This window comes from Salvia splendens, chromosome 18, assembly GCF_004379255.2.
Source record: "Salvia splendens isolate huo1 chromosome 18, SspV2, whole genome shotgun sequence".
Classification (NCBI taxonomy): domain Eukaryota; kingdom Viridiplantae; phylum Streptophyta; class Magnoliopsida; order Lamiales; family Lamiaceae; genus Salvia; species Salvia splendens.
Genome location: NC_056049.1, coordinates 6,987,227 through 7,093,695, shown reverse-complemented (window position 1 = coordinate 7,093,695; position 106,469 = coordinate 6,987,227). Strand labels below are relative to the sequence as shown.

General features: G+C 36.9%; 8 protein-coding genes and 1 long non-coding RNA gene across 22 annotated transcripts; 3 read left to right on the top strand and 6 right to left on the bottom strand.

The window, feature by feature from the left end:
- Nucleotides 1-5,947: 5,947 nt before the first annotated feature.
- On the bottom strand, nucleotides 5,948-10,451 carry LOC121776662 (polyadenylate-binding protein-like). Its single transcript, XM_042173846.1, has 3 exons — nucleotides 10,253-10,451; nucleotides 9,718-9,986; nucleotides 5,948-6,259 (listed from the first exon to the last, which is right to left on the bottom strand). Exons 1-3 carry the CDS (start codon nucleotides 10,449-10,451, stop codon nucleotides 5,948-5,950), a joined length of 780 nt encoding a protein of 259 aa, XP_042029780.1.
- Nucleotides 10,452-23,296: 12,845 nt separating this feature from the next.
- On the bottom strand, nucleotides 23,297-24,743 carry LOC121776661 (protein FAR1-RELATED SEQUENCE 5-like). Its single transcript, XM_042173845.1, has 3 exons — nucleotides 23,897-24,743; nucleotides 23,634-23,690; nucleotides 23,297-23,523 (listed from the first exon to the last, which is right to left on the bottom strand). Exons 1-3 carry the CDS (start codon nucleotides 24,741-24,743, stop codon nucleotides 23,297-23,299), a joined length of 1,131 nt encoding a protein of 376 aa, XP_042029779.1.
- A 10,716-nt stretch (nucleotides 24,744-35,459) lies between these two features.
- On the top strand, nucleotides 35,460-38,902 carry LOC121775744 (protein PIN-LIKES 7-like). Of its 6 annotated transcripts, none has more exons than XM_042172776.1 (11): nucleotides 35,460-35,590; nucleotides 36,486-36,697; nucleotides 36,790-36,869; nucleotides 36,949-37,073; nucleotides 37,158-37,279; nucleotides 37,474-37,674; nucleotides 37,781-37,867; nucleotides 37,957-38,057; nucleotides 38,119-38,171; nucleotides 38,247-38,432; nucleotides 38,522-38,902. In XM_042172776.1, the coding sequence occupies exons 2-11, from the start codon at nucleotides 36,563-36,565 to the stop codon at nucleotides 38,644-38,646; spliced, it is 1,215 nt and encodes a 404-aa protein (XP_042028710.1). In that variant the 5' UTR covers nucleotides 35,460-35,590; nucleotides 36,486-36,562; the 3' UTR covers nucleotides 38,647-38,902. The 6 variants fall into 6 exon arrangements, with proteins under 6 accessions (XP_042028710.1, XP_042028711.1, XP_042028714.1 ...); XM_042172777.1 differs by having other exon boundaries at nucleotides 35,496-35,635; XM_042172780.1 differs by lacking the exon at nucleotides 35,460-35,590 and adding an exon at nucleotides 35,691-35,821.
- Nucleotides 38,903-62,733: 23,831 nt separating this feature from the next.
- On the top strand, nucleotides 62,734-66,579 carry LOC121777490 (plant intracellular Ras-group-related LRR protein 4-like). The gene is made up of 4 exons (XM_042174763.1): nucleotides 62,734-63,974; nucleotides 64,051-64,964; nucleotides 65,060-65,244; nucleotides 66,239-66,579. The coding sequence occupies exons 1-3, from the start codon at nucleotides 63,341-63,343 to the stop codon at nucleotides 65,204-65,206; spliced, it is 1,695 nt and encodes a 564-aa protein (XP_042030697.1). The 5' UTR covers nucleotides 62,734-63,340; the 3' UTR covers nucleotides 65,207-65,244; nucleotides 66,239-66,579.
- A 6,217-nt stretch (nucleotides 66,580-72,796) lies between these two features.
- Nucleotides 72,797-77,358, top strand: LOC121777708 (thylakoid membrane protein slr0575-like). Its single transcript, XM_042175052.1, has 9 exons — nucleotides 72,797-73,163; nucleotides 73,534-73,580; nucleotides 74,134-74,236; nucleotides 74,762-74,848; nucleotides 76,068-76,151; nucleotides 76,655-76,708; nucleotides 76,855-76,935; nucleotides 77,024-77,069; nucleotides 77,162-77,358. The coding sequence occupies exons 1-9, from the start codon at nucleotides 72,876-72,878 to the stop codon at nucleotides 77,215-77,217; spliced, it is 846 nt and encodes a 281-aa protein (XP_042030986.1). The 5' UTR covers nucleotides 72,797-72,875; the 3' UTR covers nucleotides 77,218-77,358.
- Nucleotides 77,359-77,501: 143 nt separating this feature from the next.
- Nucleotides 77,502-82,576, bottom strand: LOC121777707. 2 transcript variants are annotated; one of them, XM_042175050.1, is made up of 12 exons: nucleotides 82,170-82,576; nucleotides 81,906-82,003; nucleotides 81,736-81,822; nucleotides 81,525-81,666; nucleotides 81,212-81,439; nucleotides 80,656-80,795; nucleotides 80,394-80,576; nucleotides 80,217-80,307; nucleotides 79,976-80,126; nucleotides 78,878-78,985; nucleotides 78,711-78,804; nucleotides 77,502-78,022 (listed from the first exon to the last, which is right to left on the bottom strand). In XM_042175050.1, the coding sequence occupies exons 1-12, from the start codon at nucleotides 82,287-82,289 to the stop codon at nucleotides 78,013-78,015; spliced, it is 1,452 nt and encodes a 483-aa protein (XP_042030984.1). In that variant the 5' UTR covers nucleotides 82,290-82,576; the 3' UTR covers nucleotides 77,502-78,012. The 2 variants fall into 2 exon arrangements, with proteins under 2 accessions (XP_042030984.1, XP_042030985.1); XM_042175051.1 differs by having other exon boundaries at nucleotides 81,558-81,666.
- A 3,100-nt stretch (nucleotides 82,577-85,676) lies between these two features.
- On the bottom strand, nucleotides 85,677-86,575 carry LOC121776541. Its single transcript, XR_006045321.1, has 4 exons — nucleotides 86,437-86,575; nucleotides 86,192-86,351; nucleotides 86,014-86,100; nucleotides 85,677-85,934 (listed from the first exon to the last, which is right to left on the bottom strand). It is a non-coding gene; the product is annotated as an uncharacterized LOC121776541 (long non-coding RNA).
- Nucleotides 86,576-86,997: 422 nt separating this feature from the next.
- LOC121776540 lies at nucleotides 86,998-93,954 on the bottom strand. Of its 8 annotated transcripts, none has more exons than XM_042173712.1 (14): nucleotides 93,583-93,954; nucleotides 93,297-93,394; nucleotides 93,128-93,214; nucleotides 92,910-93,060; nucleotides 92,598-92,825; nucleotides 92,041-92,183; nucleotides 91,775-91,957; nucleotides 91,598-91,688; nucleotides 91,368-91,512; nucleotides 90,572-90,809; nucleotides 88,800-88,907; nucleotides 88,640-88,726; nucleotides 87,444-87,841; nucleotides 86,998-87,245 (listed from the first exon to the last, which is right to left on the bottom strand). In XM_042173712.1, the coding sequence occupies exons 1-10, from the start codon at nucleotides 93,706-93,708 to the stop codon at nucleotides 90,781-90,783; spliced, it is 1,281 nt and encodes a 426-aa protein (XP_042029646.1). In that variant the 5' UTR covers nucleotides 93,709-93,954; the 3' UTR covers nucleotides 86,998-87,245; nucleotides 87,444-87,841; nucleotides 88,640-88,726; nucleotides 88,800-88,907; nucleotides 90,572-90,780. The 8 variants fall into 8 exon arrangements, with proteins under 8 accessions (XP_042029646.1, XP_042029645.1, XP_042029648.1 ...); XM_042173711.1 differs by having other exon boundaries at nucleotides 88,800-88,899; XM_042173714.1 differs by having other exon boundaries at nucleotides 88,800-88,899; nucleotides 91,368-91,500.
- Nucleotides 93,955-102,280: 8,326 nt separating this feature from the next.
- On the bottom strand, nucleotides 102,281-105,738 carry LOC121777501 (ultraviolet-B receptor UVR8-like). Its single transcript, XM_042174774.1, has 11 exons — nucleotides 105,529-105,738; nucleotides 105,321-105,465; nucleotides 105,101-105,211; nucleotides 104,933-104,993; nucleotides 104,623-104,741; nucleotides 104,142-104,227; nucleotides 103,738-103,939; nucleotides 103,298-103,351; nucleotides 102,990-103,100; nucleotides 102,823-102,879; nucleotides 102,281-102,724 (listed from the first exon to the last, which is right to left on the bottom strand). Exons 1-11 carry the CDS (start codon nucleotides 105,555-105,557, stop codon nucleotides 102,524-102,526), a joined length of 1,176 nt encoding a protein of 391 aa, XP_042030708.1. The 5' UTR covers nucleotides 105,558-105,738; the 3' UTR covers nucleotides 102,281-102,523.
- Nucleotides 105,739-106,469: the final 731 nt, after the last annotated feature.

The window sequence follows — 106,469 nt, the reverse complement described above, 5'->3', positions numbered from 1 at the left end:
AATTCCAAGAGTGGACTTAGCAAGAAACTCTTATTTATTATTCATAGAGTAATCAAACTCCAACTAGCTAGGTTCCGAATAATAAAACCTCGTTTCGAGCTCCTCTTGTGGATGTTATCAAACGAGACTCTCCTCGCGCACGTTTCAACATAATAGCAATCCTAGCACCTCTAGATAATGATCACCACTACCCAATATACCTGGATCGTTGGGTTACGAAAAACCCGCACCTTTGGTAAGTCAAAGTAGTGGATACTCAATATCGTATGCTCAATGCTAACGTACATTGATTAAGAAGTTAATTCTCAAGACCTCGTCTTTCAGTAGATAGCATAAAGACTCGTCTTGCTGTTAGATCCATTCAGTGCTATACCACACCAACGTCATCTTATTTCAATAAGGTTTAGAAATAATCGGACAGACATTGCAACCTTTCGCGATAGGTAGTCTAGGTCTATCTAGGTTGTGAAATTCTTATTTTTCTTTGTTTAGAACTGACCGTGTTACCTTAAATTGGACGACGCCCACAACCGGTCTACTAAAACAAGACTTAGACTTTGTTACATTTGCTCATACATTTAAATATGCAATAAACAACCATTAAATGTAAAACATAACAACATTATGACAAAAATAATCTGTTGCATTTATTGGAAAATAACCATTAGAGTTTTACAGTATCCAATCACTCGAAAGGTGATTTCTAGTATACAAAACCCTAACATACTATACATTACCGAACAGAAAGAGTGCATTATATAATCATAATCATACTTATACATTACATGTTTAATTTCGTCCAACTACTAAGTCAATATTAAAGCAAGCACTACAGAGATGGCTCTAATTCGCGGACATACATACATGTTTTGAATCTCATAGTATACAACACCCCTAGGCCCATAAATCGGCAACCCTGGGGGAATGATTGAACGCCCATGTCACATGAAATAACAAACCTAGTAGTATGAATGCACCGTAGCCACCACATAACCATAAATCGTCAAAAATGATTCGATAAAACATTACAGAGGCACACGAACATGAAACACGAATTTCCTGATCTAGACAGTTTGGTTATGCGACTGAATTTCAAAAAAAATTGAAACCATCCAAATCAATAAACATGTGCGTCAATTGTTGGATTACCTTCTTCCATTGACAATCAAAATACCTGGAAAATCTGTATGCGTTCGATTTAGATTCGATAAAGCTGTTAAACACCAATTATTCGCCATGTGGTCGAATGTTATAAAACGCGGACTGAAGGGGAAAGTATTAAACGAAATCTGAATGAATTTTGATGAAAAACTGCAATAATCATCCACGGAGGAAATCAAGGAACTTCCCATAACAACCATATTTGTTTTTCCCTTTTTTAACCTTGTCGGCATTTTTTATCAATTAATTAAAGTATATGCAGTGCCTATTTTGGGCCAGAAGATCATGATAATGAACGGCCAAGATTAAGAAGAAGATAGGAGAAAATATGGGAAAAGGAAATGAATACATCCATATATATATATATATATATATATATATATATAGGGTTGTAATCAATTGAGATTTTTTAGCCTAATTGAGAATTGAGATGCATTATTAGCCACTCATTTTTATTAAATGAGTGGTCCAGAATTTACCACATGGAAAATATTTTTACATTAATTAATTGTGAAAGGGCAGAATGGTAATTTCATCATACATTTTATTTAATAAATATTTTTTTATTTTTTTAAAAAAAATTAAAAAAAATTTTCGATTTTTTATTTTTTTATTATTTATATTTTTTTTGTCAACTACATATACAATTCATGTCAACTACACACATATAATGTCAACTACATATACAATTCATGTCAACTGCACATATATAATGTCAACTACATCTATGATTCATATCACCTATACACATATAATGTCAACTATAAGCTGTTGACATTTGATGTGCAGGCTATTGACATTTGATGTGCATGGCTATTGACATTTGATGTGCAGGCTACACATCGTAGTTGACATCGCGTGAAAATTAAAAAAATTAAAAAATTAAAAAAAAATTTAAAATTTTTTTTAAAAAATTTTTAAAAAAATAAAAAAATAATTTTTTTTTAGTTGTTGACATTTGATATTCTGGCTATTGAAATGAAATGACGATAATACCCTTAGTTGATATAATCTACTTGTAGTTGACATTTCAAAATGAGTGGCTGAAAATGCATCTCAATTATCAATTAAGCTAAAAAATCTCAACCTAACAAGACCCTATATATATATATATATATATATATTATATATATGGGTGCAGTATAATGATAACCCCAATTTCCGTAATAACCCTATAACTAAATCTGGACCACACATTTTTAAAATCACGTGGTCTAGATTCAAACTTAGCTTTCCTTCATAAAAAAGGTGCAGAGGGTAAATATGTCATTTCGCTGATTTAATTTCTGAATTTCGCTCATGATAAAATTTACGTATCCAAATTTCGCTCATTTAAATACGTAAAATCTTATTTCCCATGATATACAGATGTATGAGGATCAGTTACACGTATGTATGAGGTTCAGTTATACGTAAAATCTTATTTCCCATGATATACAAATTTCGCTCATTTAAATACGTAAAATCTTATTTAAGTATCATTTTATCAGTCAAAAGTATCATTTTATCAACTCAGAGTATCATTCTATCCGGCAAAACTATCATTCTATGCAATAAACCTAACATATATCATTTTATCAGTCAAAAGTCTCATTTTATCAACTCAGAGTATCATTCTATCCGGCAAAACTATCATTCTATGCAATAAACCTAACATATATCATTTTATCATTTTATCAGTCAGTCAAAAGTATCATTTTATCAACTCAGAGTAGCATTCTATCCTGCAAAACTATCATTCTATGCAATAAACCTAACATATATCATTTTATCATTTTATCAGTCAGTCAAAAGTATCATTTTATCAATTCAGAGTATCATTCTATCCGGCAAAACTATCATTCTATGCAATAAACCTAACATATATCATTTTATCATTTTATCAGTCAGTCAAAAGTATCATTTTATCAACTCAGAGTATCATTCTATCCGGCAAACATATCATTCTATGCAATGAACATAACATATATCATTTTATCATTTTACGTGATATTTGACGAAATTCAGAAATTAAATGAGGGAAAGGACATATTTACCCCCGCGCTTTTTTTATGAAGTAAATCTAAGTTTGAATCCCAACCACAAGATTAGAAAATATGTGTGGTTCAGATTTGATTATAGGGTTATTACGTGATTATAGGGTTATCATATGATCACAACTCTCTATATATATATATTAGGGAGATGATCAAAACAATATATATATATATATATATATAGGGTAGTGATCAAGAAATAACTAATTTTAAGTGTATAACTAGAGAACAAATCTCAGCCACTCATTATCTTAATCCAATGACCAAAATAAGTAAATATTTTTAGTTAATAAAAACTGTATAAGGGTATTTTAGGAAATCAACTTTATTAGAATGTAACATGCTTAATTCCTCTTTTCACTGACCAAAATAAAATTGCTTCTTCTTCACCGACTTCTCCTTACCACTCATCTGCCTCCGTGAAATCCCCTCCACCGTGGAGGCGGCGGAATCAAAGCTAGACTTATAATACCAGAAGAATTCACGAGTTCCTCCGTCGAAGACGAAGCAACGACGACGTTTGGAAAGCGAATTGCCTGCTGGAGAGCAAGATAGGTAAAAACAAGGAGAATTTAAGAAGCGGCTGGAGATTAGTAATGGCGAATAATATCGAGGGTTCTGTTCAAATAAGGGGGAGGAATCTGATTAGAATTTGTTGCTTATTACTTATTAACAGAATCTGGCACTAGACCCTCTCTCCTCATTATTCTTATCAAACTAAGTATTTGAATTTATAAGCAGCAAAAACATCTAAATATGCACTAACTTGGCAGAAAAACCACGATTTCAACCTACTCATTCTATAAACAGATCCCATCTAAAATGATTTATCAAGTTAATTATTTTGAGACAATAAAAACTAAATGACCATTTTGTTATATTATTTGATACTTCCACCATCTCACAATAAGAGTCATATTTGATGTGAGCACTGAGTTTTAACAAATGTAAAGAATAATGAGTTAGAAAAGTTAGTAGAATATGTGACTCAATTACGAATGATTTTACTTCACTCTTGTTTACGAAACACATCACTCTTATTATGATTTTACTTCACTCTTGTTTACGAAACACATCACTCTTATTATGATTTTACTTCACTCTTGTTTAGAGTGAAGTGTTTTGTGAACAAGAGTGAAGTAAAATCAGAATAAGAGTGATGTGTTTTGTAAACAAGAGTGAAGTAAAATCAGAATAAGAGTGATGTGTTTTGTGAACATGAGTGAAGTGTTTTCTGAACAAGAGTGAAGTAAAATCAGAATAAGAGTGATGTGTTTTGTGAACAAGAGTGAAGTGTTTTCTGAATAAGAGTGAAGTGTTTTGTGAACAAGAGTGAAGTAAAATCAGAATAAAAGTGATGTGTTTTGTGAACAAGAGTGAAGTAAAATCAGAATAAGAGTGATGTGTTTTGTGAACAAGAGTGAAGTAAAATCAGAATAAGAGTGATGTGTTTTGTGAACAAGAGTGAAGTGTTTTCTGAACAAGAGTGAAGTAAAATCAGAATAAGAGTGATGTGTTTTGTGAACAAGAGTGAAGTAAAATCAGAATAAGAGTGATGTGTTTTGTGAACAAGAGTGAAGTGTTTTCTGAACAAGAGAGAAGTGTTTTGTGAACAAGAGTGAAGTAAAATCAGAATAAAAGTGATGTGTTTTGTGAACAAGAGTGAAGTAAAATCAGAATAAGAGTGATGTGTTTTGTGAACAAGAGTGAAGTAAAATCAGAATAAGAGTGATGTGTTTTGTGAACAAGAGTGAAGCGTTTTCTAAACAAGAGTGAAGTAAAATCAGAATAAGATTGATGTGTTTTGTGAACAAGAGTGAAGTAAAATCAGAATAAGAGTGATGTGTTTTGTGAACAAGAGTGAAGTGTTTTCTGAACAAGAGTGAAGTGTACTCGGAAATGATGTAGAGGAATTGGCTAAGATGCCGTTTTGATGAAAAGCTGTTGTCGTTTACTCATTTTTCATTTTTTTAAATTCATTTTTCTGCCCCACAAAAGCATTATTTTACTTCACTCTCGTTTACAAAACACATCACTCTTAGGCATGATTTTACTTCACTCTTGTTTACAAAACACATCACTCTTGGCATGATTTTACTTCACTCTTGTTTACAAAACACATCACTCTTGGCATGATTTTACTTCACTCTTGTTTACAAAACACATCACTCTTAGGCATGATTTTACTTCACTCTTGTTTACAAAACACATCACTATTGGCATGATTTTACTTCACTCTTAGGCATGATTTTACTTCACTCTTGTTTACAAAATACATCACTCTTAGGCATGATTTTACTTCACTCTTGTTTACAAAACACATCACTCATAGGCATGATTTTACTTCACTCTTGTTTACAAAACACATCACTCTTGGCATGATTTTACTTCACTCTTAGGCATGATTTTACTTCACTCTTGTTTACAAAACACATCACTCTTATTCTGATTTTACTTCACTCTTGTTCACAAAAGACATCACTCTTATTCTGATTTTACTTCACTCTTATCATCTGCTTAAAATCCAGCTAGTCAATTGATCAAACACCTTCTAGCATCAGCATTTACAAATTTCTCTCTGATCAAATAAATAATTAAGAATGAAAATTTAGCCGAATTAGAAGAGGATGAACTTCAATTACTATTATTACAAGAATTTCCGTAGCTCAATTCGCCGTATTTATAGCTGAAACCGATCGCCGCCTTTGCTCGGGCAAATTCTAGCTTTGATGAACAGAGCTCCGAATTCTTCAATAATTCTTGAATTCACATACAACATTCAGCAACCTAAGAGTAATTAAACTCAATTTCGAGCCGGAATTCCCATACCGGATGATGATTCCGACGAGCAGCGACTTGTCGATCACCGTCTTCAGCTTCACATTCTTCGGCCCGGTCAGCTTCTGCGCGCGCTTCACGATCTCCGCCAGATGCTGCGGCTCCAGCTCCACCACCGACGCCACTGTCGCCACCTCCGTCTCCGACAGCCGGTTCGCGATCAGCTCGAACTCCGCCGCGATCTCCTTGATCAGATCCACTCGCTTCATGTCCGTGAAGTTAACCTTCAAATGAAGTAAAAATTTACATAATCTAATTTTTTTTGTGCAATGACCATTATACCCCACATTGTTATTGTGAAGTAAATTTGTGATAGAGGGAACTAATTTCTCCTTAAATTAGAAAATTAACCCTAGCCCTTGATTTTGTTGATCTTGTGGTTGTGATTTGTTCTCTAGTTATTTGGTTAAGGGGTGTTTACCATAGATCACTACCCTATATATATATATAGGGTAGTGTTAATCTCCTTTTCCTCCCTTAGATTTAAGTTCATTCTTAATTGGAACCGTTAGATTTGAGGGATGGACGATCCGATGAGAAGCTTACTAATGATCCCGTGTTGCATTATTAGGCTCATTCTGTGCATTATATGGGTATAATTATAAAACAACAATGAATTAAAATGGAATGAGCGAGATTTCAGCGGGATTTTCATTGACCTTCCATCTATTCACTCCCCCTCTCACTCCAACCGTCACTCTCCTCAACCCAGAATCAAAATTTTGTCTCCCTCAATTCCCCCCTTTTCCAAACCCTACCCGCCGGCGAATCACAGCCGAAACCACACTCCCTTCGCCCGTGACCATCAAGTTCAAATCGACAACAAGGTAGGGTTTAAATGCTTCAGTTTTTCGTAATACACAGTGTTAATCGACGATTTTCACCGCCGGATCGACGATTCAATGTTTTCTCCCAAACAATATCACGTTTTTCAAACTCATTTTTGCCGAGAATTTTCATAAATCTTAGAATCGTTTTTGATTTTGTTAGGGTTATGTACATTATTGAAGTTTGTAGTTAATGACTGGTTTACTATTGTCTATTGAGCGATTTGGTAGTGAAAATCGTATCCGATTTTGATTTGTGGTTCGTCTCACAGATCTGTAATGACGAAGAAAGGCATGCCTATCAAAAGCCAACCAACCCAGGCTGCAGGTGAGCAATTTCTTGCATTTGCTTGTATATTTTTTGGATTATTTGTACATTATTGTACGGCGTGGTGTACAGTATGGTTTTTGGTGTTTACTTGAATGGATCTGTACATTATGTAATGTTTGTGTGGTCATTACTTGAATGCAATGTTTGTGTGGTCATTACTTGAATGGATCTGTACATTATGTAACTATATTTATGCATTATATATCTTGTATCATGCATCTTGTGACTGTTGTTGTATATGGTCAAAGATTGAATGGAATAGTTGTATGTTTATTACTTGATTTACTCAGTGCATTATTTGCCTGTTTGAATGCATTATTTACCATGTTTTATACATAATGTGACTGCTTTTGTAAAGCCTTCGAAGAGCGAAGGCAATATTTATATGTGAATTGTTTTAATGAATTTGTACATTATTTAACTATTTATATGCATTATATACATGTTTCATGCATCAAGTGCTTGCTGTTGTACATGGGTTAAAAAGTGAATGCAATATTTTTATGTTCATAACTAGCCTGAATCTGTACATTATGTAGCTATTTCTATACATTGTTTTTCATGTTTTATGCATCATTTGACTGCTGTTGTACATGAGTCTAGGAGTGAATGGAATATTTTTATATGTTCATTACTTGAGTGATTCTGTTCATTATTTGGCTATTTGAATGCATTATTTATCCTGTTTTATGCATCATGTGACTATTGTTGTACATGTGTCAAAGAGTGAATGGAATATTTGTTTGTTTATTACTTGACCGGATCTGTACATTATTTAGTTATTTTAGTGCATTATTTATCATGGTTTATGCTTTATGTGACTGTAGTTGGACATGTGACAATGGGTGATTGCAATATTCATGGTACATTTGTTGATTTATTCTGAACATTATTTGATTATTAAAATGCATTATGTATCAGTTTTTAGGCATTATTTTGATGCTTCTGTACAAGGGTGTATAAGTGAATGCAGTATAACTGTCCACATTATTTTATTCAGTCTGTACATTATGTAACTAATTGTATGTTATTATTCTGTATGTTGTACAACATCAAAGCAGCTAAGATTGGACATCAACGAGGCGGTTGATGATATACTGCCAGTAGGAATTGCCCATAAATTCCGGGAGCGATTAGCAGAGGCCGGGACTAGTACAGCTCCGGAAGAGACGGAGGATAGGAAACCAAGGGGTAGGAACGTCGACCATCTGTATTGTCGACGAACCCCTACAGAGTTTCTGAATTGTATAAAGAGTTTAACTCCACGGCAGAAGGAAGTCGTACGGAACTTGTACATGAGTCTAAGAGTAAATGCAATATTTGTACATTATTTAGCTATTTCTATGCATTATTTATCCTGTATTATGCATCATTAGACTGCTGTTGTACATGAGTCTAAGAATGAATGCAATATTTGTATGTTAATTACTTGAGTGATTCTGTACATTATTTGGCTATTTGAATGCATTATTTATCCTGTTTTAGGTATCACGTGGTTGCTGTTGTACATACTACACCCTAGCCCCTAGGCTTGTTAAACCCTTAGGGAAAATAAGAAACGTGCGCCAAACATCAAAACACGACATAACTTAAATTAAACGGGTCAGGATAAATGTTCATTATATATCACAAATAATGCATTAAAGAAACTAAAACCACGCATTACACTACATAATATGTACATTATGTATATCTGTTTTAAAAAATACCTACGCACTATGCATGTGCAACCCGAGACGAATTACTGCAACTCGTGTATTTGGACAACGTTTTTTAGACTTAGAACATACTACACTCTAGCCCTAGACTTGTTAAACCCTTAGGGAAAACAAGAAAAGTGCGTAAAACATCGAAACACGGCACAACTTAAATAAAACGGGGCACGATAAATGTTCATTACATACCACAAATAATGCATTACAAAAACTAAAACTACGCATTACACTACATAATATGTATATTATGTATATATGTTTTAAAAAATGCCTACGCGCTATGCATGTGCAACCCCAGACAAATTACTGCAGCTCGTGTATTTGGACAACGTTTTTTAGACTTAGAACATACTACACCCTAGCCCCTAGGCTTGTTAAACCCTTAGGGAAAACAAGAAACGTGCGTAAAACATCGAAACACGACACAACCTAAATTAAACGGGTAAGGATAAATGTTCATTACATACCACAAATAATGCATTACAGAAACTAAACTATGCATTATACTACACAATATGTACATTATGTATATTTGTTTTAAAATATACCTACGAGTTATGCATGTGGAAACCCAGACGAATTACTACAGCTCGTGTATTTGGACAACGTTTTTTAGACTTACAACATACTACACCCTAGCCCCTAGGCTTGTTAAACCCTTAGGGAAAACAAGAAACGTGCGCCAAACATCAAAACACGACAAAACTTAAATTAAACGCGTCAGTATAAATGTTCATTACATATCACAAATAATGCATTACAGAAACTAAACTACGCATTATACTATATAATATGTACATTATGTGTACGTTTTGTGCGGCTTCCTCCTTGTCGAACCGCACGAAGCCATAGCCCATCGAGTTCTCGTTGTGATCGACTGCGATCTTGCAAGAGAGCACAGTTCCGAAGGCAGAAAAGGTCTCGAAGAGCGCCTTTGTGTCGATTGCTTGATCCAGATTCTTGATGAAGAGATTAGCATATCCACTTTTTCGGAGGCTAGGATCTCTGTGAGAGAACATGATCCGGATTGGCTTTCCATTGACATGAGTGAAATTCAAAGCATCTTTTGCATTAGAAGCTGCACATTATCACAATTTTAAGCCATCAAACATAAAATATTTCACTTAGGAATTGTATCTATCATCACTTATAAGCTGCTAAATGAGAATCATAATTCATAAGGAAATTTAATTGGAAAATTGTACACACACAGTTCATTCAGATTGGGGATCTGAATAATCGAATCACACCATCATCACTATTAATTCAATGATATTCCAACAAAAAAAATATGTGGAGTAATGAATAGGAGATGCATGCTAATGAAAAAACAGAATGAATTACGATCACCGTCGATCGGAGAATTGAAATTGACGTAGGCATATCCGAGCGACGATCGGCGCGTCACATCTCTGCAAATCCTGACGGAGGCAACAGGCGCAACGTGGCTGAACAGATCGTAGAGCTTGCTCTCGTCGATGGAGAAAGAATGAAACGAAATCAATAAACATGGGCGAAAAGCGGGTGAATTACCTTCTTCCATTGATAATCGAACAATCGTGGAAATCTAAAACTGTATGCGTTTGATACAGAGACAACGAATCTGTGAAATACCAATTTCTCGCAGTGTGATCAAATCAAAATTAAACCTGGACTAATGGAGAAAGAAATCAACGAAATTTGGGAAGAAAATAGGTTGAGAAACTGCACAAAGCCTTAACGGAGTAATTCATGGACCATTCCATAACTAACTCCAATTGTTATTCTCTATTTTACCCCAGCGTTAACAATTAAGAAAATTTGATAATTTCAGATTAAGATTTAAACCATTAGATCACTATAAATCTACGGATGAGATTAAGAAGGAGAAAGGATTTATAAGGTGAAAAGGATCCTAATAGGACCATATATATATATATATATATATATATATATATATATATATAGGGGAGCGTTATTCTCCTTTTCACATCTTAGATCATTTTTCCTTCTTAATATTACGCGTTAGATCTAAGGTATCAACGGATCAGATTGATTCTATAAAACTGGTTCCATGTTGCATTATAGAAGGTGGTTGTATGCATTACAGGGTTATTATTGACATTTGACGGAAAAGTAACTGCCACATTTTGGTATCTGCGAATAATGCACCACATGGTCACGAGTAATGCATATAATTGACTATATAATGCACAATCTGTGAACTGCAATGCATACGAATAAGATGTACCATGTTATGATGTTTGGACACACGTTTCTTGTTTCCCCTAAGGGTTTAATAAGCTTAGGGGCTAGGGTATAGTACGTAGACATTACTAACAAATTGTTGTTATTGGAATATACGTATGTGCATTATTTGGTTTAGGTAGTGCATTATGTAGCTGTTAATTGTCATTATCTCAGTATATTATGCATTATTAGAGGTATTGTGTATATGGGTTAATCAACGGATTGAAGATTACATACGTGCATTTAGTAATGTCTACGTACTATACCCTAGCCCCTAAGCTTATTAAACCCTTAGGGGAAACAAGAAACGTGTGTCAAACATCATAACATGGTACATCTTATTCGTATGCATTGCAGTTCACATATTGTGCATTATATAGTTAATAGCATCCATTACTCGTGACAATTTGGTGAATTATTCGTATCGTTTTATAATTTGTTATTAATGCGTACGTACTATACCCTAGCCCCTAAACTTATTAAACCCTTAGGGGAAACAAGAAACGTGTGTCAAACATCATAACACAGCACATCTTGTTCGTATGCATTGCAGTTCACAAATTGTGCATTATATAGTCAATTATATCCATTACTCGTTACCATGTGAAGATTACATACGTGTCTACGTACTATACCCTAGCCCCTAAGCTTATTAAACCCTTAGGGGAAACAAGAAACGTGTGTCAAACATCATAACACAGCGCATCTTGTTCGTATGCATTGCAGTTCACAAATTGTGCATTATATAGTCAATTATATCCATTACTCGTTACCATGTGAAGATTACATACGTGTCTATGTACTATACCCTAGCCCCTAAGCTTATTAAACCCTTAGGGGAAACAAGAAACGTGTGTCCAAACATCATAACATGGTACATCTTATTCGTATGCATTGCAGTTCACATATTGTGCATTATATAGTCAATTATATGCATTACTCGTGACCATGTGGTGCATTATTCGTAGCGGTCTCCAGCCATTATTAGATTACTATTGTACCCTCATAATGCACAAAATAGGACAAATAATGCAACACGGGATTAATTACCCAATGTTGATCTTGACCGTCCATTTCTCTAATCTAATGGCTGATATTAAGAAGGAAAAAGGAGGAAATATAGGAAAAGGAAATGAATACATCCCTATATATATATATATATATATATATATATATATATATGGTCCTATTAGGTTGAGATTATTTACGTAAATTGAGAAATGAGATGCAATATCAGCCACTAATCCACCAGATTAATTAAATGTCAACAGCTATCACATTATGTCAACACGGGGGTATAACTGTCATTTCATTAATCAAATGGTGGAAAAAATAAAATTATATTTCAAATCATTTTCTAAAACACTCTCTAAAACTCTCGGTGAAATATCTTCTGTGCAAACACAAATTTGTTGAACTTCCTTCAAACATACATTTCTACAATGACGATTGAAGATGAAATTCGAAGAAAATAGGTTGAAGCGTCGATTGTAGCTGAATCGGTTGAAGCGCCGATCGAAGAAAATCAGCGTTCCACATCAGCGGTGGTTCCGCCTTCTTCAGCGGTGGTTCCGACTTCTTCCGCGGTGGTTCCGACTTCTTCAGGATCAGCAATTTATTCAAATTTGAAATATATTGCTTCGATTTTAGTTTATTAAATTAAATCTGGATTTGTTTTCTTATGAATTTGATTTGTGCTGATTTTTTTTTGATTAGCCATGGTAAAATCGAAATTGGAAGCATCACCTACCAGTTAAGGATTTGGTTAAATTCTTAAGATTATTGACATTTCATACAATAGCTACTGACATAGCTATAATAACAGTATATGCTTGTTTGAATAGCTATTAGGATGACTGTAGATTGAACCAAAAAGAGTTATTGATATAGATTTATTGTGTTTCATTTCATACAATAGCTATTGACATAGCTATAAAACAGAGTATATGCTTTTTTGAACACAGTATATGATTTGTTTAACATGGATATTGACATAGGTATTGACATAAATTTATTAACAGAGTATACTTAATGCTCGAACTTATTATTGATATAGATTAATTGTGATTCATTTTAAACCAGAAAACAGAAAAATATCAAAGCGAAAAAGGAGTACCTCGGTATCACAGAAAGAGTTAATGAATGTTGAGAAAAAACAAAAGAAAAGTATAGAGAATGAAAAACAGAGTCAGAATGCTGAAAATGTATCTCAAAGGCTTCTAGTGAAAAGGAAGCCTTTGTTTTTTGTTGATGCAATAAGCCAATTGAATGAGGCACAGATTAATTCTGTGAAGGAGATTGGTTTTGAGAGTGTCTTGCATTACATAATTGAATACATTCCTAGTAGATTAGCATTTTCTTTGTTGAAGAGCTTTGATGAAGAAAAGTGTAAGATAAAGCTTTATAATGGGAAAAAATTCATATCACGGAAGAGGATGTGGAGCTTGTGTATGGATTTCCAAGAGGTAACATTACTTACTGTAGAGAGAAGTGGAAAAGTAATGCACCTTTCATGAGGGAGTTAGCAGAACAATGTGATACGAAACCAGGAAATGTGAACCATAAAGCTGTTGAACAGCTTATGTTAGCAGATAAGGAAGGAGGACCACAGTTCAAGAGATTGTTCTTGGTCCTATTAGAATCCGCATTGATTGAGCCTTCAACATGTGGAATGATAAAAACTAAGATTGGAGAGATAAATGATGACTTGGATAGGAGAGATAAATGATGACTTGGATAACGTAAGAAATATCAATTGGTGTTCGTATACAATCTCTGTGCTCAAGTTTGCTATGGGAAATTGGTCGAAGACAGAGAAGAACGCCTTTGCAGGACCACTTCCCTTCCTCATGGTATGTTTTACATTTTGCATTACATTACTTATTGAAATGACTTCTATGTGTAGTTGATATAGCTTGTACTGTAGTTGACATTAGTTATTTAAGGGGCTTGTGTATTCAGTTGACACTAAACACCAGTAATTGACATGAATTTTTTAACATATGCAGCTCTACTGCTTCGACAGAGTTACACAAGATACGCGTCTTGTTCCTCGCACATTTCCATTAATGAAAGGATGGAAAAGTGAGCATCTACGGGCTAGAGAAGATAGAGAGACAAGTGAAGGAGTTTTTGGTTTAGGACGTATAAAGAAGAGATATGTTCGTACTCTGGAGCAGCATGAGGAAGAGAAGCAGGAGGCTGAGGTGGAGGAGCAGATGCCTCAACAACATATTCCTATGACTGTGCGGTTGGGTCTTCCCAGAACCTACTCCCAAAAAATTTCATACAGGAGGAGCAGCAGCAAGGGAATGAAGAAAAAAGCGTTGATGTAAATGAAAGTGGAGTTGGATCTTCTTCTCAGAACATACTCCCATTACATATGGTGGCCAATGTAGTAAAATACATCAAGCAGATAAATGATGGCAGGACCAACCTTCTGAGAGTCCTCAATGAAGCTTCGTCACAGATCGAGAATAATGATTTATTTGGACTTATTTGTGATATAGCTAGAAATGCAATTGGAAGCCAAAAGTCTCCAGTTGCCTCTGTGAGTGACATTTTTCTCCATTTGTCACAGTCATATAATATAGACAACGATGTTGTTGTTGATAACTGGAAAGTTTTGTTTGATTCAATACGGAATGCTGAAAAAGCAAACGAAACAATTGAAGACTTGAATGAATTTCCAACTTTCAGATTGGATGATTTCTTTGATAAAGTAAGTACATAAACAACCTATAATTATATTAATACATCATTTTGTTGATATATGTTTCTCTTCGTTGACATTGAATTATTCTTATAGTTTAGAAAGTAACATTGTTGAACTAATTTTTTAATAGGCTGTAGAACAAAGAAACAAAGATAACTTACCTACCTCACCAGTTGGTGATCCTGAAGAGGTCAGACAGACTGTTGAAGAAGACGAACAAAGAAAGGAGAACATGATTTGTGATGACCATAACGAATCAAACTCTCCTATCTCGACAGCCGTACTAGGATCTCCACGGACAGCATCCCCATCTCTCCAACAACAAGAAGTCAATGCTTCAGAGCATGACAACACACTGACATCACTAATAGGATCTGAGAACAGGGGAAATAAGTTGGAAATTTAAGAAGAAGTTGAAGCTGATAGAGAGTTAAGAACACAAGATGCCTTGCACATATTATCAAAAGTATGTGGTGACTGTGAAATCAGCAACAATGAAGAAGCAATCAAGGCCACAAACACCATTTTTGATATCATAAATGAACAGGTACAATTTACAATGATTATCTTAAACTCTAGAAGCTTTGTATATAAATTTTATAGATTTTATATAAATTATTGACATTGTGGATATCGTAGTTGACATAGATAAATATATAATTAACATGGTATAGCATGGAGTTTCAGTAGAAAATACAAATTGTATATATGGAGTTTCAGGAAGACTGGGAGGATGCAGCTGCATGCTCAATTGTTGAGTATATGATGCAAGAGGGTATTGAAACAATGGATGACACACCTCCTGAATGGAACGTGCAAAAACAAGGATATAAAGGGAAAGAGACGATGCATGAGGAAAAAGAAAAAACTCCTGAAAACGCAGAGAGAAGAATGACGGTCTACCAGGTAAAATAAGTAAATTAACCTTATTACTTTTTAAAAAATCACTGAATTGTTGTTGACATTGCTTGTAATAGTTGTTAAAATGGCTTGTATGTGTAGTTGACAAGCATGTAGAGTAGTAGACATAACTTGTATTTGCATTTGACAACATATGTATCGTAGTTGACATAATTATATTAGTTATTGATATGGTTAGTATAATATAGTTGACATGATTTGTTATTGTAAGTAACATTAAATTCACTGACAACAGAACCCTGTTCCAATCTCTGAGATTCTACTGGCTGAAGCTAGAGAGAGACGGACTCATGCTGAAATGCGACCCAGCCCAGTGCTACGCTCACCATTTGAAATACGAGTTGTGCATATGAAACCAATCCTGAACCTGGATGAAAGAGATATCTACTACTACATAGTAGAAACTGAAGGAACAAATGAGTATGTGTAATTTAATTCTTTGAATCACTTTTAAATTTCTATGCAGCTGACATAATTTATGAATGATGTTTAAATGTTGTCTGCACGATTTCATTTCAGTGATACATGTGCTTACACTAATGGCTTTGTTTGGGCAAGCAAAGGAGTGTTTTCATCTCTGAAACTCCATACAGAAATCAGTATAGGTGTAATTGATGTATGGGCAACATACCTAAACTTTAGAGAAAATGAAAGGGCAGAAACGTCACCTCCACGACTTTTTCTAACAACATCCCCATGTGTGAGTAATCTAAACTTATATGAAAACTATTTGAATGACATATTTCACTCACAAAAAATGTTCAATGCAATATTTGAATATAACAAATCAGGAGCCTCATTGGAATACATTACAATCCAAGAACAACTTTATGTCATGAATTGATCAAGAGACTAGTAGAATACAAGATTTTGATTGGAGAAAAATTGATTTGGTAACAAATTTATTTTTGTACAGAGATCTCACAGTGTCAACAACATAAATTTGGACAGGTGTTGTCAAATTCTTTTCTCTAATATTTTCTGTCATGCTATACAGGTCTTCTTCCCAGTTTTTACAAGTGGCTAGTACTACCTTGTGGTATTTTGGATGAAGATCAACAAAATTGAGATAATAGATAGTGTCAAACCACCTAAAGCAAAGGATCCATTGGAAAAGTATAGCCTTCATGTCGGAATACTGGTATATTTTTTTCAATAAAATTGACATTATGTTTACATTTTGTTGACATAATTTATGCATCTTGTCGAAATACTTTGTATAAATAGTTTAGTTTAGTTTTTTTATATATTTGCAGAAAGATATGTTTGAGGCATACTTCAAAGAGAAGAACATATCAGAGCTATCACAAAATATAAAGAAATCTCCATACAAAGTTGTTCCTTTAGATTGGGCCACAAGAACCAATAAAGAAGACAGTGGTATATATTTGATGCGACACATGGAAACTTACTTTGGCAGAAAGGGAAAGGAATGGAATATTGACTTTTCTCCACGTGGCACAAAGATTCTACAGATACTCAGAGGAAGATATTGCGAAGCGATGCTTACATCAAGGAGCAACAAGAAGTGTATGGATATGGTACGCGTCGCTGATGATTGGATGACATCAATCAAGCACAGATTGCCTGAGTTACAGAACAAGTTCAAGGAATGGTTTAGCTGTAGAAGCAAGAAGTAAAAAACTGTTTTATTCTGATTTTGAACAAAAAGTGGTTTGGATATTTGATCTTATCATGTATTTTAGATGGATATGTAAAACTATTATCTTAAACTGATTTTTAAACCATGCAGTCTATAGAAATATATCAAATGTCAACAACTAGAATTAAATGTCAACAACTATTTTTTCATATGAAATGTCAACAACCAGAATTAAAATGTCAACAGCTATTTTTTGTTATCAAATGTCAACAACTTGAATTAAATGTTAACAACTATTTTTTCTTATTAAATGACAACAGCTATTTTTTTAATAAAGTGTAAGCAACTATTTTTTCTTATAAAATGTCAACAAGAAGTATACAACTATTTTTTTCTTATTTTTTTTATTTGACATAAGTTCTAGCATAATTATAATACAATACATGCCAATAGCTTGAATATAAAATGTCAATAATTTATAGCAAAAATGTCTACAGCTTTTCAATAGGCATCATATAAAATGACAACAATTCAAAAACAAATTTTTTAATTAAAAAAAAACACTTTCCTTCCTTCCTAAAAAACAGAGTTAAACAGAGTTGTAATCAAATTTAAAAATCATTTCTCTCATATGTCACTTCAAAACCCAACTCTCTCAAAATAAGATTTATATTAAATTTCTCTCCCAACCACTTTCTCTTAAATCTTCATGCCGATAGAAATCGGAAGTCGACTTTTATTCAATTCCTAACCCTTCATCTACAATATCCAATCAGTTTGATTTATAAGCTGTTTTTATCTTCTGCCTAAAAAATAATTTCTAAAACAATGACAAGGGAATCGATTGACATTCAGGAACCGATTGACCAGTCGACCATTGCTGGAAAAATGGCGTCCAATTTGGAGGTCAACACCAAATCGACTGAACCGACTCATTCAGGTTAAAGATTACATTCGTTTTTTAATTGTATGGCTTTAATTTTAGTTTTTTAAAACAAAGTTTGAGTATTCAAAAATTTTATGTTTAGGTTTTCATAATTTAGTTATCTGATGAGTTCGAATTATGCTTTTTTGGGGGTTGATTAGCTATGGAAATTGATGAAGGGTCGGAAGCGGGAAATAAAGAAACAGAGGAAAATCTTCTTCGAGTTAATTACTCCTCCTATATATTTAAATTACAATAATTATTGACATTAAAGGATGTCTGTTGACATAGTGGTGTTGACATTTTGTAATAGTATCTCAATAGCTATTGACATAGTGTAGAAAACAGGGTAAGCTTGCCCTTGTTATATATATGGCTGTTACGATGGCTGACTTATATGTGTACTTGCCATTGTCATATAATTGTTATATATATGGTTGTTATTAACATAGGTAAGGATAATTTCATACAATACCTATTGTCATAGCTATAGACATAGCTATAATAACCAGTTAAGGATTTGTTTGAATAGCTGTATATTGAACCAAAAAGAGTTATTGATATAGATTTATTGTGTATCATTTTGGATTTATTAACAGAGTATACTTAATGGCCAAACTTATTATTGATATAGATTTATTGTGTTTCATTTTAAACCAGAAAACAAAAAAATATCAAAGCAAAAAAAGAGTACCTCGGTATCTCAGAAAGAGTTAATGAATGTTGAGAAAAAACAAAAGAAAAGTACAGAGAATGAAAAACAGAGTCAGAATACTGAAAATGTATCTCAAAGGCTTCTAGTGAAAAGGAAGCCTTTGTTTTTTGTTGATGCAATAAGCCAATTGAATGAGGCACAGATTAATTCTGTGAATGAGATGGGTTTTGAGAGTGTCTTGCATTACATAATTGATTACATTCCTAGTAGATTAGCATTTTCTTTGTTGAAGAGCTTTGATGAAGAAAAGTGTAAGATAAAGCTTTGTAATGGCAAAAAAATTCATATCACGGAAGAGGATGTGGAGCTTGTGTATGGATTTCCAAGAGGTGACATTGCTTACTGCAGGGAGAAGTGGAAAAGTAATGTACCTTTCATGAGGGAGTTAGCAGAGCAATGTGATACGAAACCAGCAAACGTGAACCATAAAGCTGTTGAACAGCTTATGTTAGCCGATCAGGAAGGAGGACCACAGTTCAAGAGATTGTTCTTGGTCCTATTAGAATCCGCATTGATTGAGCCTTCAACATGTGGAATGATAAAATCTAAGATTGGAGAAATAGTTGATGATTTGGATAATGTTAGAAATATCAATTGGTGTTCATATACAATCTCTGTGCTCAAGTTTGCTATGGAAAATTGGTCGAAGACAGAGAAGAACGCCTTTGCAGGACCACTTCCCTTCCTCATGGTATGTTTTACATTTTGCATTACATTACTTATTGAAATGACTTGTATGTGTAGTTGATATAGCTTGTAATATAGCTGACATAAGTTGTATTAGTTATTTAAGTGGCTTCTATATTGAGTTGACACTACACACTAGTAATTGACATGCATTTTTAAACATGTGCAGCTTTGCTACTTAGATAGAGTTATACAAGACAAGCGTCTTGTTCCTCGCTCACTTCCGTTAATGAAAGGATGGAAAAGTGAACATCTTCAGGCTAGAGAAGATAAAGAGATCAGAGAAGGAGTTTTTGGTTTAGGACGTATAAAGAAGAGATATATTTTGGACAAGGAGGAACAGCAAGGGGAGGGGGAGTAGAAAAAGGAGGAGAATGAGCACGAGCAGGAGGAGCGCGAGGAGGAGGAGGAGGAGGAACATGTACCTCAACCACAGATTACTCCTGACAGTGGGGTTGGGTCTTCCCATAATCTACAAATACCAAAAAATTTCATAAAAGTAACAAACATTCTTGACATGAATCACGAGAAAATCAATCTTGTCAAGACCCTTAAAGAAGCTCCTCAACACATCAAAACTAATTATTTATTCGGTATGTTGTGTGATATGGCTAGATCTTCAGTTGGAAGCCAAACAACGACAATTGAGGCTGTGAATGAGAAGTGTCAACTATTGTCCAAGATGTTTGAGGAAGACAAGCCTAAAACTTTTGATCGTTGGAAAACAATCTCTGAATCAATACTTCTTGCTCAAAAAGAAAAGGAAGCACTTGAAGATTTGGCTGAATTTCCAACTTTCAAAACGCCACGTTTCTTGATAAAGTAAGTACATCATTTTCTTTACATATGTTTCTCTGAGTTGACATTAGATTACTCCTGTAGTTTAGATACTAACATTGTAGAACTAATTTACAAGCAGTATGCAGAGCAAGGAAACAGAGAAAATATCCCTACTTCGCCAGTTTCTGATCCTAAAGGGGTGAGCCAAATCCTATCTTTTGTTATTTAGAATCAATTGAAATCAAATTTATATTAATTATAAATTACTAATTGAATAGGCTGCTGAAGAAGGAGAATGAACAAAAGAGGACACAGTGGTTGATGACAGTAATGAATCAGCCTCTCATATCTTACCACCAGTTGCAGGCCCAACGGATGACGCATATGTTGAAACGAACAAAGAAAAGCAATATGAAAAAGGGAAAGAGAAAGAAGAGAATATTGTTAAAGTAAAATAACTAAACTATGATTAAAATGACTGAATTGTTTTTTATTTGGCTTGATAGTGAAGTTGACATTTGGTTTTAATTGTTGTTGACATGTTTTTTTGTGTAGTTGACATGACTTGAAAGTGAAGTTGACATTTGGTTTTAACTGTTATTTACATGGCTTCTGTGTGTAGTTGACATGGCTTATAATTGTTGTTGACATGGCTTATGATTGTTTTTAACATGACTTATAATTGTAGTTGACATCGTTCTATGTGTAGTTGACATAGTATGTAACATAGTTGACATGACTTGTACATGTAGTTGACACGATATGTGCTGGGTGACATGACTTGTATGTGATGTTGACACGAGAGCACCATAGTTGACATAATTATATTACTTGCTGACATGGCTAGTATATATATTTGACATAATTTTAATTGTAACTAACATGAATTTTATTGCACTAATAACATAATGTTGTTTCATTCTGGGAGATTCCAGTGCCAAAAGTCAAAGTGAAAAAGTCTCATGCTGAAACGCATTCTGACCCATTCATAGGCTCTTCATTTGACATAAGAGTTGTACATACAAAAACATACCTGGAAGCTAATGAAAGAGATGTCTACTACTACATACTAGAAACAGAAGGAGTAGACAAGTATGCATCATTTAATTATTTCATTGATCTAAAAAATATTTTTTAGTTTTCTGTCAGTTAACATGATTGAAGAATGTTGTTCTTGTGTCGTTTGTATAACTTCATTTCAGAGATGCATGCGTTTATGAGGATGATTTTGCTTGGGCGACCAAGGAATTGTTTTCGTCTTTGAAGCCCCATGAAGAAATTAATGCGGGTGTAATTAACGCATGGGCTTCACACCTGAACAACAGAGAAAAATAAAGGCCCACAACATCACTTTCACGCTTTTTTATGACTACATCTCCATGTGTAAGTAATCTTAAATTATAGGTAAACTGTTTGAATCAGACGTCTCCTTAACCAAACTTGTTAAATGCAGAATTTCAATGTAACAAATCGGCCGAATAATTGGGATGGTTCGACAGCAAAAAAGAATTTAATTTCTCAGATAGATAATGAGATTCAAAGAAGACCAGATTTCAACTGGAGAGAAATTGATTTGGTAATAACATCTCACAATGACATTTACGTAAGAATATGAAAGGTGTTCTTTGGATATAATTTTATCTTTAATGTCATTTTATCTTTCATCTCATACAGGTCTTCTTCCCAGTTTGTGCAAATTTCCATTACTATCTTGCAGTATATTGGATGAAGAAAAACACCATTGAGATAATAGATAACAACAAGCCACATAAAGCTATGGATCCGTTCGAGAAGTATGACATTGATATTGGTTTAATTGTATGCTTTTATCTATGTTATTGACATATTCTCTACATTTAGTTTACTTAATTTCTACATCATGTTCAAATGCTTTGTTTATGTAGTTTGATTTAGTTATTTATATATTTTGCAGAAAGATATGTTTGAAGCATACTTCATAGAGAAGAAAATGTTAGATATTTCAGAGAATGTAAACAAGTCTTCAATCAACTTTCTGCCTTTAGAGTGGGCCACAAGCACGAACAACAAGGACTGTGGTGTCTATTTGATGAGGTACATGGAGACCTATGTTGGCAAAAAGGGCAGTGAATGGGATATTGGCTTCTCTGGACGTAGTGTAAAGATTCCCCAGATACTCAGGGGAAGGTATTGCTACACGATGATTTCATCGATTTACAATAACCAAAGGTCGCCGATGTTACAACTGGCTCATGATTGAATGGAAGCAAACATGGAGAAATTGCTTGAGCTAAACAACAAGTACAAGGAGTTGTTTAGTCGTAGAAAAAAGTAAACAAAAAGTGATATTAATGTTAAATGTTGACATGGTTGTACGTGAAGTTGACATGGTTGTACGTGCAGTTGACATGGCTTGTGCGTGTAGTTGACATGGCTTGTAACACAGTTGACATGGCTTGTAACACAGTTGACGTCGCTTGTACGTGTAGTCATATAATACATTTCAATAGACAGCAAATCAAATGTTAAAAACAAATAAGAAAATGTCATCAACTTAAAAACAAATCATATAATTAAAAAAACAAATATTTTTCCCCTTATTTGGCACATGTACATGAATTATGGTCATATAATACATGTCAATAGACAGCAAATTAAATGTTAAAAACATATAAAAAATGTCAATAAACTGTATAAAATGTCAACAACTAAATAATTCTCATATCAATAGCCAAAATATCAAATATTAACTACTAATAAGAAAATGTCAATAACTTGTAGCATATGTTAAAAACTCAAAAACAACTCTGTTTGTTAAAAAAAAACAATTATGTCTACTTTCTGCCACAACTCCTGGCATTATGATCAGTCACTTTATGACACTTTCCACAATGCCTATGAAGTTTACTTGCTTTTTCAATTGCTTTCTCTATGCTCGACTTAATCCTGCTTTTCTTGTCACTTGCACCTCCCTTTGTACTAACCACATCTAGAGCACGTGCAGTTATTTCTTCAGGTACAGCAATACCATATATATTCTTGATGGAATCATTTTTATCAACTGATGAAGATCCAGTAGTGTCATCAGTAAAAATTTGAGGAGCAATACCGCAAGCAAATTATCCAATGCAATCAGATGATTTTTATTCTTAAAAGCGCGTTGATATAGACCAAAGTAACGTTCACGACACCTGTTACCAATCTGTAGCTTGTCATCTTCGTTATAACCTGCAAACATATAACATGTCAATATCCTATATAAATTATATGAACACTAAATCTGTAACATGTCAACAGCCTATACAGTTTATATCAACACAAAATTGAAATATACTAAACATGAGTGTTTTTGTTAGATACAGAGAATGTTGGCGTCTTGTTTGAGCAACATATGACAAATCAACTGAAATATCTATAGGAAGCAGTTCACATACCTTGGCCAGACGCACTTTCATCACTCGTGAGATCATGAACTGCCTTCAATAATTCACTTTTCAGCCACCGGTTACCAACATACTTCTCTGGAATATTGTTGACATCTTTGTTTCTGAGGACGAAGAAAAGGTGGCTGCATAGATAACCACACCTTTCAAAGAGTTTACACTCACAATCAAATGACTCGGTCTCTTTCTCATGTGTAACTGTGAAGGTCTTCTTTCTAGCATCAGAAACTTTAAAGACCTCGATGTTCTCCAAAGTGGACATGCTAATCATCTGACAACTCTTATCAGCCTCAGAAATCAATTCTTGTACCACTCTAAACATCATATTCGTGTATACAGATGCCAATTGCTTCTCAAATGCTAAATCAGTGGCATATTTTGGAGAGATTACAGAATCATAATAGTCAAGCCTTTCAGTTTGATTCTTTTGAGCTTCAATGGCATTGTTATACTGAAGAGTGAAGTCAGCAAAATTAAACAACGGTTTCGAGTACCTCTTAAAAAAACTGTTTTCAGATTCTGAAAAAGATGTTGTTCTCATTAAAGAACCCATAGGAACATCTCTAAAGTAGGCTGGGATCCACATATGTCTAACAGCAAACATGTCCTTAAACCATTTATGATCTTCCACACCATATTTTTCAACAATATCAGTCCATAATATGTCAAACTCATCTGGATATAACAATTCTGACCAAACACAAGCTTTAAACTCCTTACTAAACTTTTCTCTATCAGAAATAGATTTAGGTATTTTCTCAAACAACTTGCTCATAATATGCCACATGCACAAACGATGTCTTGTACCATATAACACCTTCTCAATTGCAAGCCTCATTCCTCAATCTTGGTCTGTGATTATGATCCTTGGAACAACACACATGCATTCAACAAACACAGTAAAAAGCCATGAGAATGCATCACAATTCTCACTGGATACGAAACCAGCTCCAAATGCAATAGGACACCCGTGATTGTCTTTCCCAGTAAATGGACCAAACACCATACGATACCTATTGAACAAATAGATCAACACAAAACATCAACAAATTTTTCATAATAACCAATGTCAACTACAGATATATCCTATGTTGACTACTATGTCAACTGCTAAGTCAACTAACTACTATGTATGTCAATTACCAAGTATAATAAATAAACTACCTGTTTGTCGAATATGTTGTATCAAATGCTACAACATCTCCAAACATATGGTAATGTTTCCGAGACTCAGCATCAGACCAAAATAAGCTCACTAACTTATTATCATCAGGTGATAATTGATATTTGTAAAAAAGGCCTTCACAAATTCTCTTCTTCTCTTGCATCTGATTTAGGATCATTTGAACATCCACTTCTTTCAGTTTGTCTTTAATATCACGAGAACAATTCCTAACATCATTCAATGTACACCCAACAACATCATAACCACCAAAAAACTCCTTTAATAAGTTGAAAGTTGAAGTAGGACCGATGTTAGCTTTGGTGCAAATCTTCAACAAACTTGTGATGAACATCATTCATACTGCGATTTCCTTTCATAAATCGCTTATGATCTTTGTCAACCATAGCATGATTGTGTTCCTCAATGAATTGATGCACAAGATAATATTTAACACCACAATCAGAAAAAAAAAAAAAACTTGAAACTGATCCTTGCTCCACATCCACACCTTTTTGTGCCACGTCTGCGTTTCTTCTTTGAAGTTACTTCATCGTCATCTGACACGTTCACATCGTCAGATATAATTACATCGACATCCAACGGATCAACTGTATGAAAACCTTGTATGTTGCAGACAACATACTGAAAAGTAATAACACCACCACTAGACCTATTTCCAAATGTTCAAAAATCAAAACAAGCCTCTTGAGCATACTTTTCATAAAAGGAAATTCCCTCCTCAAGTGAAGAAATTTTTTTACCTTCATAAGGCCTCAACTTAGCCTTGCAAATTGGAATAACATGTCCTACTACATAATGGGAAAATATGTCAACAACCTAAAACAGATAATGTGAACTAGCATATCTTAAATGACCAACACCTGAATCCAGAATCAAAATCTCAAAATAAGCAGCACCAACATATCATTCATCCTATCATGGACTATCAACCATAGCCATAACCCATTCCTCCAACAACAAACACCACAGCAGGGGTTCTTCAGACAGGGGAGGGTGCATTTTGTATACAATTTATTTTGTATGTCAAAAAAATGTTAACAAAGAGTACAACTAAATAGAATATTTAACAGGTAACATACATCATGTCAACATATTTGCATTTATATCAACAGAACATCAATTCAAATCAGAACATAATGTCAACTATCATATCATAAATGACCCACACCAGAATCAAAATCTTAAAATATGCAGCACCAACACACCAACACCAACATCTTAGACATCCTATCATGAACCGTCAACCCTACCCATAACACCTTCCTCCACCAACAAACACCACAACATGAGCTCTTCAGCCAGGGGAGAGTGCATTTTGCACACAACTATTTTGCATGTTAACAAAGAGTATACCTACATAATATTTAACATGTAACATACATCATATCAATATATTTGCATTTATGTCAACAGAAAATCAATTCAAATATCAATAACTGTGGATTTATGTCAACAGAGTATAATTCACCAACAAAGTACAAAAAAAGCATGTTACCAATCCAAATTACCTTCACCATTCGTCGACGTCTACTCGGAATAAGATGAAGAATCCATCAGATAACACCTTAGCTTTTGATTACGAATTGAACTCGAAGCTACATATGAAAAAGCAAAAAAAACGATTAGGAACAAATTCGACTGGGCATCAACAAATAAAGCATAAAAACAGAATCAAAGTCGATAAAATCAACCTAAAAACTTCAGATTCAACCAAACTCCGTCGAATTGATCGTTTTTTTTTTTAAATTGATATGCTGAGGAATCGTCGAAGCAGAGATCGTTGAAATCGTTGAAAGCGTCTGTGTTCTAATTTTCGACTCAATTGAATCAGAAAGCGTTGGAATCAATGGTCTCAGAGAGATCTCTGAGAAATCGCCAATCGCCAATCTCACAGAAGGCTGAAGAGCCTAAACTAAACCACGAAATGACCATTATACCCTTTCATAATAAATTAATTTAAAAGTATTTTTTGTGTGGGAAAATCTGGACCACTCATTTAATTAAAATGAGTGGCTGATGTTGCATCTCATTTCTCAATTAACCAAAAAAATCTCAATTGATCATGGACCTATATATATATATATATATATATATATATATATATATATATATTAGTTTTAAATGACATGCCAGTGGAATGAGTTAATGGGATATGGAACTCTATTACCATATACGGTAAAAGTGAAACGGAACTCCTATTTGCGGATGTACTAAAATGAAAAAATTGGACTCCTATTCACGAACGGATGAAGTGATTAATAAATTAACTAACAAATAAAAAAATGCCCAAACAATAAAAACCACAAAGAGGGCTAGCTAGAGAAATTGAACCATTAACCTCCGTTTTGCAAGTTAAGTTGATAACCAACTTCGATGCATAATTTATTATGATCCTAAGTAGGGATGTCAATCGGGCCAACCCGTTCGGGTTCGGGCCAACCCGTTCGGGTTGTCGGGCCATTCGGGTACGGGCTATTCGGGTTATGATTTTTTCGGGTTATAAAAGTTCGACCCTAACCCTAACCCTTCGGGTTTCGGGCTAACCCACCGGGTTATTCGGGCCAATGCGTATTTTTAATTCTTTTAATATTTTCAAAAAAATAATAGGTATTTTAAATTTTCTTTAATTATATACATATTTTTAATTAATCATTCAACAATGAAATACTTATTTTTAATTTTCTTTAATATTTTAAAAAAATTAAGTTATTTAAATTTAAATAACTTATCCATTACATAATTATTTACAAAATATCTACCAATAGTATGTTTATGTTTATGTATTTAAAACATAAATCAACACTTTGTTTCAAAATTCAAACCTAAATTAATTCGTAGAAAATTAAATAAAATTTTCATAACGTTAGAGGTGCATCGTAGATGTAACAAAAATATTTTGAATTGTTAAAGAGTGAATTATCATGATGCTAGCTAATTGGAGTAACTCTAAGTTTTCTTGAATTGTGATTGGTCAAATTTAATTTATTCCAGCTGTAAATAAGTCAAATAATAATTTATCTTTGTTTTAAAAATCATCAAAGTACGCATAAGTCAATGACGAAGCGGCGTCAAAACACTGCACTATTATATTGGAAATATACTAAAAGAAAGCTTTTATATACGAGTATTTATGAATCCATGAAGCACATTGTGATTTTTTTCGTGATCTTATATAGTCGGTTGACGTATTTGGATTTTGCATGGTTTTAGAGGGTTGTCTTGGATGATTTTGATTATATTTCTATATTTTGGTATGTTTACATCTTTGTTGAGAAATGATAGAAAATGGATTAGAAAATGTACACAAAATATTTGGATGTGCAGCAGCCTTGTTTGAGTCAATGTTTCTCGCGATTTTGAAGTCTGATAAACCTCTAATACATATCATTCTCTTCGTCTTCGAAAGAGCTTCGCGTGGATATATTGCACGCCGCAATCGGAGCTTTGTAGAGAAAGTTATGACCGTTACAAAAATTGCTCGCTGTGCAGAAGCCTTCAACCCGACGGGCCGACCCGTAACCCGAACGGGTCAGCCAGCCTAACCCGACAACCCGAACGGGTCAGCCCGAATGGCCCGATTTTAATTTTGGGCTGCGAAATTACAACCCTAACCCTGTATTTTTATCGGGTTATTCGGGCCGGCCCGCGGGTTCGGGTTACATTGACATCCCTAATCCTAAGGTTCCTCTATGAGTCCATGACTCTACTTAGATCAGCCTTTGGATGAGACACTTTCCCTTTTTATTTATCTCACAAAAAATGTACTTTTTAAAAAAAAAATCCTCTCACAAATATATATTATAATTGTTTCTCTCTGCTTAGCACATAAAATAGTATCTCATAAAATCTCATCTTATTATCCATACATGCCTTCATTATGGAGAGATGGAGTATATAAATACACGTTGATTGTAACAAAGCGTACATAAAATTATGAAAAATTGAAAATATAAATTCAAAAGAGAGAAATGATTAGGAGTTTTTCAATTACTAGTTTATATAGATTATTAATTAGTTATTTTAATTGTTAGTAGTTTTTTTATTTATTTTTTTTATCAGTGTTTAGGTCTATCCTGTTTAGTTGATAAATGAATTAAAAGATAGGATTTGTTTTATTTTTCCTGTGACTTTCGATATACAAATGAAATTTTATTTTATTAATTTGTGTTCTTTTTTGTTCCCTTTTTAAAGTTTTAAAAATATCTACATCATTTTATGATAATTTTAAAGTTTAATGCATAAATTGGAAATTGACGACAAATTTTAGTGGACAGGCACAATCAATGTAATTCAAATCATCCAACACTCTATATTAAGTTTTCTCAATTATTGGGCTCCTGAACATCTCTCCATATCTCTAAATTGGGACCCTTAGTTAGTCTTAGCCATTTGCAACGTCGTCCCTTAGCGATCTCGACTCGTTGGGACGGGACAGCCCTTTGTCAAGGGCGGCATTGCTGATGCTCTCATTATCTTTATAAATCATATTAATAAAGTATGACAGTGATTATTGATTTTAAAACTCAATTCACAAATGTAAAATCATGATCGGCCCCTAAAGTAACAATTTTTATTGAATTCAAAGAAAAATTTTAGTGTGAATCTTGATTAATTTTGCTACTCCTCAATTGCAGACATAAAGTCATGTCCACCTAAAGTCATTTTAGAAAAACTAAGTATCAAAATTCAGTATTCGCATAAATAGAAATGAAAAGGAAAAATCAATCACATAAATTTTCAGAAGAGAGAAACGAAACGAAAGAAAAAAGAGGCAAGGGAGAGAGACAATATATATAATTAAACGATTGCATAGGGAAAAAAAACACATTATGATAATAAATAAGCAAAGAGAAAATGTATATGGATTTAAATACCCTTTAATGATTGTGGGGTATTTTAATCTCATAGTATATATTAAAATGTGTAGAAGTGTATGAATTGAGCAAATCTTATAGTCTAGACTAGTTTCTGAATATGCAAACCTTAAAATTAAGAGACTATTAATATAATTTACTGAATAATATAGTACGCACTTAAGTAATTATAAGTATACTTTATGGACCCGTCTTTGATAATACAAGATACAAGTCATACAACCTTTTAAATTTGATTAAGACCAGTACTCTTTTCATCTCCAAACCATAGTCTCAATTTATTATTTTGATTCATTTTATAGAACTAGTTCATTTTCATTTTTATTAAAAAAAGTTAAGAAATATGTCTCATTTTCCCTAACAATACTTCAAGCAATTTTTATTTCTATTTCTTCTTATTTTGCCAATTTCACATTAAAACACATATCCGAAATTTCTATTTTAAGGAACAACGTATCAATATTATACTAACATTTAATTAGATATTGTATTCAATTATTATCATAATTATGATGACAAATTAGGCGTAAGTCCAGTGATATAATGTAAAATGACTAATAGATACTTCCTCTATTTTTTATTAGAGTGAACTTTAAAAATGATCCCGGGCTATGGGTTTATCTCGCCTATAGTTCATGTACTTTAAAAATATCGCCAGACATTCCTGAACTCAGGGTTTATCTCGAAATTGGTCTTTTTGCCATTTTTTTATACGAAAATACCCTTTGAGGGTTTGGGCAATTTGGTCTTTTTATACTTTTAACATTTTAAATCTGATATTATTTCAGTAATGTACTAAATCTGATATTATTTCATAATTTTCATTATTCTTCCATTTTATCATCGTTCACTTTGTTTCTTTATTTCAATATTAGATTTAGTTTTATAAAATTAAATTTTAAATTTAGATTTTTAAATATCAATAATTTTTATTAATTAAAAATATTAATTCTTGGACACTATAAATATTGATTAAAACTATTAATTTTGTTATTTAATATAATATTCAGTTGAATCGAAGAAGTACAAAAAAATAATATTAATCACGATGAAAAAATAAGAGTTATTCTACTTAGCCTTCGTTCGATTGTTATAATTGTTTGTGATTATATATTATGAAGTTCACTAAAAATTTGGTACTACTAAAAGTTTATATATGAGTATTTTGTTTAAATTTTCTAGTTAATTTTGATTATTTTCAAATAAATAAATGAAAATTATATTAGTCTTACATTAGTTTCATATTTATTTCAGAATAATCGTGTTATGTGATCTATTTATGATTAAAAGTATTAAATATTGACTAAAACTACGTAGGCATCGACATACCTTATTGATTAAATATTAGACAGTATCAAATATTGATTAAAACTATTAATTTTTGTTATTTAATAATTTTAATAATTAATAAAAATTTATTGATATTTAAAAATCTAAATTTCAAATTTAATTTTATAAAACTAAATCTAATATTGAAATAAAGAAACAAAGTGAAGGATGACAAAAGGGAAGAAAAATGATAATTTTGAAATAATATCAGATTTAGTACATTACTGAAATAATATCAGATTTAAAATGTTAAAAGTGTAAAAATACCAAATTGCTCAAACCCTCAAAAGGGTATGGTATTTTCGTATTAAAAAAAATGGCAAAATGACCAATTTCGAGATAAACCCTTAGCCCAGGGATGTCTGGCGATATTTTTAAAGTCCAGTGACTATGGACGAGATAAACCCATAGTCCAGGAACCATTTTTGAAGGTCACTCTTTTTATTAAGTTAGTCTTATATTAGATATGAAGATTAAAAAAGGTATTAGTTTGCTAAGTAGGAGAGAGAATATAATAAGAAAAATAAAAAGAGAATAAAGTTGAGATAAAATAAAATAGAAAATAGAATATTCATTTTAAAAATAAAAATGACTTAATTATTTTTAAATTATTTAAAATATAAAAATAAATCAGTTAAAATACAATAATAATGACCAATAATATAAGAGCGGATGAATTCTTTAAAGTAAATATTTTAAATTCAAATATCACCAACTTTTCTTAGTATTTGAATCATCATATTTAAATTTCAAATGCAATTAACTTATTTTTGACTTCTTGTTCACATAAATACAAATGATGAACATATTTTCAAGTTAATAATTATCTAAATGTGAATTTGCAGGGTACCGATAGGATTGAAGTCATTTTTTCAAGTTAATAATTATCTAACTATGTGAATTTGGAGTAATAATTAAGTAATCTAGACACGCCAAATAGCAAGATAACAGTATTAGTTTTTGATAAATGGAAGTTCAAAAAATCTCATTTTTATATTAAAATTATTCATTATCTTTAAATTTGGAAACTTCCAAAAAGCTAAAAGTTGGAATAATATGTAAGTACTAACATTTTTCAATCTTTAAGATTTCCGTAACTCTTGATTAATGGTAACTTAATTTTTTCTTCTTATTTTATCTACATATATGTAAAAATAATAAATAAAAAGAATAATAATAATAATAATAATAATTTAAACATTACAAAAATTTATTTTGGTAGCATTATCAGTATGAAAATATGATTTTTTTTGTAATTTTGTTATATTTATATTTTACCATAGCAAATCAACTATATGGATACTGATATTATATTTAAGTTTAAATATAGGAATTAATTTTTTTAAAACTTTCCAAATTTCAACGTAATGCATACTTTTAACATAAAAATGGGAAATATCCTACTTCTATATGTCAACAATAATTGGTTGAAAACACTATGTCATTATGTCATTGGTCTGTGTCTAGAGTCTAGACTATTAAAATGGGAAATCTCGTCCATAGTCCCCGGACTTTAAAAATATGGTCAGACATCTCTGGACTAAGGGTTTATCTCGAAATTAGTCCTTTTGCAATTTTTTGATACGAAAATACCCCTTTGAGGGTTTGAACAATTTGGTCTTTTTACGCTTTTAACGTTTTAAGTTTGATATTATTTCAGTGATGTATTAACTCTAATATTATTTCAAAATTATCATTCTTCTTCCATTTTGTCATCCTTCACTTTGTTTCTTTATTTCAATATTATATTTAATTTTATAAAATTAAATTTTAAATTTAGATTTTTACATATCAATAAATTTTTGTTAATAAAATTATTAATTTATGGACACTATAAATATTGATTAAAACTATTAATTTTTATCATTTAATATAATATTTAGTTGAATTGAAGAAGTACAGAAAAATAATACTCATGATGGAAAAATAAGAGCTATTCTACTTAGCCTTCGTTCGGTTGATATAATTGTTTGAGATTATATATTATAAAGTTGACTAAAAATTTTATATAGGAGTATTTTGTTTAAATTTTCTAGTTAATTATGATTGTTTTCAAATAAATAAACAAAAATTATATAAGTCTTACATTAGATGCATATTTATTTCAGAATAATCGTGTTATATGATCTATTTATGATTAAAACTATTAAATATTGATTAAAACTAAGTTGGCGTCGGCATACCTTATTAATTAAATATTAGACACTATCAAATATTGATTAAAACTATAAATTTTTGTTATTTAATAATTTTAATAAATAATAAAAAATTATTGATATTTAAAAATCTAAATTTTAATTTTAATTTTATAAAATTAAATCTAATATTGAAATAAAGAAACAAAGTAAAGGATGATAAAATGGAAGAAGAATGATAATTTTGAAATAATATCAGATTTAGTACATCACTGAAATAATATCAGATTTAAAATGTTAAAAGTGTAAAAAGACCAAATTGCCCAAACCATCAAAAGGGTATTTTCGTATAAAAAATGACAAAAGACCAATTTCGAGATAAACCCTTAGTCCAGGAATGTCTGACGATATTTTTAAAATTCAGGAATTATAGGCGAGATAAACCTATAGTCTAGGGACTATTTTTGTAGTTTACTGTTTGATCTAACTATCTGAATTCAATAGGTGCCATAGTAGGATTCATGACATGTTAGCGTGAAAGAATTTGGTCTAACTATGTGAATTAGGTGCCACATTATGATTATCCATCTTTAGCGTGAAAGGGCGTTGAACGAGCATTTGTGTATGATATTTTGTGAATAGTAATCTATAATTTGTAAAAATAGAAATCTTTTTTGTGAATTTAATGAATGGATTAGAAGAGTTCCCACTAAACTAGGTTTCGTTTGAATGCTGCATAAATCAGAATTTGACACCAAATTTTGGTGGACAGAAACAACCTATTCAAATCACATCTCTTATCTAGTAGAATTGTTAATTATTAGGCTCCCATTCTTCGTCACTGCTGACACGAAGGATCCCAAACACCTCTCGCTTTCTAAATTAGGAAATTAAATTAAGGAAAACCCATCTATCTACCTTTATTTTCTTTCATTATAATACAATACGATGCCCATATTAATTAATATGGTGAGATTCGAAATTGATTAACATATATGGAAAAGTTGGTTTTGAAATTACAAGAATTTTAATTGCAATTGTTATCTGTACACGCGAAATTTATTAACTTAATCATTGTCTTTTGATATAAATTAAAACAACTCTTGTCGCAAGAGGAATTAAAAGTAAAATCAAGTTTGGATTCTTACGAGTTTGGTACTGATGTCATGTTGGAATATCGATTCATACAAATTCGTCTAACAAATCCTACTTTACCAAATCAGCCAATTGCTGTGTGGTGATGAAATATGAAATAAATTCAATTTTTTATGATAGATGATTTTGAGGCATATTTCGATACATTCAGGGTAATTAAATTTTTACATAAAAATTAATAAATTATAGTTTAAACTGATATCCGTATTCAATTATAGTATTAAAGATGAATGCACTCGATGCAGTCCAAAACCCGTGAACCGTTCCAGGGTTAGTGTCGTGAATTTATAATTTGAAATAATCACAATCCGAATAGCACGCATCTGAATTGTTGGTGGAAAATGAGACCACCACCTTTTACAAAAAAAGAAAATAAGTGTAATTCAATATTTTATATTTTACAAAAAATAAAATGATTCCATATAGTTGGAAAGAAATACTCCTTTCTTCCCATAAAATTAACATTTGAAATGACATTAGTTTTAATACATAATTTATAAAGTAGAGAGATAAAAAAAAAGTGAATTGTTGGTGGAAAATGAGACCCACCACCTTATTAGAGAGATTTTTTTTCTTAAATAGAATTGTTTATTTTAAAGGGATATCCGAAAATGGCAAATGTGATCAATTTTCGAAGGATGGCAGTATTATTTAATCACGTTTTCATATAAGGATATATATTAATTAAAGAAATCATTAATAATAGTAATAAATTATTTGCATTGTTAGCTTTTAACCAATTAAGTATATCCAAAAACCATGTTCTCAAAATTATAAAAGACCAAAATCATACGTGTTTAATTATTAACGCAGACACAGCGTGACGTACTGTAGATAGATCTGGATCGGCTCGCCATCCTCTGCCGCTCTGTCAACATATATCATATATACATACGTCTATTTTCTTCTCACTCTCTCTCTCTCTCTCTCTCTCTCTCTCATTTGCAACATTGTTTCATTCTTTTCCTTCTCTTTTAATCAAGACTTGAAGTGTTTGTCTAAAAAGGTCTTGCTATCTCCACAACTATATGCATGTTCTTCTAAATTTTGTGTAAATACTCTCTCTCTCTGTAGATTCGATTGCGATTTGTTGTTAATGGAATACATAATTGCTTTGAGTAATTCATTCATTAAATAAGTCTCAACCTCGACTTCCATTCTTTGCTTCTCTCATTTAACATAGAAAATAAGGTGATAGTAACTTCTACACAAAAAATCCCACACATTAGATTGCACAGTAAGTATTTTCCATTTTTTCCCATAAATAATTTTGCCATTGGCCAAATAGTTGAGTAACACTTTGAAATTCTACTATCATCACTTCTTTATTTTATGGAATGACAGCTATTCGAATTCAAAGATGGCACTCTTTTGCCCACGACCGTTTAAGTTTCAACTCTATATACATGTTTTACTTAAATTTTTTTTGTTAATGACTGTTTTTCTTGTTTTAGTTATAATTTATTACTATTACTACTAGGCAATAGGCATGCACAGCTGGAGACAGAAGATTGTTCCAAATTTAGCAGCTGATGTATATATTAGTAGTTGTTGGTTAACAAAATTGCTGACTCAATTAGTCAAAATTGGCACCTCTCATGGCTCAACTATGTCTTGATTAATAGAAATAGGTGTATGTGCTTCTCTAAATTTTGTTCTATTTTTTTGATGTATTCATACCGAGTCTGAATCAACTATATACACTTCATCAATCTTGATTTTCAGTTGAACAGCATTGAAAAATTATTGTAAAAAAGGGTAGTGAATATTACACAAGCCATGTTCCTAAGTCCTTGATTCAATTGTTCCCACATGGTATCAATAATGCTGTCACACAGTTATGCTTTGGTGCACGTGAGCTTGATCTTGTATTCACAGCAAATTTGGACCACTCTCTGCAGGCACATATTGATATAAAGCTGGGGTTGGAGGGAGGAAGAAAAGGCCGGTTTCTAGTGTGAGCATCGGTCGAGCGAAAATGGGGTTGTTGAATCTGTTCGAGGTTGCATCCATGCCGATTCTTCAGGTGCTCATAATAAGCATGCTTGGAGCCTTCATGGCTACTGATCACCTCAAGCTCCTCCCGCCCGATGCCAGAAAGTACATGAACAAAGTAGGTTGCTTCTTTTTTTCGAACGAAGGAAGTGCGTTTTTGTTTTGGTGTTTAGTAGTTTCTTGGTTTTTGAGTGTGTCTGAACAATGCAGATTGTGTTTGTGGCCTTCACTCCGTCCCTTGTGTTTGCGAGCCTCGCAAAGACTGTCAACTTCCAAGAGATCATCTCGTGGTATGATGCTACGATGTTATTAGTTTCGTATGAATAGAAACATGAACATCTTATAATTTGTTTTGATTCTCTGATGAAGGTGGTTCATGCCAGTTAACATCGGGCTAACGTTCTTGTTTGGGGCGAGTTTTGGATGGATCATGGTTAAAATACTAAGACCAGAACCTTACATACGGAACCTTATCTTAGCCGTTTGTTCATCAGGTGGTTGTCCTAATCTATGTCCTATTTGGATAGTCTTTTTTTCAGAAGCTAAACTAGTTCAATCGCTGCGTTGATCCCGACTAGGAAACCTGGGGAACATTCTGTTGATCATCGTCCCTGCGATCTGCAAGGAAAACGGTAGTCCATTCGGAGATGCAAATGTCTGCTCCACAGTGGGACTCTCATATGTTTCTTATTCAATGGCTGTAAGCACTTATTGTTCATTGCTATTAAGTAGTGAAGAAATAAGATATGTGAAAATATTGATAATATGCTACATCAACATTGTTGATGTTACAACCAGTTAAAGGTGTCTGAAATACTTACTTGTTTGCTAGTTTTTCGTCTCTCTCAAGTGACGACAGCGTTTCTAATGCTTACTTGTTGATCGGGACCATAGGTTGGCGCATTCTACATATGGACTTACACGTACCACTTGATACGAAGCGCGGGGGTGAAATACAGAGCAGCTCTCGAAGCAGAGGACCCCAAAAAGCAGCCTAACAACGACTTAGAGGCGGACAACAAGTCTCTCCTTCTAACTGGAGCAGAGCACGCCGATGCGCCCACCCAAATCGAAGACTTTAGGCACGAACAAACTGTGAGTACAATGACAGTTCAAGAAACTCGGCTTTGTAATCAATTTTTTCCATTTCAAAGAACTGAAACTACACTCGATGTGAAAATGAAAATTTTGCTGTTTGAAGATTGAGGTGAAGACACAATGGGGTCAAGTGTTCGGGATTTTGCATCAACTAGGAGAGGAGCTAATGTCTCCTCCAGTCGTTGCTGCTGTGAGTTCGCCTTTCCCATTACTCGAAAAAAATTCATACATCCCTACTTGTGCAATGCTGAAATTAGTCTCCCTTCGTGTCGATTTCAGTTTTTGGGATTCGTATTTGGGGCTGTGGCATGGCTCCGGGACATTCTCATTGGCGAGAGCGCTCCCCTGAGAGTGATATTCGACTCTATAACATTGCTCGGGTACGTTAAAAACACAGCTGCTCGGTTCTCAACTTAAGCTAATGGCCTGTGTTCTATGTAGGGATGGAACCATTCCTTGCATTACCCTCATACTCGGAGGGAACCTAACACTAGGTACGTGTCTCTCCCTCGTTGTTCGAGAGAACACCTTACATAAGGACGAACCAAGTAACCTTGACTGATGTGCAGGGTTGCGCAAGGCGAAGCTGAGCCTATCGCTGATTGTGGCGGTGATTATAGTGAAATATGTGATACTTCCTATGATTGGGATAGGTGTAGTGCTCGGAGCTGCACATCTAGGATTCCTGCCTACGGATCCACTGTTCCGGTTCGTGTTGATGATTCAGTTCGCTCTTCCACCTGCCATGAACATTGGTAAGTTTGTACGGTTATTCCATCGTACTGATTGATGGCGCGTTGTTGGGGTTGTACGATGAGGTGATGGTGTGAACGACGTTTTTTAGGTACGATGACGCAGCTGTTTGATGTGGCTCAAGAAGAGTGTTCGGTTCTCTTTCTGTGGACTTACTTGGCTGCGGCTGTGGCTCTGACCGGTTGGTCCACGGTCTTCATGTGGATCTTGACCTAGATGAATCGAAAGCCAAGGCGAAAAGTCGTATCCTGGCTAGCTTGGTGGTGCAATGCATCGTGAAATTTTTTTCGAGTTGTATTCTCTGTGATCGTGTTCGTATTCGTATTCGAATTCGAATTAGATGTTGTTTAAATGGCTATTTACAGCCATGTCAATGTAGCATTGAAGTAGTATGAATCATTGATTTGTGACCTAAAATGTGGACGAATGAAAATTTGAAGATGCAGAAGCAGTCACATATGTTGTATGTGTATACTAGTACTCGTAGTTATTTGGGTTTTTTTTTTACCATTTGATGATGAATTTTTAATGTATGTTCATATTTCAATACTTTTTTAGATACATCTATTATGATATAATTAAAAAATAACATCTTTTGCCTTTAAACTATATACTCCCCTTTGTCCACCATCAAATATTTCATTCTTTCTTTATCGTCTTCAATAAATATATCATTTCACTTTTACTATATTTAATAAGTGAATCTTACATTCCATTAACTTATCTCACTCACATTTTATTATAAAATCAATACATAAAATAGATCTTACATTCCACTAACTTTTTTACTCACCTTAAGTGAAATAATTACTTAAACCCCATACTGGTCAAATATGAGATATTTAATTATGAACGAAGGGAGTAATATAGGCATGCACAATCCGAACCGGACCGCCGGTTAACTGGCGGTTCGGAACCGCCGGTTCATGAACCAGAACCGGAACCGGAACCGGCGCCGGCGGTTCAAACTGGATGGCGGTTCGGCGGTTCAAGCGGGTCGGTTCACGTTCAGAAATATCGCGAACCGGAACCGGCGGTTCGCCGGTTCATAACATTAAAAAATATTATTTATAAAAATCAACTTTTATATATAAAAATTAATTTTCACAAATAAATAAATACAATAATTTCATAATAGCCCATATTTATTTGTTGGGCCTATGATTCTAAGAACCATTCTTGGTTGTTTCTCTTTTATAGAGACATCCTTGAATATTTTGTGTTTCACTTTCAATGTGGGACAAAATATGTTGAAATATTTTCTTGTATAACTACATGTTTAGATCATTCATTAATCTTTTTCCAATGTGGGATACAAAACTTTCTTTTGTTTTATACTTTTCTTTATTTTTTACTACATTTTATTATTCACTAACTTTATCTTTATTTTTGTTATGATTCATTTTCTAAGACAAATTTATAGATAATAATAGAATCAAATAGAATAGTTCAATTAAATTTGAATATTGCATGTTGCTCATAATTTGTATATTTACAGAATGTGGGTGTAGAATTGTGGAACATTTGCATGTTGCTCATAATTTTTGTAATGACTGTGTATGGTTTAAGAAACATTTTCCCTCAGATATTGGTGTTTATATCAACTCACAAATAAGCCTCCTAACCTAACAAGAGGGGTGGCTTAGTAGTCAACACATATCAATAATAGCAATACACAGCAAATCATCATAGGGCTATGGAGTCTGCATTCCCAACACATAGAATTTGTATCACATGGAACAGGTCAGTTAGCAGCAACACAATTAGCATCATCTCAATATCAGCACAGAACAGATCACATGGAACAACCCCATATCAACAATTACTAATGCACACAGCCTCCAACCCACACAGACATAAACACCAACAACCACATCCTCCCCCCAAACAAACAACCACAGCCTCCAACCCAACATCAAACCACATCCTCCAACCCAAACAAACAACCACAACCTCCAACCCAACAAACAACCACAGCCTCAAACCCAAACAAACAACCACAACCTCCAACCCAATCGAAAAAACAAAAAATTGAGGGACAATATACTTAGATTAGATCTAAAATCCCAGGCAGCAAAATAGCAAGCATCTGTCTCTCAAAGTCAGAATACATGATGGGGGGCTTGAGCTGGATCGGGGGGGAGGCTGGTGGACCGTGGAAGGGGGTGGCTGGTGGTGCAGGACCGTTGTAGGGGGTGGCTGTTGGTGGTGGGTCGTAGTAGGGGCAACCACAACCAACGTAGTTGATGGCGGAGTGAGAAGGCCAAACATCTACGGGAATGAAGGAATCAAGTTAGGTTTCGGGGACAACGGTGTCAATTAGGGTTCCGGCGATGAAAGAGTCGTCGATGGTGGAGTCAGAACCCCTCAGATGCTCCGACGTGTCTGGGACGACGAGATCGTCCAGATCGACCGATAAAAACCCTGGAGGAGAGTCGGGATAAGCAGCCATCGCAGTGGGAGCTCTCGAAACCTAGGGTTTCAGATTAAAGTGGCGGTGAGACGATAGAGGCGGTAGAACTAGTGGAGCTGGATGTGGAGTGGAGGCGGCGTGTCTATAAATTGAGGGTTTTCGGAGGAGAAGACAGAGGCGGTGAAAATTGTGGAGGCGTCGGTGTAGATATAGGGTTTTCAGAGGGAGTATTTGGAGTGGAAGGGGAGTCGATTTGTGTGGGTGTCGATTGGATGGGAAGAGTCGGTTGGGTGGGGGAGTAATTTTTGCCATAAATGGATAAATTTGAAGTGGGACAAATTATGTGGGACGGACCGAAATGGAAAACTGGGATGAATTATCCGAGACGGAGGGAGTATTTGACTTTGTGAGGAAAAGTAAAAAGGAGAAGTGAGTGGAATGTGGGACCCATTTAAAGTATTAGTTTTATTTGGATTGTGAGTGTAAACAGTTGGTGGAATGTGGAGTTTGCATGCTAAAAGTGGAATAAAATAAATGGTTCAATAAATAGTGGACAAACCAAAATGGCAAAATGACTCTTTAAATGGTGGACGGAAGGAGTATATCATAGTACAAAACATATGTTTTAAGTTGATAAAATGGACCAATCCACCATAAACTTTAAATATTACGTTGCATTTTTCGTAAAAAAGTTCAGTGAAATAAAATTAGCCAACTTTGAGAAACATATCAACCGTGATGATTGAGGCATACCTTAGCTTAATGCTAGAGATGTCGGTTGCGGAAGATGCTGCAATTCGAGACCGAATACGCGCCGTCAATTCACGAGGAATCGTTTGAAGATATGCGACATCATTTTTCTTTGGAGAGCTATGCGACTTCATTTTTATTTGGAGAGCTCATCTTTGATAATTCTATGGAAAAAAAATTGTCGTGTTTCTTCTCTCCCTTTCTCCTTCTCTCTGCTCGTGCCCTAGCGGCTCTCTACTACTGTGCAAGCCGATTAATCTCTACTATTAATGGATGTGACTGTGCCCTAGCCGATTAATCCCTGCGATTAATGGATAATCAAGTAACGCCGGTTTTTCCCCTTTAATTTCCCGTTGTGGATGAAGCGGCGGTGGTGATTTTGCTTTCTTTGCATGGATATTGTTTTGTTCAATGCTACGCCTCTTTCACTACTTTTCCATATGAATTGTATTTGTGATTACTTGCTTGATTAATTTGGTTGGGTGGAGTGAGATCCGGTTTTCCCCTTCCCTCATTTTGAGTTTTCGAGATGAAAAAGACCCCTACTTTTTTGAACAAATCTCACAGTAACACGTATATAAAGATTGACAAATTAGTTCGATGATATATAATGAAATAACATTTTAAATGTCAGTGTTTTGAAGAAAATAATTATTGTATCATTTAAATAAATATGAAATATTTTTTATTCTATGTATTATTGATTCATATTTTATTTCATAAATAATTCACTTTTTTATATTTTTTTATTGTTTCTCAATAAATTTCCTACATGATATAACTAGTATATTGTTACCACTAACTAGAAATAGAGGAATATAAGAAGTTTTTTTTGTGCCAATAATGACAAAACTTTAATCACGTATACCAGAACTTATTAAGATATCACATAAGAAGTTGCTGACAGAAATGTGACATAATTCATATGTCAGTGAATTTAGAGATTATCAAAAATGCCCTTCAAGCCATTTGGGCATTTTCATCCGAAAAGTGGCTAATTGTCTCACAATTTCATATCCATAAGACACTATTCACTGTTTACATCTAACTTTTGAACAAGTTTATAACTTTACTACTTTGTACATATCTGAATTTTAATTTAAGAACATTAATTAAATTAGTAAGTACTTTTTTGTTCGAATATTTTTAGTTTAGGAAAATAAACTACTCCTAAAAAAATAAGGGCCACTGATTTGAATGGTTGTGGAAGGTGATTGATGAGGTGTCACCATAATTCTCTACCTTCCATGCCAAGGGAGTGGCTTCACTTTTCCACCACTTCACAAACCACCCATGGCAACAAATTCCCCTATCCCACTCAATTTAGATAGGACTGGATGCCTCATTATAAGAACAATTAATAAATTATTAATACTTTGTATAATCATAATAGTAATACTCTACTTGTTAATAACACCAACATAGGGAACTTTAAGGGCTTTTTTTAATTAAAAATAGTCATAAATTTTGTGTAATTCCAATTCCACCCCACTCGCATTATTCGGCGAGATGTGGCACGCCGAATCTAACTTATATTTTGAAATTAATATTTAAAATAATCCATCATTGTTGTCATCCGCTCTCACCACCATTCTCAAAAGCTCGAATCTCTTCATCACCCGATTGTGCCCTATGCCGTCACGACGCCTCCGCCGCAACGTGCAAGAATTTAACTATTCAGAACTCCTAAATCGTCCTACATAAATATCCACTAGTATGTAATGTAATGTAATGTAATGTTTTGTTTGTGGTTAGCCCAAAACAAAAACTCCGTGAAAATGGGCTTTTCATATAGTTGGATGATACTGTATTTTGTCATTCTTTCTTGTTTGATTAGATTCTACAGCCATTTGGAATTGAGTAAATTTACACTTCTACATTTTACACATCAGATATTCATTACTATTCTATGCAAATGAATGATGTGTAATTTAGGCTATCAAAACAATATTCGTACCGATGAATTTTTTTGTTGAACATGTTAACTTAACTCACAAAATAACATTCAACATAATCTCATATTGAATAAGAAAATACTCTATTTAGTGAGACATTTTCGGATGACCGTCATACCAGACAAATCTAACAAAATGACCATTTATCTTATTTTAATTATTTTCAATCCAATTTAAAATTTATACATACTCCTCCATTTATATATGTTGGAGAAGATTGCACCGAATCAGGGAAAAGATATACGAGAATCAATCTTTACCAATTATAGGAGATTTGAAATCAATGTAATTATGTTAATTAGGTTTACCATATAGATGAGTCCTTAGCCCTATATATTGGTGCTATGTGTATAATGTAAATTCATTCAGAAATAATATACCAATTCTACCGATTTCTATCATGGCCTCAGAGCAGGAATGATCTTGGCTCAGAACAATATCATCATAGCCACAATATACCAAATTCTCGACCTCATAGCCAAATCAACCACAGAAATCGAACCCTACATCAGAAACAATGTCAGACACCGAGGAGGATACAAAAACGGATCTGAAAACACCAACAAAGTTAAGGAACAGCAAGAACGTTACTGTCGCGTTCAAACTGAACGGAAAGAACTACTCGATCTGGTCCAGATTGATGAAAGTCAAGATAGAAGGTCGAGGGGCCTACTCGTACATCAGGAAGGAGCCTCCTGAACTCGGAAGCAAGGGGTACGACGACTGGGAGGAGGACGATCTGGTCGTTTTTTCATGGATCGTCGACAATATCGAAGACGATATTATCGCCGATTTTGCGCATCACCAAACCTCGAAGGCGTTGTGGGACAGCCTGAGGGTAACTTAGAAAGTAAGGCGGATCCGTATCTCATCTACGACCTGGAGGAGAAAGCAATTAACATCAGACAGGGAAGTCTCGATCTAGAGGCATACTACCGAAAAATAAATGGGCTGTGGATCAATATTGATCGCTGCCAGAAGCAACCAATCACGTGTTGCGACAAGGGTGTCGACCAATTCTGAGATTTCTCCAACGGCAAGCGGCTAATCAAATTTTTAACAGGACTGAATCAAGAGTATGATTCAATCAGGAGAGACATCCTCAAGGATGGGTCGAACACATCGCTTGAAGAAGCCTACGGTTGGGTAAAGAGGGAGGCTGCCCGGAGGAGCATCAACACAGCCCCCTCACCCGCCGGAGACGACGACGGCAGAGCAGCCGATTCATCGACAGGAGGAGGAATTGGGTACGGCCTCGCTGCCCAGAGCCAACGCCCCAACTCGCGCGGACCACCACGACCCACCACGACCACTCACCGACCGGGAAGCAGGCCAGACAAATCCCGGCTAATCTGTTCTCATTGCGGGAAACCGAGACACTCCCGGGAGGAATGCTTCCTTCTAATCGGATATCCGGAGTGGTGGGAGGAGAAACAGAAGGAGAGAGCTCAGGCAAAGCTCGCGGTCAGCGTAGATGAGAAGGGGCAGCCCGCTTAAATTGGTGCCGGAAATAGGGAAACGGCGACTGGCCAAGGGAAATCGTCGGCTGGAGCTTCGACCGGCGGCGACGGCGTGCGTAGAGTCGGCAATTTCGCCGAGAGGGCGGAGGAGCTGAGGAAGACGAGCGGCGCCGCCTCTGGAGGTAAAGGGTTTGGTTTTAAACCAAACCCTAGTAATTTTCCCTATTCTACTTTTGACCCCAAGAAGAAATGTTTATTACAAATTGGACCCCATGATATTTCATATAGACCCCCAGACCCTATGGGTTATCAAACACGGCCCCAGAATATGGAAAATTCTTGAAAAAGCCTAAATATTTGCAGTTTTGTGTCAAACAACCCCTTTGCACCGTTAGAGACTATTTCCGCTGCATTTCATGTTTATAATAATGATAGAACGAGCAATAAGAGTTGGATTTTTTACTGTGGAGCCACGTATACTATGACCCCGGATAGGAGTGATTTTAGTAGCTATGATGAAATTGCTGATACATTTATTAGAACTGCGAATGGGGAGTTGATTACTGTTGTTGGGTCGGGAACTATCAATATATCTCCTACTCTATGTTTGTCAAATTGTCTACATGTTCCTACGCTATCTCAGAGATTGATGTCCATAAGTCATGTGACTAGAGACTTGAACTGTACACTTCTGAAGCACCCCACTTTCTGTATATTACAGGATATTCAGACGAGGAGGATTCTTGGGCGTGGTACTGAGAAACAAGGACTTTACTACGTGGATGAGATAGCTCAACATGGCAATGCGATGCTGGCTCACGGAACCACGAAACAAGAAATTTGGCTGTGGCACCGAAGACTAGGGCACCCTTCTCCTGGTTACTTTAAACTTCTTTTTCCAAAAATTTCTATTCCTACCGATTTTTCCTGTGAAACATGTGTTTTGGCCAAGAGCCACAGACAGTCTTTTAAGCTTACCAACACCCGTATGAATTCTATTTTTTCCTTAATACATGCTGATGTGTGGGGCCCTGCACCAATTATTGGTGGGGGGCAGTTTTCGATATTTTGTGATATTCGTGGATGATTGCACTTGAATGACTTGGATATACTTTTTGAAACATAAATCTGAAGTTGTGGAAAAATTTGTCTTATTTTATAAAATGATCCAAACCCAGTTTCACACCACTATCAAAACCCTTAGGTCCGATAATGGGAGGGAGTTTGTTAACAATTCTATGGCCCAATTTTGTAAGGATAAGGGAATGATCCATCAAACATCCTGTGCCTACACACCCGAACAAAATGGGGTAGCCGAGAGAAAGAACAGAGCTATCCTTGAAATCACCCGGGCTCTCATGATCGAATCCAAGGTACCCAAACATTTCTTGCCTGAAGCTGTAACCACAACCGTCTCCCTACCAAAATCCTCAACAAAAAAACCCCGCTCGATATCCTCTCCAAAATGACAAAAATTCCCCAAAACCTGAACCTTTCACCTAAAATCTTTGGTTGCACCGTTTATGTCCACATCCCGAAACACGAGAGAACCAAACTATCACCTTGTGCAACAAAATGTACCTTTGTCGGGTATGGGATAAACCAGAAGGGATACCGATGTTTTGACCCTCTTACAAAAAAAGTCATTACCACCATGAACTGTAACTTCCTAGAAACCGAATTCTTTTACCACACCCACCTTAGTAGTCAGGGGGAGAGTGATCCAGGTAGTTCACCAGACTATCTAAGTTGGGTTGTGCCACTTCCAAACTCTTCGATTGAGGATCCAACAGAACCAGTTGTCATTGCCGCAGAGCAATTCTCACCACAAGAGTCATCTCATCCGCGGTCCCCGGATCCTTCTTCAATGATATCCGAGGTAATTCCTAAACCCAATCCTAGTGAGAATACAGTTTCTCCTAACCCCTTGAGTCCAGATTTCCCCGAAGAAGATAATACGATTGACAGTGATACTGGAGGGTATATTCTCCCTCATCGAACTACAAGAGGAATACCACCAACGAGATACTCCCCTGAGAAGATTGGGAAGAAGAGTCGTTATGGAGTAGCAAATTTTGTGCAAGGGAATTTGGCTAAAATGGCACGAGCTTTCGAAGCCGCACTGTATGAGGAAGAGGAATTCCACAATCGGCAAAGGAAGCAATGAAACATAAACATTGGAGGGATGCTATGCTTACTGAAATGAGGGCACTAATGAGGAACAATACATGGGTGAAAGGCAAGCTGCCTGAAGGAGTAAGGACAGTCGGGTGCAGATGGGTGTTCACTATAAAACATAGACCAGATGGCACGGCGGAAAGGTACAAGGCCAGACTTGTGGCTAAAGGGTACACTCAAACCTATGGAATCGATTATGATGAAACTTTTTCACCTGTTGCGAAAATTAATACTGTGAGGGTCTTGTTCTCAATCGCCGCCAACAAGGATTGGCCACTTCACCAGTTCGACGTGACTAATGCCTTCTTGCACGGGGAGCTACCAAAACCAGTCTTCATGGAACCCCCACCAGGCTTTTCTAGTGAGTTCCAAGATGGAGAGGTGTGCCAACTGAAAAAAGACATTATACGGGCTCAAGCAGTCTCCAAGGGCATGGTTCGGGATATTCATGGAGGTGATGAAGAAGTATGGATATAAGTAGAGTAATTCCGATCACACATTGTTCGTTAAGAAGAAAGGAGGTAAAATTACGTGCCTAATCATATATGTAGATGACATGATTATCACTGGAGATGATACAGAAGAAATGATCGAGCTAAGGAATAACTTGTTCAATGAATTCGAGATGAAGGATCTAGGACTCCTTAAATACTTCCTGGGGATAGAAGTGCTAAGATCGAAGAAGGGGATCTTCATAAATCAGAGAAAGTATGTCCTCGACCTATTGGCAGAAGTGGGAATGTTGGACTGTAAACCCGCGGACACTCCAATGGTCCAAAATCATGGGTTACAAATGAAGGGAAACGCAAGACTTGCCGACAGGGGGAGATATCAGAGGTTGGTTGGAAAATTGATTTATCTATCACACACTAGGCCAGATATTACTTATGCTGTGGGAGTTGTAAGTCAGTTTATGCATGCACCACAAGAAGAACACTGGGAGGCAGCATTAAGAATCGTCTGATACTTAAAGGGGACGGCAGAACATGGACGTCTATTTGAAAAACATGGGAACTTGGAGATACATGGGTTTACTGATGCGGATTGGGCCGGAAATCCGAATGATAGGAAGTCAACCGCAGGATACTTCACCTTTATTGGAGGTAATCTTGTGACATGGAGAAGTAAGAAGCAGAAGGTGGTAGCACTCTCTAGCTCGGAGGCAGAGTTTCGCGGAATCAAAAGTGGATTGACCGAGCTACTATGGCTAAGGAGGATTATGAAAGAGTTGGGTCTGGACTTATCAAAGACCTGCAAATTGTTTTGCGATAACAAGGCAGCCATAAGCATTTTTGAGAACCCGGTTCAGCATGATCGAACCAAACATGTTGAAGTTGACAGACACTTCATAAAGGAGAATATTGAAGCAAAGATAGTGGAGATGCCATTTATCAAGTCCGAAGATCAGTTGGCGGACATCCTTACAAAGGCAGTGAACTCGAAACTATTTTGGGAAGTATTGTGCAAGTTGAGCATCGGTAACCCCGTCGCTTAACTTGAGGGGGAGTGTTGGAGAAGATTGCACCGAATCAGGGAAAAGATATACAAGAATCAATCTTTACCAATTATAGGAGATTTGAAATCAATGTAATTATGTTAATTAGGTTTACCATATAGATGAGTCCTTAGCCTTATATATTGGTAATATGTGTATAATGTAAATTCATTCAGAAATAATATACCGATTCTACCGATTTCTATCAATATACAGTATATTTATGTTAGTAGATTTTATTATTCTGTGAATAAATAAATATTGGATTAATATCGATGGAGAAGACATGTCATGTGGGATGATCCAACAGAAGGCTACATAAATTAATTATAAAAATGAAAATAGTAGTGATAAATTAATAATGTGGCAGTTTGGACAGCCAAATCCAACTCCAAAACGGTTATGCACTGAGCTAGCATTTGCCAGCTGTCTGCGGTTGGGTGTACACGTGTTCTGTCATCTTCCTCCTCATTAATTATAGTAGTATTATCCATTTTCATTATTTTTTTTCCTTTTATTTTATTTGATTTGATTATTTCCAGCATTGCATTCTTATTCTGTTCTGATTATATTACTAGTATTTGAGAATAGGTTCAATGCTTCCGCAAATTTCTAATAAGTCGTAGTAGCAGTACCACCTTCATTCCATTCTATAGGAAATGACTCAACTACTATGTAACGTACTAAAATAATAAAATAATTCTATTACTATAAAATGGAAGGAGTACTATATTTCTAGTTGCCCTTTATTTAGGTTGTTTATGTTTTAACAGGTCTTCTATATAAACTGGCCTTTAGCTAGCTTACCCTAATTAATAGAGTTCTTTTCTATTTTAAAACATCCTAATTTATACGTGAAATTGTAAACGCGTGAATTTTGAAATTCGTAATTTTATGTTGTATTTTGATTTTATTATAGTACTAAACTACTAATAAATGATCGAATTATAACGCCCTAATATTTTTATTGTTGCCAGTATATCCTTATGCAAATTTGCTGCGTGTATAGTAAGTACTATATACCTCAAAATCACTTGCATTAATGTCAAAGATTAATACACAAATATTTAGGTAAAGTCGTTTCGATTTATTAAAGTTGAAGACATTATGGCATGTGTGGTCAGATTTTCTGTTTTTATCGCTTCGTCCATAAATTAACATTCTCATGTTGTCTAGATTTGACTGGATTTTACGTTTAAATTGCGTTACAAAGGAGTAGTATTAGATTATTATAAAAAAATAAGTATATTAGTACTAAATTATATATCAACATAATGAGAATTGGAAAAGCTTTGGTGATCGTCCGTTGATCTTAAACTACGTGACAAAAAAAATGTTTTCACTACTATGGAATAGAGGGAGTACTAACCAAACTCGTTTTTGTCCATTTGATGTAATATTTGTTTAGGTTGATTGCAATGGTATTTTGATTTTTTTAAAATATTTTTTTATTTAATTTCATAATTAAATTTTTTATTTTTCAAATTTTAATTTCTGGATACTTCTGTTCATTTTGAATTTAATTTCATAGTAGTAGATTTTGAATCAATATGAACTAGGCAAACTTCACTAAGCATGATGTGTTATTAGGATGGTGATGGAGTACGTACTAAACAAATACTAAACAAGCCCAACAGCAGTAAAGCCCAAGAAAAAGTATCAGTTCGGCATGGCTAAAGAGTATCAGTCCGGCATGACTCAAGAGTTCAGTTCGGCACAACCACAGAGTTCGGCTCCAGCCTACAGCTCGGTAAAAGCCAACCAATCAAACTCTGCTCTCTGGTCGGCATCAAGCTCTACTCTCAGATCGGCAAAAGCTGCTCGGCAATAATTCAGCAGTCCGGTCTCAGTATTCGACCGAACTAGGAAATAGTGGACTCATGCAAGATTTCCACCTCCGCTACACCGACGATCTATTTAGTGGTGTCAAGCAGTCATTAACTCATGCAGGATAGTGGACCCATGCAAGGTCGCCACGACCTCCACGACATCCACTACCTAATAAATGCTGCATGCCACGATCTTGGTTCAATGTATAAATAGAACCTAGGTCAGATAGATAAAGGGCCTTCTGTTAACTTCTGTTAAGCTCTCTAGAGAGAAAATAGCAAATAGCAAGTCTGTATTGTTAGCTGTAGAAAACAGATCAAGCAAGACAACTCTGCCCTCTTTTCTTCCCGTGGACGTAGATTTACCTCAGTAAATCGAACCACGTAAATCTCTGTGTGTTGATCTTCCTTTATTTTTACGAGCATTCATCACCATCAAAAATTCGCCGATTCATCACTGGCGCCGTCTGTGGGAAACAGAGAACCAAATTTGTGATAAAGCGAATTTTTGACCCTTTTTCCACCCCAAAAAAATGCATACCAGATCACATACCACCCGTAATACCGTTCGCGATAACCGTGAGGAAGCTAGTCCAGCTCGCAGGTCTGAAAAACGGCCTCGGGAGACATCTACCTCCGGTTCTCACGAAGGAGGAACAAGCCACTCCAGGAGTCATCGCACCGAGTCTTCCCAGCAGCCCGATTTAAATGAAGCTGTCAAGCTGTTCTTGGCCGAGAAGCAGGAGGAGTTCTTAACCTTCCTGCAGAAGAGCCAACAGCCGGAGAAGACAACGGCGGATTCTCCCTCCTCATCCAGACATGAAAGTCACTACCGCAGTAGTGACGTGTCTTCCAGGAGAAAGAATCCTCAACCCCGACATGTTCCAGTTCCTCCTCGGTACCGGAACCACAGGAGAACTCCATCTCCTCCGTACCGAAGAGATGTCGGGTTCGCCATGTACGGAGCATTAAAGACTCCGTTCTCGGACGACATCACCCGAACTCCTTTGCCGCGGAACTACCGGACACCGTCAATGACTTATGACGGGCTAGAGGATCCTCGTGACTTCTTGGGACGCTATCAATATAATATGGCGAACCAGGGTCTCAATGAGGTCCATATGTGCAAACTGTTCCCCGAGCTGCTCATCGGGAACGCCAGAAGGTGGTTCGACAGCCTTCCTCAAGGCAGCATTAGATCCTACCGAGATCTAATGGATGCTTTCCACAGGAGGTTCTTTCAGAAAGCAGAAGCCCGGATCACTTCGGCTCAGCTGCTTTCTATACGTCAAGGTCGCGACGAAAAGATCAGCGACTTCCTGACGAGATTCCATAAAGAATGCCTACAAGTAGATAATCTCAATGATCTACTTGTCATTTCGGCATTCCAAAATGGAATCCTGCCCGGAGCTCTCTACAGAAAGCTCGTGGAGTGCGGTCCGCAAACAGCTCAAGAAATGTGGGACATTGCGGACCAGTTTTCCCGTGCGGATGAGGCAGACCGTCGAAAACGGTCTTTAGACAGCTCATCCCGAGGAGACGAAAAGAAGCCCGATCATAGCGATCAGAGGCTTCCTCGCCGAACTCCTTTTGAAAGAATTCAAAGGGCACCGGTACAAGGCAGATTGGGACCACGTCTCAACCCCGAGAAGCCGCCCGCTCAGTTCGTACCGCTGAACAAGTCAAGAGCGGAAATTTTCGAACTACATTCCGATATGTTCGAAAGACCAAAGCGGATGACGAAATCAGCCGTGCGGCGACCTCAGGATCAATATTGCTCCTTCCATCAGGCCCACGGACACGATACCGAGGAGTGCCGAGATTTGGCTGCAGATATTGATGTTCTTGTGAAAACAGGAACATTAAAAAAATACCAAAGCAAGCAGCTGAAAAAGAACAAAAGACAGAGAGGTGCGAACTGCAATCCTCAGGATCCGAAAAGGCATGAGGATCCCGAAGACGACGACGAGCCGCAATATGATGGAGTAATCCTGACTATTGATGCTCTCCCTGCCGGGAAGACTAAGTCGTCCCTAAAAGCAGAACGCAGAGGTTCCAATCAAGAGGAGCCAACACATAAAAGGCTGAAGAAAGACGAAGTGATTACATTTTCAGATGCCGATCCCGTCCCAGCCATCTCTCCTCACCAAGACGCTATTGTCATTCAAGCCGGAGTGGCAAACAAACTGATCCACAGAGTATTTGTGGATACAGGAGCGTCAGTCAGCATTCTTTTTAAAGAATGTTTCGATAAAATGGAAGTGGATCCAGCTCGACTCAGTCCGGCTCCGCTTCCTCTGAAAAGTTTCGCCCAGGAGGACACCCGCCCTGAAGGTATTATCAGCCTTCCGATCACGGTGGGAAAAGCGCCTACAAGCTCCAATACGATGATCGAGTTCTTTGTGGTGAAAGCTCGGTCCCCGTACAACATCATCCTGGGGAGAGACTGGCTCAACACAGTTCGGGCCGTTTGCTCTACTTATCACCTCACCATCAAGATCCCTACTAAAGGAGGGATAGCGGTCATCCGAGGTGACCAAAAGAGAGCAAAGGAATGTCTACAAATTGCGCTTAGAAGTGCCGAGCAGTCAGATCGGCACCACCAAGCATAGCAATCACAGCAGCCGGAGTCAGAGGCGATGACCGAAGCCATACCGGAGCCGAACTCGATGACAGTTCAGCTGTACGAAGACGATCCATCCAGAACGGTTAAGATCGGCTTCGCGGGAACACCTCTACTTCGGGAAAAAACCATCCAGCTCCTCAAGGAGTATAAAGACGTCTTTGCATGGTCTCCGTTGGACATGACCGGAGTGCCCCCCGAGGTAATCACTCATCGGTTAAATATTGATCCTTCGGTCCGGCCGATAAAACAGAAGCAAAGACTCTTTGCGGCAGAACGAAGTCAAGTCATCCATGACGAAGTCCGTCAATTATTGAAGGCGGATGTGTTATTCGAAGTGAAGTATCCTTCGTGGGTGGCCAATCCTGTCATGATCAAGAAAAAGGAAGGAGGATGGCGGATGTGCATAGATTTTACCGATCTAAACAAGCACTGTCCTAAAGATTGCTATCCCCTTCCGAACATAGATAAAAAAGTAGAAGCTTTGATCGGCTTCGAAATTTTCTGTTTTCTTGATTTATATAAAGGATATCACCAAGTATTGATGGATGAGAGCGACGCTCCGAAAACAGCTTTCATTACCGATTTCGGCATTTTCGCTTATAAAAAGATGCCATTCGGTTTAAAGAATGCCGGAGCAACTTATCAAAGGATGGTAGACAAGCTTTTTCGGCACCTAATCGGAAAGCAGGTTGAAGTGTATGTTGACGATATAGTCGTCAAAAGCAAAAGCACTTCGGAGTACGAGCTCAACCTCAAGTCCACTCTCAACGTGCTCAAGAAAGCCAACCTCAAACTTAATCCCCAAAAGTGTACCTTTTTGGTAGATTCGGGAAAGTTTCTGGGTTGTTGGGTTTCAAAGGACGGACTCAAGGCAAACCCCTCAAAAGTTCAAGTCGTTCAGAACATGGCAATGCCGAAGTCCATACATGACGTGCAAAGGCTAACCGGATGTCTAGCCGCACTGAATCGATTCCTTTCCCAAGCAGCCGAAAAGCAACTGCCGTTCTTCAAGGTGTTGAAAAAGGCACCAAAGTTCGAGTGGGGAGCCGAGCAGAAAAAGGCCTTTGACGAGCTCAAAAGTTATCTAGCCGAGCTTCCTATTCTCTCTGCTCCAACCGAAGCCGAAGTAATATTCTTATACTTAGCGGCATCAGATCAAACCATCAGCGCGGTGCTTGTACGAGAAGAAGGCCTAAAGCAGTTTCCCATCTACTTTACAAGCCGAGCATTAAGAGGTCCAGAAACAAGGTATCAACCTCTGGAAAAAATTGCTCTGGCGTTAGTAAATGCAGCAAGGAGACTGCGGCCATACTTCTATGCTCACAAGGTATGCGTCTTAACCGATCTGCCTCTTCGGCAAGTTTTGACCAAGCCAGAAGCATCAGGCAGAATCGCCAAATGGGCCATAGAGCTGGGAGAACACTCAATCGAGTACCTACCTCGGAAAGCCATCAAGGGACAAGCCTTGGCAGATTTTCTTACAGAAGCCAAGTTCGATCAAGCAATCCCTGTCATTGCCGAACAGAAAAAGTCTGCCAATGCCGAACTAGCACAGCCCTTGGAATCCGAAGTAGAGCCGCCAGACTGCTGGAGCGGATTCGTAGATGGAGCTTCAAACAAGATGGGAAGTGGAGCTGGTATTTTACTCGTCGCTCCCGACGGACACGAGGTAACCTACTCACTTCGGTTCCTATTCCCCACTACTAATAATGAAGCCGAGTACGAAGCCCTCCTGGTCGGACTCCAGTTAGCGCAAAGTCTGCTCGTCAAATCTCTCAAAGTCCATTGTGATTCACAAGTCATAGTAAATCACATGTTGGGTACAAGTGAAGCTCGTGACGAGAGAATGAAGAAGTATTTGGACAAAGCGCAAAGCATCAGCCGAAGTTTCTCCTATTTTCGGATAATCCGCATTCCCAGAGCAGAAAATAGCCGAGCAGATACCTTAAGTAAGTTGGCCTCAGATCCGAGCTCAAAGGCGGAAGAATTAATGCATCGAAGCATTGATGAAGCCGAGGTACATTCAGTATCCAGCTCGCCGAACTGGATGACGCCGATCTTGCAGTATCTGGATCAAGGACAATTGCCCGAGGATAAGAGAGAAGCTCGGAAGATCACGTGCCGAGCACTTCGGTACGAACTTCATGAAGGAGTCCTCTTTAGAAAGTCTTACCTCCAGCCGTTATTGCGGTGCGTAGGGCCAGAAGAGACGGACTACATCCTCAGAGAAGTTCATGAAGGATCGTGCGGCAGCCACATCGGAGCTAGAGCTTTAGCTAAAAAAGTTCTAAGATGGGGATATTATTGGCCAACCTTGGTACAAGAAGCAGTGCAGCTCGTCAAGACCTGCCCGAAGTGCCAAATCCATGCAAATATTCCAAGGATGCCGCAAACCGATCTATCCACTATGCAGAGCCCTTGGCCTTTCATGCAATGGGGCATAGACATAGTGGGACCACTTCCTCAAGCTCCTCGGCAAATGAAATTCCTAATCGTTGCCGTGGACTACTTTACGAAGTGGGTGGAAGCTGAACCATTAGCTACGATAACGAGCTCGAAGGCATTGGATTTCGTCTGGAAGAACATAGTGTGCCGATTTGGCATACCCCACATCCTCATCTCGGATAACGGGACTCAGTTCACCGACAAGACGTTCAAGAATTGGTGCCAAGAGCTGAATATTCAACAGCGGTTCACTTCGGTCTCTCATCCACAAGCAAACGGACAAACGGAGGTAACAAATCGTATCCTGGTGAAAGGGTTAAAAGCTCGGTTAGAACAAGCCAAAGGACAATGGGTAGAAAATCTCCCTCAAGTCCTATGGTCCTACCGAACTACACCCACAACCTCCAACGGTGAAACTCCGTACAGCCTTGTGTACGGCACTGAAGCCGTAATTCCGGTGGAGATCGGCGTACCCAGTCCCCGAACTCTAAATTTCTCCTCAGAAATGAATGACGACGGACTGAGAGCTGAGCTAGATCTTGCCGAAGAAAGAAGAGAATTGGCATGCATAAAAGCAGCCAAGTACAAGGAGCAAGTAGCCCGGTATTACAACCAAAGGGTGAAGAAGCTGCAATTTCAAGTGGGAGATCTCGTCCTGAGAAACAACGAAGTAAGCCGAGCAGAAAAGCTGGGCAAGCTCGAACCCACATGGGAAGGTCCGTATCGGGTGTCAGAAGTCCTCGGCAAAGGGTCTTACAAATTGGCTCACATGTCAGGAGAACAGGTACCCCGAACATGGCACATTTCCAACCTCAAGAAGTTTCATTTGTAAGAGACAGTCCGGTCAGTCAGTCTTGAGTCCTGTCCGGTCAATGTGCTTTATTTGGTTTGCTTGATCTTTGTTTCTCTATGTGCTTTTTATTTGTCTCTGTGCGTTTTGTCTGTGTGTTTTGTCTGTCTCTGTGTGTGTCGTCTCTTACAAATGTTACTGAGGTATCTTGTTCTTCGAAGACTGATCCCCTTCTTAGAACATATACAAGCACACGATTGTGAGTCAAAGCTTCTACAGAAGATACAAGACCACAATTCAGCTTAAACAAGCAGTTCGTCTGAAACGAGCTGCAACAAGCCAACGATTGTGAGTCAAAGCTTCTACAGAAGATACAAGACCACAATTCAGCTTAAACAAGCAGTTCGTCTGAAACGAGCTGCAATAAGCAAACGATTGTGAAGTCCAAGCTTCTAAAGAGGATACAAGACCACAATTCAGCTTAAGAATCAAGCACTTCGTCTGAAACGAACTGCAACAAAAGTCTGATTCTCGCGATAAAACTTGCCTGAATTAGGACTAGGGAAAGTCCGATCCACGCGATAAAACTCGCCGAATTAGGACAAGGGAAAGTCCGATCCCCAAATTAGGACAACGGAAAGTTCGATCCGAGCGATAAAACTCGCCAAATTAGGACACAAACCAAGTCCGGTCAAAGAAGAGTTCACTTCATCAGACCGAGGACAAACATCAACTTACCCCGTACCTTTATCCAGAATGCCGAAGTGATTCACTTCACTTTTCGGGGGGGGTAGTGATGGAGTACGTACTAAACAAATACTAAACAAGCCCAACAGCAGTAAAGCCCAAGAAAAAGTATCAGTTCGGCATGGCTAAAGAGTATCAGTCCGGCATGACTCAAGAGTTCAGTTCGGCACAACCACAGAGTTCGGCTCCAGCCTACAGCTCGGTAAAAGCCAACCAATCAAACTCTGCTCTCTGGTCGGCATCAAGCTCTACTCTCAGATCGGCAAAAGCTGCTCGGCAATAATTCAGCAGTCCGGTCTCAGTATTCGACCGAACTAGGAAATAGTGGACTCATGCAAGATTTCCACCTCCGCTACACCGACGATCTATTTAGTGGTGTCAAGCAGTCATTAACTCATGCAGGATAGTGGACCCATGCAAGGTCGCCACGACCTCCACGACATCCACTACCTAATAAATGCTGCATGCCACGATCTTGGTTCAATGTATAAATAGAACCTAGGTCAGATAGATAAAGGGCCTTCTGTTAACTTCTGTTAAGCTCTCTAGAGAGAAAATAGCAAATAGCAAGTCTGTATTGTTAGCTGTAGAAAACAGATCAAGCAAGACAACTCTGCCCTCTTTTCTTCCCGTGGACGTAGATTTACCTCAGTAAATCGAACCACGTAAATCTCTGTGTGTTGATCTTCCTTTATTTTTACGAGCATTCATCACCATCAAAAATTCGCCGATTCATCAGATGGCATCCACGTAAATAAGAAGACAGATTGGTTGCTTCCTCCTTAAGAAGACGAAAAACAGAAAAGTATCAACTCTAAACTGAGTAAAACCAAATTAAAAAAGTTACATCTGAATTATAGTGAGCAAAACACGAGAGGCTTATATTAGCCCGTATAAGGCTTTATTGAGTTTGTAGGTTCAATGCTAAATAATATCGATGAAAACAGGAGAAGCATGTCATAAGTCATATGGGTCATGGTATAACCAAATAGAAGGCTACATAAATTAATTAAAAGAAAGAAATAAAATAAAAATCGTACTGATAACTTAATAATGTAGGAGTTTGGACAGCCTAAACCATCTGCAAAGGAGGTCGAAACGGTTATGGCCTAAGCTTGCAGTTGCCAGCTGTCTGTAGTTGGATGTCCATTGTTTCTTTGTTCTAAAAAGGCTAGTATCGTGTTTTTTTTTTAAGTTTTATCTCATGTTAATTTATAAAAAAGAGGGAACATCTTTTTAGATCCACGAACTTTGCCAAAGTATCATTTTAGGTCCGTGAATTTTGAAAATATCATTTTAGGTTTGTCAACTACTCCCTCCGTCCCAGATAATTCGGGTCAATTTGACCTGGCACGAGTTTTAAGAAATGTTTGTTTGACTTTGATTTAAATGAAGGTAAGTAGTGAAAATGGAGCCCACCTAGTTACTTTTTCATTGCCAATTTTATGGAAAACTTGAATTAGGTATGATTTGAGTATAATTAAAATTTTTGGTTCAATTTTTAGTTTTTAATTACTGTTGACGGCAGAATTTAAAAATGCTTATCAAATTTAAACAAGTTGCTCTCAAAAATGGAAAACCTGTGCAGATTACAAATTAAACATGCTGCTCAATTTCTTCTTTCATACAACGGGAATGAAGGATTCCAGTTGGGTTTCGGGGACAACGGTGTCATTTAGGGTTCCGGCGACGAAAGAGTTGTCGATGGCAGAGGCAGAACCCCACAGATCCTCCGCCGTCTCTGGGACGACGAGATCGTCCAGATCGGCCGATAAAATGCAAGGAGGAGAGTCGGGATAATCACCCATCGCCGTGGGAGCTCTCGAGGCGGTAGAAATAGTGGAAGGGGAGTCGCTTTTTGTGGAGGCGGTGGGATTTGATGAGCAATCAGTGTAGATCTAGGGTTTTCAGAGGGCGTAGGTGCAGTATTTGGAGTGGATGGGGTGTGAATTTGTGTGGAGGCGGTGGAAATGGTGGAGGAATGGTGTAGATCTAGGTTTCAGAGGGAGATTATGGAGGAAGAAGGGGAATCGGTTGGAGGTTGTGTGGAGTAATGAAAAAGGAGATGAAATGAAGTGGAGTAAATGGTGGAATTGGGGTAGGCGAAAGTGTAATTAAGAGTGGAGTAATTTGTTGCCATAAATGGAATAATTGAAGTGGGACAAATTATGTGGGACGGACCGAAATGGAATACTGAGACGAATTATCTGGGACGAAGGGAGTACAAGTTAATATCATTTGAAGTATTTTAAACTTTTTCCAGATGAAAATGCCTTTAAGACATTCAAAGGTCAATTTGGACAATTCTTTCGCCACTCATCTTGCATCAGAGACCTAGAGTCCAACAATTTTTAACGACAAATTTTTATATTTAAATTCAATTTGGACGTTAATTGCTCTCCATTCTGAAATTCATATAAATAATAATTCGAATGACAATCCAAATTAACAGCTATCTAATTTCAAAACAAATAAACTAAATATAATTCACAAATCACCTATAGTAAGTTCTTAAAATGCAGTTTAGATTGAAAAAATAAAATAAAGTATCAAGTCTCAATTCACTATCCCTTAATAATTGATCATCTAATAATTGAAAAATTAACACATATTTTTTAAGTCAAATTGTAATTATATTTAAATTCAATTTGGATGGTAATTAAATTAAATAGTAGTAAAAGAAATTGTTAGACTCTAGGTCTTTGACGTAAGATGAGTGGCGAAAAAATTGTCCAAATTGCCCTTTGAAGGCCTTAAGGGCATTTTCGTCCAGAAAAAATTTAAAATACCGCAAATGATATTAACTTGTAGTTGACGGACCTAAAATGATATTTTCAAAATTCACGGACCTAAAATGATACTTTAGCAAAATTCGTAGACCTAAAAAGATAGTTCCCTCTATAAAAAAAAATACTACTACTATTTTTTTTCTATATTTAACACAAAAAACATCTTACAGGGAGAGTACTATTATCCACTTTCTTTATATTATTTCCTTTGTAGATTTTTCCAACATTGCAATCTCAATCTGTTCTGATTATTTATAGCAGTATTTGATAATAACTTTCTGTACTATGCTTCTAGATATCAATATTACTAGTGGCGCTTCATCTGAATTTAGGTTGAAATTGTTTTAAACGTGTCTTCCATATAAATTCGATTTAAATCCTAATCTATAGAGTTATTTTCCATTTTTAAACATCTGAATTAATTTGTCAAATTGTAACGGCGTGAAATTTTGGAATTCGTAATTTTAATGTTGTATTTTAATTTTATTATTATAAAAAATGATAGAAATATAACGTCCTAATATTTTTATTGTTTTCCTCTAAAATATACCAGTATATTCTCATGCAAATTTGTGGTGTGTATATATACCTTAAATAAAATAGTGTTTTACAAAAGTAAGTAACGTATGATTATGATACCGAAGGCGGCTTGCATTAAAGTCAAATGATTAAAACACAAAATATACCAATCAGCCTTTGAACAATTAGGTAAAGTCGTTTTGCTTTATTCGATTTCGTTGAAATGCATCATTAAAATGGACATGTGGCTGTTTTCATTTTTTTGGATAGTGGAACTTGAATTAATTTCAATATTTTCATATTTGATCTTTTTGATTAGTGCTTGTTTGCAACTTGTTCAATTCATGAGTTCAATATTTGTATTGTGCTGTAAGCCTGAAATTGACTTCATTGAATTTTAATAAATGTATGAAAAAGTTACAACTATATCGGAATCGTCACATAATAACTATTGAGGTTTAAAAAATGAAAAAAAAAATCTTTTGCCAGCAGATGCATCCCTACATTGTTAATACTACAACAGACAAAAATCGAATAATTTATCCTAGCTATTGAGTTTGACTTAAATTTTAATTACGATTAGCATGACCTTTGCTGTGTTTAAGAGAAAAATACCCAAATGATTGTATTAATTTCGAAAAAAATGGCTTCAATTGGAGCTGAGAGAGTTACCTAGTTCATACTCCATGTTTCAATTAAGATCACGTTCTTCGATTTCTTGTAAATTTCCCAATCTCAAATTTTATAGAAAATCGTCATTTAATGTACCTATAACTTCTTAATTTTCAGAAATGTTAGTATAACACTAAATGTAAAATAAATACAAAAAATTGTGTGTGTTTAAGTTGGCAAAGTGATAGAGAGCTTAATGCCCGAGACCAACGTCTCAGATTCGAGTCATCAATGGTGCGACCTTTAAATTTAAGTTCAATTATCCATAAAAAATATCGAATATCGTCATTTAATGCGCCAGATTTCATCGGAAATCGACCTTTTTGTTGCTACAATTTAAAACTTAGTATTTTAAGTTATAAATTAATACTATTTTGATTGTAATCTCTACATTTTTTATTGTAATTCACAACTTGAAATACTTACGATTGTGAATTAATGTTTTTATTCAGATTATAATTTACTATCGTAAAAATAATTAGTCAATTTTTTTATTTTTCATTTTGGTGGATGCTTTCTAGTAATTGTTAAATACGAATGGATGGTTTAGGCCTTAGGGTATTGCCTCAATATAATTAACTTCACCCAAAATTCATTTTTATATAATCGATTTTTTTTCGCATATCAAGTCTAATTGAAACGCATTAAACCAATATTCTACAAATCTGAACAAGAGAAAATATATTCAATGTAGTTTTCAAATTAAAAAATCTTAGTTATGAAGGCTATTATAAGAGCATCCACAATAAGAATAGCTCAGCCATAGTCTAGCCACAAACTTCTCATGCCACATCATCAGCACTAAAAATCCTCTTGTCACATCATCAAAACATGCAAACAACCCAGCAATAGCCTAGTCACATCACTCAAAATTATATAAAACAAATAATTAACAATCACATAAAATACGGAATTAAATTTACGACACAGATACGGAAAAATTCAATAATAATACTAAAATTAAAAAAATACATTAATTAAAAAAACTCCTCTTCCACACACGAGCCCCCCGCCTCCGCCTCACTCCTCGCCGTCGCCACCGCCGTCGTCGCCGCTATCTGGTGTTGGATATTTTAGTGTAATTGGATTAACTTGATTGATCATAATGAGACATCAAATAAGTTGGAAGTGCGGAGTGCACATTTGTTTGGATTCGTTATGATTGGACGGGGGTTCGGGGGTAGCGCCCCCGAGAGCCGGGTCCAAGGGGCAGAGCCCCTGGCTGGTCGAGCTGACATGTAAAGTTGCTATACAGAAATCTTCATTCGGAAATGTAATAATTTCCGATAATTGAATGACCAAATCGCGTATATATAGTGTTTCGGAAAAAAAATCGATTGACCGACCGGGAGCCTGCAATGGCGGCCAGCCGATCGGCGAGCGCATCGGCTACCGCCCGCAAATCGGCGTGCGCTCGCCGTTTTTCTCGCCAATTTGCCGCTCGCCGGCTGCAATGGTTCGGCGAGCGAACTGGCCAGCGCCTGGAATCGGCTAACCGGTCCGCTGGCCGGCATTGTGGATGCTCTAAGCATAGATTTCGCAGCTGGATTGATCTCTTTGCCAGCGGTGAAGGCCATTTCCGGAAAAATAAAAAAAAATGAATGGGGTAATATAATAAGACAAGGTACCGAAATCCGCAAACCGAATTGTAGATCTGTCGATAAACCATATCTCCCTTTGCAATAAAACAAATAATTACTCAATTATCTATCACTTCCCTTTACCTCTTTTCCCCCAATTTGATTTCCTTGTTCGCCGCTTCCACCAATCGCTCAGCTTCTGCGCGATTTGATTGGTTGCGGTCGCTCGTTTCACGGCCACAAAATATCTCCGGTTTCGATACGCCGTCGTCTTGGTTGGTTAGTACAAATGACTGCTTTGAGCTTCGAATGCGCATCTTTTGTTGTTGTATTAAACTAATAATTGCTGTTGCTCTTTTTTTGGGGTTTTGGAGCTGTGAGATTGTGATTCGATTCGGGTGAAAAAATGGCGGTTGTAGGGGAATTTTTCGGTTTTGTAACCAACGAATTGAAGTTATGACTTTGTTTTTCTACTTTTTTGGCTAGTGAGTTTTTTAATTTTAGAGATGGATTAGACGTGTTTCAGTTACTGTTGTGTGATAGGATTGGTGAAATCCTGGTTTTGTCTAGGCAATTTCATTGGATTTGTATTGATACGTTGTCGGTGTGATTCTTGGTGTCTCCTGTGAATAAGTTTGTGCTTTAGTAGAATTGGGGATTTAATGGAGCTGTCATTGATGACTACCGACGACGTCGTCGAAGAAATAATGAGACTTCACCGATCTTTGCCACCGCGGCCGGGGATTGATGAAATTGAGGCTGCGAAAACTCTGATCCGAAACGTTGAGAGGGAAGATCAGCTTGGTTTGGAGGCGATTGCGAAGCAGAGCAAGGGGAACGATGTGCCGGAGGAGCTGTTCAAGATTTTGCAGGAGATCCAAAGGAGCATGATCCATTTCCAGAGCAAGGAGCATTGCAGAGAGGCTCTGAAACTGTTGGATCTCGAGAGTGTTCACTTGGTGTTCGACGATTTGATCCAGAGAGCGTCTAGGTGCTTGTCCGGCTCTTCAGATTCGCAGTATGCGGACACTGTGAAAGCCTCCTATAGCTCGTCGAACAGTTTGAGTCCCACGGTGATCACCTCAGCTACTACCATGTCGTCTTCCTTGTCTAGTTTCTATAACGAGAAGGAGATCGTGAAGGCCTCGGAGCCCTTGTTTACCAGGGATGACATGTATGTGAAGAAAACAAAGATGGGGTTCAATATGGATGGATTGGGGGTTGGGAGTCGAGCTGGAGATTTCTCGGCTGCTCCACAGATTGTGGATCCAACTCTTAAGCCGGTGACTGCTTCACGTGAGCTAACTCCTCGTCAATTGTTTTGACATGTAATTTGCATTATGAGACCTTCATTTGAACTGATTTGTTGCAGGGCAAGATGGTGACAAACTGAGTTTGATCAAACTGGCGAGTCTCATTGAAGCGTCTGCGAAGAAAGGGACTCAAAAGCTTGTTCTCCGGGGCAAATTATCGGATCAAATAAAATGGCTTCCTGATTCCATTAGGAAGCTCTCTAGTTTGACCACGTTGGATTTATCCGAGAATAGGATTGCTGAGTTACCAGAGGCTATAGGTGGGATGTCCTCATTAGAAGTGTTGGATTTACATGCCAACTCTATTTCTGAATTGCCAGAATCTATCGGAGATTTGCTTAACTTGCTTAATCTTGATCTGAGGGGAAACCAGTTGAGGTCACTGCCTCCTACCATTGATAGGTTAGTTCGTCTCCAAGAGCTTGATTTGAGCTCTAATGGACTCCCATCGCTTCCAGAAACTATTGGATCGCTGGTCAGTCTCAGGGTATTGAACGTTGAAACAAACAATATTGAGGAGATCCCTCATACAATTAGTCGTTGTGTTTCACTCAAGGAGCTTCACGCAGACTATAACCGGCTTAAAGCACTCCCTGAAGCAGTAGGCCGGATTGAATCCCTGGAGATTCTCACAGTACGCTACAATAACATCCGACAACTGCCTACTACAATGTCCTCCTTGGCAAACTTGAGAGAGCTCGATGTTAGTTTCAATGAGCTTGAATCCGTACCTGAAAGCTTGTGCTTTGCGACAACCCTTCAGAAGATGAACATAAGCAACAATTTTGCAGACTTGCAATATCTGCCAAGGTCCATCGGAAACCTTGAAATGCTTGAGGAGTTGGATATGAGCAATAACCAGATAAGGGTCCTCCCCGACTCCTTCAGAATGTTAACCCGACTTCGTGTCTTGAAGGTTGATGGAAACCCTCTGACTGTGCCCCCAGGAGATGTAATTGCGAAAGGACCACAGGTGAGCAGATTGACTTATCCTTATTTTGCATCTATAAAATGAATCAGTTACTTTCCTCTATTGCAGAAGGATAAATATGTTTTTTTGTATCTCAGGCTATTGTTCAGTACATGGCTGAGTTTGTTGCCAAGAAGGAAGTCAAGTCACAGCCGGTGAAGCAAAAGAAATCTTGGGCACAAATATGCTTCTTTTCAAGATCCAACAAACGCAAACGCAATGGTGTGGATTATGCTAAAACCTAAGACGTTGAAGTTTGGAATATACAGCATCAAACTTGTTGGTATGTCACTTATTAATTACAGTGTGATTTCAGTTGCCTTCATGTGCATTTCTGTCAGTATGTTTTATATTAGAGTAAAGGCCAAAACTGGTCCTGAATATATGCTCACTTTACGATTTTGGTCCTATAATTTATCTTTTGAATTTTTGCATCCTGAGCATTTCAACTCGGATCACAATTGGTCACCCACTAACAGTTCCGTCAATTTTTAAACGGTCAACGGTTTTAACCCGATTTTGACCAATTAAAGCTGTTAATTATAATTTTTAACTCACTAATTATATCATTATTTATTATTCTAATTTATTGTTTAATAAAACAATATAGATATATTAAAAACAAAATGAAATTAAAATATATTAAAACTGAATCGTCTCCTCCTGGACGAATCACCTTCCCTCTCCCTCCCCCTCACTTCGATCGCCGGCGAATCCCATTCCTGGACGGCGAATCGGAGCTATCAATTCGCCGGCTCTTCTCCCTTTCGCATCAACAACGTTGATTTCAGCGGAGGCGGCGATCAGGAGCTCCACAATCTCGACGGAGGACCAGGCGCCGCCCGCGGTGGCGCCGTTGGAGCCGCAAGCTTTGTTGACATCGACTTTGCAATTCTCAATTAGGTAGCCAAGAATCTCTATGCTTCCATAGAGTGAAGCAATCATGATCGGAGTTCTCTCCTCAAATCATAATTAATGATATAATTAGTGAGTTAAAAATCATAATTAACAGCTTTAATCTGTTAAAATCGGGTTAAAACTGTTGACTGTTTAAAAATTGACGGAACTATTAGTGTAGGACCAATTGTGATCCAAGTTGAAATGTTTAGGATACAAAAATTCAAAAGATAAAGTATAGGACCAAAATCATAAAATGGGCATATGTTCTGGACCAGTTTTAGCCTTTACTCTTTATATTACCCTGATCTAATTATTGAACCTCATAAGTCATATCACATCCTGTGTAAGTCTCACATGCTTTGGTTGTTCGTATGCAGGAACTGAGGGGATGATTAGGGGGAAGACTTCTGGATTTGACACATCCACAAATCTTGACAGGGTTTTCTTCAGATGTGGGTGTGATCCTTCATTTTAAACATTTCAGGGTTTTTTTTCAAATATTTTTGACATGTTCTTGGTTATTTGCCTGTATTTTTCGAATCAAGATCCATGATGAGCTGCAAAATTTGAGTACAACCGGCTAGGACAAAAGGAAATGTATTTATCAATGTTGATATGTATAATTGTTGTAACATTGTTCGACTCTCTGATAGATCATGAAATCATTTGTCAATTGTTGTTGATTTTGATGTGGTAAAATGCCAATTACTTAGTGGAATCTTGTTCTATTGTTGAATTTCATTTGGTTGTGAGATAAACTTGTCAATCTTGTTCTTTATCTAACTAGGTGTATATATGAAGTGAAAGTGACCACTATTATTGTCAGCAATGCAACTTGGTTTCCTCCTTTTTAAAAATGTGTTGCAGAAAACTGAGAGTTGCGCAATCAACATGATAACATCTCCGACATTTACGAATAAATTCAAACTCATTTTATTATAAATGTTACATCAAATAGTGATTTTTCATCCAACCATTTACATTAAACTCAAAATTAAAATAATATTTACCATATTATACTCTGTCCATAAAAAATAGTTTCATTTTATCATTTAGGGATGTCCATAAAAAATAGTTTCATTTCCAAAAATGGAAAGTTTCTCTCTTCAACTTTACCTACTTTTTCTCTTCTCTTTCATACTTTATCCAAAAAAAATTTATCTCTTTCTTACTTTATTTATTTTTTCCATTTTCTCTTACTTTACTAACTTTTACTAATAAAACTCGTGTCATCTACAAATCAGACTATTTTTTGTAGATGTAGGGAGTATTTTTTTACTCATTAATTTTGAAAAAATGATTTGAGTTTGTTTTATTGTAAACTTAAATATGAGTATATTTTACAAAAAAAATAAAAAATGAGATTGGCTTTAGTTATACTCGAGATGTTCTAAAATAGAAAAGATTCTTACTTAAATTTAACTTTTCTTTGTACACAGTGAGTGAGTTTGTGGATATGGAGACGAAGCTACTCTGAACACACGTACACACACTTTGATTCTTCAATCTCAATTTCTCAGACCAAAAATTTAGTCAAATTGTGACATTAAAGATCGGATTTTTCCTACAATCAATTCCCAAAGTCCCTCTCAAACTCCGATTTATTGCACCACGACTTTATTTTTTTCTGCCATGGTTGAGATTCATGTACGTTATTTCGAATCTTAGGTCATTTTCTGAAATGTAAAACTAGGGCTAAGCCACAAGGCAAGCTATTTTAGCCTTTTATAGGTGCGTACGATCAACTCTATTGAATACAGCTATGCTTTAATATCTTTTAGTTTGACTAAACTATATCTATCTTTGATGTTATCACACTAAAAATAATGAATGTCGCTTTGCTAAATCAAACTACTTCAATAGTGGAGTACTGTAAATTAAGTAAACATACAATGTGTTGTATATTAACATTTGTAAGCATGCACATTTTATAGGTTACACATAAGGTTTGTTTCCAATAAAAAATCATTTTTAAACGGTAATATAAAAAAACACTTATTAATCATAGATTATGACAAAGTCTAACGTGACGTGTTTATGCTTGATAGACGTACTTGCAATAAGAGAGTGATAAAGAAATGATTATTGTGACATCTCAATTACTTTTGCAGGATAATGCATGTGATACTAAATAAGTATTATTTATAAATATACGTGATAGACACACTTGCAGTAAAAGAGTAATAAAAAGTTATATTTGTGACATCTCAATTACTGAAATGAGTTATGAATTCATAATTATCACAGTAATACAACACATGATATCTATTATGTCTTGCATGTATAAGTTCGAAATCATATTGTTGTGTGGAACCCATGTTCCCAAACAATTCATGGAAAAATGGTTGGGCCAAAACCCAAAAGACTACTTAAGGATCACATATCCACTTATTACATGCTACTCCTCATATGAATTTGTGTTGATAAGGAGCACATAGATGATAGTATTGTGTGATAAGATTGGATTATGTGAATTCTGGTTGTTCGACATCGAGTGCAACGTTGACTCCAAGGGTCATAGGTCAATTGGAGCCCGGAAACAAGGACAAAAACGAGTGTAAAGTCGACACAAGGATGGAACAAAGGATCGATCCAATGAGGCGCACTCAGTGGCGGGCGCAGAAATATTTATCGATAGGGGCTGGAATTTCTAAATTTTGTTTTAAAGTATATATTTAAGTAATATAGATAATTTGTAGGGGCTTTTACACTATAATTTACACTAAATTTGAATTAATTTTAAAAATAATTAATAGAAAAAAGTTAAAAAAAAATATTGAGGGCTTAAGCCCCTCCCCCACTATACTTGGGTCTGCCCATGGGCACACTGGTCCGCACAAAGCCACCTGACGGCTGGCTCGAGAAACACCAAAGTACCCGACCGGGTGAGAACATAATGTAATAGCCACCTGGCCAGGTGGGTCCCACTTTAGGCCAATTGGGCCTTTTATTTTCACACTTTTCTTGGGGTTTTAGCCCTAAGTATAAGTAGACGTTTGAGAATCATTTGTAAATGGGCTATTGACCTAGCCTCCTGAGTGAAAGATCAACAAAATTTAGTGTCAATTTATAGCTACATTGCTAGGGTTTTGCTATATATTATAATTTATCTGTATCCCTAAGGGCATCATTAACCCCGTCCCCATTTTCGGCCCCAAGTCCCCTCCACGTCATCATTCCTCTACAGTTGCGGCCCAGGCCCCAACTGCTGTAACCCTGCAGGTTGCGGCCCGGGCCGCAACTAATAAATGACACTATTCACAACTCCAACCTATTTAACTCGTAAACGCAATTCGTTGAACAATTGAAACCGGGAAAATGCATTGTTCATTAGAAATTAACATTACATTACTAGACGAAGTAAATTTGAAATACAAGAAACCCGGGCCACGACTACTACTTCTTCATTTGGGCGCGAAGGTAGGCGATCATCTCACGGTGCAACTCGATCTCCTCGTCTGACATCTTCGATGTATCCCTCGATGTCAACTCCGTCAGCTGGCTCATCCGCCATGCAATATTCATCTCCGACAAAGTGTCGGCCATCTTATCCAGAGACGGATTGGTCGGCGGTGGCACCATAGCAGAGTTGCTCGCAGCTGCCTTCCCCTTTGCTTTCTTTTTGGCCGCCTTTGTTCCTGTCGGGCGGCTCTAAATGCTAGGAGAGGAGCAGAAGACATCGTCGTCCGTCACGTTGAGGTCGATCGTCGGACATCCTTTGCTCGAAGAGTAGTTTCCGGAGGTGGAAACTTTGGTTCTCTTCGCCGCCCCAGTTGCCGCCGGCTCGGCACCGCTGGTGTACTTCGGGCTCTTCTCGACGAGCTTCCAAACTTTGAAGTACTTGAAGGTCTTCTTCCTGTCATTGAAGAACGCATCCTTCGCCTTCTCGACGAGGTCCACCTCGATGTGCCCGCTCGGCCACATACGGACTACGTTGGCCCACTTTCCGTTCCACTTGCTCATATCCACCTGGACCCGGTCCCAATGCTTGCGCAGCTTCACGTAGCTACGCTCGATCGGCCCTTCCGGACGGCCAGCGTTATATTTCTGCGCAATCCGCTCCCAAAAAGCCTTGTCGGTCTGCTGGTTGCCGATGATAGGATCCTCGGCGACGTCGATGTAGTTCCTCGCAAGCCACATTGTCTCGTGCGGAGTGTACTTCTTCGGCCCATCCTCCTCCCCGACCTTCTCCTTTCCCCGCTCTTGAGCGGGCTCCATCTCACTGAGCTCGAACTCTTCGGTGTTGACCGGCAATGTAATTTCGACGTTGCTACCGACTCCCGGACTAGGCTGTGTCTGTGATGGTTGCGACGACGGTATGTACCAATTGTTCGAGTTAACGAACTTCTCCATCTCACGTTGATCGCTGTTGAACCAATCCTTTGGCGCCGAAACAAAGGGTATAATAGAGTATTGAAATGGAACGCGGGATTGAAATGGATGGAACGCATGCTCGTATTTATAGACATCGAATTAAAAAAAATTGGATTTGCGGCCCGGCCCGAAGAGCGTGTAACGCTGGGCCGGGACGCGGGACATGGGCCCGTCACCGTGCAACCCCGTCCAGGGCCGGGACGCAGGACGCTCCTCAGGCCGGGAACGCGGCCCCGGGATGGGCCTGAGCCGTGCCGCCCTTCCGTGTAATGCATGGGACGGGCCGGGACTCACGATTTGCGGCCCAGCCCATGGCGTTACAGATGCTCTAAAAAACCGTTCACCATATATTGCGAAATTTAATCTGTACATAAAATATTATTCACTTTGTTATTTTCCATTTCTAGTAAACCTCATTTTTTACTAACTCATAAGCCTCATTTCCCAGTGTTAAGAGCATCCACAATAGCGCCTAGCGCACCGCCTAGCCGAGCGCCGGCGCTAGGCGGTGCGCTAGGCGAACTATTGCAGCCGCCTAGCCGATTTCGCGGAAAAAAACCGCCTAGCGCTCGGCGATTCCGCGGCGCTAGGCGATCCGCTAGGCGCTATTGCAGCGTCCGGATCGCCTAGCGCACCGCCTAGCGCGAATTTTTAATTTTTTTTTTATTCCGAAACACTATATATACGCTACTTGCCTGTCATTTTCATTCGCACCACTTGTATTAACGAGTACTCTCTCTATCTAAATTTCTGTACAAGATCAACAACGGTAAATGGATCTCAACAACGAGCCTACTTCAGGGAGTAGCGGATCTCAAACTCCCCTGATCCCCGTGGGAGGTGGATGGAGTCAGATGCACCCGAGTCAGATGCACCCATACTACAACATGTACCCGTGGCAGCAGATGATGCCCGGGATACCAGCGGGGGGGAGTCCGCCGGGGGCGTTTCCGGCGATGTCGGGGTGGGCACCCAGTGTCCAGATGCCGGGGTGGGCACCCGGAATGCAGATGATGCCCGGGGGGGTACCGGCGACACAGGGGACACCGGGGGACGTCTATCGCCCCAGTGTTGATTTTTCGACTGGTTCGTCGCACACATCGACGCCAACGGAGGCTGCGCCTCCGGCCCAGTTTGACACTTTCTCCTTCGATGACTTGGGGATAGATCTTTCCGGTATTCCGGATGCTCCCGTTCAAACGGGGGGCGCAGGGCGGAGTCGGGGAGCCCCAAAAAAGAAAGGCAAGGGGAAAAGGGTCGACGAGTCCTCGCAGCCGGGTGAGGACGACAACGCGGTACGGAGGAGGTGGACGGACGCGGAGAACGTCGCGCTGTCCAAGGCGTGGGTGAGTGTTTGCGACGATCCTATCGTTTCGAACAACCAGAGGATCGTCAACTTGTGGGGCAAGATAGCAGCAGCCTACCAGAGGTTTTGCCCGGAGGGGAGGCCACGCAATGGGGAGGATTGCCGGAAGGCGTGGGACCGAATCAGGGTTGCGGTCTCCTGATTTTCGGGCTTGTACACCAACGCCCTCTGCATGAAGAGCAGTGGGCAAACTGAGGACGACTGCAGGAGGATAGCGGAGAAAGCCTTCCCCCTGAAGGGGGTGTACAAGGACTTTACCTACTGGAACTGCTATCTTGTGCTGAACGACTCCGAGAAGTTCCGAGTAGGTGTCGACTCTGGCTGGCCGAAGAAGCAACGGCTGAACTATTCCGGTGATTTCAGCGGCAGTAGTGGTGGTTCCCACGACCTCCTTGAGACGGCCCAAGAGGTCCCGAACCCTCGTTCGTTTGCTCGCCGTACTCGCCCGGTTGGGCACAGGCGGGCTCAACGGGAGGCGATGGGGGTCGCCGGGGGTTCACAGGAGGTCCAGTCGGCATCCCCCCTTGGCTAATCCACAGCGGATCTAAAATTCTTCGCGCGTCAACAAACGCGCGCTCAGATGGTCAAGACGATGGCCGAATGGCGGGCGGCGGTGGACCCCGTGGAGAAGAGTTTGCTTCAAACATTGCTCCTGAGCATGCAGGAGGATTTGGAGGCGGCACGGAGGGAAGCTGCCGGGAGTAGAGGCGACGGCGACGGAGGCGGAGGCGATGGTGGCGACAGCGACGGAGGAGACGACGACGACGACGAGGAGTGAATTATTGTATTTTTTTTATTATTGTACTTTTTTTTAATTATTGTAATATTTTTAAATTATTGTACTTTTAAAATTTTTAATCGTATTATTAATGTTTCACGTATATGTCTCGTAAATTAAATTCCGTATATTGTGTAATTGTTAATTATGTCATTTTATATAATTGTTATTAGTGATTTGGCTATTGATGTGGCTGGGCTATTTATGATGTGGTTAGGCTATGGCTAGGCTATTTATGATGTGGCAGGAGGATTTTTAGTGCTGATTATGTGGTGGCTAGGCTATGGCTGGACTATTGCTGGGCTATTTCTACCGTGGATGGCCTAAATACGTATAATTTGGATTTACACTCTTTTCTTTATAAATTTCAGAAGATAGCAGAGTTCCACGTCATCATCCAAAATTTTGGCAGTTGAGTGGCCATACTTATTTCATCCTTCCCTCCAATCTCCCAACTGCTCTCTCTCTCTCTACACACACACACTTCTGATAGAGGATGGCACTGACATCCACGGCGGGGATGGTGGCAGGATGCGGCGGCGGAGGAATACTTGTCCGATGCCCGGGCTGCATCTGTTCGCGCTCTCTGCCTTGCTTTGCTTCATCTCGGATTCCCGGACCCAACCTATCGATTTATCACACCCAGTTTCCACTCAAAACACACCTCAAACTGTACCGGAGCCCTAAATTGGCACGAGCTGCCGATTCAACACAGTCTTCTTCAATTGCCCCTGCTAATACTGACAAGACAGTAATCCCCGATTCTGAATTCACGCTCGCCAAAGTAACAATTTCTTCTCTTCCCTGTTACAGTTGTGTAATTCTGAGCTGGAGCGTGCGTTTTCTATTTTGCTTTAATCTGTTATTGCTATAAGCCTATGTTAAACGATTCCAATTTATTTACTTTCAAATAAGGTGGAGAATATCGTGATTGAACTGTGAGTGATCGTGTTATGTTAAGTAGTTGGCTGCCTGCATCGATTGGAGAAGCATAGCGTTTCTGTATCTGTTGTTTTAACTCGCTGTTGATAGACTTGTCGATTGTCAAGTCCAGATGCTTGTTATTTTGCGAAGAATGTTAATCATTTTGTGGGATTCAAAGGAGTTGGATTATGTTTCTTCACAATTACTAAAACTTTGACTATTATGCCCAGGTCTCTTTCGGTGTTGTTGGATTAGGACTTGGCGTTGGGCTTCTCTCGTGAGTATTCTCTGTTCTTTTATCCTGTAAAAATGTTATATTGAATCATTGTCAGGTTAAAGAATATGAATCTTACGTACAAACAATCCAGGCCTTAGTATTCTTGTGCTTGCTTACATGATTACGTTAAAAGAAAGAAGAACATGTAGACTGGATCAGGAGTTCTTTACTTTTTATTGGCCTAACATTGGGAGCTAAGTAAGCCTTTTAAGGCTCGCATGATGGTTACCTTGAGGGAAACCATGATTTACCTATGTTTTGGAAGCTCCCCCTCTTGCAAAAGCATATTCCGCGACACTCGGCAAATGTTGATGAGACCTTCTTTGATTTACCAACATTTTCCCAGAGTGAAATTTGACTGGGGCAAGTACTGCAGTCATCAAAACAAGTATATGTGTGACTGTCTCGGTGCTAAATATTGAACAAGGATTCCATGCTTCTTTATGTGCATCAAATTGTCCAAATGATTAAAGTATGAGAAAGCGGATCTCAAGTTTGTTCCTCTTTCATACCTCAACTGAGCATCGCCAATTTTTCACTTCTCTTCCTATAGGTATGGTTTTGGGGCTTACTTCAATATCCTCCCAGGGTCCGAATGGTCGGCGCTGATGCTGACCTATGGATTTCCTCTAGCAATCATTGGCATGGCTCTCAAGGTTCTTTATTATCTTCTTTATTCACATTATACGTACAACTTCAAACATTGATCTTTTACTGCCTAATTTTATGTGCTTTAACCCATGCTATATACATCTTGTCAATTTTACATAGCATGCTATTATTCCATGAGGAATTGGCTAGAAGACTAAGCTTAGCTTGCCTGCTGACTGCAAGCAGGGACGGATCCAGGAATTTATATGAAGAGGGGCAAAAACATATATAGACAAAATTTAAGAGATTTAAGAGGGGCAATTACTGAGAAATTAAAACAAATATATTTTACATGTATAGTTTATGTATATGTGATGAAATTTGAGGTGGGGCATTTGCCCATGCTAACTAGTAGCTAGATCCGTCCCTGACTGCAAGTAGTACATAAATCATTTTTTATGTATCCATCCCCAACTTACGATTGATATTGTTGTCTAGTATGCAGAACTTAAGTCTGTGCGCAGGACTTATTCGTTTATTATGTATCCACCCTTAACTTATGATATCTTCATCTTGATATTGGTGTCTAGTATGCAGAACTTAAGCCTGTACCCTGCTTGACTTATTCAGATGCTCTAGCAATGAGAGAAAAACGTTCAACTCCGATTCTCAATCAGGTAGTTTTTACGTATAATTTTTTCTTTTTCATCTATACAATTCTCGTTCTGTACATGATATTGTGTCCATTTATGATGCTAACTTCTCTTCTTATATATATGTTTGCTTATGTCATAACCTTCATAACGGAACCCTGTGCCCTTTGTCTTCCATCAAGTTTGATGTGCTTCCTTGTTGTCTGCTGACAGCCTAGTTGTTTTGTGTATCGCGATACGTTATACTCCCTCCTTCCTGAAAAGTATGAACTAGTATTTCCTTATTAGTCCATCCTACAAAGTATGAACTTTCAATTTTTGGAATAGTCAAACAACACATTACCCTTATACATCATTTTATTTACAACTTATACCATTACACTACACTACTAATGACGTGGAGCCAACTCTCCACTACCCTACTTACACTACCATTTATCTCTTTCTCTTACTTTACCAATTATACATTAAAACCCATGCTGAACCAAATGTTCATACTTTTCAGAGCGGAGGGAGTACATTTCTAATTTTAAATTGCTTACTTTTGCTGGATGGTAGTATTGATGTCAAGTGTTATTTGCTTAACTGATGCACTAAAGTGATGATGACTCGTACTGTCTTCGTAGGTATTGAAAAATATTATGAATGCTTACTTACCATAAAGATGCCTGATGAGCACTATTCCTAGCATCTATTAAATTGTAGATGCAAGTAGATAATTATCATATACTCCATATGATAAAATCTACTGCATGTATGGGCATAGATGTGAGTATGCAAGGAGCCATTTGTGCTATGATGTTCCCATCACCTCCTTATATGCTAGTTCTCAAAACGGACATTGATGTGTGCGGTTCTTTTTTTTCAAATGGAAGTTTGGGTGGTTTAAGAAAACAGCTTCAAGTCTCTGTTTAAACTTTTGGTCATGGACAGCAATACGTTTCTCCTCCAACCAATAGGTCGGGGGTTCGAGTCTCCACAGTTATGGGGTAAATGTGGAACCATTATTGATGCTCTTGTAAAGATTCACCTAACCCTAACTGGTGATGACTTGAAAATTGGAATCATTAGGATGAGCTTTGTGCTTGTGTTATGATAATTATATTCCTTCTTGATGGATTCTTGTATTCAAACTCATGTTTTGCACATTAGCCTCCCATAACTTTGTCATTGTTAGAGATGCTCAGATGCATAAGCCTCAAGTTTCCACTGACTAGAAATTACATCTCATTTTATATGTTAGGTCAGAAACGATGTTACAAGATACCGTTATGGGGATGAGCAGCATCTGGATGAAGCATTAAAGCGAATTTTCCAATACGGCCAGGTAGCCAACACATATTCCTTGCTTTCTTCATGTCAATCTTCCTATGTCACTGGAGACAAATAACTTTACAGTTGTCATTTTCTAATGAAATATTGTGTTTTATAAGAAAATGATTCGAATGGGTTTAGGACTACAAGGATTGAAGATTAAATGTTTTCAACAAAACAATTTGTATATAAAGGTAGATCATGATTGTGACTTTTTAACTTGGAGTAGACCAAAGCACATTGGATGCATGAACAATTTTATTGCTGCAGAAGTTGGATTAGTTATTGTATCTCGAACTGCCATTATAAACTTGCTACTTGATTTAGGACTGAGGCTCAAAAACTGATTATTTAATTCAGAAATTGCATTATAACCCTTTTGGTTTTTCCTTTGATGAAATCATACAAAAATCTTGCAGTTCGTAGTGGAGTTTAGCATTCAAATATGAAAGTTGCTGTGTACAATGACTAGCTTTGCTTAACCTAAATACGGTTACTGTTCTGCTATTGTTGCAGGGTGGAGGTATTCCTCGGAGGAGTGCTCCAATTTTACAAAGTATCCGGGAAGAAGTATGGTCCTCAAACTTGGTTGTTTGATATTCCCCTTATAATTGCTCTATAACGTCAATATGGAAGGACATCTATTCTATTGATGTACCAATGTGATGAGTTTCCTCAGATGCTCTGGTGGTTTTATGAATTATTATCATGTTTAGGTTACTGAAGATGGCAAATATTCATTGGTGTTAGTATTTGAGGCCAAAGCACTGGAGTTGTCCGACTTTGAAAAAAGAAAGGTGATATCTTATTTTCTTCCATCTAATCAAGTCATATTAGATCCAAGGCTAACTCCTCCCTGTTGACTTTTAAAAACAAAAAATCTAGGCAAAATTTGCTTCCTTCTTTGGGCCAGGGATCACTGCTGAAATAAGTAAGTTCTGTACATTATTTGCTTCACATTGTCTAAATTTTAACACTAAGAAAATGGACAAAAGGCTAATAACCACTCGTTTCTAAATGCAGTTGAAAGTGGGAACAATTCATACGAGGTCAAACTAATTTCCAACACAACATTGTAAGCAGACAGCCTACGAGCTCTTGTTGGAAATTCAATAGAATATACCATTCAGGGGTTGGGTTATTCTACATTTTTGCTACCCTGCTGTATATCACAAACTATTTCTGTTATATAATCTATAGTGGAAGCAACAAGTGGATTATCTCTGGCCCCATATCCCTGTCTTTCAAAGAAATTGCTTAAATCACATTTGTAACTCAAATAACTACTATATCAAATCAGATATACATGTATGGCAAACCCTGCAAACAAGTCAATATATTGCACGAGATGCATCATGGAGACTACAATACAAAAATAATTCTAATAACCTCCAATTTGTATTTACAAATAATGCTAAACCCCCAACAGATATATCAGTGTATGGTATAAAACTATAAATGTACAGACTGGTAAAGGTAATCAAGGAATGTAGGTTGACTGCATAATTGTCTTGAATACAAAAATAAGAGCTATGTTCTAAACAAGTATTCCCGTCATCCCACTCAAGATGTCCACCTTTCCTTTTTAGTTTGTCCCACCCAAGATGTCTACTTTCTATATTTGGAAATAAATCTCTCCTCGTTAAAATATTCAACTACCTTTTTCTCTCTACTTACTCCCCCTAACAACCCCTCCAAAAATCCCGTGCCACTCAAGAATGTGGACATCTTTAGTGGGACAGAGGTAGTACCTACTGCCACTGGTGTAGTTATGAGAAGCTGATGCCCACAACGTTAGCATGTTTGTGAGTTACTGTATGTAGTAGATATCGTTGGGGATGCCAAAATCAGAAAAAGACGAGGACCTGGTGCTGTTACTCTCCCCTGTAATAAAGAGCATTTAGTGAGGTCAAAACCGGACAGAAATCTATTTCAAGTACATTCGAGGTGGAAGCTTTATTGGGATTTTGTAAAGATTATTGTGTAGGTTTTTTCTAATTTAGGGCAAAAATACAAACTACTAGAGATAAGCATGCCCCCAAGCCTCCAACTAAAACACAAAGAACTAAAGAAAAGACTCCGAACAAAGTCGACTTTACCCTCTTCAACTCCCGATATAGCTGCTGCCACATCAATGACTATCCTTATCACCCTCAGACCTCAGTTGTGATTATTTCAAAATGCCAACTAGAGTAATTGAAGAATACCCCCCCCCCCCCCCCAAAGCCCCAATCCCATACCTGTACAATTATGAAAATACATAAAAAGACAAATGTGCATGCGAACAGTGGAGCCCTGTTTTGTGTCTTCTGCACATAACCAATGTACCAAACCATAATTTAGTTAAGATGTTGCCCTAATTTTATCAGTCATAACAGCCACAGCTGAGTAACTCCTATAACTTTCATACTAATTTCTATGATTGCATAATCTCCCCAGGCATCTTTAAGATTCCCAAGTGACAGAATTCATCATGTGTATAAGTTTTCCTAGAGTGTTATGTGGTGCTTACCATAATTTTAACTATGCAACTAGGAAAAAACACATTAACTTGAATGAGAAGATAGTTTACCTTGTAGTAATATTCTTCTCAATTTCTTTTTTTTCTTCAGCACTGAGAGCAAACCATTTTTCATTTAAGGTAAGAGTATCCCCTTTCCCAACATCTAGCAGTAGGAGATTATAGTTAGCCATGCTCAACAGCAAATGATACAATAAAACATTTTCCGTGTTACTTACCTTGATGCAGTACATCACATTCATCAGCACATTTCAATTTCCAATACATATGACCACTGCAGTCTGTGAAGATGGGCTCTACTCTTATAGCATCAGCTGTCTGATCAACTGATTTAAATGAGAGATGGCATCAGTTAGACAAGTTTTTGTACCCACATAGATTTAATCAACTGTGTTATCAAAAGTTGAAGCTACAATTGTAATTTATTATGCCAGAATCATACTTTGCGGACAAGTTGGAGAGGTTATGCGATAAAGCAAATCTAGAAAAAATATTAGTTACAACACAGTACTAAAGTGGTTTTGACTCCCACTCAGCATTGAAATTTATAGAAAGGTCAAAAGATTGATTAATGTTTTAGACTTTTAGATGCCAAGTAATGGGCAGGCTGAAAAATTAAGGTTGAGGATACAAGCAATAGGAGACCAAACTTTCTGGAGAGCTATTATGTTAAGACAATTCTCATGTAGCAACATTTCAAAGTGCTCGCATGCATGAAATTGAGCTGTAATTTTCATGACTAATCGTCCCAATAATGAAATAGAAAGGGTTTCAAGAAAAATTGTGGCTGTGGGTACCGACATCCATCGGGTTTGTGTACCCGCTGCTGGTATTCCGGGCATCAGATGAGGGTAGGGGAAATCTCGATTTTTCGGGTGCAGGAACCCGCGGCTTTTTTGTAATTTAGGGAAAAAACAAAATATAGATTTCTGAAAGGGGAATTTTTTTTAAAATTATAAATATGGGAAAAAATGCATTAGGAAAAAGCGTATTTACTTCTAGTGAGACGCATTCTAGAATGCATATTCCAGATACGTGCCGTATTCCACATAAGTATTTTCGGGTGCAGGTACCCGCGGCTTTTTGTATTTTAGGGTGAAAATAAAATATAGATCTCCGAAAGGGGAATATTTTTTTGAATTATAAATATGGAAAAAAACGCATTTGGCAAATGCGTATTTACTTCAAGTGAGACGCATTCTAAAATGCGTTTGAGATTGGAGGGATTCTCATTTGAATCTCTTCACACACCACACACACACAAACACGGACACGTGTTTAACAATAAACAGCAGCATAAATATCACAGAACTTACGCTTCAAAAGCATTGCCTCTGACTCAAGCAGCTTTCCATGAGCTAGCTCTGCCGCAGATCTATTAAGAGAAACAATTGCTTCCTGCTCCCCATCCCTAGCATCAATAGCTTTGGCAGTGTCCCCTTTTATTTTCTGCTTCAAAGTCTTTATCTGTTGAGAGTAAAGTATGAGAAGAGGAAGGAATCTGATGTAAGTCTAGTTTCACAACAGGTGTATTTACTGATGAGAACGTTTAATTACCTCGCCTCTTGCTTCAAAAACCTTAAGTTTAGCTTCCTTTGCCTTCTGGTCAAATTGTGTTTTTTGGTGTTCTATCCAATTTCTTAGCTTTCTGTGCATAAGGAGTAGAAGAAAATCTACCTAGGTGAGAAATAAAAGGGGAGTGGCATGTATAACTTAAAACAGAAAGATCCTTACTTCGTGCCAAGAGCATGAATGCATAGCAGATTTAAGACCCTAAGCATTTCTGAAGCATTTAAAGCATCAGAGTCAGCAGCCTTCTCTAAATAACTAATCCCCAACACTTCAAGAACACATTCAGATTCAGCCAAGCATTTCTTCAGCACACTGAACCACGTGCTCGGATACGGCTTTGGAAATCTATACACGAAAAGGAAAAGCATTTATTCCAGCAGAATAGATTCTGACTTGTCAATTGTTACTAAATCAAGAGTCATACTTCTCTCCCTCTTCTTTAATTATTGATAGCAGGTGTACATGAAACAGGACAACCGGGCATGATCTTCCTCGCTTTGCAGTTCGCCCATGAAATATATCTTCAAGGACACATAATGCTTCCCCATCTTTCAATTTTAGGATCTGTTGCTCATTAGAGGAAGCAAACCATAAAGATAAGTAAAGCCATAGCGGTAAAGGTACTGGTGTACTATATAATGCCAGAGATGCTAATTGGAAATAGTGATTACTTACGCGAAAACATTTCAAACAGAAGAACGACTAATCATAAAACACTAGATGATTTCAAAGCAATATGAAAAAGTAAACCAGAAATCACTATCTTACATGAATACAATAGCTGCAAGCACTGAGAATATTGGTTCAATATGTCAAAAATGAATGTTTATGAATATCTAGATAAGGACATCAACCTAAAAAGATTGAAAATGGGAGATGCAGCGCATTTGTTATAGGAAAATCCATATGCATGATAACAGCTTCTTTTCAAATAACCATGAGTAACTGTTAATTAGTACTATATGAGTAGAGTGACTTGCCTCTCCAAAAACATAACAAAATTCTAGAAACTCCAAAGCATTGCCAACATCTTCTGCAGGTACATCAATGCCAGCCACACTGCTCAAGTCTGTTCCCACTGGCAGCACAATTTCTTTAGGAATAGTCTGGCTGGTTTCAGCCAATTTAGAATGTTTCATTTTCTTTGAAGAGGTATTATCATCTGCATTCAACCTTTCCTTCCCTTTCTTTCTAGCAGATAATGCATCCTGTTGATTTCAGAAGCACAACATTAGATAAAAAAATAATGCGGCAGATCACAAAATCAGCAATTGTTATCTTTAAGGTGCCTACATTTTCCAGAGACCCATTCATGGCATTACCAACCTTTCCATTATCTGAACCCTCAGCAGTTAGCATCTCGGTGACGGAAGAGAATCCAGTCGCTTTTGCTGCACTGGTAAGTGCACCGATGGGTTGATGTCCCCTTCTCTTCCTGAATGACATGGTTGGTAAACAGTAAAAAACACCAGACGGTCATGGATAAATAAGTCAGAAAACTCACATGCACACACTGCAGTTGCAAACGCCCCTGCATTTCGGGCATTTCCATTCCTCCAAACTAGTTACTTCCTCCACCTTTTCATTGTACCTGGATCCAAGAACTTCAATACACTTGCCACTTCGAGTGCCTAAATCAAGAGCTAATCCTAGTAAACAGAAAGCATTTATAACCTGTTCCATAGGCATCGGCTACATATCTTTACTAAACACGGTTTATTCTTAATGTGATTCTTGCATGCTGCTGCTGGAACCCTGGTTTTTTGACGACACTGCAGCATTGAGTTCACATGCGAGAAAAAGAAACGAAAACCAGTTTAGGAACATTCATCTCCGCAGCTATATGAAGAATTTATAAAGTGAAAATTCTGCATCTCAATGAACTGATCCATTCTAGCTTAAATGAAATCAGGAATTTTAGGTATGAATAGGACTTACCTGATGGCAGTGTACCCCGTCACCACTAACTTGGCTACGGACAGCCGATTTTCCGGTTGAATTACCGTTCTCTGCCGACGGAGACGCCACTGAACTACCTAGTGATGCTTCAACCGCCATTTCCGTCTAGTAATTCTGGACAAAAACAACGGGAATTTTACTTAATTCGGTCTTCCTTCTTCTAAAATCTGAACTTGCCGGCGCTGAGGGTGGAGGATTTTTGATGGTTTTGAAATGAGCAGCGGCAACAATTATAAATACTAATATTCGGCAGAATTGGGAAATTTTGCCCTAGAATCTTTGGAGGGGTGGAGTCATCTGCATTAATTTTTTTTCCGATTCCGTTTCCGTTTCGTGTTTCCCGCCTATCTTAGCTCGGTTTTGTGTATAGGATTGATCTGTAAACACTAAACAGAACAGTACAGAAATTTATTAATTCAAAATTAACTAAAACAATAAAAATAATCATTTCTATATTGACTTCATTATTATACGCATATTATGACTTTATTACTATTACAGTATTTTAGTTACATAATGGCTCAAATGAAACTTAAATCCCATAATTCCCAATCATTAACCCAATTTTAATTAGTGCTCCATATTCCCGTTGTTGGGTCTGAAAAAGGCAAGGGTAAGGGCATTGGCAATGACAATCGAATTGAAGAACAATTTAAGCAATTTAATCTGGTGAAAGGATCAACTCTGCATCGACTTTTAAACAAAAAACACTCTCCATAAATTCACCCAATAACAGTGGATCTCCACTGCTAAATTCATTTTTCCAATTTCTTAATTTTATCATTCATATTTCACTTAATTGGCAATAATAAAATAAAATATTACGTTAAAATTCTAAGATCACAAAAAAAAATAGATAACTATATTAAAAATTTGTAAATTACATGATCAAATTTTTAGGATTAAAAATCTAAAATTGAAATGACCCATTTTTCGTTAAGCAGTTGCCAAGACCATTTGACAAAAAAAATTAAAACGGATAGAAACACAATGGATAATTGGGGATTGTGAGAGATATAATAGGAAATGAGACATACGGTAATTGTTGATATGACTAGTGTCAGTATTGTCATAAAAGCAACTATGAGTTGTCATAACTGCAACCGGCAACACTCTCCCTGTCCGAATAAGCAAAAAAAAACTACTAGGAGAATTGCGAGAGATATAAATAGGAAACGATACATATGGTAATGGTCGTTATAACCAGTGTAGCCATTGTCAGAAAAGCAACAATGAGTTGTCATAATTGCAACCGGTAATACTCTTCCTTTTCGAATAAGCAAAAAAGCTACTCCCCCCGTCCCGCTTTAGCAGTCCCGGTTGAGTTGGGCACATGTTTTAAGAAGAGTTTGAGTGTGTAATAAATAAATATTGTAGTGAATGTTAGGACCCACTTTTTAACAATTTTACACTTAAACACTTTTTTTAATGCTTACTTTCTGCTGTTACTATCATTCAATAGATTTTTTTTCTTTTTTAACTTAGCAATATTAATATTAATGACTTTTTAATTTCTGTAAACACACCAAAATTCGAAAACCCTGTGGACTGGACAAACAAAGAAAATTAAATTCAATCCAACTTCAAAATTTTCATTAACAAAAAAGGTGGGAATACATTTTGGGAAATTTCCCTCTTGAAGCAAAATGTAATGAAGCAGCAAGTAAGCAGGAACCAAGTCAATCACACCAGCAACCCACAACACCACCAATTCACAACACACCACCAAACCAAAAACCCCACCAAGGCAGAACAATCACTGGGCAGTGCATAAACCTCCAAACCCAAAAAACGGGGGTGTCTTAAACACAAAACATCAGAAAGGTTGGAATAAGGGAGTCATGAGTGGCGATCTCACTCTCAATTGACCCATAGCTTTGGTCGAATGACCAATAGACCCGCGGAGATGGTGGTGGAGAAGGTAGTGTCTGTGGAGATTGTGGGTTTAGGGTTTCCATTTAAGCACGAGAGAGGGAGGAGTAAACACAGGGTTCGGGATGGCGGCGGATCTTGATCTCCAGATCTATGGTTCGCAGGGAAGGGGCGGAGTAAACACGCACACACACACAGAGAGAGAGAGAGAGAGAAATGAGGGGTGGAAATGAGGGGAATGTGAAAGTTTTTTTTTTAATTGGCTTTTATATTTAGTTGTTTAATTGATTTTAAAATTGGAATAAAATCATTTTTTATGTACCGAGTCCAACCGAGACTCCTATAGCGGGACGCCCGAAATTGATCAACTGGGACTGCTAAAGCGGGGCGGATGGAGTATATAATAGAGATTGCGAGAGATATAAATCAGAAATGATACATATGGTAATTGTCGTTATAACTTGTGTAGGCATTGTTAGATAAGCAACAATGAATTGTCTTAATTGCAATCGGTAATACTTTTCCTTTTTCATTAAACAAAAAAAACTATATAAATTCTTTAAATTTCCCATATTAAATTAATAATTCAAATTTTTATAATATTATTTTGATAATTTCTCTATGCTTCTTCAACAAAAAAAATCATGATTAAATTCAATACTAATTGAAATAATTATGCAAACATTTATACTCTCTTCGTCCCCAATTAATTGTCGCTCTTTGACCGGACACAGGTTTAAGAAATGTAAAGAAAAGTTGGTTGAAAAAGTTAGTGGCATGTGAGACCCACTTTTTATATTGGTTTTATAATAAAATTGGAGTGAAGTGAGTTAGTGGAATGTGGGACCTATATCCATTTATGGTAAAAATGAAGTGTGACAATTATTGAGGAACGGACTGAAATGGAAAAGAGTGACAATTAATCGGGGACGGAGAGAGTATTCTATAAGTGGATATTCGGTTTGCTGGGCAAAATAATTATGAGATATAGTATAAGTTTGAGTTGTGAAATTATTTTAGTTGGAGAGGGTGACTATAGCTAATTATCACATTATTATTATCCATCTAGGATTGAGTGGTAAGATTCTTATTACCCAAACACAATACATATAATCTTGGAAACTGAATAAATGAACATTCATAAAAGTAGAAGTAAATAATATCAGTAACAAATGCTGCAGGGCAAACCAGATTCCACTGTTGTCTGTAGTACATGCCTTGTACTAGTAAATTTGAGGCATATGTGATAAAGGCATAGATTTTATTTATTAATTTTGGAAATAAATTGATAATCTCCATATTACTCCTAATTAGCTTATTTTACGATTATTGTTATAGTTGTTTGGATTTGTTTTATTTCATAATAGTTAGGATTTGATTTATTTTCTTAATTTATGGAAAATCTTTTTATACTACACATATTATAAATATATGTTAAGTCTTTTATTATTATATTATTGGTTTGACCACAAGTGTACCAAACCCGCCTTTGGCAAAATCCAACTAAACCTGCTCGATCGGGTTTGCAGATTAAAACCGAAAGTCTCCCAGCGGGTGGCGGGTTTTGAACCCGTGAAATTAAGGTTACCAACCTCGGCGCTGCCAAATGCGCTATGGAGAAACCAAGAGCCATGTTTAAAAAGGAATTCTCATGTTCTCAATTTAAATAGAGATTCTCATTTGAATCTCTTCACACACACACACACTTTAACAATAAATAATACAGAACTTCCGCTTCAAAAGCATTGCCTCTGACTCAAGCAGCTTTCCATGAGCTAGCTTTGCAGCAGATCTATTAAGAGAAACAATTGCTTCCTGCTCCCCATCCCTTGCATCAATAGCTTTGGCAGTGTCCTCTTTTATTATCTTTATCTATTGAGAGTAAAGTATGAGAAGAGGAACAAATCTGATATAAGTCTAGTTTCATAACTGGTGTATAATGTTTAATTACCTCGCCTCTTGCTTCAAAAACCTTAAGTTTAGCTTCCTTTGCTTTCTGGTCAAATTGTGTTTTTTGATGTTCTATCAAATTTCTTAGCTTTATGTGGCATAAGGAATAGAAGAAAATCAATATAGGTGAGAAATGAAAAGGAAGTGGCATGTATAACTTAAAACAGAAAGATCCTTACTTCGTGCATATCAGATTTAAGACCCTAAGCATTTCTGAAGCATTTAAAGCATCATAGTCGGCAGCCTTCTCTAAATAATGCATCCCCGGCATTTTAAGAACACGTTCAGATTCAGCAAAGCATTTCACTGAACCACGAGCTCGGATTCGACTTCACAACCCTATACACAAAAAGGAAAACCATTTATACCAGCAGAATAGATCCTGATCCTGACTTGTCAATTGTTACTAAATCAAGGGTCATACTTCTCTCCCTCTTCCTCTTTAATTATTGATAGCAGGTGTACATGAAACAGGACAACCGGACATGATCTTCCTTGCTTTGCAGTTCGCCCATGAAATATATCTCGAAGGACACATAATGCTTCCCCATCTTTCAATTTTAGGATCTGTTGCTCATTAGAGGAAGCAAACCATAAAGATAAGTAAAGCCATAGCGATAAAGGTACTGGTGTACTATATAACACCAGAGATGCTAATTGGAAATAGTGATTACCAACGAGAAAACATTTCAAACAGAAGAACGACTAATCATGAAACACTAGATGATTTCAAAGTAATAAGAAAAAATAAACCAGAAATCATTATCTTACATGAATACAATAGCTGCAAGCACTGAGAATATTGGGTCAATATGTCAAAATGAATGTTCATGATATCTAGATAAGGACAGCAACCTAAAAAGATTGAAAATGGAAGATGCAGCGCATTTGTAATAGGAAAATCCATATGTATGATACCAGCTTATTTTCAAATAACCATCAGTAGCTACTAATTATAGTATATGAGTAGAGTGACTTGCCTCTCCAAAAACATAACAGAATTGTAGAAACTCCAAAGCATGGCCAGCATCTTCTGCAGGTACATCAATGCCAGCCACACTGCTCAAGTCTGTTCCCACATTTTTTGTACCCCAGATCATTTTTTGTACCCCAGAGTAAAATTTCTGTATCCGCCACTGTCCATAGGCATCTGCGACACATCTTTACTAAACAGGGTTTCTTCTTCGTAAGATTCTTGCATGCTGCTGCGGGTGCCCTGGTTTTTTGACGACACTGCAGCATTGAGTTTACATGTGAGAAAAAGAAACGAAAACCAGTTTAGGCACATTCATTTCCACAGCTATATGAATTTTAGAGTGAAGTTAGCCTTCGGGGAAATTCTGCAGCTCAATGAACTGATCCATCCCAGCTTAAATGAAATACTATAATTAAAAAAATGAATCAGGAGTTTTTGGTATGAACAGGACTTACCTGATGGCAATATACCCCGTCACCAGAATTACTAACTTGGCTACCGGCATCCGATTTTTTGGTTGATTTAACTTTCTCTGCCGACAGAGACGCCACATAACTACCTAGGGATGCTTCAACCCCCATTTCTGTCTAGTATTCAGATATCCAACACCGGAAATTTTACTTTATTCGGTTTTCCTTCTTCTGAATTCTGAACTTGCCGGCGCTGTGGTTATGATGGTTTCGAAATGAGCAGCGGCGACAGTTTTCAATACTTATATTGGCAGAAATGGGAAATTTTTCCCTAGAATCTTTCGAAGTCATCTGCATTAAATTTTCTTTGCCGATTCCTTTTCACGCCTTCAAGAGAAATGGTTGTCTTTCTATCTTAGCTCGGTTCTGTGTGTAGGAATGATCTGTAAACAGAGGCGTACAGTAATAATCTACTCACACTGAATTTATTTATTCAAAATTAACTAAAACAAATTTCTATATTGACTTCATTATTATACGCAAATTTATGACTTTATTAGTACTAGTATTACAATATTTTAGTTACATAATGGCTCTAATGATACTTGTTTAAGCTTAAATCCTATAATTCCCATTCTCTAACCCAATTTAAATTAGTACTATTTCTATCATTGGGTCTAAAAATGATAAGGGTATTGGCAATGACAATCGAAGAACAATTGAAGTTATATACCAGTCATAACAGCCACAGCTGAGTAACTCCTATAACTTCCATCACTACAAAAAAAAATACGTATCTTTTAAGGACACAAAAATTGAGACACAATTGGTAGCGTTTGAAATTTTTAAAAAATAATCATTATTTAGGACGCAAAAGGAAGCGTGTCTAAGTTGAGTGCAAATTATCTTAATCTTTTGTTTTCTAGAACGTTTCTATTTGTGTCTCCTAATTTTAGTTTGGACACCAGCAATAAGGACATTTTATGAAGCATTGTGGTATAATTAGTCATACATATTAGAGTCCTAATTAGTATTAAAAAATGTCCTTAGCCATTCTTTTTGTTGTAGTGCATACTAATTTCCATGATTGCATAATCTCCCCAGGCATCTTTAAGATTCACAACCATCAGAATTCAATTTGTGCACTTATAAGTTTTCCGATAGTGTTCTGTGGTGCTGACCATAATTTAAAAAATGCAACTAGGAAAAAGCCACAAAATTTGAATGAGAAAATAGTTTACCTGGTTCTTCTCAATTTCTTTTTTTTGCTTCAGCACTGAGAGCAAACCATTTTTCATTGAAGGTAAGAGTATCCCCTTTCCCAACATCTAGCAGCAGGAGATTATAGTTAGCCATGCTCAACAGCAAATGATACAATAAAACATTTGCCGTGTTACTTACCTTGATGCAGTACATCACACTCATCAGCACATTTCAGTTTCCAATACATATGACCACTGCAGTCCGTGAAGATGGGCTCTACTCATATAGCTTCAGCTGTCTGATCAACTGATTTAAATGAGAGATGGCACAAAAAATCAACTGTGTTCTCAAAAGTTGAAGCTACAATAGTAATTTATTATGCCAAAATCATACTTTGCTGACAAGTTGGTGAGGTTATGCAACAAAATGAAATATAGATTTCTGAAAGGGGAATATTTTTTTGACTTATAAATATGGAAAAAAAAACGCATTTGGAAAATGCGTATTTACTTCTAGTTAGACGCATTCTTTAAATGCGTATTCCAGATACGCCGTATTACAAATACGCATTCAAGGAACGCGTAATTAGTGCTCCCTCAGCTGAACGCCATATTCCAAATACACATTTAAGGATGCATTTTCAGGTGCAGGTACCTGCAGTTTTTTCGTAATTTAGGGCGAAAATAAAATATAGATTCCCGAAAGGTGGAATATTTTTTTACTTGTAAATATGGAAAAAAAACGCATTTGGCAAATGCGTATTTACTTCTAGTGAGACGCATTCCAAATACGCCGTATTCCGAATACGTATTCAAGGAACGTGTAAATAGCGCTCCCTCAGCTGAAAATGCCTCTGGTAGCCTCTTGGGTTTTAGAAGTCATCATGAGTTTGAGTGCTCATGTCATCCACCCATCCATTTCTAGTCATGGAGTATTTTAGTAGGATTTATAATTAAATTATTACATGGAATAAAAAAATTGTGGTGGAAAAAGAAATCTAAGTTATAACATGCATATTTAATTTATAAATTTTGGTTTTAATATAATTTTTTTATATTCTAACAATGTGTATTTTAACAAGAAATATTTATAAAAACTATAAAGATAATTTAGTTATGTACTATTATAATAAGAATTAGTTGTAACAAATATATTTAAATATATGATACTTCATCTAATTTTAATATTTTTTATTTATTCATTATTATGATACAACAATTTTGTTTTTGGCAATCCCGTCCCCTAAAAATAGGGAATTCGGGACGGCACGATTTTTAATACGAAATTGGTAAAGTACAAAAGAGATAGAAAGAAAAAGTGATTGAAGTATTGTTTGTGGAGAATGAGACCCACCGCATAAGAAAGAAAAACTTGCCACAAAGGGAAATGGGCTAATTTTATAGGATGAACCAAAATGGAAAAAGTAGGCTACTTTTTAGGGACAAAGGGAATAGAGAGTAAAAACTTAATTTAGAGGATTAAATTTGCTTCTAACCTCGTAATTATTTTCTCTCGCATAGGTAATAGATTTATAATAGTACTATATACATTGATAAGTTCACCATAATTTATAACTCTCTCTCCATCACCTTTCTCAAAAGGCCTTACAGCTTCAATTCTCAAAAAGAATAAATGATCTAAGAATTTGAAAACCTAGTTACACTTTCCATGTATGCGTGTTTGAAAAAACGTTTATTGTACGGTGTATTTCTCAAGTCTAACATATACACTGGGACGGATGCAGGAATTTGTAGTAGCGAGGGGAACTTTACATATGAAAGATTGCTAAGAATTTGAGAAGGGGCATGCTAGTGAGAGATTAAAAGAAATAAACATATAATAGGCAATATATACATATGTTGGAAAATACGAGGGGGGACATTTGCCCCTCCTTTGATCAAGGTAGATCCGCCCATGGACAGAGGGAGTACATATTTTATGTTCAACCTAAATTAGAAAAAACGAGGTACCTGTGGATATCCATTTTACCAGCCCAACCTCTCTACCTCCTATTTCCACCACAATGCCATTGCCAACATCTCTTATAGGTGCAGTGGTTGTAGTGGCTTGAAACTCTCTATTGTTGTTGATTCTCTCTCAGCTAGGGTTACGATTGGAGGGAACTGATTAACGAGTTTTTCAAGTTTATGATATGACTGTGGCAGATTTGGGACGTTTCCTAATATTTTTCCACCTTTGTGGAAATGCCTGTTTTGACATGGTGCAGCAGTTATTAGAGATGCAGTAGATTAGATAGAGATGTTATGTTTGTATTCTATAATGTTTGTCTTATGATATTTAGGTGATTAAGTTAATCTATTGTACGGTTAATATGGGTCTAGGCTTTTATTAAGGTTTGTTAGTTTTTTATTTATAAGGCTATGTTTCATGCGTTGCATTGATCAAAAATATAATTTTAGAGATCAGCATCTTTGCTATGGCCTCTTGCGATTAGAGATTTTTCTATTCTCTTTTGTTTTTTTCAGATATTTTCCAGCACCAATCACATGTACTCTATCACACCTGGAGAACACACCCGGAGCATATAATGATATAAATAACCACATTCGCCCTGATATTAACTGCATTACAAAAGATGGAATTTTCATCTATGGAATTCGATCCCCGAGTGGTGCATGTGTTGTAGATCTCCATACTCATGTTCTCAATTTAAATAGGGATTCTCATTTGAATCTCTTCACACACACACACAAACACGGACACGTGTTTAACAATAAACAACAGTATAAATTTTACAAAACTTACGCTTCAAAAGCATTGCCTCTGACTCAAGCAGCTTTCCATGAGCTTGCTCTGCAGCAGAGCTATTAAGAGAAACAATTGCTTCCTGCTCCCCATCCCTAGCATCAATAGCTTTGATAGTGTCCTGTTTTATTTTCTGCTTCAAAGTCTTTATCAATTGAGAGTAAAGTATGAGAAGAGGAAGAAATCTGATATAAGTCTAGTTTCATAACTGGTGTATAATGTTTAATTACCTCGCCTCTTGCTTCAAAAACCTTAAGCTTAGCTTCTTCTGCCTTCTGGTTAAATTGTGTTATTTGGAATTCTATCCAATTTCTTAGCTTTCTGTGCATAAGGAGTAGAAGAAAATCAATCTAGGTGAGAAATAAAAAGGGAGTGGCATGTATAACTTAAAACAGAAAGATCCTTACTTCGTGCCAAGAGCATGAATGCACAGCAGATTTAAGACCCTAAGCATTTCTGAAGCATTTAAAGCATCATAGTCAGCAGCCTTCTCTAAATAACTCATCCCCAACACTCTAAGAAAATGTTCAGATTCAGCCAAGCATTTCTTCAGCACACTGAACCACGAGCTCGGATTCGGCTCTGCAAATCTATACACAAAAAGGAAAAGCATTTATTCCAGCAGAATAGGTTCTGACTTGTCAATTGTTACTAAATCAAGGGTGGGTCATACTTCTCTCCCTCTTCCTCATTAATTACTGATAGTAGGTGTACATGAAACATGACAACCGGACATGATATTCCTCGCTTTTTAGTTTGCCCATGAAATATATCTCGAAGGACACATAATGCTTCCCCGTCTTTGAATTTCAGGATCTGTTGCCCATTAGAGGAAGCAAACCATAAAGATAAGTAAAGCCATAGCGATAAAGGTAATGGTGTACTATATAATACCAGAGATGGTAATAGGAAATAGTGATTACTAACAAGAAAACATTTCAAACAGAAGAACGACTAATCATGAAACACTAGATGATTTCAAAGCAATATGAAGAAGTAAACCAGAAATCACTATCTTACATGAATACAATAGCTGCAAGCACTGAGAATATTGGGTTAATACATCAAAATGAATGTTTATGAATATCTAGATAAGGACAGCAACCTAAAAAGATTGAAAATGGGAGATGCAGCGCATTTGTAATTGGAAATCCATATGCATGATACCAGCTTGATTTCAAATAACCATCAGTAGCAACTAATTACTAGTATATGAGTAGAGTCACTTGCCTCTCCAAAAACATAACAGAATTCTACAAACTCCAAGGCATGGCCAACATCTTCTGCAGGTACATCAATGCCAGCCACACTGCTCAAGTCCGTTCCCACTGGCAGCACAACTTCTTTAGGAATAATCTGGCTGGTTTCATCCAATTTAGAATGCTTCATTCTCTTTGAAGAGGTATTATAATCTGCATTCAAACTTTCCTTCCCTTTCTTTCTAGCAGATAATACATCCTGCTAATTTTAGAAGCACGACGTAAGATAAAAATAATGCGGCAGATCACAAAAGTCAGCTACTGTTATCTTTAAGGTGCCTACATTTTCCAGAGACCCATTCATGTCTTTACCAACCTTTCCAGTATCTGAACCCTCAGCACTGTCAGCAGTTGGCATCTCAGTGATGGAAGAGAATCCAGTCGCTTTTGCTGCATTGGTAAGTACACCCATGGGTTGAAGGCCCCTTCTCTTCCTGAATGACACGGTTGTTAAACACTAAAACACCAGACGATCATGGATAAATAAATCAGAAAACTCACAAGCACACACTGCAGTTGCAAGCGCCCCTGCATTTCGGGCACTTCCATTCCTCCAAACTAGCTACTTCCTCCACCTCTTCACCGTACCTGGATCCAAGAAATTCAATTCACTTGCCACTTAGAGTACCTAAATCAAGAGCTAATCCTAGTAAACAGAAAGCTTTATAACCTGTTCCATAGGCATCTGTGACACATCTTTACTAAACAGGGTTTTTTCTTGGTAAGATTCTTGCATGCTGCTGCGGGAGCCCTGGTTTTTTGACGACACTGCAGCATTGAGTTTACATGTGAGAAATAGAAACGAAAACCAGTTTAGGCACATTCATTTCCACAGCTATAGGAATTTTAGAGTGAAGTTAGCCTTCTGCAGCTCAATGAACTGATCCATCCCAGCTTGAATGAAATGCTATAAATAAAAAAATGAATCAGGAGTTTTTGGTATGAATAGGACTTACCTGATGGCAATACACCCCGTCACCAGAATTACTAACTTGGCTACCGGCATCTGATTTTCCGGTTGATTTAACGTTCTCTGCCGACAGAGACGCCACAGAATTACCTAGGGATGCTTCAACCGCCATTTCTGTCTAGTACTGAGATATCCAACACCGGAAATTTTACTTCCTTCTTCTGAAATCTGAACTTGCCGGCGCTGTGGTTTCGATGGTTACGAAATGAGCAGCGGCGACAGTGTTCAATACTTATATTGGCAGAATTGGGAAATTTTGCCCTAGAATCTTTCGAAGCCATCTGCATTAAATTTTCTTGCCGATTCCTTTTCCCGTCTTCAACAGAAATGTTTGTCTTTCTATCTTAGCTCTTCTCTCTCCATATGAATGATCGTAAACAGAGTCGTACAGTACTATACTCATATTGAATTTATTTATTTAAAATTAACCGAAACAATAATAATAATAATAATAATAATAATAATAAGTAATTTCTATATTGACTTCATTATTATACGCATATATATGACTTTATTAGTACTATTATTACAGTATTTTAGTTAGCTTCTATATTATAATTCGCTTTCACTAACCCTATTTAATCAGCATTCACAAAGGAAAATCTTAAACTATATGATTAAGTCTGCCGCATCCGCAATGGGGCGGGCGGTGGCGGGCGCGGACGATGCGCGCCATCGGGCGTGCCATTGCGGGTGCGTGACATAGGCCGCGGACGATCGTCGCGCCCTATACTAAGGGCGCGGAGTATAGCGCGGACGATGCCCATCGTCCGGCCCACTGTGGCCTACGCGGACGATGGCACGCGGTTTCGTTTTTTTATAAATAGAGTTCATTTGTAATTTCATTTCACGATTTCACTTTCAAAACTTATTACATTTACATAATTACTACGAAATGGATTCAAGTCCCAATAGTCCTATGTTTAGCGGAGAGGCGCGTTGGCCGGGTACAGAACCCGGCGAATATCGTTCGTTTGACGCCGACACCCTGTACGATCCCGATTTCAGTACGGAATCGTACGGGTTGTCTGACATGGAGCCGTCTCCAAACCGACCAAGCGTTCCCTCCCGCCGTGACGCCGTAGCGGCCGATCCCGAACCCGCCGCGACCGCTTCCGCCCCAGCCAAAAAGAAGCGGAACCGGCAGCGGGCGCAGAAGTTGCCGCCTCCCGGAAATTGTGATGAGTACGCCCCCGACCGTACGAACTACACCGACGACGAAACCCTCATTTTGGCCCGGTGTTCGGTAGATATATCGGAAGACCCGATTTTCGCGAACAACCAGAGGCAGGTCGCGTACTGGGAGCGCATCGCCGGCCTCTACAATGAGGCCAAGCCGCCGACCGCGTACAAGCGCAAACGTGAGCAACTCCGCAAGCACTGGGATCAAGTGAAGAAGCAAGTGAACTTGTACGCGACGGAGTTCGAGAAGTTCACGCGGGCACAGGGGAGCGGCGAGAGCTTGAGCGACGTGCGCGCTACAGCGCTGTTGTCGTACCGGTCGATGTACAGCGACTTCAAGCACGAGGCCATCTGGGCGCTCTTAAGGGACAAGCAGAAGTTCCAAGGTGGAATTCTGCACACTGGTGCGCCGAAGAGGACGAAGACCACCGAAGCTGGTGATTACACGAGCAGCGGCAGCGGCAATCACCCGGTTGACCTCAACCGGACGTACGTGGATGAAGGGAGTTCCGGCACACCGGTGTCCTCCCGGCGTCCTCCCGGCGTCAAGGCTGCGAAGGCCAAGGGGAAGGCGGCCGCGACCTCATCCTCGACCGCTGCAAACCCATCTCCGTTCCCGGAAATGCTCCCGACCCAGACAGCCACCGCGTTTGAGTCGTTGGCAACAGCGTCGATGGGGAGGACGTTATTGTAGACGCACAAGGCCCTCAAATTTGTAGATTTCATGATCAAAATTTTAGGATTACATAACTGAAATTGAAATGATCATTTTGCCGTGAAATAGTTGTCATGGCTATTTGAAAAAATAGGTTCAAAATGGCTAGAAACAAAGTGGATAATAGGGGAATAGGTGATTGCAAGAGATATACATATGAAATGATGTTTAAGAGATTAAATAGTACAATATTGTGGCGTTCGGTTGACATGACTAATATCATGAGACTATCCATCTAGGATTAAGTTGTGGGATTATTTTAGTTGGAGGGACGAGGCTATGACTAATTATCATGAGACCATCCATCTGGGATTAAGTTGAAGGGTTCAATCTTATGAACCAAACATGATAAATATTTAATCATGAGATTTAATCTTGTCAACCGAAATATAGGATTAAGTAAGATGGGTCTTATCTAGGACTAATTAATATTGGATTTTATGCTCTTGTTTGGTTTACAAGATTACAACCAAGATAATTTTAGTAAAATGTTTAGTTGATAAGAATAATAGATAAATTAACATTAATTAATTTAAGTTTATTTATTATACAATTATGAAACAAATTAAATTAATTCATTATCTAATAAAATAAATAAACTATAATTAATTATTTAGATTAAGATATTAATAAAAACTTATTGAATTATTATGAAGTAAATAAATAATCGGACAATACAACCCCAATAATTCCCATTCATCCCCATTAATCATTATAACCCCATTGAGCAAGAAATAATTGTTAAAAAAGCAGCATTTACTTTAATAAAAAACTAATATTTACACCCGTGCTATGCACGGGGCATATAATTTTTAATTAATGAATATAAATTTTAATGAAATATAGAAACTAAGAATTAAAAACAATATAAATATTTAAAAAAACATAAATGTGATTATAAATAAAACATTTATAATAAATGAAGAATTTACTCATCAACTATAAATGAAATATTTCATATTCGGCAATCAATTTTATACAATTTTAATTTATGATATTAGTGGAGTAAAATAAATGACAAATAAGAGATGTATGACTAATGATCAAAGAGTATGAGTTAGTTAGAATAAGATACACAAATAAAGAACATGTTATTTGAGTAGAGATTAAAGAGAAAAATTAGAAAACAACAACAAACCAACCAATAGTTCATAAGTTTTGAAAAACTTATTTGTAAACAGCACTAACAGTAGCATCGCTTCTATTATCATCTTCATCTCCACAAACTAAAATCTTGAGACCTCCACGACTCATAAAAAATTTGTGGTAGGGGCTGCACAATATATACATACTTCCTTTGTCAGCGAAGAATTATAATTTTATTTCCTTTTCGCTTCATCCATATATAATGATCTCATTTTACTCTTTTATTTTAGTAAGTGAACTTCACATTTCACTAACTCGTCTCAATCACAATATGCTACTCCCTCCGTCCCAACTAAGTTTTCTTTTTGGGATGTCCCAACTAAGTTGAGTCATTTCCTTTTTTTGACTAAAAAAACATCCAGTCACTTTTATTTAATTCCATCATCTACTTTACTTTCTCTTTATCTTTCTTACTTTATTTTTCTATTCTACTTTTTAACACAATTTCTTAACCGTCGTGCCCAAAAGTTTTGACTCAACTTAGTTAGGACAGAGGGAATACTATAAAAGTATAATTTATATTTCATACTAATCCAACTGAATAACTCAAAATATTGAAATTTAAAAACAATAATCAAACTTTCTATCTGATATATGCTAATTTAAAACTTTTTTACAAATTTAAACATTAGTGAAACATTTTTTATATATGGTGTAATTACCCCTCAGTATAGACTAAAAACCTTTAATCATTCATAGACTCGTTACTCTTGAAATTGCAACACATAATTGTCAATGACTAAAAAATGACTTTTAAGAAATAGGCCAACATGAGCAGACAAATGCAAAAATAAATGTTTTTTCACAATTAATATATTCGTTTTTGCCAAATTTAAATTCAATACAGAAAAATATATCTAAACATGAAAAAATAAACTAAGAAAAATTAAAAAATACTTGAAATTTTATCGTCCCTCTTGAGTTGAAGTAACACCAAATTTACGATCTAATATAAAGAAAATAACGTATAGTATGCGTTCGTATTAATAAAAATGTTAAGTGTGATGCAATATTGTTCTTGGTTTGATATTGATATTAATTTAGTTTCGCTTTTTTATCATTATTATTTGGTATTTTATTAATTATTATTTGGTTTAGCCAAATTTTATTTCAATATGTGATAATATAGTTACATATTCCAATATTTTGAAAAAATCTAAAAGGAGAATTATGAGTAATCAAAGTTAACTCAATTCTAACTATATACTATGAATTTAATTACTTAGTGAAAAAGACTTCAAAATTTTGTTTTCCCTCTTGAGTAGAAGTAACATCAAGTATACGATCTAACATCACGAAACAAACACACTGCATGTGTTCGTATTAATAAAAATGTTCTTGTGATGCAATATTGTTCATTGTTTAATAATAACATTAATTTAACTTCACTTTTTATAATTATTTTGGTTTAGCCAAATTTAAATTTAATATATACATATTTCAAAATTTTGGAAAGTCTAAAAGATAGAAATATAAGTAAATCAAAGTCAACTCAATTCTAACTATATATAGACTTAATTATTTATTAAAAAATCATTTAAAAATATATATTATACAAAGTCCAATAAATAAAAAATGCAAATAAAAACTGTATTTAATCAAGAAAGATACTATAAATTGATTACATAGTTTTATAAGAAGTACTAAAAGCCTACTAACTCAAAATGACCAAAAGAGCAAACAAAATAGCTTCACAATTTCCTGCCGAAAAGGGTAAATAAGTCTTTTCATTAAATTGGTACTTTAGATTATGATTGATAGATTATTCTACAAAAATATAGCAACTTGGATCATAACAAATCATTTTATCTTACTTAACCATTTTGATGCCCAGAAATAATTAAATTCGAAATCGGGTCTCACATTCACCATGCACTGCAGCCCCAATTTTTTTAGAAGTAGTTGGGCTCGAATTTATATTTGCATAGCCCAAATAATTAAATCATGAGTCCAAATAAAGAAACCCACATTCAAATACACTAGGTCTTCTTCTTCCTCCCTCATTCACCAAAAAAAAAATGAGTCTCCCTTCTTCCCTGCCTTGTCGCCGCCGTCCCGCCGCTCTACCAGCGCCGCCGTCTCCGGCAGCGTCCCCTTCCCCCTCTCGTCTCTCTCTCTCTCTCTCCCCTCTCTCTCCCTCTCTCCCGATCTGCCGTCGCCGCCCCTGTGTATGCACAGGCGGCGGCTTCGCTGTCCTCCTCCCGGCAGTCTGCACTCTCTCTCTCTCTCGGTCGGTTTCTCTCCCCCTTCACCGTACCGCCGCCGCTGCGGATCCGCCTCCACCGCCGATCTGCCCCCGCCGCCCAGCTTCCACTCCATCACCTTCTTCCTCTCCCACTCCTTTCTCTCCCTCGGCTCTGCCGCCGCCGCCAATGTGCATGCACAGGCGGCGGCCTCGGCTTCCTCTGCGCCTCGCACCGTCGGCCGCCGCCACTGCCGACACCCCTCCCCCGCCGTACGTCGTTTTTCCGATAGGTATGGTGAGCAGATTTTGTTTTTCCACTTTTCTCTCTGTTTTATTTTCTAAAGATTTAATCTTTGATTTCAAGGTTTGGTGTTTAAAAGTGTTTCAAATCTTCTTCAAGAAGTTTGCATTTGGTTGGACTATTTGAAAAGCCACTATTGCTCTATAAGGCTGTCTTTTTTTCTGTCCAATGGTTGTCATTTCTCAAAATGACCAAAAGGGCAAACGAAATAGGTTCACAATTTCCCGCCAAAAAGGGCAAATAAGTCTTTTCATTAAACTGGCACTTTAGATTAGTATAGATTATTTGCAAAAAAGCAAGACATCACACATCCCCATTAATCGACCAAAATCAAGAATACCACAGCAAAATCAGCGATGATGAAGAAGGTGACGAGGCAAAGGTGGAGAGAGAAGAGAGAAGAGCGGGGGGCACGACAAAGGTGGGAGAGAAGAGCGATGGGACAAATTTAATTGCAGGGGTAGGGACGAGATGAATTGTCGCGAGATTAGTGTGATAGAAATACTATCAAGACGGGCCATGACTAAATCGACGCGGGCCGATGGGCCGAGCGACAAATCTATCGTTGCAACCGAACGGCGGACTAGTCGCTTATAGAGATTAAGTTGGGGATAATAGGGCCAACCGAACAACCCCATATAGTATTATTGTTATGACTAGTGTTAGTATTGTCCCAAAAATAACAATGAATTATCATAACTTCAACAGGTAATACTCTTCCTTTTTGAATAAGCAAAAAAATTATACTAGGGAATTGCGAGATATATATATAGGAAATGAAACATAAGGGAATTTTTGGAATAACTAGTGTTCGCATTATCAGAAAAGCAACTGGTAATTGCAACCGGTAATACTCTCCCTTTTCGAATAAGATCTAAATAGGGAGTGATACATATGGTAATTGTCGGTATAACTAGTGTCAACAAACAATGATTTTTCATAATTGCAACCGGTAATACTATTCTTTTCAAATAATCATAAAAACATGATAGGGGTTTGCGAGATACTCCCTCCGTTTTTTAAAAATAACAACTATTTCCATTTTGGGTCGTTCCTTAAAAATATAAATTTTAGAATCTTTCTATTTTATGACATGGACCTCACAATCCACTAACTATACTTTCATTACTTTTTCTCTTCCTTTCTTATTTTACTCATTTTCTTTTCCTCTATCTTACTTTACCAATTTTTCTCACTTACTTTACCTATTGTGCATTAAAACCCGTGTCGTTTCAAATGTTTCTATTTTTTTATACGGAGGGAGTATATAATAATTACGAAATGATGCAGCATAACTGTCGTTATAACTAGTGTCGACATTGTTAGAAAAACAACAATGAGTTGTCTTAATTGTCGCCAGGAATACTCATCCTTTTTGAATAAACAAAAAAAACTATATAAATTCTTAATTTTTCCATGTTATATTAATAATAATTCAAAATTTTATAATACTATTTTGATAATTTTTATATGCTTCTCCAACCCAAAAAATTCATCCTTACATTCAATACTAATTGAAATAATTACGTACTCCCTCCATCCCATAATAATTATCACTCTTATTGTGGGCATGGATTTTAAGAAATATAAAAAAAAGTTGGTTGAAAAAGTTAGTGGAATGTGAAACCCATTTTTTATATTAGTTTTATAATAAAATGTGAGTGAAGTGAGTTAGTGGAAGTGAGACCTACTTATCATTTATGAGAAAATTGAAGTGTGACAATTATTGTGAGACGGACTGAAATGGAAAATAGTGACAATTATTGTGGGACGGAGAGTAAATATTTATTTTTAAAAATAATCGTCATTTTAAGATTTTACTACTAGTTAGTAATTCTAAAAAGTATAACTCATGTAAAAAAATGTAAACAAAAACATAAATGATAAATCTGCAATGTAGAATTTGATAAATAATATAGTCCCTCCGTTCACTAAAAATAGTCTTATTTTATCATTTTGGAATGTCCACGAAAAATAGTCGTATTTAAAATATGGAAACATTCTCTTCTTCTTCTTCTCTTTCATCTCCTATGTTATCTACGTTTTCCTCCCTTTCTCTCTTATTTCACCAATTTCTCATTTAAACTTGTGTCGTCCACAAATAAGATTTTTTTTCGTGGACAAAGGAGGAACTAGGGAGTATTAATTATAAAACGTATGTTTCACATAAAATGAATAAAAACATAAAATATTAAGAAAAAATGGAAAAAAGAACATAAAATATTAAGGAGATAGCACAAAAATACCATATACGTCACCGGAGTGGGATTCAAACCGACTGCCTCAAAGCCGCAAGACGAAAGGGTAAACCAACAGCACCAAGCTAAAATTTATATATTCTACTCTCGGTGTACCATTAAAAATGAAATGTTTTCCTTTTTAGGTTGTCCCATTTAAAATGAAACGTTTCTTAAAATAGAAATAACACTATCACTACTTTTTCCTCTTTATTACTTTACTATCTCTTCATAAACTAAAAAATAACACTGCATAAAATCCAGGCTATAAACCAAATGTTTCATATTTATTGAAATGGAGCGAGTATAAAAGTAGTAAGTATATAATATCAGTAGCAAATACTGGGGCCCCACCAGATTCCACTACATATATGGGGCAATAAAGACCTATACTTTTTACTAAGTGAGCTGATAATTTTCATACTATTATGCCGTTTATATTACGATTTATTATACTAATAGTTATTAGAATTTGATTTATTTTTCTAATTTATAGAAGATCTTTTAACTATATATATTATAAACAAGAGCAAAGTCTTTTATTATTGTATAAAATAATGAATTCAATAAAACATTTCTATCATTCTCTCTTCGAGAAACCGATCTTTCTCCTCTACAATTCTCTCTTTAAAAAATGCCACAACTCTCCATTTAATCTCCTATCTTTTCTCAGATAGGTATTAACAATATTCAACATGAATATAGATGTGTGGTGAGATATACATACTGCAAGACTAATTTGATTGCAGATTAGTTGACAAGATAATTGTTAGAATGCGACATGAGAAGTACCAAAATCTTTTTGCTAGTAAAAGAATCTGGAACGATATGGGTTAATTGGATTGAGACCACAAAATCTCATTAATCAGTTATAGGAAGTACCAAAAGCCCAACATCCTAAAATTCATGGTCAATACAGAAGGCAAATTTCACATTTTTCTAATTAATAGTATCATAAAATCGTTTATTTTGTAGCCAAACTATACATCCGCATATAGTCATATATAGTTGGCTACGCGTTGTTCCGTTTGGATGAACAGGTAGACTCTCACGATTATTCTATCGAATTAGAGTTCATAGATACGTAATTAAGTTAGTTTGGACTTCGGAAGTACAACAAAAGTCTAGCTATATTTTTCTCATAAGCATGACAAGCTTGCTTCAGAGGAGCTGCTGCTCATGATCACGCCATTCTACGAGAGCCAGCGTGTGGCGGCCACCACAAGCAACGAGGGTTGCGCACCAACTTCCTTCTTCCGCACTCAGATCCTTAGGAGGAGGGATGTTTATAGGCACTTCTGCTGGATGCCCGGTAGTTGCTTTCCGTCCATAACCTAAACGTCCATGGTCTCCTCGTCCAAACTGAAGTGATTTTAGAATTCGTTGTCATAATGTGTGATGAAGGTTATTTATATATATCTAGAATGTTTGTTTCTTAAGTGTAGTCTGCAGAAACTCACCGAGTACATGCGACCATCCCGTGTTAACGCAACAGAATGCGTACCTCCACAAGACACCTGCACTCAATAAGCATGTGTGTTGAATCAAACATCTTGATTTGTTTCTCATCAAGACTTGAAACTCCAAACCAATGATTTAGTGTAAAGGACAGGATATATGGGAAAACCTGCACTGTTTCGCCGGCTACTTGAAGTTGAACCCTTTGAGGAACCATTTTGCTGCTCTTGTCATCTCCAAAACCCAGTCTCCCATGCTCCCCTCTACCCCACCCATACACCTACATCAAAGACGAGATGTTCATCTACATATTCACAGTGTATAAACAAATTAAGGGTAATCCAATGAGGATTTTATCGCCATGGCATATAGAGCTATTACATGTAACGCAATAGATAAAGACATGGTTAGACAAAAGATTAAGTTCCAAAGCTCAAATAAATGGACGTAAATATAGACGGGGCTCGGAAATCTTACTTCTCCATCATCAGTCAATGCAGTAGAATGCCATCCTCCTGCAGCAATATCAACCTGCAAAACCAGGTGATGAACAAAATCAGGATAATTATTCATCTACTATTAGTTTTCTTTTTTCTTTGGGCTAGGAATGTTCAACAAATTATCAATGAAGTGATTAAACAGAACAGTAAATAGCCAACGATTCTTAAATTCATTGGTATATCTGACAAATTATGCATCTAAATGGCTTCAACCACTGAAAATGCACCATCCTCTTGTTGGTTAAGCCATTGCAATATCTGTAATGATCTAATCATCTAGATAAAGAAACAAAAATCAAAGGATATTGATATCTTTTTTTTCATGTATAAAAGCAAACATCTAGAGCAGTGAGAGTTAATGTGCTCGCAAGATGTAAGAAAAGCTTCTAGGAGATATATCAAGGTCGGGACACAAACCAAATTAAGATCAGATAGTCCTTGGACGGGTACTGGTTGCGATCGTGGCTGTGTATCACCGGTTCCAAGCTGGCCATACTCATTATTACCCCATGCCATTACAGTTCCATTATCAAGAAGGGCCAAGTTATGAAATGCTCCAACTGCAATAACTCTCACGCTGGCTAGACCTTGCACTCGGACTGGGGTGGAAATTTGTTTTCTACAAACAAAGCAAATCCATGGAAAACATATGAAAATCGCAATTAGCTAACAAACAAGATGAGGAAATTTCTGTAAATTCTAAGCAACTGCTATCAATCACTCAATACTAACTGATCATGGATCCTAGCATGCTTCAATGTAAGGATCAGGCAGCACAAAAATAGAAATACTACTACAGACTTCAATGCATTGGAACGTACATATCACCGGGAGGCCATGGTTGACCCCATGTCCAAACATGTCCTTCCCGTGTTAGGACTACTGAATGCGTCCCACCAGCAGCTACCTGAGGTGTGAGAAAGTTAGACATGTTTGTATTAGATAAAATCATAAAAAGCTGGCAGATCTATGAAATCATGCTACATTGGGTTTGACAGTAAGGAGCTCTAGTCCCTGATGTCTTGCAAATGCTGAGCATTCAACGGAACATGGAATCCTCTCTCAGAGCAAGACATCTTATTAGTCATTCTAGACCGAAGATCAGTAAAATGACCAGGAACTACGTAGATATATTAGTGCGCAACGAACAATGAACATTTAGCATAGAGGTTCCTGTTAAGCTCAAAATAAACAAAGTTCAACAAACAACCCTGAACTTTCATTGATCTTGTTTGGCCAACCACACCAAAACTGTAACGAAATTCAAGACGCGCAAGATTTAGACAAATTTAACTGAGTCACCTGACGAACTGAAAGCTTAGGCGCACATCTCTGTGGAATCACAATATCTCTTCTAACCAGTCTGCCCGTATCATCTTTACGCTCAGGTTCTTCACCACACTGCCCGTACTCATTACCACCTGCACCACAGTAGACCTCAACCTTGAACATAAGACACCTTACATAATCATGTTGAATTTAGAATCATTTTCAATACAATGAATCACTTCTATGAATTAAACATCCATGTCATATTGCATCTTTGTATTTTCCTATTTGTCTGCCTTTCCGAGCTAAGAGAGAACTAGTGTATAAACGCAAGTATGCATACCCCACGCATAGGCTCGGCCTTGATCATCAACAGCCAAGCAATGCCAACCACCAATAGCAGCCTAGAAAAAAACAAAAACAAAACAAGACCAAAACCATCAACATTTCAAGAAGTGGGCTTACTATTTCACTGTCACCTACTCCAAAGCTCAAAACTTTAAACAAATACCTGGACTATTTTGACGTTTGCAAGGGCCTTAACTTGACTAGGAACATTCTCAGTTTTGGTCTCCGGTGGGTGCCCCAAGGTGCCTCTTTGATTCCAACCCCAAGTAAACAACTAAATAATTTCAAACACAAAGTAAAAGCAATTGCTCAAAATCAATTAAAATAGCTGGGAATCCTATGCTCTAAAGAAGCAGAATACAGTAAAAGGGTTCAAAGGAAACCTTGCCGTCTTCACAAATAGCGAGGGAATTGCGGCTGCCGGCGACGACGGAGCATACTTTTTCCGAGCTAAGGGCTTCGATGGTGCAAACCCACTCTCTCTCCTCATTATTTCCGATTCCTAACTGGCCGTCTTCCCCCGAACCCCTGAAACGCAGTGTGTCAGAAAAGAAGTGTGTGAGAGTGAGAGATAGAGAGAGAGAGACGCACCATGCAATGACGGCGGTTTTGGAGGCCATAAACAGTGGAGAAAATTGGTGCTTGCAGTGATAGCTGTAATGCGGCAAGCGCAGGATTGAGCAAGTTCAGGCAATAGTACCAACTTTATTACTAGTACATAAAATAATGGTGAGATTTTAGTGGAGATTTACTTTTGTTAGGACAAGTAATGTCTGGCATTCCGGGTTTTGTTCTTGGTGGGCTGCGATTTGATTCTAAACCCTTGAAACGTAAGATTTAAGTTGTTTTCTAGTCAAAATATTTCAATTTTCACTTATCGGATTTCAATTTATTTTCTTTGTCGGTCGAGTGAGACTTTATATCTTAAAGAAGTATGGTTTTCATTTCAAATTTTAGATAATGAATTGCTTTATTTCGATTACACACATGAATGGCATGATTCATGAACCCGAGTCTTTTAAGCTGAAATCTTGAATTATTTTTATATTGTTCCACTGATTAGCTGGAGTAGAGTAACTAATTTTATTAGAGCATATGTCAATTATAAATCATTATCTTTTGTATTTTAATTTTCATTTTTCCATTATAACATTTCTCATTTTGACATTCCATTATGAAATACATGTATCTCCAATATCTTCTACCGCATTACAGAAAAAACATTTTCTAACAACACTTGGAGTTGTAAACCTAGTTGGGTTATTCTATTGTATTTTCGCATATTGTTTCCACAATATTTTCCAAAAATAAAATAATTCATCCCCATTATGGGGTAAAGGAATGATATACTGAAAGTTGTGATAGCTCCAGTGGCGAGTGGCGATTGGTGATTGGAGAGAATCGACGGTGGAGGTTGAGTTTTGGTAGAATTTTGTTTTACTCAACCATCTCATTCTGTGTGTGATGCATTTTTTTAGCACAGATAATATTTAGCAGTTAAATAAAAAGAGGAAAAAAAATAGAGAGGTAAT

What these genes read in the sequence shown, in the direction of transcription:
- LOC121776662 (XM_042173846.1), bottom strand. Translation starts at nt 10,451, where the DNA reads ATGGAAGAAGGTAATTCACCCGCTTTTCGCCCATGTTTATTGATTTCG. An exon ending in TTCTCCGATCGACGGTGATC is followed by an intron (nt 9,987 to 10,252) that starts GTAATTCATTCT and finishes GATAATGTGCAG; the next exon opens with CTTCTAATGCAAAAGATGCT. An exon ending in AGGAGGAAGCCGCACAAAAC is followed by an intron (nt 6,260 to 9,717) that starts GTACACATAATG and finishes CTTCATTTGAAG; the next exon opens with GTTAACTTCACGGACATGAA.
- LOC121776661 (XM_042173845.1), bottom strand. Translation starts at nt 24,743, where the DNA reads ATGAGGCTTGCAATTGAGAAGGTGTTATATGGTACAAGACATCGTTTG. An exon ending in TGAAAGTGCGTCTGGCCAAG is followed by an intron (nt 23,691 to 23,896) that starts GTATGTGAACTG and finishes ATATGTTTGCAG; the next exon opens with GTTATAACGAAGATGACAAG. An exon ending in GTGTCGTGAACGTTACTTTG is followed by an intron (nt 23,524 to 23,633) that starts GTCTATATCAAC and finishes GATCTTCATCAG; the next exon opens with TTGATAAAAATGATTCCATC.
- LOC121775744 (XM_042172776.1), top strand. Translation starts at nt 36,563, where the DNA reads ATGGGGTTGTTGAATCTGTTCGAGGTTGCATCCATGCCGATTCTTCAG. An exon ending in GACTCTATAACATTGCTCGG is followed by an intron (nt 38,058 to 38,118) that starts GTACGTTAAAAA and finishes TGTTCTATGTAG; the next exon opens with GGATGGAACCATTCCTTGCA. An exon ending in TCCACCTGCCATGAACATTG is followed by an intron (nt 38,433 to 38,521) that starts GTAAGTTTGTAC and finishes GACGTTTTTTAG; the next exon opens with GTACGATGACGCAGCTGTTT.
- LOC121777490 (XM_042174763.1), top strand. Translation starts at nt 63,341, where the DNA reads ATGGAGCTGTCATTGATGACTACCGACGACGTCGTCGAAGAAATAATG. An exon ending in TAAGCCGGTGACTGCTTCAC is followed by an intron (nt 63,975 to 64,050) that starts GTGAGCTAACTC and finishes GATTTGTTGCAG; the next exon opens with GGCAAGATGGTGACAAACTG. An exon ending in TAATTGCGAAAGGACCACAG is followed by an intron (nt 64,965 to 65,059) that starts GTGAGCAGATTG and finishes TTTGTATCTCAG; the next exon opens with GCTATTGTTCAGTACATGGC.
- LOC121777708 (XM_042175052.1), top strand. Translation starts at nt 72,876, where the DNA reads ATGGCACTGACATCCACGGCGGGGATGGTGGCAGGATGCGGCGGCGGA. An exon ending in CAACTCCGATTCTCAATCAG is followed by an intron (nt 74,849 to 76,067) that starts GTAGTTTTTACG and finishes TTTATATGTTAG; the next exon opens with GTCAGAAACGATGTTACAAG. An exon ending in CCGACTTTGAAAAAAGAAAG is followed by an intron (nt 76,936 to 77,023) that starts GTGATATCTTAT and finishes CAAAAAATCTAG; the next exon opens with GCAAAATTTGCTTCCTTCTT.
- LOC121777707 (XM_042175050.1), bottom strand. Translation starts at nt 82,289, where the DNA reads ATGGCGGTTGAAGCATCACTAGGTAGTTCAGTGGCGTCTCCGTCGGCA. An exon ending in AGCCGATGCCTATGGAACAG is followed by an intron (nt 81,823 to 81,905) that starts GTTATAAATGCT and finishes TCTTGGATCCAG; the next exon opens with GTACAATGAAAAGGTGGAGG. An exon ending in ATTCATGCTCTTGGCACGAA is followed by an intron (nt 80,308 to 80,393) that starts GTAAGGATCTTT and finishes CCTTATGCACAG; the next exon opens with AAAGCTAAGAAATTGGATAG.
- LOC121776540 (XM_042173712.1), bottom strand. Translation starts at nt 93,708, where the DNA reads ATGGCGGTTGAAGCATCCCTAGGTAATTCTGTGGCGTCTCTGTCGGCA. An exon ending in TGAATGGGTCTCTGGAAAAT is followed by an intron (nt 92,826 to 92,909) that starts GTAGGCACCTTA and finishes TAAAATTAGCAG; the next exon opens with GATGTATTATCTGCTAGAAA. An exon ending in ATTCATGCTCTTGGCACGAA is followed by an intron (nt 91,689 to 91,774) that starts GTAAGGATCTTT and finishes CCTTATGCACAG; the next exon opens with AAAGCTAAGAAATTGGATAG.
- LOC121777501 (XM_042174774.1), bottom strand. Translation starts at nt 105,557, where the DNA reads ATGGCCTCCAAAACCGCCGTCATTGCATG. An exon ending in CTATTTGTGAAGACGGCAAG is followed by an intron (nt 105,212 to 105,320) that starts GTTTCCTTTGAA and finishes GAAATTATTTAG; the next exon opens with TTGTTTACTTGGGGTTGGAA. An exon ending in GACTATCTGATCTTAATTTG is followed by an intron (nt 103,352 to 103,737) that starts GTTTGTGTCCCG and finishes CTGGTTTTGCAG; the next exon opens with GTTGATATTGCTGCAGGAGG.